The 144,179-nt window shown below is 40.1% G+C and overlaps 1 protein-coding gene and 1 long non-coding RNA gene across 2 annotated transcripts; both read right to left on the bottom strand.

Moving 5' to 3' along the window:
• Nucleotides 1-29,858: 29,858 nt before the first annotated feature.
• Nucleotides 29,859-133,117, bottom strand: LOC126484339 (1-acylglycerol-3-phosphate O-acyltransferase ABHD5-like). The gene is made up of 8 exons (XM_050107792.1): nucleotides 132,853-133,117; nucleotides 132,588-132,664; nucleotides 132,243-132,449; nucleotides 130,853-131,027; nucleotides 103,749-103,900; nucleotides 75,367-75,484; nucleotides 52,457-52,643; nucleotides 29,859-30,988 (listed from the first exon to the last, which is right to left on the bottom strand). The coding sequence occupies exons 1-8, from the start codon at nucleotides 132,891-132,893 to the stop codon at nucleotides 30,767-30,769; spliced, it is 1,179 nt and encodes a 392-aa protein (XP_049963749.1). The 5' UTR covers nucleotides 132,894-133,117; the 3' UTR covers nucleotides 29,859-30,766.
• Nucleotides 133,118-135,073: 1,956 nt separating this feature from the next.
• Nucleotides 135,074-135,746, bottom strand: LOC126483967 (uncharacterized). Its single transcript, XR_007587795.1, has 3 exons — nucleotides 135,649-135,746; nucleotides 135,384-135,490; nucleotides 135,074-135,207 (listed from the first exon to the last, which is right to left on the bottom strand). It is a non-coding gene; the product is annotated as an uncharacterized LOC126483967 (long non-coding RNA).
• Between the last annotated feature and the right edge of the window lie 8,433 nt (nucleotides 135,747-144,179).

Here is a 144,179-nt window from a genome sequence, read left to right as displayed (position 1 = left end):
ATTTATCTTATTATGAGGAGCATTCACTAAGTAATGGTAATGCAACACATTTTTCCTTGGTGAATTTCAATTGAAAAATTCAGAATTTGTTGTGAGACATTGTGGAATATTACTGCTTTAGTTCCTATAGTTCATGAAGTTTCAATACATGGTAGCCCTATACATAGTCCTCAAAATGACAACTGTAATTCAGATGCCATTGAGTTTCTTTTGGTGGAAAATCAGAGCATGACAGATATTAAAAGGAGCTTGCAGTACATATACAGGGACCTAGCAGTGGACAAAAGTACAGTGAGTCATTTGGCAAGTCACCTGTCATCATCACAACAAAGTCACGCAAACCTATCCAATCTCCCGCATTCAAGCCGACCACAGCTTGCGAGGGTTTGTGCTGATAATTTGCAACTTCTTGCAGCTAGGCCCCAGTACTGGTTGGTCAACAACTGTGTAAAATCTCAAAAAAAAAAAAAAAAAAAAAAAAAAAAAAAAATTACTGTTCTTCCAATGTTTCCAAGCTACTGATAGACAGTATGTATACTGTACAATGACTTTCTTTATTATCGTGTTTCAATCCTTGAATATTGAATAATTCAATTGACTAAAGTGAGATGTTCTCAAGTCAGAAATAACACCAATTGTGGATTAACTGAAAAGTTTTACATTGAATCTTCCAACTATTATTTGACTGTTGAGAAGCCCCTTGAGAAGAATTCTCCAGGAGGGTTTCATGGTGCTGCGCAGGCCATTGCAGACTCTGAGGAAGCACTGGATATGACACAAGCACATTGTAAGGAGACTCTGTGTCGCTGAATAAAGCTCTGGGAGTACCTCAAACATATAAATTCCCACCAAATGAAAACAGCATCACACTAATATATCAACTAACAATATGTTGCTTGCTCAGTCATACAAGAATGAAGAGGGTACAAAGGCTGTCCAAAGGCTTGTGTGTGTTTAAAAAAGAACAGCTGTACCCCCACAAGCTGTGACTTCTGCAATGTTGGAATGTGCAGATATTCTCATACAAATTTCCACCAAATGAAAGCAGAGCATCACACTAATATATTAAACAACAAATGCTAGTTATATGTTGGCTGAACCTAGTTCAAAAGATCCACATTTGCTCAATCATACAAGAATGCCGAGGGTAAAATGCTATCCAAAGGCTTGTATATGTTTTACAAAACCAGCTATATCCTCACAAGCTGTGACTCCAGCAATGTTGGAATGTGCAGGCTTTCTCACTTGAGGTGACTGATGGATCACCATCACACACCTCACTGCTCAACTGGATGCCCAAAAAGTGTGCACACCATGGAGGAGCTCACAAAATTTCACTGGACTGTTCTTTCTTATCCCTCTAACAGCCTGAGTTTTGCACCGTCTGACTTCCATCCATTTGGCCCAACAATGGATGTATACTCTGTGGTAAGTGGCACGTGGATGCAGCAAGACATTGGCTCTGACATTGACCAGTTGAGTATTATCATGCAGGCACATAGGTCCTCCACTACTAAGGTGATGTAAGGTCATGGCACTGAACAGAGATTATGTTAAAAAATAGGGTTTTGTAGCCAAAAGAATGAAGAATAATGTATGCATAGGATTCCTGAATAAATCCAAACTGTTTTCAGGAAGAAAATATGTTGGATTACTAATTGAATGTCACTCATATAATATGGAAACTGTTGAATGGGTACTGACTGCACTGACACCACTCTACACATAAAGTACTGTAATAGACTACAGTATATTGTCATTACCAGATTTGATATGTTGAGCACAGTCAGCAGTTCCTTTGATATCATAATTTTACTTGTGGTTCCAATAAATGGTTTATTATTCAATCCTCACCAGACTGATCTTTCTACCATTATTTTCCCCCAGCATTATGCATTAATCATTCAAGTATGAATATATACATATACATCTAAAAACAAAGATGAGGTAACTTACCAAACAAAAGCGTTGGTACGTTGATAGAGACACTAACAAACACACAAAATTCAAGCTTTCGCAACCCACGGTTGCTTCACAGGAAAGAGGGAAGGAGAGGGAAAGACGAAAGGATGTGGGTTTTAAGGGAGAGGGTGTGCGAGTGTATACCTGTCCGTTTTTCCCCTAAGGTAAGTCCTTCCACTCCCGGGATTGGAATGACTCCTTACCCTCTCCCTTAAAACCCACATCCTTTCGTCTTTCCCTCTCCTTCCCTCTTTCCTGATGAAGCAACCGTGGGTTGCGAAAGCTTGAATTTTGTGTGTGTGTTTGTGTTTGTTAGTGTCTCTATCAACATACCAATGCTTTCGTTTGGTAAGTTACATCATCTTTGTTTTTAGATATATTTTTCTCACGTGGAATGTTTCTCTCTATTATATTTATATACATATACATATTACAATAGTGCAATGTAATGACACACACAATATACATAAAATATTTATGCAAAGTCCTGACTAACAGGTATGCATTAGTCTGAGCAAAGTTCTGGTAGAATGTTAATTGTTTTGTGATGGGATATACAGTGAGAGCTGTAATGGGAGTCGAAACAACTCAAATTAATTTTGAATTGAAACATGTTTTACATAAAATTCCCGCTATAGCTGACTCTGCACATGTCACTGTTTTTTGGTCCTATTTTGATGAATTCACGTGCAGAGATCAATGCTAGATAGCAATAAATTGGGTGATGTGTGAGTGTGTGAAAAGTGCAATGAAAGGTATTGCAGTTCATGACAAGAATAATCAGACTTCCTATTTACAGCAAGTCAGACTGCAGTTTCTAAAATAAATGATGTAATGAAGCATGTAATTGTGTGTAGGTGGCATGCAATCACCACACCATCAAACTTATGCTTCACAGCAGAAATAAACAGCTGAATGATAGAATATAAATAATTAGTGACATATGCCAGGTATATGTAAAGAATACTAACTCACAGTATCTTAAAATATGGCTGTTATCAACAATTAGCATAAGAGTACAAATATGGATGTCTTACTTTTAGGAAAACAGATGAGTCCAAAGGATTTGAAGAAAGCTCATATGTTTTTTGTAAAATACGAACAAAAAATTGACATTGATATTAGTACACTGAGATCAGATATGTTTCTTTATAATATACTCTTTAATCAATGAACATTAGAATGCTACAGCATCTATCTTTCCCCTAGTCATGCAGGCTTTTGCAATTTTGCATTCCTCTTCTAGCCATTCCTGATTTCAGAATGAAATTTTCACTCTGCACTGATATGAAACTTCCTCGCAGATTAAAACTGTGCTCTACCACTTTCCTGTGAAAGGCAAAAGTCCTGAGTTCCAGTCTCAGTCTGGCACACAGTTTTAATCTCCCAGGAAGTTTCATTCCTGATTTGCTAGTTTGTCCTTCCTGTCAGTCTCATTTCTTAGATGCCTGTATTCCCTTTTGCCTGCTTCATTTGCAGCAGTCTTGTATTTTCTTCTTGTGACAGTTAGAATCAATATCTCATGAATTATTCAAGAATTCATCCTTGGTTTCATATTTTTTGCCTATTTGAGTCTCTGCTTCTATCACTATTTCATCTCTGAAGACTACCCACTTGTTTTTTAATTATGTTCCTTATCTCTGGTTTAGTCATATCATTGCTGAATGCTCCTTTGAAACTCTCAACCATCTCTGGTTCTTTCAGCTTACCCAGGTCCTGTCTCCTCATTTTTTCTACAATTTTTTTTCAGTTGTAATCTGCAGTTCACAACCAATAAATTATGGTCAGAGTCCACTGCTGCCTTTCGAAAAGTTTTAGAGTCCAAAAATGTATTTCAAAATCTCTTTCTTCCCATTATATAATCCATTTGAATCTTCCAGTGTCTCCACAGCTCTTCCATGTATTCAATTTTCAAACCAACTGTTAGCAATGCTTAAATTGTTAGGTGCAAATTTCTACTGGGCAACTTCCCCTTCCATTCTTCTCCTCCAGTTCATGTTCTCCAGTATTTTTTTATCTTCCTTTCCCTGTTATCAACTTCCAGTCCCCCATCACAATTAAATTTTCATCTCTCTTAACCATCTCTTCGTCATCCGTGGAGGTAGTCTGCATATAAACTTGCATCAATGCGATAGGTGTTGGCTTTTTGTCAGTCTTGGCTATTATAATGCATTCAGTATGCTTTCTAGCATCCCTATTTAGTTACTGATTATTAGATCTATTATTGGATTACCCCTATTTGATTTTGTGTTTGACAAACCTATACTCACCTGGCCAGAAGTACTGTTCTTCCTGCCATCATTTTTCAATAATTCCCACTATAGTGGCACCACCTCACATCACTTTGGAAACAGTGTAGGTGGTGCAACATTACTGTCAACAGCCATGGCACCACTTCCAGTATGGTGTCTGCATCATAGAAGTCAGCCCAGGCAGATCTGAGCCAGTTGTAATTCTATCACAGTGCTGATGTACTGCATTTTTTGTGCTGGTAAGTCTACCAGTCTGGTTCTCCCTATTGACTTGGTTTGTGGGTTTTTATTTTTTGGACTCTATCAATAACTGGCTGGACTCTTGTCACTGCATGAACTGGACTTTGATGGACTGATTGCTTCAAGAAAGCTTGCACTTCGCTGGTGAGCATTCTGTAACATACCTTAGTTTATTTATTGAACCAAGAGTCTCCATTAGTTTTGATTGTATATCGGCTTTAAGTTAAAGGTATCCATTTCCCTTTTTAAATTTGATGACCTACCTTCCTGATTAAGGAATCTAACATTCCATCACTGGCCTGTAGTTTGACAGTTTTGTTTCTCCTGACGGCAACATCCTCCCGAGCAGTCCCCCCTTGGAGATCAAAACAAGGATAAAAGATAAATGGAGTTAAATTATTCATCAGGTAAATAATTAGTTGTCACTTGACCACTAAAAGGTAAATTTGCAGCCATAATGCAAGACAGAGATTCAGGAACCAGGTTTTAAATTGTAAGACTTTTCCAGGGGCAGATGTGGACTCTGACCACAATCTATTGGTTATGAACTGTAGATTAAAACTGAAGAAACTGCAAAAAGGTGGGAATTTAAGGTGATGGGACCTGGATTAACTGCAAGAACCAGAGGTTGTACAGAGTTTCAGGAAGAGCATAAAGCAAGAAGTGACAGGAATGGGGGAAAGAAATACAGTAGAGGAAGAATGGGTAGCTTTGAGAGACAAAATAGTGAAGGTAGCAAAGGATCAAGTAGGTAAAAAGACAAGGACTAATAGAAATCCTTGGGTAAAAGAAGAGATATTGAATTTAATTGATGAAAGGAGAAAATACAAAAATGCAGTAAATGAAGCAGGCAAAAAGAAATACAAACATCTCAAAAATGAGATTGACAGGAAGTGCAAAATGACTAAGCAGGGATGGCTAGAGGACAAATGTAAGGATGTAGAGGCTTATCTCACTAGGGGTAAGATAGATATTGCCTACAGGAAAATGAAAGAGACCTTTGGAGGAAAGAGAACCACTTGCATGAATATCAAGAGCTCAGATGGAAACCCGGTTCTAAGCAAAGAAGGGAAAGCAGAAAGGTGGAAGGAGTATATAGAGGGTCTATACAAGGGCGATGTTCTTAACGACAATATTATGGAAATGGAAGAGAATGTAGATGAAGATGAAATGGGAGATATAATACTGCATGAAGAGTTTGACAGAGCACTGAAAGACCTAAGTCAAAACAAGGCCCCGGGAGTAGACAACATTCCATTAGAACTACTGACAACCTTGGGAGAGCCAGTCCTGACAAAACTCTACCATCTGGTGAGCAAGATGCATGAGACAGACGAAATACCCTCAGACTTCAAGAAGAATATAATAATTCCAATCCCAAAGAAAGCAGGTGTTGACAGATGTGAAAATTACCAAACTATCAGTTTAATAAGCCACTGCTGCAATATACTAACACGAATTCTTTACAGACGAATGGAAAAACTGGTAGAAGCCGACCTCGGGGAAGATCAGTTTGGATTCCATAGAAATGTTGGAACACGTGAGGCAATACTGACCCTACGACTTATCTTAGAAGAAAGATTAAGGAAAGGCAAACCTACGTTTCTAGCACTTGTAGACTTAGAGAAAGCTTTTGACAATGTTGACTGGAATACTCTCTTTCAAATTCTGAAGGTGCCAGGGGTAAAATACAGGGAGCGAAAGGCTATTTACAATTTGTACAGAAACCAGATGGCAGTTATAAGAGTCGAGGGACATGAAGGGGAAGCAGTGTTTGGAAAGCGAGTGAGACAGGGTTATAGCCTCTCCCCAATGTTATTCAATCTGCATATTGAGCAAGCAGTGAAGGAAACTAAAGAAAAATTTGAAGTTGGAATTAAAATCCACGGAGAAGAAATAAAAACTTTGAGGCTCGCCAATGACATTGTAATTCTGTCAGAGACAGCAAAGGACCTGGAAGAGCAGCTGAACGGAATGGACATGGTCTTCAAAGGAGGATATAAGATGAAGATCAACAAAAGCAAAACGAGAATAATGGAATGTAGCCGAATTAAATCGGGTGATGCTGCAGGAATTAGACACTTAAAGTAGTAAATGAGTATTGCTATTTGGGGAGCAAAATAACTGATGATGGTCGAAGTAGAGACGATACAAAATGTAGACTGGGAACGGCAAGGAAAGCATTTCTGAAGAAGAGAAATTTGTTAACATCGAGTATAGATTTAAGTGTCAGGAAGTTGTTGCTGAAAGTATTTGTATAGAGTGTAGCCATGTATGGAAGTGAAACATGGATGATAAATAGTTTAGACAAGAAGAGAATAGAAGCTTTCAAAATGTGGTGCTACAGAAGAATGCTGAAGATAAGTTTGGGTGGATCACATAACTAATGAGAAAGTATTGAACAGAATTGGAGAGAAGAGAAATTTGTGGCACAACTTGACTAGAAGAAGGGACCGGTTGGTAGGGGATATTCTGAGGCATCAAGGGATCACCAGTTTAGTACTGGAGGGCAGTGTGGAGGGTAATCGCAGAGGGAGACCAAGATATGAATACACTAAACAGACTCAGAAGGATGTAGGTTGCAGTAGGTACTGGGAGATGAAGAAGCTTGCACACGATAGAGTAGCATGGAGAACTGCATCAAACCAGTCTCTTGACTGAAGACCACAACAACAACAACAACAACAATGCAACTTTGTGGGTCACTTCACAACATAGGGTTTTGGCTGCAAGCCATTGCATTGTGACCTTAAAAATCTTTAAATAAACGATAAGCTAGGGTAGGGACAATCAGTGAATAGATATTAAACATCACATGTGAATTATTAAATAAAAAGGATATAGATATTGTCCCTTACAACAAAAATGTACCCTGATTATGGAATTGAGATTCACTTTCAATTTATTCATCTTCTAAAGCAACAAGTTACTAAGGCTTACACAGGTAAATAATCTACACAGTCAAACTGATAAACTGGTAAAACCATCCTAGCACAGCAAGCACAGTGTACAAAGGCAACGATTGAAGAGTGCCAAAGACTTTATGCAGTGCATCAAAATGATAATCTGAAGAAATTCCTTAAAGTTAAACACTTTACTGATGGCTACCTGCAATGTACCATCTGTTAAAAAACAGCTCAACAATAAATGTCTATACCATCACTGAGTGCATTCTCGCTTTCAAAGCAGAAAACTAATGTCACAAGGTGTTACAGTCCAAACAAACTGCACACCATGCTGTCAGTTAACAAACATAGGGATAACTGGCAACGCAATAGCTTGCAGATCTTTCCCAACTTTCTATAAACAAAAAAACAAAAAAAAAAACAATATTTACTCCACCTATGCCTATCTCAACTCTGTCGCATAAGCAGCTACCTTGGTCAAAAGAATATCTACATGCTACACCCACTTCTGTCTTTTCCTCTGATAAAACTAATGTGTCTGTTTCTGATATTTCAATAAATTTAGCTGAGCTTGAAACAACAATGTCTTCAACATCTACTGGTCAGCTACATCATTTCTATCAAACATTTTCGCAATATGAAAACTAGCCCAATCATCATTAAACATTTTTATTTTTACATTGATTTCTCCTATTCTAATTACAATATCTATGATATACTCCCTAAAATTTTTTACCGTCCATAATGTTATCCATACGACATATACTTACTTCTTTTCTCTCTGTGTCACATTGATTACAGTATCCCTGTCTGGTCCTAGTCCTTGCATAATCATAAGCTCCCCTGCTGACCTCAAGTGAGGCATTATTTAGTTTCCTGACTGCGTGCACTAAAAAATGCAGTCTGGTACCCCCTCATGCCTCGCTTCTTGCCTTTCATTCTCTCTCTCTCTTCAATCAAAATTCTCTTCTCCCCCCTTCCAAAACTTCTGTTCTCTCCCTGCTTTCTGTTTCTTGAGTTTCTGTTCTCATTACAATGCTCATTCCTCTTATCTCTCCATCTATTACCACTGTTTCCATAATATTATAATTACCCATATTTTGATTCCTATCACTTTCTCTGTTCAATATAATCTGGTCTGTAACACAGAGTCCAATCTGTATTTTCAATAAAGTTGAGAAATTCTTCCACAGAATCAATTAGGCTGTGAATGAGTTCTCATTGTAAGGATTCTGGCAGTGTCCTCTTTAATGTTGACCTCTCAGTTAGGACATGTGATGGCCTATCCAAATGCATCATTTTATCCAGTTTCCTAACACAAAATTCTCTTCCCTTCCTTTTCACTTCTGTTGCCTGTGCCAACCAATAAAAGTCATTTTGCAAACTCAATTGCTTTGCCTGTCCCCAATACTTATTTAAGAACATTGTTTCATATGCTTTTTAGTCAATAAAATTGCTCAACATTGTGTTTTGCCCACGTTTGAGCTCCCTCATTTCTAATTGTGTTTTTAGAAATTTAATCTTAACAACCTCACACAACACAGCTACAAAATTATTTCTACATGCAGCAAGAAATTCGCAGCATGATATCTAACTTTTCCACTAAAGCATTAGATATGAAAACTCTGACCTACGAGACATCCTACAATTAAATTACCTTATCCTGCTACTACATTATTAAGTTCCTTTTAAAATATTTATTTGCCCTTCTAATTCTGTTTTATTACTTTTCAATCCTTTCTGATAATCAAAAATTTCTACCTTCATACACTTGAACTCTGAATATGTTTGCCTTTCATATAGTTTACACTGCTGTTCTTGTGCCTGAATTTGCCCCATAAGCTCACCTTGCACAGCTTCCAGTTTAGGAATTAAACTTTTCTCTATCTCATTGACCATCTGCTCAACTTCCTATACTAATTTAACATCAATTTCTAATTTACTTCCAACACCTGTGAATCCAGCTTACAATTGATCAAATTTGTCACTTACTTTATTTACGTGATCCCAAAGCTCTACTTTTAATTCCTGAGTATAGTATTATTCACCAATTCTGTTTTTGGCTCCCAGTTAATTCAGATTTTATACTCCCCATTTTTTATTCCAATTTTCCAAAATTATTTTCAAACTCTGATTTTTAATTCCCCAAGTAATCCACATCCCACAGCATTCAAAAGCAGTGTTAATCAATCCTCTGTTAATCACTGGTTCTCAATGCGAACTTCTCTCTCATTTCTAGTACTCCCTGCATCACTACCTGCACTCCCTGATCCACAATACTTGTTGATTTTTTGGCCATGGGTGCTGATTTGAAACACATAAATAGTAAAATATGTAACTGCTCCTGTTACTTAAGAATTCCTCACTTGCTACTAAGGTACAACCTGTGGTGGAAGGCAACACTTGGGATTGACTTCTGTGGTGTGGAGATGGTGTGGCTCAGACGTGGTGGCATGTAGATGACATGGCACAAAGGCAATGATGTTGGTAAGCAATGTGGCATGGAGAGTGCATGGATGCAGTGACTGTGCAATTGTTGGGGTGCAGAGATGTTGAGAGGCACATGGGTAGCAGCATGGGCAGGTTACACTCAACAGAGGTAAGAGTGCTCACATGCTGAGATGCTGTAACACGGAGGTGAAGGTGTTGAGGCACTGTGGCATAGGCAGGTAACAACATGGGTAGACATCAGTGTGGACAGGTGTGATGGATACAATGCAATCAGGTAATAGGGTGTTGATGTGGTGGCACTGGAGCAAATGTGGCACGGATGCAGCAGAGATACTGTGTATGGGCAGGCATCAGCATGGATGCAGCAGAGATACTATGGTATGGCCAGGCATCAGCATGGATGCAGTGGAGATACTGTGGTATAGGCAGGCACAGGCACATGTACAGACACAAAAGCTGCAATGCAGTCGGATGATGGCATTTGGATGTGATGGTCCCGTAGCAGCTGTGGCACGGACAGGCACCGGTGTGGGCAGCTGTTCGCACATACAGGCATGACAGCTGAAATGAAGTCAGTTGGTGGCATTTGGATTTGTAGGCCACGTAGCAGCTGCAGCAGGGGCAGGCAGTTGCTTGGGCAACTGTCAGCATGGACAGGTGCAATGGCTGTAACAAGGCTACGGAGCAACATGTGAACCCAACAGCCTGCAGCATGTACAGGAAGCAGCATGTGCAAGGGACAGCATAGACGAGGACAACAGTTGTGGTGCAGCAATGCAGCGGCACTGGCCTGCATCAGTATAGATATGCAACAGTGTGAACATGGTGGTAAGGCAGGGAAACTGCAGCACAGGCAGGCAGCAGCATGAACTCTGTAGTCCCATGACATCAGGCATCAGTGCAAATGAGATCACAGCGGCCTTGTGATGACTAGCACCAATACACGGTGGCACAGAACTTTTGACTCGGATACTGCAACGTGAAAACACAGTGGCCTGCAACTGGTGTATACACTCAGTGGCAATGCATATATTGCAGCCTACTGATATCTGAAATGTGCATACACACACACACACACCAATTGCTCTGCTACAACTGCTGCTGCTACTGCACTGTCTTTAGCTCAGAGTCCCACACTAACTTTCCAAAGGTCTAAACAATTTGTTGGGACACCCAATCCTGAAATAAAACTTGGAACGGAATGCAGATTATAGTCCCATTCTGGATAAGCCAATCTAATTGCACTGCACCTGTCCTACAACTGTTTTGATTGTTAATGACGTCAAACAATTGAAACTGCACTTGATGATTTAAGCTAACAAATAAATGGAGTGAAATTCATCAAATAAATAATTACTGGAGGGCAAATTCACAACCACAATTCAACTTATTGGCTCGCTTTCTGATGTAGGGATTTGGCTGTGAACCGTTATATTGTGCCTTTAATCTTTTAATAAAAGATTGGTCGACCTAATGGAAAGTCAATGAATCATTATTAAACAAATACATGCGAATTATTATATAAAGAGGGTGTAAGTATTGTTCCTTGTGACAAAGATGTGCCCTGATTGCAGAATTAAGATTCTCTTTCAATTTATTTATCTTAAAAAAACATGCTATTAAGAATGATTACCTAACATGTAAAATTGTCCTAGCAGAGCAAGCAGAATGTACGTAGACAATGATGGGAGAATACCAAATGCATTGTGCAAGGCAGTTAAATGATAATTTGAAAAAAGAATGGAAAATCCAGCATTGGATATGACAATATTGTGAAAAGGATAGTTGCTACTCACCATACAGCGGAGATGCTGAGCCGCAGGTAGGCATAGCAAAAAAAGACTGTCAGAAAGTGAGCTCTTGGCCAGTGAGGCCCTCATCAGAAATAGACCCCCCCCTCCCCACACACACACACACACACACACACACACACACACACACACACACACAAAGATATATATGCAAGCAAATGCAACTCTCACACACACACGACCACAGTCTGTAGCTGCTGAGGCCAGACTGTTAAACAGCAGCGCATGATGGGAGGTGCAACTGGGTGGTGGGGGTAAGGAGGAGGCCTCGGTGGGGAGACGGAGGGATAGCAGACTAACTAAAACAGCGTATTGTACATCATCTGTTAATACTTGAGATTCTGTATGGTGGTGGGATAGGGTTGTTGAAGGTGGGGTAAATGTAGTAGGACTATTAGGCAGAGCAAGGCCAATGCCTGATCAGTTCATTCCATCCAACTGTGATCCATTCCCACTGCCCCCAAATCACCTCCTGTTAACTTTTCAGAATTTCTTAACCTTGAACCTTGCCTGACCATCATTCCCCAAATCCCTCAACATGCAAACTAACCTAACATCCAGAAAAAGAAATGCAATCCACCATCTAAAAACTGATCTCGACCTTATAATCCTACTTGCTGACAAAGGCTCCACCACTGTTCTTTTGAACTGCATGAATTACCTAGCAGAAGGACTCTGCCAGCTGTCAGATTCATCTACCTACAAAGCCTGGCACAGTGACCCCACTCCAGATATGCAGTAGGATGTCTACATCAGTACCTCTGTCCATATCAAACTTACCAGCACCAGCAATACCTCCACTTCAACAGCTGCCACCCATTCCATACCAAGAAGTCCCTTCCATACAGCTTAGCCACCTTAGCTGTTGCATATGCAGTGACAAGCACCACTCTCAAAACAAACCAAGGGGCTCACTGAGGCCTTTACAAAAACAAATCTCCCATGTCTTATCTTTCCAGTCTCCCATCACCTCCCAAAGTCCCACGGTTCGGCCATGGAGGAGCATTCCCGGCCATGGAGGAGCATTCCCCTCATAACTCAGTTCCACCCAGGACTGGAGCAACCCACACAAACCCTGCTCCCAACACCTCAACTCATGGCTCATTTCCCTGTAACAGACCTAATTACAAGACCTGTCCCACACATCCTCCCACCACTACCTTTTCCAGTTTGGTCACGAACATCGCCTATCCTATCAAATGCAGGGCTACCTGTGAAACCAGTCATGTGATCTATAAGCTAAGCTGCAACCATTATGCTGCATTCTATGTGTGCATGACAACCAATGAGCTGTCTGTCTGCATGAATAGCCACCAACAAACTGGGGCTAAGAAACAAGTGGACCATCCTGTTGCTGAACATGCTGGCAAACATGACATCCTTCATTTCAATGACTGCTTCACTTCCTGTGCCATATGGATCCTTCCCACCAGCACCAGCTTTTATGAACTGTGCTGGTGGGAACTCTCCCTGCAATATATCCTATGCTTCCACAGGCCTCAGCCTTAGTTAGTCATTTTCCTTACCCATCTAGCCCCTTCCCTGTTCCTATTCCAGCACTGCACAGTTCTACATTCTACTAATGCACCCTCAATCGTGTTACTCCTCTCCTTTTCCGTAATGGTCCCTCCCCTCCCCCCTGTGTAAACCCCTGATTACACCTAGCTGCCCTACCCTCTCTCTGCATTTCGTCCCTGTACACCCCCAACCTCTATTCTGTTATCCCTCCCCCTCCCTGCCCCAGACTCCTCCTTACTCCCACCATTCGCTTGCTTCTCCCATCATGCACTGCTGCTCGAAGTCTGGCCTCAGCAGCTAGAGACTGTTGTCGTGTGTGTGTGTGTGTGTGTGTGTGTGTGTGTGTGTGTGAATGCGCGCGCATGCACGGATTGTCTATTTTCGATGAAGACAAAAAGACTATCAAAAAGTAAGCTTTCATACTTTCTGACAGTCTTTTTGCTGTGTGTATCTGCAACTCACAAAGTCTGCTATATGATAATCTGAACCGATTCCTAACAGTTAAACAGTTCACTGATGACTACCTGCAATGTGTCATCCTGCAGTGTGTCACCTTTTAAAACATTGTTCAGCAGTAAAAGTCTATACTGTCACTCAGTGTCTACACACTTTTGAAGCAGCAGACTAATACCCTGAAGTGTCTAAGTTCAAAGTAATTGAACACCATGCTATCATTTAACATCTCTCTCTCTCTCTCTCTCTCTCTCTCTCTCTCTCACACACACACACACACACACACACACACACACACACACACACCTGTTATGTCATTTCATTCACATACTATTATGCAATTAATTTTTAATTACATCTTGAATATTGCACATATCAGAACACTGTTGCTAGTCAACTTTATTGTCTCTTGTTGGTTCCACACTACATTACTAAAAGATGAATCAGAAAAACAGAACTTTACAGAAACACCAATCATCTTTTCCCCATACATTAATACACCTATTTCTCATTGTATAAGCACAGAAATTAAAAACATTAGTACAAATATTTCATGCAGAGGTCAACCTTTTCATGTAACTGTGAACTCTTTGTTCTGGCACATAGTAATAATAATATATCATTTTTATTTACAATTAATAGATGTTCTGTTTATCTGTATGTCAGGTATACTCATTTTATAGCTGGTTTCAAGTACTAACAGGTGATGTATCACACACAGTCATAGTGAGTCTGTAGCTTTTGTTGCTGTTGTTATAAACAGTTTCACATATACACGTTAATAACGTAGTTAATAAATACTCTACAAACATGGTAATAATATTATAGGAATCGTCTCTTTATTGCAATTTCAACGCAATCTCTGGGCTCTGTATTCCTTTTGGAAAAGATTTCAGGTTCTTTGGTGAATATAAATATTTTAGTTTTAGACAGTCAGAACCTTACCATGTTGATTAGTGTTCATAGCCAAGGAAGTGTCTTTGTTCCACCCCTCTCATCAGCAGAGAAATCCAAGCAACATCTACTTACTGGCTGATCTGCTAGCTACCTATCCTCTTGCCTCACTCACTGCAGCTCCTTTGACCATGCAACATCTTTTGCTTATGGGTATAGCGCGGCCACTATGCTGCAACTTGCCAGTCACATATCACTTAATTAAACCTTCCATACCATGACCAATATGTATGACTTATTACTTGTAACATCACAGTGTTCAAACATTTCAGTTTCACAGTTAACAAGAAACTAGCTTCTGTCAAGATCGTTTTTGAAGTAATAGATTACACCAAGTTCTCAGAGCTTTTTTCCCTGGGAAAAAGAAATGGAAATACGTGTTCCTGTCAAGTGATCAGAAGTTCCTCACTTGGCCTCAGCTCAATCCAAAACCCCATATTTTGCAGTTGAGGTCAAGTAAGGAACTTGACCGCATACAAGAACAAGTCATTACACCCATTTTATCTATCCACGAAGGTTTACCAATTCACCAATAGGGCTGTATCACTCAGCACATACACTCCTCAGCAATATGTCATATGGACAGATGCCATGATCTGTGGTGGAGCTTACGAGGATGGAGCTGACAAGTAGAACCATTACACTCTGCTCATACATTCTACTACAACTTCCACTTTTATACTTGGAAAAGGATTTGGTTCATGTTCTGGCTGAACTCATTCTTACTATTGACAATCATAACCACATTTGTTTTTATAATGTAATTGGATAGATTAAAAAACCTACTCACCAAGTGATGGCAGGAGAACACACATCTCAAAGGTATTAAAGTTTGCAAGCCAGTGGCTCCTCCTTCTCCTCCTGGCAGAGGGGTTGAAGGGGAAGGTAGAGGGGTGAAGGAAAAGGACTGGTGAGGATTAGGAAAAGGGGTAGGGTTCAGAAAAGTCTCCCAGAACACGCGGTCAGGGGAGGCTTACCGGACGGGATGAGAAGGAAAGAGTGATTGATACCGACTGCACCAGACAAGACTGGGAAACCTGGGAGCTTAAAGGTGGAAGGTAGGCTAATATGCAAGACAGAGATTACTGCCAAAACACTGTGCATGAGTTAATAAGAGCAAAAAGCTAACTGCACTGTATATGATAGAGGTGGGAGAGGGCAAAAAGTAGAGAGGTCAGAAAATGAAAGATGTAGAAAACTAAAAGGGAGTGAAGAAAGAAATAGTTACTGTGGAGGAATGCTGAGACCAAAGACATTAACATAAATCAAGGCCAGGTGGGTCACACGAACAAAGGAAAAGTTGTAGTGCCAGTTACCACCTCCGGAGTTCTGAGAAACTGGTGTCAGGGGAAGAATCCAGATGGCATGTGTGGTGAAACAGGCTCTGAGATTGTGACTGTCATATTGTAGAGCATACTCTGCAACAAGATATTGTTTGTTGTCAGTACACACCCTTAGCCTATGCCCATTCATCCCAACTGTTAACTTGGTGGCAGTCATTCCCACGTAGAAGGCCAATGAGAGATTACATAACAACTGGTATATGACATGTGTTGTTTCACAGGTGGCTCTCTCCCTCTGATAGCATATGTTTTACCAGTTACAGGGCTGGTATAGGACATTGCACGGGACGAGTCTTGCAGTGGGGATGGTCACTGGGGTAGGAGCCATACAGTAGGGAGATGGGTTTAGAAGGAGCATAGAGCCTGTCAAGGCTATCGCAGAGACTGGGAGGGTGATGAAAAGCAATTCTAGGGGTAGGGAAGGAGGGGATGTCAGACAGAATATACCTGATTTCAGGATATTATTTTAGGAAGACACAGCATTGGTGAACCAGCTTATAAGGTCAGGATAATACTGAGTGACAAATTGTGTACTAAAATTTTTTTTGAGCAGTGCCGTGTCGTATGTGATTGCCCAGGAAATGTACTTTTGAACTAGGCTGGTGGGTTAATGACATCCACTGAAGGCTGAGGTGAGAATGGTGTGTACTGCTGCAAAGAGCCTGCATCGGAACAAATGCCGTGGCTGCATGGTAGGAAACGTTTGACATGGGAAGGATGACAAGTGTCAAAATGTAAGTATTGTCATTTGGTAGTAAGTTTAATGTGAACAGAAGTATAAAGTACTCCAAATATAAATTAAGTTCAATTTTTGCGAGTTTAGATCCCTTGTTACGTCTGAGAAAACAGCTATTCCTTCACTACTGCTTTGGCTATCAGGTTGATAGGTTGTGCTCCTTGTCAGTACATCTGTGAAAAGTTTAAAAGTGAATCTAACAATGGAAGCTCCAAGTAGGAATATCAACAATGTAGGAAAAGACGAGACTGCTACTTACTGTAAAGAAGACAAGTGAAATTGCAGACAGATGCAATTAAAAGACCCTTGCATAAAGCTTTCGGCAACAGCCTTCATCAGTAAAGAGACACACACACCATTCATACACGCAAGCAAGCACACCTCACACATGCATGACTGCCAACTTCAGCATCTTGGCCCAGAGATGCTAGAGTTGGCAGTCACGCATGTGTGAGGTGTGCTTGCTTGTGTGTGTGAATGGTGTCTGTGTGTCTCTCTTTTACTGACGAAGGCTGTGGCCAAAAGCTTTATGCAAGTATCTTTTAATTGTGCCTGTCTGCAACATGACGTGTCTTGTTTTACGGTAAGTTTAAAAGTGAGTGTGGCACACAAAATAACCACACACCTGGTCATCTAAATACAGTTTCTCCTATTTCGTTTTTCAACTTTCACAAATATAGTTCTATCTTGTTTAGGTCAAGTCAAAATTCATAATTGACAAACTTTATGAGCTAACCAATACAAATTCTGATGCTAAAACAGAGAATTCAGATGAGGATGATGACAGTTCAGATGAAGAAGATGAAGATATTGACTACAGTAAGCATGGTTAACAAAGTGAGCAGGAATATGATACTGAAGATGATTGAGTTTAAGACAATAGTGGGCTTTCAAATGAGATGTATTTCATAGGAAGGGACAAACAGAGTGAATCGAAGACAATCTGCAATATCAGTTAAAGTAAAACAAAACAAGAAAACTCCCTGAAAACATTTTTAATTAAGATAATGAAGTTATAAATTTTGATTCTTAACAAAAGAAGCAATTTAATTTAAATAACAAATCAACAATGCTGTATCTCATAGTCAGCAGACTTCTGTGACTACGAAGGCTTTCTCGGCATAATAATTGATAATATTCTTCTCGGGTGTGCAGCCAGATCATAACGTCATCTTGACACAATATTTCAGCAGTCCAACTGACTGCCATCTTCAGGTGAGAGTGCTGGTACACGATCTCGCCGGAACTGACTTCTCAGCGCAAGCATCGGCCCCTATATAGGCCGCAGAAGGCCCCCAACATGTGCGCGAGAAAGTGCTGTAACTGCCCTCTAGCGCATGTAAACATACAGCACTCCAGGTGGTGGAAACAGGTGAAATTGAGATATCGCTATCAAAAATTATTCTGGCAATCGAAACACAGACCATTGTTTTTTAATGTCTGATAACACCGGGTTCCAAGTCTTACTTAAAAGATAACCCTTGTCTCTATTAATAAGATTATCAGATAATCGAATCTCTATGGATTCTTTTAAAGCACAGTCCCAATAGCGAGCTGCAGGGGCAACCATTTGTGTCTCATCATACAGCATTCTATGTCGCTCTGTGAGACAGTGCTCCGCCACTGCATATTTCTCAGGCTGCAGCAACCATGTGTGCCACAGACCTTTACATAAAATGGATGCCTTAACAAAATTCTAGTAGAAGCACACCATCTGTAGCAAAGTGTGTTAAACAAACAACTAGAAATAGTAATAAAATACTAATACATGAGGTATTTCTTAAATACGGCTCCATTGAAGTGATGGATGTGTGACAGATTGACATGGAGTACAAGCTGTGCCACATGGCTGCTAATGGAAGAAAATTTTGCCTGCATGCATGAGGTTAAATTAAATGAGTAGAGTTTTTATTTGTTCGCTAAATATTTGAGCATTTCTGTCACAAAAATTTTCTCCATTGATTTACACATCCCATTGATATATTTTACATTTATTGGCTTTTTAGTAACATTATGAGAAATCAGCAAAGTTGGTTTCCAGTAACCTGCATAAATGATTATAATTTCTACCTGTCATTAATGCAACTACACTTTTGTTACTCTAGTGGAAAGCACCTCCCTAAAAAGAACAGAAGTATATGCTGTTTAACCTACCCACCACTAAGAACTTTAGCAACTTTGCTGCATCCCTGTTGGAGTCAATTTTCATGAGCTACTGCATAAATATTCTTCATTCCAATGTTTCAAAGTATTGCAAACTTCACATTTGTACAAAACTGGCTTCTTCTCCAGAACTGTCAGTTTCAAACAGTACGAGCTCATGCCCTGGAACTGAATACTTGACGATTCTTAGTCTAATAGAAAAAAAAAATGCTTTTCAAGAATATATAATTTACATAACACAATGTAGTTTAACAGCTATGAGACAACGTATCTCTTTTATTCAAAGACTGATTACCACAAAGCCTTCAGCAAGGAACAAAAGACAAATTTTCCACCTTTTCTACATGTTACAAAGGAACAACAATTTTCCTTTATCTGCATTTCATAGTCGTGGGGTCATGGTCGCCTTGACAGAGAGTGTGCAGCAGCTGGTGGCAGTGTTTTATCAGTTACTGTTGCGTAATTCCATTTACTGACTGTGCACTAAAAGTTACTGTATAGCTACTCGAGGGAACATTAAAGACTACCAGTAAAGCTGACATCATCATACAAAGAGATTAATAACAATTTCCAATTCAGCAAGATCTTTCTTACATAAACACTACCTTACTATTAAAACTGGTGCTTTCAGTAATCCTTTTGATTCTTCAAATTACTCTCTTAAAAATTCTGACTCAATTATGCCATCTCTATAAACAAACGAGGGCTGCTGAGTTGTAGAAACAAAACATGAGCTATAACCATAAATTACAACAGTTGTAACTATCTTCTTCCGTACTAAAACTAGTACCAACAGAGACATGCTTCTGAACCACTTGTGTCCTACAGTATATTCAACATTTAGCAATAAATCAGGACCTCTGTTTATTCTATATTAACACAATACTGGAAATCCTGAATGAAATACAAAAGAAGGAGTAAAACATTCACTGTACAGGTGAGGCAGTAAGTGGTTGACAAACACACAGCCGAGCTTTTGGACACACAGCTACACTGTCCAATCCGCATACAGTGCATGTGCAAGTATCAGAATCCAGCTCTTCCACAATAACTTCTTCTGCAGGATCCTTTTGCTTACCACTGATGTGCTTAACTTCCAGTGTAAAGTTTTCAACCATATGTGGACCAAATTTTCTGTTCTGCAGATAATTTCTAGTTAGAGAAAGCATGGATACCCTACCAGTTGCAGATGCATCCACTGCCAAAGAGTGATAGTGAAACTGGATATGTCAAATGCTATGCTACTATCGCTGACAGTTTCATTTATTATAGCTTGTTATCTCTGCTATTGGCCAATGTATAGCAGGCTCTGGTCTTAGTAAAGCCTCCAAAAAATCATAAAGCGATGCTGTTATTAAGTATGATTTCGCAAAAAATTCCAATAAAAACTGATGACACCTAGGAATTATTGTACTTCCCATAGTGTAATGGGCTGTGAAAGTGGTTGAATGGATTGTACTCATGCTTCAGGCATCCTGATCCAAAAACATATTTTTAATAATTGATTAATAATTATTGTTGTTGCTCAAGCAGATCGAAGAAAACTTTAAACGCAAGCTGTTTTGTGCATGAATCTTTCAAAATTCTGTGCTACATCACCTAGGGTGAACTGCATACTGGTAATCCAAATGGTGTACAAATTTCAGTTCTAGCAATTTCTTCAGATGCAACTGGGATTTAATAACAAGCTCTGACAAGATAAAGTGTGGGTTTATCATTGTACCACATGCATTTACTGCAAAATCTAAACATGAGGCACTGGGTAATGATTTGGTACTATTCTTGCAATCAGTTTGCTGATAATTGCTGCATGGATTTCGCATTGTTAAGTACCACAGTAGTAGTGAGACACATTTACTACTTGATGTTCAATGTACCTCTTCCTCTACATTACAGCTACTTTCTGTTTAGCACCTTTCAGTTTCTCTTATGTTAACTGATCTGGTCAATTTGTGCACAGGTGGTCCTGGAGTTGTAATCGTGTGGTGCTCTCTTATGTACTTTATTGACGTGGCAATGCATGCTGCTCGAGGGACAGCTCACGCTGAAGTGTGCAGAGAAACACAGACAAGTGTGTCATTGATTTTATTACACTGAAGGTACACAGCTGGCCTTGCGCTGAAATCGGCGACGGCACCGCGCAGCATTTGTGCGTCAGCACCAACGCAAATGCCAGAATTTGCAGAATCAGTGTCAAGTTGCCCAGCCTTGTGGACGTAGTAATCCTACTCATGCCACGGCTAAGTGGGTGCCTCATGCATTAACTGAGCCCATGGCCCGAACACGGCTGACTGCTTTGACCTCCGGGCTTGCTTATTTATACATCTTTTCCCTACACCTCTGACATAGTTCTACTGGAGGGGACAAGTGGAGTGCTCTTTCCTCATCCCACTTCGGCCCCTATAACAGATCATTAGACACTGTTTTAACTGCAATGTATAGGTTCTTCAAAGGCCTTCAGTGTCTTGTGCTCACCTGATTACTTCATATTTGTATATAGTGCCCACTGGGCTATGCCATCTAGCCTGCATGCACTGTCATAAACCTTCCTCACAGAATTGTTTGAAAAATATCAACATCACCCACGCCTGCCATCCGATGTGCCAGTCGGTCCCTTAACTGTTGCCTTCCAGCCATACTTGTGTAAGATTTGCAAGAATTGCCCAAATCCACATCTGTACTTATTCGTAGCATAGTATACCTCCTCCCTTCTGAGAATATTCATCCCAAATCTTTAACATCATGCTCCCACTCAATTACCTTGTCTCTAATAATTTACACTTTGATGACAATCTCCTGAATTCCCCACACAGGACTTCTGCTCATATTTTACTACTACCATGTATCACCTATCATACCCTTATACACTAATTAAGACATTAAAACTAACTGCTTCCCTGACACCAGTCAACCGTTCTACTGGTAACTGGTGTGTTGGCACTTCCACAGCTGGTGCCCTCTTGCGTCTTACACAGAAATACAATATGCTAAAGCCTGCTAGAAACAAGCCACAACTGATGGCCAATATGCTCACCACTAGTACTTTGTGCTCCTGTTCTTCCTGGAAATGGTGTACATACTGCAACATTTGTTTATCAAAATTCCCCCTTGCTGGCTCAGAGGAACCCTGACAGCAGCACCACTGTGTTGAATAACACTTTCCGTGCAGCCACGGGACATCATGTTGTGACTCAAACTGTGCGCAACAGGCTGCATGATGTGCAACTTCACTCCCAGCATCCATGGCGAAGTCCATCTTTGCAACCACGACACCATGCAGTGCGGTACACATGGGCCCAACAACATGCTAAATGGATCACTCAGGATTGGCATTATGTTCTCTTCAAGAATGAATGTCACATATGCCTTCAACCAGACAATCATGGAGACATGTCTGGAGGCAACCCGGTCAGGCTGAACACACACACTGTCCAGCGAGTGCACCAAGGTGGAGGTTCCCTGTTGTTTTGGGGTAGCATTATGTGGGGCCAACGTGAGCCGCTGGTGGTCATGGAAGGCACCTTAACGGCTGTATGGTACATGAATCCCACCCTCCAACCGATAGTACAACCATACCAGCAGCATATTGGCGAGGTATTTGTCTTCATGGATGACAATTCACACCCCCATCATGCACATCTACTGAATGACTTCCATTAGGATAATGACATCGGTTGACGAGAGTGGCCAGCATGTTCTCCAGACATGAACCCTATCGAACATGCTTGGGATAGACTGAAAAGCGCTGTTTATGGATGACATGACCCACCAACCGCTCTGAGGGATCTATGCCGAATAGCCGTTGAGGAGTGGGACAATCTGGACCAACAGTGCCTTGATGAACTTATGGATAGTATGCCAGGATAAATACAGGCTTGCTAAGTGCAAAAGAATGTGCTACTGGGTATTAGAGGTACCAATGTGTACAGCAATCTGGACCACCACCTCTGAAGGATGACGAATACAGTTCTAAGGTTACAATAGATGTTCAAAGTTTGCATCATCAGTTATCATGTATGCCTGACACTGATGGAGCATTGTTGACTGCATGTTCAAACCCACCGGGAGTTTATTTGATTGTAGCAGCTGTGCATATAATTGCTTCAACGAGATCCATTTTAGAATATACAACATCACAATACATGAGAGATTTCATGGCTTTCCGCAGGAAGAATCAAGGCTTGGTAAATCCAGTGACCATGGGCACCAGGGAACTGGTCCACCATACTCAACCATTGATGTGAGAATGAACTGTTCAAACATCTACGAACAGCCAGTCCAAAATGGGCAGGCACCCCATCATACTGGAACCACAAGCTTTGCCTCGCATTTGTTGGAGCATCTTCAAGCAAATCAGGAAGAACCTATTCCAGAAAGGACTGTCAATTCACAGGAGTCAAGTGGGAAAGAAAAAATTATGGCTCGATTAAGCAGTCGTCGACGAAACATTAACGGTGAAGTGTGTGGGGTTTTCTGGTGCCCACAAATGCTCATTGTTGTGACTGAATGAGCCATCCCTTGTGAATGTGGCCTTATCAGCAAACAACACATAAGCTGGGAAATGCACATCTCAGGCACCTTATTACAGAAACCACTGTGCAAAATGCACACATGGAGGATGGTAATCAGGTTGTAATAACTGCACCCTTTGAACATGAAAGGCGTGTCAGTACTCGGTGTTCAAAACATGCTGGATATTGCTATGTGACATTCTAAAGTCTCAGGCAATAGCATGTACGCTGGTGCTTGGCTTAGTCTCCATGGCCTGTGACACACTTTCTTCCCTAACAACCAAACGTTCCAATTGTAGCCTGACCTCACTAGCTCTCTCATTTTAATGACCTCTACTCACACACATTTTAATGCAGATGTGCAAACAAATTGTGGTACAGTTGATGTTTGTCTGTAAAACATTCATCCAGCAGCTCATCCTTTGCGTTCAGCATTTCATACATTAAGTGCATATCTGCAAATTCACCATTTCACTGGCTTTGTATGCCGGCTAGCATTTGAATGAGGTAATCCTCACATTCCCCTCAGTACTCTGATGGACAGTACCACCTAGCAGTGTGGGATGATGTTTGTGGCCATGGGTTGCTATGCAATTCTCAACCCTTACGATGTGCTCCACTCCTTCTAGAAGTTTGTCGCAAGTTAAAATTACTCGAAGTCCAGCTTCACTGGTATTAACACAGGTCACCTGGATCACAAATGGCACTGTGGAATCAATTAGATGTTGGTGGTGTCAGGTAAAATGCATAACAAGATTAAAAGTCTGCCCCAATTCTTGGATATGAAATGTTAGCAATGGTAGAAATGCAATAAAAATGTTACTGTTGTCTAAGATGTAGTATGTATCCATCTGTCTTAATAGATGTATTTCTGATTTGCATGGTTTAATGAAACATCTGCACCTAAGCCAAGCAAAAACCCGTATCTTTAAACTATGATCTGTAAGGAACAGTTGACAACTGCTCAGAATCAGTCACCTCTCTACTGTTGCATTTTCCATTCCACAAGGTGGTCTGCACTGAAAGGCCACAGTACAAATTTTTTGTGGTACCAAGATAACTGTTTTGTGATGTATCCTTTGATCTCTGCTTTTAGAACTTCACTTGATCGAGGTGTTCATCTGTAAGGGAGCAACTTGTTCTGTAAGGTCAGATACTTGGGTTTGTAAAATATCTACAGGGTTTCTCAAATTAACAGATATATTGTGACCGCCTCTATGGGGTACCTTTCAAGTACTATTCATGCTAATGCATCTAAACCACCAGCAACACAAGATTTTCTGTGCATCCACTGGCAGATGCAAAAGCCACATATGCTCAAAATACCAACATTTCCACATTTTCTGTTAATATGGTAAGCTGTCAGGACAACTGAACAAGGCATGCAATCTGAGTTATTCCATCAGTAACAGTGTTTCTGGTCACTAAGGTTATGGTTACTTAATGCTCACTAGATTACATTACATTTGTCTGTATCTGGAGTGAGGTCATTATATCCTGTATCTCTGTAGCCATTTGTTCATTAAGAAGTCCAAGACAACTTTCATCATCTCAACAGACAACAGATAAGCAAGGATGAACTAGGTTTGAAGTTCTAAATCATAGTACTGGATTTTCTTCCACAACAGTCATGGCTTCACAGTGACCAGCTCGATTGTCACATATGTAGTCTAGTTTAATGCATATGTCGTACTAAATTGCATTCATAGCTGCCAGTGTTGAGAAGGGGCTATCAGTATTCACATGGCAAATATTCAGGTTGGGCTGGGACCCTCCCCTGGAAAACTTTAAAAATTAGAAGCCTGATTTAGGGATTTAAATGCTATATTTCAGACACCTGCTGGCCCTAAATAAAGAAGATTTTCCAGGAATATAATCAGGACATCAGGAAATAGCTCATTCAGCTTTACAGCTGATGATAAAGATTTACTTTTTTTGTAGCTTCTATATTTTTTAAGAAGTCATTATCTAATAGAAATGTTTCTTTGATGTAATTACATGAGTTGACAAAAAAACCTTCCGATATCAACTTTATAACAGCAGATTTTTCAAAGCTGGTATGATGCATGTAGCTTCTAGCATCTATACCAATGATAATATAGTCATCTCCTTTCTAATATTTAGTTTTATGAAATTTCAATTGCAGCAGGCAACCAGAAGTAGGCAATACAGAAGGTTTGATAAATCTCACAATCAAATCTGTAAATAAGGTAATTAGGATGCTATCACGCTATCAAGTTTATGAATTGCTGGCTCTTCTTTGTGGGGAAAGAGAGAGAATGTATAGTTTAATAACTGGATCAAGGACTTAGCCAAAGGGGGGTCCAGACCCCCCTATCCCACTGTCACAACCTAGGGACCATGTAGTGAAATTGAAAGGTATTTTGATTTTCAATCATTTGACGTAAAAGGGATGAGCACTTCCGATACTTAACAAGGCTACCGAATCCTTTAAACTGTCGATATCACTTGCAGTTATAGCTCATCCCATTCGTACTTAAGCCAAGACCAACTACCATACGTTGCTCGTCTCATGAGCTCATTCATTGTTTTGTTAATCAGTTCAGTTCCTACTTGCAAGTGAATTTAATGTATGCAGTGCTGTTTATTGTTTTTCTGCTTTATACTGATGCGATAGTTTCTAATTGTGGATAAGTTTGAAACAAAAAAGAAGAGGAAAACCGATTTTGATTTGTTCACTAACATTATAGCAAGTAAAAAATATGTACATACTACTATAATAGCGTAACTGCCTATCCATTGCAGTTTAAGGTTAGCACTGGCATCATTATTTGGAGACTGATATAACTTTGGGGTTGCAATATTTCAGTACTTCACAAGGCAGTGCAGTGGTAAAGATCATTACAAATAGCATTAAATTAAAATTGATGCACAAAAATACACTTGGCTTCACTTGCACCACCACAAATGTCATTGATCAACAAAAATATTGCCCAAACGATGATGGCTACATTTCTTTTAAAAAATTTGCCCAAATTTCTATCATTACTAGCCCAAATGTCAAAATATCACCCAATCTGGTCATCTGGGTTGTAATCAATTATGGAAACCAACAAACAATGATGAGGGGGGGTTTGTGGGGAGTGGAAGAGGTGTGTGATGACAGCACATTCTATAGTTCGTCTCTAAAATATTTTTTTCAGTGGGCTGCTTGAATTTGTCCAAGTAATCAGCAGAACGTTAAGATTTTTCTGCATCTGTACTGCAGTGCATCTTATATTAGAGGACTGAGCTGTGTTTTATTAGCAAAAAGGCAAAACATCATACTAGAATTTTAATTCATTTAGCAATAGAGTCAGTATAAATTTGAAAACTGAATAAATCACGGAATAATGTAGGTAGAGAGGTACAAATTGAGACATGCTTGGAATGACATGGGGTTTTATTACAACCAAAAAAATACAAAAGTTCAAAAAATGTCCAACAGATGGCGCTTCATCTGATCAGATTAGCAATAATTAGCATAACAAAGTAAGACAAAGCAAAGATGATGTTCTTTACAGGAAATGCTCAATATGTCCACCATCATTCCTCAATAATAGCTGTAGTCGTGGAATAACGTGAACAGCACTGTAAAGCATGTCCGGAGTTATGGTGAGGCATTGGTGTCGGATGTTGTCTTTCAGCATCCCTAGAGATGTCGGTCGATCACAATACACTTGCGACTTCAGGTAACGCCAAAGCTAATAATCGCATGGACTGAGGTCTGGGGACCTGGGAGGCCAAGCATTACGAAAGTGGCGGCTGAGCACACGATCATCACCAAATGACGCGCCCAAGAGACCTTTCACGCGTATAGCAATATGGGGTGGAGTGCCATCCTGCATAAATATTGTACATTCCAGCAGGTGTTTATCAGCCAGGCTGGGGATGATGCGATTCTGTAACATATTGGCATACCTCTCACCCGTCACAGTAGCACAGAATCACACATTTCCTCGAAGAAAAAAGGCCCGATAACGTTAGATGTGGTAACTCCAACACATACTGTGACTTTCTCGTCGTGCAATGGAGTTTCCACAATAGTTCTAGGATTTTCGGTAGCCCAAATTCTGCAGTTGTGGGCGTTGACAGACCCTCAGAGTGTGAAATGAACTTCATCGGTCCACAACACGTAACTCAACTAGTCATCATCTTCCGCCATCTTTTGAAACGCCCACACCGCAAATGCCCTCCGCTTCACTAAATCGCCAGGTAACAGTTCATGATGCCAATGGATTTTGTACGAATAGCATCAGAGGGTACGCCTAAGTGCCAACCAAACAGTAGTGTATGGAATGTCGGTGCAATGTGAGACTGCATGAGCGCTGACTTCCCCGTGCGTAGATGAACCCACTAGTCTCCATTTCTTCCTGAACTGTCTCAGCAGTGCTCGGTCGGCCACTACGGGGCCTATCGTCTAAACAACCCATGGCTTCGAACTTCGAAATCATTCTCGCCACAGCTGCATTTGTCAACAGACCTTTACCTGTTTGAATCCCCTTCCTATGGTGATATGATCGTAACGCTGAACTAGCACATTCCCCATTCTAATAATACAGCTTCACTAAAAGTGCCTTTTCAGATAACATCAACATGCTGCGACTGCTGGCGGCTCTGATTCTCTCTCTGATTACAGCTCCTTTCATACATGATTGTCATGTGCAGTCATTGACGTTTTGGTGTCCAGTGCCAACTGTCAGACTTTCGTGAACTTTGTTGTTTTTTCTCTAATAAAACCCCATGTCATTCCAAGCATCTGTGTCAATTTTTACTTCTCTACCTACATTATTCTGTGGTTTATTAAGTTTTCAAATTTATACCAACTTTCTGATCACCCAGCACACACAAAATTCTAGCTACATTCTTGAGCGGATAATTCAGAATAGAGTGTACTCTACTTAAGTGAGAGCTGCTTATATTTTTTTGAAGGTTCCTCATGGAAAAATTTTACCAGAGGGTCCCACTGTTCAATTATTCTTTTTATCAATTAGAGCACGGAGCGCCATCCTACACAAATGATGTAATTCAGCATTTTATGGGGTTTAGTGCCATATATACCTTGCCAAAGTTTAAAAGTAGACTGCCTTTTTGAACTTTTTTGGAGAAAGTAGTAAGGGTTGATTACAAATTCTTCAGCATTAAAATTTTGAGAATTTTTGCATCCATTTATGCAGATACATGAAGTAAGTGGTGAGACCAAGTTTGTATTATTATAGGTGGTTTGACCTTTCTTCAAAAAAGCAGCAACTCCTTTTATACGTCGCACCATTGTATTGACATTATCACACGCAAATGAAATGCAATTTTTCCAGGGAATTTCTTTCCACACGAACTCTTCACTCAAGAGTGGCACCTGCTTAGAAAAACTTCAACAGCTTACAGACGAATATCTTTAACCTCGTGAAGTTGCTTGGTTCGATAGCAGTTTTATTCCTATACTTTAAGCTGAAACACGCAGAGTGAACATTTTCTTTATCACTCAGCACAATCCATCTTAGTAAGATGTGGTGACGAAATTGTTCGTAGACAGGTTTACTATGTAGTCAGGATGGAAATCATTACAAAATTTTACAAGTAGTATCTTATGATCAGCAAAATTTAAACAGTACCTTCTCAGATCTTTCTTTAAAACATCCAATTGAAAATGACCATTTCCATAAGTTTTAGTAACTTCTAATGCACAGCTTGTGAATTTAAATTTGTAATGTATTACTTTGTTGCAAATATATAAAATGCAGATGCCACTGTTTTCTTGGTGTCAACTCTTTGGATCATGTCACTTGGATCATGTCAGAGTTTTGGGGTTACTGATTTGTGATACAGTTAACATGATTATTTAATTTCAATATTAAACTCTCACAAATTCACATTTGGAAGCAGAACAAAACAGAATCTTCATTTAAACTCAAAAGAAAACAGAGTGAAGGACAGGGGATAAGAATAAATATAAAGAAAGGCAATGTTACAAAATGTCATACTCCTATAACCCAAGTTATTGGGAAGCTGTTATGTGTTAGAAAACTGTGGTTGAATCACAGTTTGGCCATCATCTGAGCTCTGAGACATCTGGTATGCCTTCCTGTCACTTTTGTGAGATGATGTGTATTTTGCAATGACCACAAGCGAGCCCAAACACATGCACCTCTAACTAAATGTGTTATTACTCTCGTCCCTGACTGAGAAGGACTATGGAGTGAGGCAATAACAAATAAAAGTCTAAATGTCTGGTAGAGACGCTATTTTTGACGAAATCAATCATTTTGCTGATATATGCTGCAAAAGTATCAACTCTGACATGTCTCTGTTAACACTTAGATGTTGTAGACGGTAACTTTCATTTATTTCAGTTTTCAAATACGACTCAATGAGTAATTTAAAAAAAAAATTAAGTTTTGATTTTCTAACTGTAATTGTGGAAGAACTTCAATTGCTTTATCTCTAGCATTAAAAACATCATCAAAAATCCAAATGAAACTACCTGAAAGTATTATCACATATAAATTTAAAAAATGATAACTCTCAATAATATGACACAGGAAGAGTCACTCACAAATATTAAATAAATATATTTTGTTCTTTTATTAATTTGTTAACTGACAGATTATTAGATTCAAACAATTATGGACTAAATCTGTCAACAAAATATATAAACAACATTCCTCACAAAAACAACCAAATGAATATACAAATTTCACAGCACCTATCACAGAAGAATAATTGTGGCCGTTTCTAAATAAATACTTTTCTTTATCATTAAAAAACTAGAAACTTTAAATATCAAACAACTGAGCATAGTAAAATTTCATTTGACGAGGCAAGTATCACAATCCAAATAAAAAGAGCAGCTTGCTCCTCCTATTAGTAATAAGATATCTTAACAATCTGTAACTGAGATGAATGAACTTAGCTTACTTTGAAAGCATTAATGTTTTATCATGTGAAGAGAGTAAAACTGCCCCCAAATCGTGAATAGCCACAGTAATACGAAATGGGGTAAAAAAGTTATTAAGCTTTACCTATAATGATGCACACAGATGTAGGGCACACTAAATAGATAAATGTGAGGTAGTATGAATTCTGATAAACAGAGGAAGGCAGAAGAGGTATGAAGGGACTTTTTATAAAGCTGATACAGTCCAGTCACACACTGATGAGCAAGTTGGACCTTCTTTCAGACATGCCTGTGTTCTTTGTACAATGTAAGCAAAATTCCTTGCTAATAATGTACAAAATAAAATACATTGGAAGGCTGCCATTTAATGGCAATAGAACAATTTCACACTTTAATATTTATCTATGGGAGAGCCAGCTGCCACAGAAAATATACCTACATTTACTTCATTCCTTGCACATTAAATATGTAATATAAAATGACTCCAAGACGACATGTTTGATGTCACTTTCAACATACATGATGACATAATTTGTTAAAAAAATGTCGCCTTTCACATGTAGCACCCATGTTAGAGGGGATCATTCGTTGTGCTATGAGGTGTACTCGGATTTTCTCCAAGTTTCTCTTTATCCTTATTTTCTTCCCCCTCGTTTTCTTGTTTATCATTTTGTGGACGAAGAGCAAAAATGGTTTTTTCCTTAAGGTCTGAAACTTCACAAGCTTCAACAACATGGCGGTTGAAAAGATCACTTTTATCAGCATAAACATGATGCCCTGCTCCAGTAACAACCTGCAACAAAAAAAAAGTAGATCTGACAATTTTAACCCGACTTTCATCATTTATTTTTAAATGAAACGGGGTATGTCTAAATACGAATTCTACCATTTCAGCTTCTATACAAGATTATTTTAAAGTAACTGCAGACACTGCTTGGGTGTAATGTATGCACCAAAATAAGCATATACAATGAAAAGGATGTTTGCTACTCACCATACAACAGAGATGCTGTGTCGCAGAAAGGCACAACAAAAAGACTATCAGAAAGTTAGCTTTCGGCCAACAAGGCCTTTGTCATAAGTAGACAACATACACACTCTCACGCAAACGCATGTGTGTGAGCTGCATTTATGTTTCAAAAATACAGAACAACGTGCATATATCAGTAAAATGACTGATTCCATCAAAAATAGTGTCTCCATCAGACATTCCACAAATTATGATAAAACAATAATTTTGGCTACAGCAATATCTTTTTGGGACTCTGTTACTACAGAAACTGCGCAAATGTGTGGTGAGCAGCATCGCAGAAGGCAGTTAAGTTCTGCACTTCCACTAGTTAGGGTACTGCTGCTGGGCAGTGTGCTCCATCTCTCAACACCATTTTGGTGCTTGCTAAGAATACTCACAGTGCATTATATGAGGGTGTTCTGAAAAGTAATGGCTCCAGACTTTTTATGTGAAAAATCTTAAAGCCTTTTTTAAAAAAAGAAGCATTATATACATTTCATATCATCATTCTTCATGTCTACATACACTCTAAGAGGAAGAGGGAGGTGGGGGGGGGGGGGGGGGGGGGGGGGGGAAGGTGCACCATGAAAGAATTATCCAAATGGGATGGAAATCTGTAGATGTGATGATTATATTTCAGAAAATCTGGAGGATTTATTAAAGAGAAAGAGCTTCACAAATTGAGCAAGTCAGTGGCGTGTTGGTCCAGTTATCCAGCTTGGCACTGATTGATAAAGTTGTTGGACATCCTCCTGAGGGATATCATACCAAATTCTGTCCAACAGGCATGTTAGATCAACAAAATCCTGAGCTGGTTCGAGGGACTTGCCCATTATGTTCTCAATTGGGGAGAGATCCAGTGACCTCGCTACCTCAGGTAGGATTTGGCAAGAATGAAGTTAAGCAGTAGAAGCTCCCACACCTTCTATGGGCAGTGATTATCTTGCTGAAGTGTAAGGCCAGGACAGTTTGCCATGGAGGGTAAAAGCAATGAGGTGTAGGATATAACTGATATTCTGCTGTGCTGTAACGCTGCCGTGGATGGCAGCTAAAGGGGTCCTGATATGAAAAGAAATAGCAGCCCAGATCATCACTCATGATCGTAAGGCTATACGGTGGGCGACAGTCATGTTGGTATCTCACCACTGCCTGGAGCGCACCCAGGAAAGTCTTCGGCCTGGAATCTCATTGACTGCAGTAGAATTTCTTCAGTGATGAGTCCCACTTCAAAATGAGCCCAATGAAAAGCAAAGATGTGTCTGGAGACACACTGGTATTTTGCTGCCCTACACAATATACTCGTCCATTCCTACACAACCCCTACTCCCCACCCCTTGCCCCATAGCTCGTAGAGCTAGATGCAAGATCTGTCCCACATACCCACCCACCACCATCTATCCCATCAAAGGCAGGGTTACCTGTGAAACCAGTCAAATGATCTACAAGCTAAGCAACAACCACTGTGCTGCATTCTACATGGACATGACAACCAACAAGCTGTCTGCATGAAAGGCCACTGACAAACTGTGGCCAAGAAACAAGTGGACCACCCTGTCACTGAGCACGCTGCCCAACTCAATGTTTTCACAGCCTATGCCATCTGGATCCTTCCCACCAACCACCCAGTTGCCTCCCCCATCATGTACTGACAGCTGTTTGTAGTCTGGCCCAGCTGCCAGAAACTGTGATTTTGTGTGTGTGTGTGTGTGTGTGTGTGTAGGGGGTGTCTATTTTCAACAAAGGCCTTGTTGGCCGAAAGCTCACTTTGTGACAGTCTATTTGTTATGCCTATCTGCGACTCAGCATCTCTGCTATATCTACATCTACATGATTACTCTGCAATTCACATTTAAGTGCTTGGCAGAGGGTTCATCAAACCACAATCATACTATCTCTCTACCATTCCACTACTGAAGAGCGCGCGGGAAAAACGAACAGCTAAACCTTTCCGTTCGAGCTCTGATTTCTATTATTTTATTTTGATGATCATTCCTACCTATGTAGGTTGGGCTCAACAAAATGGTGAGCAGCAACTATCCTTTTCATAATATTGTTAGATTTCATCCTGGATTTTCCATTGTCTGTACATGTATATATATGTATATGACATCTAATGATTTCAGTCCCATTCAGATAATTCCTCTGTGGTGGGTGTTTTGTTTTCTTTTCTTTTCTTTTCTTTGAGAGTATTTATTTTTCAACAAAGGCACCCTGGCGACAAACATATTCTCCCAATGACAGTCAGTTTGTTGATAACAACATTGCAGAAATGTTTGACTTTGTTGACAGAGGCACAATCTCATCTCTGCTTCCACTGCTTCATCACTATCAAAATGAAGTCCTCAAATGTGTTTTTTTTAAGTTTTGGAAACAGATGAAAATCCGATGGAGCCAAGTCACAACTGTTTGACTGATGAGAGTGAACCCCAGGATTTCGATTTTTACACATGCTGCAGTGCTGATGTGTGGTCTGGTATTATTGTGCTGAAGGAGGGGGTGCTGCACATGTGGACAAAATCTTTGAATTTGAAACTATATTATGGCATGCCATTTCTCATGCACCAACATAGTTACAATACGTACCACCATGTTACAAGCTACAATTAAGAGACCTCCATCAGCAGAGGGCTGCATTTAAGTAGACATGAAGAATAAAAATGAAGAATGTTGATAATGTTAGTTTTATTTAAAAGGCTTTGAGGGTTTTCATATAAAATATTTGCCGACATTACTTTTTAGCATGTACTTATGTGTGGTGGAATGGAGGACATATTCATCTGTCTTCGGTGGCTCACCTGAGAATGACTGGCAGGCGTCCAGTTGAAATATCGTGGAGTTTAGTTGATGTCGACTGGCTGCAAGACCAAAATTTCCTCAAACAACTATTACATTTCCTGCTATGCCTCCATTTTGAAGTCTCCATGATATTACTTTTAATTAGGATAACACTACGCCGTATGCTGCCAATGTCCTCTACAGGGCATGTGTGAACCCAAGATGATTTCCTCAATGACAAGTGATCATTAGGGATAAGAGTATTGTTAGGAGCACTTTACATACATAAATTATCTTGCAGACGAGATGAGTAGCAATTTGCATCTCAGCTGTTGGCTGATGACACTGGTGTACAGGAAGGTGTTGAAGTTGATTGACTGCAGGAGGATACAATATGACTTAGACACAATTTCTAGTTGGTGTGATGAATGGCAGCTAGCTCTAAATGTAGAAGAATATAAGTTAATGCAGATGAGTAGGAAAAACAAACTCCTAATGTTGGGATACAGCAGTAATAGTGTGCTGCTTGACACAGTCAAATTGTTTAAATATGTGGAACCAGCATGTGAGGATTGTGGTAGGGAAGGCTGATTGTCGACTTCGGTTTGTTGGGAGAATTTTGGGAAAGTGAGATTCATCTGCAAAGGACACCATACATAGCACAGAAGTGTGATCAATTCTTGAGTACTGCTCAAGTCTTTGAGATCAGCATAACGCCAGATTAAAGGATGACATCAAACCAATAGAGGTGGGCTGGTAGATTTATTACCAGAGGGTTCGAGCAACACGCAAGTATTAAGGAGACGCTTTGGGAAATCAAATGGGGATCCCTGGAGGGAAGGTGACATCATTTTCGAGGAACACTAATGATAAAATTTAGAGAGCTAGCATTTGAAGCTGACTGCAGAACAATTCTACTGCCAACAACATAATTTCGCTTAAGGACTATGAGAAATTAGAGATTATACAGAGGCACATGGGTAGTTGTTTTTTGCTTGCTCTATCTCAGATAGAACAGGACAGGAAATGATTAGTTGTGGTAAAGGGTACCCTCTGCCACACACAGTCAGTGGCTTGTGGGGTATGCAGACTTAGACGTAGATGTAAATGTGTATGTTGACTGTCGCCCTGCACAGCGCATTCTCCTAATCTCCCTCATTCATCAAAAACATTTGGCCATGAGTTGCCTAGATTCTGGCACACAGCCTCTTACCAGGCACTACTGTTGGTGAACTTTGGTGCAGACTTCAAGCAGTATGGAACAGTGTGCCCTTATCTGGTGTGACTCGATGCCCATGTGGGTTAGAGTTGCTATTGGTGCTGGAGCTGGCAGCCCTGTGCACTAAATTTCGCAGTTTGCACACCCTCAAATTACCTACAAATTTAATTGTATGTTCACATTATGCTCGATACTCACAAAAAGTAAAACTTCTTTATAATATGTTTGTTTAACAGATAAAACTTAGTTGCTAGTTATATTTCCCAGTGGTATAATTTTAATGGCCACACCTTCCCATAGGTCTTCATTTTGTTTGTCTCTCTATCTCTTGGAATCCAGTAAAGAATTTCCTTAGTTTATCTTCCGTCCATTCACCTATCTATTTATCTCTCCCAGCAATTGCCAATGCACACTGCCCCATTGATCATTGAACAGCTCCCAGATTTCCAATAATCTCGATTACTGTCCATGTTTCACTGATGTTAGTAAAAATTGTCACTACAAATGGACTGTACACTTCCAGTTTCAGACACATTGGAAACTCCATTTTGTAAATCTAATAAAAGCACTCCAGGACTGATGCTTACCTTTATTTATTTTCCTGTAGAATCAGTAACAGTTTCCAACATCTGTCATGAGCAGTAAATTATATTAGCAACTATTTTCCTGAGTTTCATAAATAGGCATACATATATCTAGGGTCTATGACCATTTTGAATAAAGAAAGGCATAATTTCAAACAGCGAAATTCCAACTACAGTGCAATGTCTTGGACTCTGCAAAGACAATACACTAAAACACATTTTTATAAAACAGAAGTATCATTCTTTTGGCAAAGGGTCGGTGACTAGTATCAATTACTATTGGAAAACTTCTTAAGTATACCATTTAATTTATCACTTCTTACAGATTTGCAAAAAATCAGACAACACACTATGGTAACAATATACAGAAAAGCGAGAAACCTAATGCAATTTCAGCATAACCTACTACGTGCATTGTTCAACACATAGCCCAAAATTAAAAGGTGTAATTTATTGGTTTCATAAAAACTACAAAAAATGTGTCTTTCTTTCTCAACCCGTACAGTTAAGTCTCCCCTGACCCGCGGTTCTGGGTGACTTTCCCAAAATCTACCCCCTTTTCCTAGACCTCTCCAGTGCTTTTCCTTCACCCTTCTACCTTCCCCTTCAACTCTTCAGCCTGAAGAAGAAGCCAATGGCTCCGAAAGCTTGCCAAACATAACAGTCTTTTATGTGTGTGTTCTGCCGCCACTTGGTGAGCAGATTTTTTTATCTATCCGATTAAATAATTTTAAGAATAAACACTGAGTTTTATTTGTTTCCAAAATAAATAATTGTACTATTTATCATTTGCCACTCTAAAAAGGTGGCATTATTTCGTAAATAAATACTTACAAATATTTCCCCATTTTCATTTTAACATATAATCAAACTGGTTCACCTGACTTTACTCTTACGATAAAATTTATTCTGAGAAAGTATAGCACCTTTGTCTCAATGCAACTTTGAACTGTCGCCATTTTATGTTAATGCTAGATCTACAAACATTAAACACATACTGAACATTTAGAGTGTGTCTTTTAGGCCACAATACTACTTTTGACCAAAATTAAACTATCTGGTACCATCTTTAGTTGCCTTGTAAATGCTACAGTAGTCTTCACAGTTATATCACAATGGAGAATATATTCTGTAGACGTAAAAACTCTAAATGCAGATAATAATCATTTACTTTAGTACACTATTATTACATGTGTCACCTGAACAGAAAATATAGGTTTTTCTGGCATCCCCCATGAACCACGAACCGCGCCAAGATGAAACAGCTGAATGTGTACCTCAATGATAAAGTACCACATATACAACCACAATGGAGGGGTATCTGTAAAGAGACCAGACTATCTGTGGCTTCTGAAAAGGCAGAACAGCAGTTGAAAGGACAACTGTTTGGACCATTGACTGATCTGACATTGTAACATTAGCCAACATGGCCTTACAATGCTTGTACTGCAAACGGCTGAAAGCAAGGGGAATCTATAGCCACGATTTTTTTTTTAATGCAGCTCTATTGTAGGCTTAATGATGATGACATCATCTCAGGTAAAATATTCTGGAAGTAAAATAACCTCTCATTTGGATCTCCGGGCTGGGTCTACTCAGGAGTATGTCAGAAGCAAAAACGAGATTTGACATTCTACACATCAAAGCATGGATTGTTAGATCCTGTAATTGAGTGGGCAGGTTAGACAATTTGAAAAGGGAAATGGACGGAAGTTGGATAAACTTGGGATTTGTGAAATACGACGGTAGGAGAAACATTTCATGTTATGTCAGTACAGAAAGAGAAGGAAAAACAGTAGAACATGTACGGGTAAGGGGGGGGGGGGGGATGATGAAAGAAGAAGCTGCCTGGTAAAAAAACCATGACTAACATTTGGTTTTAGAATCATGAAATAAGGTTGTAAATATGGAAGAGATCTGGAGCACTGGAAGGTTTCAGATTTCTTATATACTGGTAAGACAAAGATTTCAGAATCAGATTTGAATCTTTAAGACTTTATCACGGACCAGATTTTGACTCTAATCATAATTTATTGTTTATGTACTGCAAACTAAAACTGATGAACTGCAATAAGATACGAAATAAAAGAGATAGGATCTGGCTAAGCTGAAAGAAACAGAGGTTGTTCAGAGCGCGTATTAGGCAACATTGGGCTGAAACAGAGGAAGGAATACAACAGAAAACCAATGGTTAGGTGTGAGAGATGAAAAAGGGAATGCAGCAGAGGATCACATACTTAAAAAGACAAGGCTTAGTAAATATCCTTGAATAACTCAGGAGATGCTGAATTTAATTGACAATTTAATTGACAAAAGGAGAAAATATAAAAATACAACAAATGAAGCATGCAAAAAGGAATACATAAGTGGCTAAGCAGGAATGGCTAGAGGGCAAATGCTTGGCTTTAGAAGCATGTATATCTACAGGAAAAGGTAGCTGACACCAACAGGACCATTACATAGATCTTCAGAGAAAAGAGAAGCAGCTGTGCGAATAACAAGAGCTTAGATGGAAAGCCAGTACTAAGCAAAGAAGGAAAAGCTGAAAGGTGGACAGAATATACAGAGGGTCGATATAAAGTAAAACACATAACTTGAGCACAATATTATATGACGAGAAGAGCAAGTATACGAATATGAATGACAATATGGTACTGTGATAAGAATCTGAAAGAACACTGAAAGACTTAAATGAAACAAGGTCCCTGGAGTAGTCAACATTCCCTAAGAATTATTGGATACTTGTGAGAGCCAAAATTATTGCACCCCTTGTACTAGATAATACACGGATCAGCCACAACATTATGACCACTGACCTAGTACTGACATAAACTCATCCAGGCAAAACAGAATCACCTGGCGAGGAATGACAGTTAGTCACACACACGCACAGTGCATGCAATATCAGTGAGGATGCTGTCCATATGTAAAATGGGGAAGGCACGTGATCTATCTGAGTTTGACTGAGGACAGATTGTGATGGCCTGGAGGCTTGGCACAATCATTTTGGAAACTGCACATGTTGTGTGTTCAAGGAGTGCTTGGTGAGTTCTTAACATGCAGCAAAACCAAGGTGAAACCACATCCAGACATCATGGGGTTGGGTGGCCACATTTGATCACAGATGTTGGACATCGCAGGCAGGGCAGACTGGTCAAACAGGACAGGTGGCAAACTGAAGCAGAACTAACATCAGACTTTAATGCTGGTCAGAGCACAAGTGTGTCTGAACACACAGTGCACCAAACACTCCTAATGATGGGCCTCTGCAGCTGATGACCCATGCATGTGCCAATATCATTAACGCAATCACACTGGCAACTATAACTGAAATGTGCAAATGACCATTGGCACTGGACACTGGTGCAATGGCAGAACATTGCATGGTCTGACGAATCCTGATACCATTTTCATCATGTTGATGGGAGGGCACGAATCCGTCGTCTTCCGGGGGAATAGCTCCTTGACACCTGCACTATGGGACAGAGACAAGCTGGCGGCAGCTCCATTATGTTCCAGGGAACATTCACGTGGGCATCCATGGGTGCAGTGGAGCTCGTCTAAGGCACCATGACAGCCAAGGAGCATCGCACACTGGTTGCAGACTGCATACACCCCTTCATTACGATCATGTTTCTCGACAGCAGTGGCATTTTTCAACAAGATAATGGGCCATGTCAGAAGGCCAGCAGTATGATGGAGTGATTCGAGGAACACCATGGTGAGTTCCAATTGATGTGCTGGTCTTCCAACTTGCCAGATCTGGACCTGATCAAACACATCTGGGATGTGATTGAACACGGCGTCAAAGCTCATCAACCCCTGCCTGGAATTTACAGGAATTGGGTAACTTGTGGGTGCCAATGTGGTGCTAACTCCCTCCAGTGATCTACCAAGGCCTTGCTGCTTCCATGGCATGATGTGTTGCCACTACTATCCATGCCAACGGTGGACATACTGGCTATTAGGTAGATGGTGATAATGTTCTGGCTGATCAGTGTATGAAACAATTGAAACAGCCTCAGACTTCAGGAACAATGTAATAATTCCAATTCCAAAGAAGGCAGGTGCTCACATGTGAATACTACCAAATGAACCATCAGTTTAATAAGTCTTCATTGCAAAATATTGATACAGATTATTTACAGAAGAATGGAAAAACTGGTAAAAGTCAGTCTTGGGGAAGATCAGTTTGTGTTTCGGAGGAATGGAGGAAGACGTGAGGCCATATTTACCCTTAAATTCATCTAAGCAGATAGACGGAAGAGAGGTAAACCTATGTTTACAGTCTTTATAGGTTTAGAGAAAGTCCTTGACAACGGTGACAGGAGTAATACACTGTTTGAAATTCTGAAGTTAGCAGGGACAGAATAGTTAACTATAACTTGCACATAAACCAGAAGGCAGTTATACAGGTCAAAGGGCATGAAAAGGAAAGTAGTTGAAAAGGGAATGAGGCAAGGTTGTGGTCTCTCCCTAATGTAATTCAATCTGTACGCTGAGCAAGCTGTTAAGAAAACTTAGGATAAATTTGGAAAGAGCTCACTGAGAGGGGATAAAAACTTCTGATATTTGCTGATGACTTTGTAATTCCATCTGAGATGGCAAAGGATTTGCCAGAGCAATTGAATGGAATGGATTGTATCTTGTAAAGAGGTTATAAGATGAACATCAATAAAAGTAAAACATGGGGAACGGAATGTATTCTCAGTAAATCATGGGGAAGATATAGAATGCTGACTAGCAAAAGCAAGAAAAGCATTTCTGAAAAACAGGAATTTGTTAATATTAATATAAATTTAAGTGTTAGGAAATCTTTTCCAAAGATATTTATCTGGAATGTAGCCTTGTACGGAAATGAAAACAAGGATGATAAGCAATTCAGACAAGAAGCTTTTGAATTGTGGTGCTATAGAAGAATGTTCAAGATCAGATGCTAGATCAAATAATAAGTGAGAGGTACTGAATTGAATTGGGGAAGAAAATTTATAGCATAAGTTGACTGAATGAGGGGATTGGTTGACAGGAAACATTCTGAGGCAACAAGGAATTGCCAGTTTGGTAATGGAAGTAAGTGGGGAGGGGGTGGGGGGTCAAAATTGTATAGGAAGACCATGGCTTGAAAACAATAAGCAGGTCCAAATGGATGTAGGCTGTCGTAGTTATTCCAACACGAAAAGGCTTGCACACAATAAACTAGCTTAAAGAGCTGCATAACAACCAAAAACCACAACAACAAAAACATCACCACCAAAGAGTACTTGAATGTTTTAGCAGTGATGTTTATAAGTTTCCCAATTGTACTGTAATCATCAATGCAGACTTAAATCATCCAAAAATTAATTGGGAAAAATACAGTTTTGTTAGTGGTGGGCATGATAAGATATTCTGTGAAATATTACTAAATACCTTCTCTAGAAACTACCTACAACAGATAGTTAGGAAACGCTCTCATGATGAAAATATACTGGATCTAATGACAACAAGTAGACTTGATCTCTTTGAGGATGTCCACATCGAAGCTGGTATCAGTCACCATGGTGCAGTTGTGGCTTCAATGATTACCAAAGTACAAAGAACAACCAAAACAAGCTAGAAAGATATATATGTTCAGTAAATTAGATAAAAAGAATCAGTAGTGTCATACCTCAATGAACAACCCGAAACTTTCAGCACATGGCAGGAGCGTGCAAAGCAACTCTGGATCAAGTTTAAAAGAATAGCTGGCCATTCACTGGATAGTAGAACAATTCATAGTGGGACGGAACCTTCTTGGTATACAGTCACTGTAAAGCAACTTCTAAAGAAACAGGGATTACTGCATATAGGTATAAAACAAAGGGTGGGGCTATAGATAGATTGACTGTTAAGAGAGCGATGTGTCGTGCCTTCAACGACTGCCACAGCAGAATATTGTCATATGATGTCACAGAACCCAAAGAAATTCTGGCCATACGTAAAGGCTGTTAGTGGCACCAAAGTTAATGTCCATTCCCTAGCAAATGAGACAGGAAGCAAAACAAAACCTGAAATGCTTAATTCAGTTTTCAAATGCTCCTTTACAAAGGAAAACCCAGGAGAATTGTTCCAATTTAATCCTCATACCACTTAAAAGATGAATAAAATTGGTATTAGTTTGAGAAACTGCTGACATTAAAATCGAACAAAGCTCCAGGACCCAATGGAATCCATACCAGATTCTATACTGAATTTGTGGCTGAGTTAACCCCCATTCTAATTGTACTCTATTGTAGGTCCTTCAAACAAAAACCCATGTCCAGTTCTTGGAAAAAAGCACAGGTCACATCCGTGTACATGGAGGGTAGTAGAAGTGATCCACAAAACTACGATCCAGTATCGCTGACACCGATTTGTTGTAGAATCTCAGGATATATTCTGAGCTCAAATATAATGAGGTGTCTTGAACAGAGTAACATCCTCAGTGCCAGCCAGTATAGATTCTGAAAACATCAACTGTGTGAAATCCAACTTGCACTTTCCTTACATGACATACGGAAAGCTTTGGGTCACAGCAATCAGTAGTTGCAGTATTTCCTGATTTCTGAAAAGCATTGACTCAGTACCACACCTATGCTTCCTGTCAAAAGAACGATCATATAGGGTATCAAGTGAAATTTGTGACTGGATTGGGGATTTTTTGGTAGGAAGGACAAAGGATGGAGAGTCATCGTCAGATGAAAAAGTAACTTCGGGTGTGCTCCAGGGAGTTGTGTTGAGACCCTTGCTGTTCATGATATATATTAATGACCTTGCAGACAATATCAATAGTAACATAGGCTTTTTGCAGATGATGCAATTATCTACAGTGAAGAACTATTTGAAAGAAGCAGCATAAATATCTAGTCAGATCTTGATAAGATTTCAAAGTAGTGCGAAGATTGTCAAACTTGCTTTAAATGTTCTGAAATGTAAAATTGTGCACTTCACAAAATGAGAAAACATTGTATACTATGACTATAAATCAATGAGCCACTGTGGGAATTGACCAACTCGTACAAATACCTGGGCATAAAACTTTGTAGGGATATGAAATGAAATGATCACATAGGTTCAGTCATAGGTAAAGCTGGTGGCAGACTTTGGTTTATTGGTAGAAACTGGTCAAGTGTAATCAATCAACAAAGAAGATTGTTTACAAATCAACTGTGTGACCAATTCTAGAATATTGCTCAAGTGTTTGGGACTCGTACCAAGTATGACTACCAGGGGATATTGAATGTAAACAGAGAAGCACTGCATGAATGGTCATAGGTTTGTTTAATCTGTCAGAGAGTGATATAGAAATACTGAAAGAACTGAACCGGAAGACTCTTGAAGATAGATGTAAACTACCCCGAGCAAGTCTGGTAACAAAGTTTCTAGAACTGGCTTTAAATGATGACTCTAGAAATATATTACAATCCCCCAACACATTGCTCACATAGGGATTCTGAGGATAAGATTAGAGTAATTACTGCACCCACAGAGGAATTCAAACAAAATAATTCTTTCCACCCACTGTATTTGAATGAAATGGGAAGAAATCCAACAAACTGGTACAATGAGATGTATCCTCTGCCATGCACCTTGCAGTGGTTAGTGGGGCATAGACGTAGATGTTGATATTTACATCTAATTTCGTCCATATGCTACTGCTTGTGTAAATTATACTATATCATGAGGGAAGTTAGCAGCAGACAAAGGCCAGTGCAGTTTCATCTGTGCTTGTAGAGTGACGTGTGCGAGCAGCAGTAGCAGAAACAAGTCGTATATTCAGTTTTTCATATTAGTTCCGCAGGTTTAATTCAAATTACTTTGTGTGTTTGCGTGGTGAAATTCTTCGGATCTTTGCGTATTTTCGAATTAGAAAGGGGTAGTATGAAATTTTAATAACAGTAGAGTGTAACATCGCGTAGGCGGTTGTCATTTGTACTAAGACAGGGGTAGGATCGCATTGTAATATTTGTATAGTGGCGCAGTCCTGGTCATTTGATCGCTTAGTTTGTAAGTAATTGTTCATATATCGCAGCTCAATCTGGTGCTGGTGACGCAACTGTGCAATCGCATATTGCTGTTTTATTTGACTCAACTCTATACGTCCAGATATTAGCAGTAGGAAGGATAGGGTGTGCGCGTGCTGTGTGCGGGCGCAGGAGGAACTGGCCGCAGTTCACGAGCAGCTGAGAGTGCTGTTGACCACGGTCAGCCGCCTTCAGGCTGCTACCTCGAGGTGCAGTGACGGTGGAGGGTCTGGCGCGTTGCTTGAGACACCCCAGGTGTCGCTTGCTGCGTCCACTGACTCAGTTGCAGAGGCACCTTCTAGTGTACCCAGCGCGTTGGGGCCACCCTCACCTCAGGGTGAGTGGCGGACTGCAACGAATTCGCGTCGCTCGAGGTGGAGGGTCAATGTGGAGGCTGGCCGGCTGGCCGGCTGGCCTCGCCCATTCATCCTGTCAGTGGGCAGGTGGCCGCTCCTTCAGCAGGGCCCGAGCAGGCACACGGGGGCAAAGGCTTGCTGGTTACTGGGAGCTCCAACATTAGGCGGGTGATGGAGCCCCTTAGGGAAATAGCATACAGGGCTGGAAAGAATTCCAATGTGCACTTAGTTTGTCTCCCGGGGGGGCCTCATCCAAGATGTGGAGGCGGCCTTGCCTGCGGCTATCGAGCATACGGGGTGCAGTCATCTGCAAGTAGTTGCTCATGTCGGCACCAATGATGCCTGTCGCTTCGGTTCTGAGGCGATCCTCAGTTCCTACAGGCGGCTGGCAGATATGGTGAAGATCGCTGGCCTCGCACGCAGGGTGCAAGCAGAGCTCTCTATTTGCGGCATCGTTCCCAGAGTGGATCGGGGTCCTTTGGTTTGGAGCCAAGTGGAGAGTCTCAACCAGAGGCTTCGTCGACTCTGTGACGGTCTTGGCTGCAGATTTCTAGACTTGCGCTATTGGGTGGGGAATTGTAGGATGCCCCTAGATAGGTCAGGGGTGCACTACACAAAGGAAGCAGCTACTTGCGTAACAGAGTACTTGTGGCGTGCACATGGGAGTTTTTTAGGCAAGGCAGTAGTGCGAGGTGTCCTGATGAACACTCACCAGTCGACATGCAGGCAAGAAAATCAGGGCGTGCTCAGTGTAAAGACACTTCAGCTATCAAGATATTAGCAGTAAATTTTCAGAGTATTCGGAATAAAGTTCCTGAATTTACTGCCCTCCAGGAAGTGTGTGGCGTGCAAATTATTCTTGGGACTGAGACCTGGCTGAACCCTGAGATAGGAAGTTCTGAAATATTTAGTGAGGGTTGGAACGTTTACCGGAAACACAGATTAGACACCGTAGGAGGTGGTGTCTTCATTGCAGTTGACAAAAATATTGTGTCTCCTGAGGTTGAAGCAGAGTGAAGTTATCTGGGCACGTTCAACAGGGCTAGGAGAAATAAAGTTAATTGTTGGGTGTTATTACTGGCCACCAGGTTCCACCATGAGGGTTCTAGAATCATTCAAAGGGAGTCTAGACTCTGTATCGCAGAAGTACCCGGATCATGCTATATTAGTCAGAGGACTTCAACCTACCTAGTATAGACTGGGATGTCTATGGATTCATTACAGGTGGTAGAGATAAGCTGTCGTATGAATTAATTTAGAACACATTATCCGTAAACTGTCTTGAGCAGCTAAATCGACAGCCAACGCGTAATGGAAATATTTTAGATCTGTTAGCCACGAACAGACCAGACCTCATCGACAGTGTCAGTGTTGAGACAGTGATTAGTGATCAAGATGTTGTCATTACGAGTATGGTTACGAAAGTTAAAAAGTCGGTCAAGAAGGCTAGGAGAGTATTCTTACTAGAAAGAGCAGTTGTTAGCATCCCACTTAGTAAATGAATTGACTTCATTTACTTCCGGAACGATGGACGTGGAAGAATTATGGGCAAATTTTAAACACATTGTAAATCATGCAAAGTGGGTTACAGACAGAAAAGACCCACAGTGGTTTAACAGCACAATTTGGAGAATGCTCAGGAAGCAAAGACAGTTGCACTCGCGGTACAAGAAAGATCGGGGTGCGGTACAAGAAAGATCGGGAGAATGAGGATAGGCAAAAGTTAGTAGAGATTCGTGCTGCAGTAAAAAGAGCGATGCGTGAAGCATACAACCACTACCACCGTCATACCTTAGCAAAAGATCTTGCTGAAAACCCAAGGAAATTCTGGTCTTACGTAAAATCGGTAAGTGGGTCGAAGGCTTCCATCCAGTCACTCACTGATCAGTCTGGCCTGGCAACGGAAGACAGCAAAATGAAAGCTGAAATATTAAATTTAGCATTTGAGAAATCTTTCACGCAGGAGGATCGTACAAACATACTGCCGTTTGAGTCTCGTACAGATTCCCGTATGGAGGACATAATGATAGACATTCCTGGGGTTGTGAAGCAGCTGAATGGGTTGAAAATAAATAAATCGCCAGGTCCTGATGGGGTTCCAACTTGGTTTTACAGAGAGTACTCTACTGCATTGACTCCTTACGTAGCTTGCATTTGTCACGAATCTCTTGCCCAACGTAAAGTCCTGAGCGACTGGAAAAAAGTGCAGGTGACGCCTGTATATAAGAAGGGTAGAAGGACGGATCCTCAAAATCACAGACCAATATCCTTAACATCGGTTTGTTGCAGGATTCTCCAACACATTCTCAGTTCGAATATAATGAATTTCCTTGAGACAGAGAAGTTGCTGTCCGCGCATCAGCACAGCTTTAGAAAGCATCGTTCCTGCGAAACACAACTTGCCCTTTTTTCACATGATATCTTGCGAACCATGGATGAAGGGTATCAGACGGATGCCATATTCCTTGACTTCCGGAAAGCGTTTGACTTGTGCCCCACTGCGTACTCCTAACTAATGTACGAGCATATGGGATTGGTTCCCAAATATGCGAGTGGCTCGAAGACTTCTTAAGTAATAGAACCCAGTACGTTGTCCTCGATGGTGAGTGTTCAGCGGAGGTGAGGGTATCATCTGGAATGCCCCAGGGAAGTGGGGTAGGTCCGCTGTTGTTTACTATCAACATAAATGATCTTTTGGATAGGGTGGATAGCAATGTGTGGCTGTTTGCTGATGATGCTGTGGTGTACGGGAAGGTGTTGTCATTGAGTGACTGTAGGAGGATACAAGATGACTTGGACAGGATTTGTGATTGGTGTAAAGAATGGCAACTAACTCTAAATATAGATAAATTTAAATTAATGCACATGAATAGGAAAAAGAATCCCGTAATGTTTGAATATTCCATTAGTAGTGTAGCGCTTGACACAGTCATGTCGATTAAATATTTGGGCGTAACATTGCAGAGCAATATGAAGTGGGACAAGCATGTAATGGCAGTTGTGGGGAAGGCGGATAGTCGTCTTCGGTTCATTGGTAGAATTTTGGAAAGATGTGGTTCATCTGTAAAGGAGACCGCTTATAAAACACCAATACGACCTATTCTTGAGTACTGCTTGAGCGTTTGGGATCCCTATCAGATCGGATTGAGGGAGGACATAGAAGCAATTCAGAGGTGGGCTGCTAGATTTGTTACTGGTAGGTTTGATCATCACGTGGGTGTTACGGAAATGCTTCAGGAACTCGGGTGGGAGTCTCTGGAGGAAAGGAGGTGTTCTTTTCATGAATAGCTACCGAGGAAATTTAGAGAACCAGCATTTGAGGCTGACTGCAGTACAATTTTACTGCCGCCAAATTATATTTCGCAGAAAGACCACAAAGATAAGGTAAGAGAGATTAGGGCTCGTACAGAGGCATACAGGCAGTCATTTTTCCCTCGTTCTGTTTCGGAGTGGAACAGGGAGAGAAGATGCTAGTTGTGGTACGAGGTACCCTCCACCACACACCGTATGGTGGATTGCGGAGTATGTATGTAGATGTACAAGAATGCACATACTAGAAGTGATGGGCACTAAGTGTAGTTGAATACAAGTGGCAAATATGATATGAAAAGTCATTACGTCTTCTTTTTTGCCCCTGGTAGCTGAGTGGTCAGCACAACGGAATGTCATACCTAATGGCCTAGGTTCGATTCCCAGATGACTTGGAGATTTTCTCCACTCAGGAAGTGGGTGTTGTGTTCTCCTTATCATCATCATTTCATCTCCATTGACACGTAAGTCACCGAAGTGGTGTAAACTCGAAAGACTTGCACCAGGTGAACAGTCTACCTGACAGGAGGCCCTCGCCACATGGCATTTCCATTACATCTTGTTGATGCAACAGCATGTCATACAACCACATTATTAAATCTGAGCAATGAAAAATAATAAGCCATTATGAACACAGTTTTTTAGTACCTTGAATATTCACTGTGTTCAAAGACTACTGTTACTGATTTGTGTATGGGAGACATGAATCAAAGACAATTGAATGAATTATAAACCCTTGGGTGGACTACACAATGTGACACCAGCACAGGACAAGACAGATACATCTGCAGGGGAGTGGCAGATGATACATTTAAATTAAAATGTCAGTACAATGATGGAGTAATGATACAGATGTATTACATAGCTTACAGCATGTAGACAATGTGTATGCAACACTTTCTGTGGTACACCCCTGACATCAACCAAACTGCACCTTCAACTGCAACAGAATTCCAAACATTCAGAATGTAAATCGATAGATAACAAATCTACTCACCAACCAGCGGCAGGGGAACACACATACAAAAGGGTTTAACTCTAACAAGCTTTCGGAGCCAGTGGCCATTCTTCTGGCAGAAGAACTGAAGGGGAAGGAAGAGGAGAGAAAGGAAAGGACTGAAGAGGTTTAGGGAAAGAGGTACAGTTCAGAGAAGTCACCCAGAACACCAGGGTAGTGGAGACTTCCCGAACGGGATAAGAAGGAAAGACTGATTGTTGGGGACCGCACTGGACGAGATTTGATAACCTGATAGCTTAAAGGTGGAAGACAGAATAATATGCAAAACAGAGATTACTACTAAAACATTGTGCATGAGTTAATAAGAGTGAAAAGCTACGTACATTGTATGTAACAGAGGTGGGAGGAGAGACTGCGAAAAAATGGACAGGTCGGAAAATGAAAGATGTAGAAATCTAAAATGGAGTGAAGAAAGGAGTAGTTACTGTGAAGAAATGTTGAGAGGGAAGGAATTAATGTAAATAAAGGCTGGGGGGGGGGGGGGGGTGAGAACCAAGGAAATGTTGTTGTGCTAGTCCCCACCTGCAGAGTTCTGAGAAACTGGTGTCTGGGAAAAGAATCCAGATGACGCATGTGGAGAAACAGGTGCCGAGGTCTGCAACAGGATATTGTGTGTTGCCTGTATACGCCCTCTGCCTATGCCCATTCATCCTGACTGATAACTGGGTGGTAGTCATGCCGCTGCAAAAGGCCAATCAGTTTTTGCATAACAGCCGGTATATGACATGTCATTTCACAGGTGGCTCTCCCTTTGATGTATATGTTTTGCCAGTTACAGGGCTGGAATAGTTGGTGGTAGGAGGGTGCATAGGGCAAGTCTTGCACAAGGGACAGTCACAGGGGATAGAAGGCATATGGTAGGGAGATGGGTGTAGAAGGAGCATATGGTCTTACAAGGATATTGCGGAGACTGGAAGGTCAACGAAATGCTATTCTAGGTGTAGTGAGCTACATCTCAGACAGAATGGATCTCATTTCAGGGCATGATTTTAGGAAGTCATGGTCTTGTTGAAGTAGCTGATTAATACATTCAAGACCAGGAGAATACTGGGTGACAACTGGTGTGCTCCAAAGTTGTTTTTTGGTGGGATCAGCAATACCAGGATTGGATGCGATGACCTGGGAAATCTGCTTTTGAATTAGGCTGTTGGGATAATTACATTCAGTAAAGACTGAAGCGAGAGTGGTGGTGTATTGCTGTAAGGAGTCTGCATCCAAACAAATTTCGTTTACCTCGAATGCCAAGGCTGTATGAGAGGGAATGTTTGACATGGAAAGGATGGCAACTGTCAAAATGTAAGTACTGTTGTTTGTTAGTAGGTCAGATGTGGATGGAAGTGTGCAGCTGGCATTCAGTGAGGATGGGATCAACGTCAAGGAAAGGGGCATGGGATTGGAATAGGACCATGTGAAATTTAATTGGGAGAGGGTAGTTCGAGATTCCAGGAATTTTAACAGATCAGCCTCACTATGAGTCAGTATGTCATCAATGTATCTAAACCAAACAAGGGTCTGAAGGCTTGTGGATGCCAGGAAAGCCTCCGCCAAGTAACCCATGAAAACACTGGCATAGCCATCCTGGTTCCCATGGACATACCCCTGATCTGTTTGTATGTCCGCCTCTCAAAGGTGAAGTAATTGGGGTTAGTATAAACTTGATTTGGGTGAGCAAGAACAATGTCATAGGTTTGGAATCAGATGGATGATGACTGGGGAAATGTGAAATGTTCAGCAGCAGACAGACTACACTCGTGGGGGATGGCATCAATGGTGACAAGCAAAGTGTGTGGCGGGAGTGGGACGGCCATGGATTTCAGACAATCTAGGAAATGTTAGATATTCTTAATATAGGGGGGAAGTCTTTGTACTATGAGTTGCAGGCATTGATCAACTAAGGCAGATATATGTTCGGTGGGTGCTTTGAAGCCACCAACTATGGGACGGCCAGGATGATCGGGTTTGTATATTCCGAATGGTAGGCCAAATGGCTCATTCCCATATTCTCTGTTGAATCTCCTTTTAATTTGGACTGCATCAAAGACTGAGTGTGAGACATGACAGACAAAGATGTTATCACCTTGGAACACGTTATCAAGCATCATGCCTGACGATAATGTAATGTGATGAGCTGGGAAACCACAACATTGACTGGAAGCGACTTAACTGCTGTGAACTGTAGCCCAATACAAACTGTTAGGCAATCAGTCAGCAATGACGAGACAAAGCATCAGAAAGAAGAGGAATGAAACAGTGAAGGGTGGAGGGCTTGAGGGCTGGGCACACAGTATGCAGATGTGTGCAGCAGCTGCAGCACCTGCTATGGCACCTCTGACAGGTTATATTGTATACAGTGTCCCACATAAAACCAGAATTCCTCAAGTATTCGTTAATCACCTCTAGCCAAATTGCTTGTGAAATAGCAACACTTTCTCGAAATTTGGCTACGCTGAATTTTATTGGAAAAGTTGAGTACAGCAGTGTATTCATGCATCAGTTGTTATGAGAAGCAATTACGGCATTGTTATAGAAATGAGGCAGTTTGCATTAGAACGGCAAACTGATATTGTGAGTGTTACATAAAGGCAGGCTCCATCAAGGAATGTAAAGAAATGTTTCAAGCGAGGTATCCTGGTAAGAAATGACCAGCACTATTCGAGATCTGTACAAAAAATGGAAGGCTGTAGGATCCATTCAGAACATGCAGAGGAATATGCGACTGACAGTGACAACCTCTGAAACTATTGACAAAACTCATGTGGACATTACGAAAAGTCCCTGCAAGTTGGTAAGGAGGTTGTTGCAGCAGGTTTGTGTATCACAACATTGTGTCTTCATGTACTAAAAGAAATTAAATTAAAAGCCTATCATGCGAGTTAGGTGAAGAGTTGAAATTTGAGGACCAGTGAGAACAAAGAGTTCATTATTGTAACTGGTTGTTAAAACCAATTGCTAACAGTTACTTAGAACCCTTGCTTTCCTTCATTTCAGATGAGGCCTGGTTTCTCTTGGCAGGTTATGTAAACTCAGAGAATTGCAGATACTAGTCACAGGACAACCCACATAGTCTGCATGAAGAACTTCTCCACCCAGAGGAGATAGATGTTTGGTGTGTGTTTTCCAGCGTATGCATTATTGGCCCCATATTTTTCAATTACACTTTAAACAGTGCCAGATATCTAGAGATCTTTATCTCTTTCTATGTGCGATTAACAGATGTGGAGAAGCTGTATGCAGTATTCCAACACGATGGAGCAACTGTGCACACATCCAAACAAAGTATGGCCCACGTCACTAACATGTTCATGAGGATAGACTTGTCAGTAGAGGCCTCTGCCCCCCCCCCCCCCCCACAAGTCCCCGTTACCTGTGATTGTTATTTACAGGGCACACCAAAAAGCAAAGTGCATGCACACAATCCTCACCCAATAGACACTCTTAAATGGAACATTACTACAGAAATTAATAACATCATGCCAACAGAATTACGGTGTGTTGCTGGTAAAGTCATCACATGAAGTCGTGATGCCAAGATGCCCACGACCACAAGTTCCAGCATCTCTTATAAATAGCTAACTACGTCTTTTTTAACATTACTATTATCTATTCTTTTTCAGTTAGTTCACTATTACTTGAATCTCGAGCATAAGGTGTTCTGGTTTTATGTGGGACAATATGTAGAACATTTTATATGACACTTTAACACAACAGTTTGCCTCTGTGGAGCTTACTAAGGAAGCAGCAACAGATTATCAAAACATATTTATTTAACTGCTGATTGACAGAGAATTGACTAAGGCATCAATATTGCATTTGTAAGTGAGAAATTAAGTATTAATTACTCTAGATTTCTTACAGGATGACAGTAATTTCCATCAGCACATTTAGCAGTATTGTACTTACTCTGTGTTCAAATGGTGTTGCAATTTTCTTGATAAATGGCATAACTAAGTGTATTTGCATGACATACCTGTACACTAACGTATGAGTTAGGGCATGCATTTCGAATTGCTTCTCCTGTATTGTTTTGGATCCAAGATCTTGAACCATATATGACTGTAATAGGAATCTCAGGAGGCAACAAATGTATCCGTTTTATCATTGGATTTTTTGCCCATCCAAACCCAAACATCATTGAATGGAAGGCTGCTTCACCACTGAAAACAAAATTAACAAATGGATTAGAGATTAACAATGATGAGTCAAAAACAAACGAACTTGGATCTATATGTACAAAGTAAATATTCCGATAATAGACCAAACATTAACGATAGTGAGTTAACTAATAAGTGATGGAAAATTAATTTTTTTTTTTTTTTTTGACAAGACAGCAATACATAATATTCCTTTTCACTATTATTATTATTATTATTATTATTATTATTATTTCATTCAATGATCATCTCACAAAGATATAGGAATTGCCAATGTAATACGTTACAAATCAATAGCTCAAAATGCACAACACATAGAATGCATATGCTTTATGAGGATAGGACAGGTGGTCTATGAGGATAGGACATTATTATTATTATTTTATTTTTATTTTTATTATTATTATTATTATTATTATTATTTATTTATTTATTTTATGGCCTTCATTGGACCACTCTCGTCAAAAATACAAAGTTGTAAACAGGTTGTTACACAGGGATACAATTTGGCTCAACAATAACTTAATATGATATTTAGGTAATATAATTATTAGAGTCTATTCATATATGAAAGGTGTTTTGCTCTTCTGTCTGCCCAATATTTCTTCATTCTTTCAGATATTATTATAATATTATTTCTTCATCCCTTCAGATATTATTATAATATATGTCCACAGCTTGTGATCTTGTGGTTAGTGTTGCTGCCTCTAGATTACAGGGTCATGGGTTGGACTCTGGCCAGGTCAGAGGTTTTCTTCACTCGGAGACCAGGTGTTTGTGCTGTCCGAATCATTTCAGCTCACCTTCATCAATCAACAAGTCACTGAATTGGCACCAAATAGAAAGACTTGCAACAGACAGCCAAACAACCCCAGACATGGTGTCCTGGTCAATAATGCCATATGATCATGTCATTATATTATTTTTGTCCCATAATGTGTCCATATGAAGACAAAAATATCACTTTGCGTAGTTTACAAAATCACCTTTATAATGAACTCATCATTACGAATCACATCAAAACATGACAACAGTAGGTACTATTTGACTCGTGCTCCAGCCGTTGCCTACCTTGCTAACTGGCAACGCAGAGGTGGGCACTACACCATGCCACAATTTCTGCTTCTGACTCAGCATAGCAGGATTTAGATGTTCGAAAAACTATCACTGTTACTTTTCAGCATTAATACTTGTCATGCTTGCTTTATGCCACCGACAATGAACACTATAGTGGCTAAATAGCCTCTCTAGAGCTAAACTGACATGGCAAGCAACACTAAATGTTCTACATGTATCCCGATCCACTTGTTACAGGCAGACATAACAGAATGATGCTCTTGGGTGGAGCATCATGTGATACACAGCTTCTTGCCACTGTGAACTGCCCTGTCACCCTGCTTCTCGTGTGCACACTACTATAATGGGTCAACGGACTTAAAATATGATGAAGTGTAGTTCCACATCAGTTGGAAACAGAATAAAAATGTGAGATTACCACACGTCAGAGGATTGCTGGCACTCTTCAGGACTATTTTATTGCTTTTGCATTTAAGCTCAACTAGGTTCTTTCTCAACCACTCAATAAACGAATGTTCTGTCACTGCCCCTTGCACACCACTTGTAAACTTCAAACACCTGATAAAAACAAATCAGTAAGTTAAACGCCAGTTCCATAATATGCAGAACAGAGAGCCCTTGATGCTACTATGCCTTTAAACAGTCTTTGAAAATTTCCCTATCACAACAACTTGATGAGTAGCAAAAATGCTATAGCTGAATGTGAGCAATATTGAGAGGACAAACTGCTACTCATCGCATAGAAGAGGTGTTGAGTCATAGACAGACACAATGAAAAAGACTGCTAAAATATGAAGCTTTCAGATGAATGAACAGAAAACACACCCACACATTGACACAGCAAAATTTTCATGTGCTGGTCCCCCAGTGCCTAGAGACTGTGACTGTGTGTATGGGTTGTGCTTGTGTGAAAATATGTGTGTGTGTGTGTGTTTTCTATTCTGGGAGGATTTTGTCTGAATATTTAATATTTTAGCAACCTTTTTCATTGTGCCTGTCATGGTTCAACATGCCATCTATGTGGAAAGTAGCACTGTATCCTTTTCACACTGTTGTTATTCCATGTTGGACTTTCCATTGTTTGATACTGTAACGTGACACTGAGGTAATCTAGGTGGCAATTTTATTTTATCAAAAGATGCCACAAGATTTTTGTATTTTTCTAATGTGATGAGAGCAAGTTTATCTTTACAGTGTTTGCAGTAGCAAATGATCTTGAGTTGCTATATGACTTACTAACAACTATTTCAAATTCAACTAGGCCTGAAAAAATATGATGTTTATGAATGTGAAAATTTGTTACTGTTCAAGAAATTGACTTCACTCCAAAGTTAATGAGAAAATTTTAAATGTTTCATTATAAATACAACTTCCATCAAATATCGAACTATATCAATAACCTACTTTATTTTAACATTAACGTTATCTGAAACATTTTACTGCAGAAAAATACAAATCATCTATAATAATGAATGAGAGATTTGAATTTTGAGGAACACATTTCAGTTTTATATGTAAAACTAAACAAAAATGAGCCAAATCTTCCATTATCTTTGTGATCAGACCATTACAGTGGAAAAGCTACTATGGCACAGCCAAACATTCCCACAACGAAGATAATTTACAGGGCTCCAAAACTGTGGGTAAATGCCAAGCACACTGAAATAATTCACACTCGCTGACAATGCTGACTGAAGTATTAAAGATAACAGCAAAATTACTGTGACATACCATATCATTAACTACTACAAAAGGATAATGACCTACCAGCAAAACTGGTCTATTTTGAGTTCTGAGTTGCATAAAGTTAATATGAAGGCAGTTTGGACAGTAAATTCCACTGCAGTCTGGTGCTTGGACGAGTTAAAGCAGCTGAGTGATTTCAGCACAGCTGTGTGACCTGTCTCAGTGTGAGTTTGGCAGTGTCCTGGAACGGTTAATGAACTGTTGTTTGCACTGTAACTGTAACTGAATATCAAAATGGCCCCTACCATTGAAAGACCTATCACCTGTGAATTACGTGCTGTAATCTGTTTTCTGTGTATGAAAAACATGGAATCTGTAGGAATTTAGTGAATGTTGTGCAATATACAGAAAGAATGTTATGAGTAGCAGTTAAATGATTGTTTTGGGAAAGTTGGATCAACATTCACAAAGAAAACAGAAGTGGATGACTGTCCCTCGTAACAAATGAACTTGCTGCGAAGGTTCAGGACAGTATCAGAGAAAATTTTCAGTTACCGAGTAAATAATTATCGGGCAAAAGCATTGTTGGTGGCAATAAGAAGGACAATGGCGTCACTGGTGCTGCACATTTTTGCTATTTTGATTGAGATAAGCTCACGCTAAAGCGTTCTTCGACACGTCAGTGTACAACTTGGGACAGAAACAGCTAAGTAAAAAATCTGTGCCATTCACGTGTTTATTTATATGTAAAAGCCAACTTTGGAATTTTCCTTTGTGAGAGACTGTATGTGCAAGATTTGTGCGATGATTTGAAATTCTAGATTAGTGTATGTCACTGTTTTCTTCATTTTGATGTAATCTTTCTTTATTGTATCAATACCCATTTGCACTGTGTGAATTGTGAAATTTTGAACATTTCCGAGTGCAGCAATAACCTCTTACTGTTAGCATCAATTGTCGGCTTGAACTGATTTGTGCTGTTTCAAAATTTTTGAGAACAGTAGGCCTATCTTTGCTTGTAACAATCATTATCTAACCTTATTGTATAATTACAAGAGTAAAAGTTTTTTTAAAGAATTTTCAGATGTTTACAAAACCACATTTTTGTAAGTTACCAGTCTGAGAGTTTTGGGTAACTTATTTCATAGCAAATCAGCATTCATGATTCACAGTTACTGTCAAAGAATAGACCACTAAGAATTGCATTGTATATCAATTCAAATTAATGTGCACTTTTTAGAAATTTCACAAGTTACCATTGTCCTGTGCGTATCTAATTTGCAGTAAATCAGCATTTGCGATTTAGTTGCTGTAGCAGATATTGTATCTAACACGTTGTGTTACAATTAGTTTTTTCTTAAAGAGGTGTACATATTACACATATTTATCATAAATTAACTCTATTTTTGAATTTGCTAATGACTATAATTAATGTCAAAAAATTTCAGGAAACTAGTAATTTTTACCACAGATGTTTCTGTTTCAGGGTGTATAAGTGGACAAGGAAAAAAAATTCCCAGTTTTTTCACGGTTAAAAAATAAACTTTTGCCCTGGTGAAAACACACTTTTCCCGTCTTACGTCACAGTATACTTTCCATAGGGGTCGTAAAACTTATCAATCCTTTACATGGTTAAGGTTTTATACGCTGACGTAGAGCCTCCTGCCACTTTAGGAAACAAACCACAGAAAAAAATGCGTTTTGGAAAGATCTTTGATTTGCAGCAACATGTACGCTGCAAATTTTCATATTACGAAGGTACTGGGTGCACATAAAGTCCAGGAACACTTTCAATTATTTATTGTACAAGAACCAAACATTGTACAGATATCATACATAGCCCATTATGAAGAGAAATCCTGAAAGTTTGTTTTCATGTATATTGCCAAAGGCGTAATCTGGTAAGTTCGTGGGTATCTGAACATGGAGCTGCCGTATCATAAAGTCCAGGAACACTTTCAATTATTTATTGTACAAGAACTAAACATTGTACAGATATCATACATAGGTCATTATGAAGAGACATCCTGAAAGTTTGTTTTCATGTATACTGCCAAAGGCGTAATCTGATAAGTTCGTGGGTATCTGAACATGGAGCTGCCGTATCGATAGAGCGGCCGTGCTACACAAGGGGACAGCTGTTTCATGAAATGGCATCCCCAATCATCAGATCTCACGCCATGTGACTTTTTTCTGTGGGGACACATTAAAGATCTGGACATGATGTTGCAGAGCTCCGGGAGAGAATATGGGAAGCAACTGCCACAGTCGACAATGCCACGCTGGGACGGGTATGGCAAGAATTCGATTACCATATTGACGTCTGCAGGTCACTCATGGTTCTCATATCGAATGTTTGCAAAAAAAATTTTCAGAGGTTCTCTTCAAAATGTGATATGTATGACATCTGTACAATGTTTAGTCCTTGTGCAGTAAATAATTGAAAGTGTTCCTGGACTTTATGTACACCCTGTATATAGTCAATTTCCACCAAACACAGACCGTTAGTTTCCGAAGCATTGAAATTGAGATCACCCTGCACTTTTGTAAACCAATTATAGCTCATGTCACGTGAACTCGCCAGCCGCTAATAGCAGTTTACATGGGGCTCCCACAACCTGATTTCGTAAATCGATCTCCCAATACAGCTCCTGGGTAGTCACATAATCACTTCAAAATCGATTCTGCAAATCCGCTTCTGTTTGCCTGTTTCCAGTTCCGCAATCGATTTTTGCTGCCATGTAAAGCCTGTCAGTATAGAAGCATGCTTGGGCTGTCAGGTTTCATCTTGTTTTTAAAAATTTCTACTAATATTGACGGAGTGGCTTTTTGTACAGTGAAGGATAAGTAGAAATATTACACTGAAGCTGTTTACACCTCGTGTAACTGAAGAGGAAAAGAGATTGTGCTGACTAAATCATAAACTACATCTGCTGTTTTCCACAGGCGCCGTGGTTAACTGGGCTAGCAAATCCGGTTCAGACCTTAACATGTAAACACAACAGCAAAAAACTCTATTTTCGTCTTTCGAAAGATGTGTTGGCATGTAAAAGTAGTGATTTAGAGCACAGGATACGTGAAGTAGTCAGCCTGTAGCAACATCAATGTTAAGTAGTGCGAACACACAAGGAGAAGTTCATGGTTTAAATTAATGTACATACAGTAGCTACAAGAAAAGCTAAAGTTTCACATATAATATGTCTTTTTTGCGGGTGTTAGACTTTGATATATCACACAAATGTGCCAGTAAAATTTTAGGTAATGACGTAAATGTCTTGTCTTCTGGGCTCGAAATTATTCTAAGTGACTAGCCCTCAAAGTGTTAAGCTTTAAATGAAAATCAAACGCTCTGTGATTTAAGAAATTTGAAACACGTTCACACATGAACATAACTCATATTGTATAAAATTAAATGTACTTTGAAAGTAACGTTGTGGCCGGGCGGTTCTAGGCACTTCAGTCCGGAACCACGCTGCTGCTACAGTTGCAGGTTCGAATCCTGCCTCGGACATGGATGTGTGTGATGTCCTCAGGTTAGTTAGGTTTCAGCAGTTCGAAGTCTAGGGGACTGATGACCTCAGACGTTAAGTTCCATAGTGCTCAAAGCCCTTTTTTTTTTTTTTTTTTTTTTTTAAGTAACGCTTTTCAAACGGCAAAGTGCAATATTTTCCGGCGACCTGTTAGATTTCGTTTCAGCAGTTGTCAGAGAGTGCCAGAAAATGGCTTACTGTGGCTGCGAAGCCACAATGACATAGGTAGCCCATGTGTTCGTACGTATCGGCATTAAGAGATCTTATATTACGTCATAAACGAAACAGGACATCAGAGGATACTCCAAGAGCATCGGACTTTTGTAAACCATACTAAAATCCGTAATTCGGCTTAAAGAGCACATTCGTATGTCCAAATTCACAAAGAAGTAGGTCCCAAGCTGATGTTTAACCTTTCAGTGTGGTTTTCAGAATGATTTTCTTGAAGTACCAGTACTATATTCTCATGTTTAGTTCTATGGCATAATGCCATACATCGCAAAAAATAACACTGTGCATTTGAAATTCCGCAAACAGCTGACACTAACCAACAGTGTTTCATATAAATTGGCAGCCTCAGCAGAAAAGGTTAATTAAAGGCAAATTTTTTTAGCAAATCAACAAAAATAACTTCAATGTTCTGCAAGGCAATTAATACCCGACTACCAAAAATCTGGAAATAAAATCAAATCAGAAACTGAGACTAATAACGTATTTTAGCCTTCCATAATTATGTTAATATTTTAATTCTCTCGGCCACAGAAATCCGATTTGTTTTTGAGAGCTGTAAACTAAGAGGAAACAGCAAAATCACTAAACGTAAACACGGTTCACGTGAAGACTACCCCTCATCCCACTATAACTCAGGCTGCTCTGCGCATGCGCGAATCTGACAGCTGGGGTGTGCCAGAGAAATGTTTCCGTGTAGCATTTGGCTGCTTGTTTCTGCTGCTCATACAGCTCGTGTCCAGTCACCTTGGATACAGCTAACAGCCACACTTCAAGTAGCCAGAAGTGTGAGAGGGTACTGCTCATACTCAACTCACCTGCGCATGCACATAAGCCCGCTGGCAACTTCTCAAACAAACCTAATGTTAACAGTTGTGACGTCACGCCCATCGGAAGCAGTTTGTTGTGAATTATTGCAGTCTTCATCCTAAAGCCTTCTACAAATTTTGCTATTGGCAGATGCTTGTGTGTGCGCTGTGTTTTGTTGTCCTTCGCAACTTAAGTTTTATTTTTTCTTCCTCATTTACATTTTATTGCTGCAGTATTATGTTGCAGTAACAGGCTAAAGTAAAATTCTTTGATAGAGTTTCAGTTCTTACCAATCAAAACTACAAAAATTTAACTGAAAACTAAAACAACGAAAAAGTTCCAGAATTCTTTAAAATTCACATGTTTTTCCCGGATTTCTCCCGGATGAAAAAACTCCCGGGTTTCTCCTGGTTGTCCCTCTGTTTAACTCCCTGTTAACAGAAATATCATTTTGTGTATTTGCTTCAATCCTTATATGGAATTAGTAATTTTTTGGTTCAACAAATTAAAAGATAATCAGCAGGCTTAGTTTAAAATTATTTGTTCACTGTCCTGTAATGCACTGCACCAGCCAATACGCAGTCCGACTGTGAATGCTGTTTTCGAAAACAGAATGAGTTGGTTGACATTCGTAACGCAGCTGGAAATCTCATACTGCTGTGTGCAAGCACACGCACACGCGCACGCGCACACGCACACACACACACAAATGATTGCTGCTACACAATTTCAAGTGGGAACTGTTTGATCATTCTCCATACTACCTTGATTTACTGTCCAGTGATGTTCATCTGTTTCTGAAGGTGAACCACAGCCCTGAATTGTGGAAGTTGCACTTCCACCAGGACAATAACTACCCGAGACCCTGACCACGACATCAACTATCACTGACCCATCAGCAAGAATTGACCACCTCTCTTGCTCGCTCCCCTGCCCCACCCCAAATCAGTGTTGCTGGTACTACCTCCAGTACTGCTGTACATAACAGTTAAAAGGGGGAGGGATGTAACATCTCACCACCACAGCGATGTGGAGGAAGTCTCTGAGAGTGGCAATGATGATATATGTGGAAGCTGTGACGTGCTTTTGTCAGCCGATCTCCCCAGCCAATGACACCAGTTATTCAGCACATAGGATATGTGATGCAGTCAGCCAACAGCAAGATGTCTTACATAGTGCGAACAAACAAATAGGAAAATTGATGGTTTAAATTAATATACATAGAGTATAGCTACGAGCAAAGTCAAGCCTTCAGATAAAATATTGGTTTCTTTTTCGTGTGTTTCTTTTTAAGATACTCAACAATAAATGTTCCAGTGAAATTTTAAATGACATAAGTAGATGGTCTTCTGTGCCTGAAATTTTTCTAAGCGGTCGGTCCTCAAAATGTTAAGTTTTGAATGAAAGTCAAACGCTCTGTGATTTACAAAATTTATCGCACAGTCTCAAACATAACATAATTCATCTTGCATAAAAGGAAACTGACTTTGAAAGTAGCCCTCCTCAAATCACCAGTCACTATATTTTCCCCCAACCTATTAGAAATAGGTTCGTTGGAGCAGTTGGCGGAGAGTGCCGGAAAACAGCTGTACTTTCCATGTGCAACTATGATGATGTAAGAAGCCCGAGCTTGATATTCATTTGCCTTTTGTCACATTTCTGTTTGGAATTTCATGCATAGTGGGACATGACATGTGCAGCACTGCAGCATGTTGTTCAGAGAGGACATACAGTACAATGTTATTGTACTTGGGGCAATTGTTTTATCATATCTTATCCAGATAAGGGATGCAAAATAAGAAAGCAGTCCTTGGTATGCTGATCATTTCAAAACTAGACTCCACAATTCAAAGTCCTTAATATTTTGCTACTTGGTGACCATAACATAGATTTTTTTTTTTTAAATTTGTACTCTGCAATTCCTAATTTCCAATTAGGTTTACATCCGCACAGCACTGCAAAATACTAGTAAGAAGGAATACAAATTTCTAGTTAAAAACAGTTATTTGTATATGCTAGAACTAAGGACAGTAAGTTTTTCATGACTTTTCCAAATAGTATAAAAAATTGACAAGGTTATCTGTAAAGCAGACACATGGTATAACCAGCAGTTTATATTCTTCTCAAGGAGTAAATAAATATAAAGCCTTGTGGGAAGTTATAATAATAAAACACCGTTGCTGCCACTCTATAACTTACCAAAGAATGGTGTTCTGTTAATTTAAGACATAAACGGCACAAATTAAGAAGTAAATTACACCTAGAGGATGTACCAGGCAAGTGCTGAAACATGTCTTGTGATCGAAAAACATTGTGTCTCACAGAAGGCACGCCTGTAATATTCTGCTAAAGATGGCAATATATTTAAAACAAAGCTTTTTATTCAGTACTAATGACCAAATTTGCCTGCTTAGTCATCTTTGAGTGAACATTTACATATGTTCATAAATGTATAGCATTAGTAGATCTTACAGTATATCATAAAAGAAACAGGACATCAGAATACTCCAACAACATCGGAATTTCATAAACCATACTAAAATGCCTAATTCACCTTAAAGTGCACATTCACATGTTCAGATTCACACTGAATTATTCCCCTACCTGGTATTAAGCTTTTCAGTGCAGTTTTTGGGATGCTAGTATTCTTGGAGTACCAATATACTGTTCAAAAAATTCCAGAACATTCGTAATTCCACGCCAATGGTGTGTTGGAGCGAAATGCAGTTGCCATCCCTGTGTAATGTGTAAATGGTGCAAGTTTCATTGTTGTATGTCTGTTGGTTATTGTTCAGTGCTGTATTGTGTAGAATATTGTGTTGCACAGTTTGTTGAATTTCGAAATGGCAGAGTTAAGAGGAGCAACACATCTGCATTAAATTTTTCATGACACTCAAGAAAACCTTTACAGAGACACACCAAGTGATTCACGAAGCCTACGGTATGAATGCTTAAGCAGTCCTCAGTGTTATGAATGGTTAACACAGTTTAAAAAAGGCTGGACAGAAGTTAAAGATGACCCTCGTACAGAACTCCCTTTGATGTCTACCAACGACGCTCAAGTAAGGAACGTCAATGAAATTTTGTGTGCCACTCGAAGACTGACTATCCAAGAGACTGGAGAAGAATGCAATATTTCAGTCAAATCATGTCATTAAATCCTGACACAGCATCTTGGAGTGCATCGTGTTACTAACAACTATGTACCACAGCCCATGAGTCACGACCAGAAAGACCTTTGCCTCACAATCTGTGAAGAGCTTTTGGATCACACAAATGAGAACGAGATGTTCCTTAAGAGAATCATCACTGGTGATGAGATGTGTGTCCACGGTTATGATGTTGACACCAAGGTTCAATCTTCACAATGGGGCAGGAAAGGTTCACCAAGACCAAAGAAAGCTGTCTGATCAGGTCAAACATCAAAGATATGTGATAGATTTCTTTGACTTTGAAGGATTAGCTCATCATGAATTCATCCCACAGGGACAAAGTTTTGTGAGAAGGAAGTGGCCTGAAATGTGGCGAGACAATTCATGGCTCTTGCATCATGATTACGCACCCAGACATTCATTCCTGTTGGTATGTGACTACTGCACAAAAATCGAAATTACTGTGTTGCCTCATCCTCTGTACTCTCCAGATCTGGCTCCTGCAGACATTTTTATATTTTGAAAGTTGAAAACCCTGTTGAGACGATGAAGATTTGTGACGATAGAAAAGGTAAAAGAAAATTTGCAGACAGCACTTCGCAAAATCCATCAAGAGGTGTACCAAGACTGCTTTTGCAGGTGGAAAAGGTGTTGGTAGAGGTGTATCAGTTGTGGAGGAGAGTATTTCGAAGGAGACCATGCACAATAAGTAAAAGGAATGGCAGAAAAATTTTGTGGGCAAAGTTTCGGAATTTTTTGAACAGACATCGTATTATCTCTCATGGTTGGTTCTGTATTATGGCATTATGATATATGTGCCAAAGATGAAACAGTCCACTTGAAATTCAATAAACAGTGGAAACCGCCCAGCAGTGTGGAATAAAACATTTTGTTTCACAGAAATTGGCTGCCTCTGCAGAAAAGATTAATAAAAGCCAAATTGCTTTAGCAAACCAACAAAAATAAGTTCATTATTCTGCAACATGATTAATGCTCAATTGGCAATGATGTTGAAATAAAATAAATTCAGAAAATTGATACTAATAACATATTTTAGTTTTCCATAAGTATGTGAATGTATTTTAATTTAGTTGATAGCTCCCAGTCACATAAAGCCATTTCGTTTTTGTTTGACACGAGAATTGCATACAAAGACATAACAGCAAAAACACGAAATGTAAACACAGGTCACATGGAGACTACAACCTCACTACAACTCAGAATGCTTTGCGCATGCACTTATCTGGCAGCTTGGGCAGGCTAGAAAAATTTTCCCAGCTAGCATCTGGCTGCTTGCTGCTACTGGCCACACAGCTAACAACCACACTTCAAGTAGCTCATACGCGATTTCAGCTCTGTGCATGTGCGCAAGCCCACTGGCAACTGATCAAACAAAACTAATGCAAACAGTTGTGAAGTCACGCTAGTCGAAAGCAGTTTGTTGTTACTAAGTATTGCATAGTTTCCATGCTAAAGCCTTTGACACATTTTGCTATTGACAGATGCTAGTGTGTGCTCTGTGTTTTGTTGCAAATGGTGCATTTTCTTTGCAATTCGAGTTTAATTTTGATGTTTTTTTCTTGTTTGTGTTTTATTCGTGCTGTATTATTCTGCAGTTGCAGGCTAAAGTAAAATTCTTTGTTAGAGTATCAATTATCAGTAATTTAACTGGAAACTAAAACAATGAAAATTCCAAGAATTCTAGTCACCTCCATCATCTACACAAAAATCTCACTGTTGTTTCAATTTTTGGAAGCACTCCCGGAAGTCCACAGGGTGAAGGGTGCTCAGGACCCGTTGCGATTCTACTTGGACATCCTCAATCGAGTCAAAATGTCACCCTTTCAATGTGATTGTCATCTTCAGTAACAGGTAGAAGTTGCACAGGGACTCCACATAAATAATTTAAATAACAACACCATGTTTATAAGGAAAGAGCACTGGAAAGCCACATGGAAAAGATGATCAATTGTTCAGATTTCAGAGGAAGTTCTTCACACACACACACACACACACACACACACACAGACAGACAGACAGACAGAGAGAGAGAGAGAGAGAGAGAGAGAGAGAGATATCATCATCATTAGTCCTACCCATCAATACAGAACCAATACTGAAAATCTACCACATAAGGCAAGGCATTTTTAATTTCTTATTGGTTTTACTGCTAACTCTATTCACAACACATTTCAAAGATAGTATCCCCATAAACCATTGAATGTGCCTGCACAATTATATCATTTTATGACACATAGTTCAGGAGACAGGACGTCATAAACACTGAGATGCTAGAAAAAAACTACATTCTCCTAAAACAGAGCCCAAATTACCCAGACTACATACAATGGTTGATAATGAAAACACTTAGTAATTTCCGACAAACTTTAAACATAATTTCAAACCTTTTCTAAACATTTTCTCAATTATATGTGTAACATCAAATATTTAAAGCCTCAACTCATTTGGAAAGTGATCAGAAGTTTGACGTTGTTGTATCCAGGGGAGTTCAATTCTTTTAAGAATTGAGCATTTACTGATTACTTACTATCTGGAAAGAAGCGCTATGAGGTTAAGAACCACCCACCTCTCAAAAGAGGAAGGGGCTGCAATGAAAAGGAGGCAACCCTGAAGCAAGCACACTCAAGAACATGTGGACCAATTTCAACCAATTCTGTTAGGTACGTGACTTATTATTTGCACAAAAATACTATAGCAGTAAGCATCTCCACCACCACTATGGGTGGGGGTGTTGATGAGAAAGGGTGACAAGGAAATTCTCAAAAATTACCTGTTAATATTTGTTTCCTGTATTTCCTTTACTTGGAATACTTTTAAAGGTATAGAGGGTTTTTTTTTTTTTTTTTTTTTTTTTTTTTTTTTTTTTTTTTTTTTGTGCATCAATCGGGTCATGAGAATGAGCACTGTCATGAGCCAATTATTTTGTAAACAGGTTTTGGGACCTAAGATCTAGACACAAGGCTGAATACCACACACAGATTTAAAATCCTCTCTGGAGTCTTGTGTTGTTAAACAGCAGAGCATCTGACATATTCAACACACATACATACTGAGTGATCAAAAAGTCAGTATAAATTTGAAAACTTAAAATATCACGGTACAATGTAGATAGAGAGGTAAAAATTGACACAGTTGCTTGGGATGACATGGGGGTTTTATTAGGAAAAAAAAAAAAAAAAAAAAAAAAAAAAAAAAAAAAAAAAAAAAAACGTATTGCTAGGCACGTGAAAGATCTCTTGCGCGAGTCGTTTGGTGATGATCGTGTACTCAGCTGCCACTTTCGTCATGCTTGGCCTCCCAGGTCCCCAGACCTCAGTCCGTGCAATTACTGGCTTTGGGGTTACCTGAAGTCGCAAGTGTATCGTGATCGACCGACATCTCTAGGGATGCTGAAAGATAACATCCGACGCCAATGTCTCACCATAACTCCGGACATGCTTTACAGTGCTGTTCACAACATTATTCCTCAACTACAGCTATTGTTGAGGAATGATGGTGGACATATTGAGCATTTCCTGTAAAGAACATCATCTTTGCTTTGTCTTACTTTGTTATGCTAATTATTGCTATTCTGATCAAATGAAGTGCCATCTGTCAGACATTTTTTGAACGTTTGAATTTTTTTGGTTGTAATAAAACCCCATGTCATTCCAAGCATGTGTGTCAATTTGTACCTCTCTATCTAATTTATTCAGTTTTCAAATTTATACTGACTTTTTGATCACCCGGTACTTTCAACATCTCCTCCTAGGCCCCTGGATTCAGTCAAACTTGGTACATACATTGCTTACTATCTTGAAGAAATACTACGGGGGTAAAAACCACCAACATCTCATTGGGTGGGGTGTTGGACAGACAAGGGGGGGAAGGTGGACACTAAGAGGGGGATGAGGAGATGGACAGAGAGAGGAGAGAGGAGAGGAGAGGAGAGGAGAGGAGAGGAGAGGAGAGGAGGTGATGGACTAATACAAGACTGGAATAAATAAATACCTCACCAATGTCAAGTTTCTCGGCTAGTATATTTTAAAGATGTGGGTACATATGTTCCACATCTCCTCCTTAATCTCTAAGAATGATTTCACACAAATGCGGTACACGTATCACACTGACAGCATTGTAATTCTGTCAGAGACAGCAAAAGACCTGGAAGGGCAGTTGAACGGAATAAACAGTGTCTTGAAAAGAGCATATAAAATGTACATCAACAAAAGCAAAACAAGGATAATGGAATGTAGTTGAATTAAATAGAGTGATGCTGAGGGAATTAGATTAGGAAAAGAGACACTTAAGGTAGTAACAGAGTTTTGTTATTTGGGGAGCAAAATAACTGATAATGGTCGAAGTAGAGAGGACATAAAATGAAGACTGACAATGGCAAGGAAAGCATTTCTGAAGAAGAGAAATTTGTTAACATCAAGTATAGATTTAAGTGTCAGGAAGTCTTTTCTGAAAGTATTTGTATGGAGTGTAGCCATGTATGCCAGTGAAATATGGATGATAAATAGTTTAGACAAGAAGAGAATAAAAGCTTTCGAAATGTGGTGCTACAGAAGAATGCTGAAAATTAGATGGGTAGATCATGTATCTAATGAGGAGGTACTGAATAGAATTGGGGAAAAGAAGAATTTGTGGCAAAACTTGACTAGAAGAAGGGACCGATTGGTAGGACACATTCTGGGGCATCAAGGGATCATCAATTTAGTAGTGGAGGGAAGCATGGAGGGTAAAAATCGTAGAGGGAGACCAAGACATGAATACACTAAACAGATTCAGAGGGATGTAGGCGGCAGTAGTTACTCTGAGGTGAGAAAGCCTGCACAGGATAGAGTAGCACGGAGAGCTGCATCAAGTCAGTTTCTGGACTGAAGAGAACGAGAACAAGAACAACATCGCTTACTGTCTGGAAAGGTGGATAAGAACCACCTACCTCTCAAAGGAGTGGAGATAGGTTTGAAAATGAGATGTTGTACGAGTTGGACAGAGTGAGGTGGGAGAAATTTGACAGACAGAGTGGGAGTACGAGACAAACAGAGTAAGTGGATAGGGAGATGGGAGGGGGGGGGGGGGGGGAGAGGAGATGGACAGAGAGATAGGGGAGGAAGGGATGGACAGAGAGAGGGAGGACGAGGAAGATATGAAGAAGTGGGCAGAAGGGATGGTCAGAGGGAGATGGGGAGGGGGGCGGGGGAGGAAAGTGTAGGAGGCAGGTGGAAGACAGAAAGGGTTTGTGGGCAAATGGGAAAGAAAGAAGGTGTGAAGAGGCAGGTGAGAGAGGGAGAAGGTGTAAAAAGGCAGACAGAAGTGGAAGGGGGTATGGGGATGGAAGGTGGAACATGAACTGGTTGTGAGAAGGCAGGTGGAAGAAGGACAGATTGTCAGAAGGCAGGTGGAAGAAGTAAAGGTTGTGACGAGGCAGGTGGAATAAGGACAGGATATGAGGAGGCAGCAGATGGAGGAAGGACATCGTGTGATGACGCAGCTGGAAGAGGGGAGAGAGAAATACAAGGGGAAAGGTTTTACAGGGGAAAGATTTAAATTTTTCCCTATTATTTTGATAAAACTATAGCTAACATCTACTATCGTGTTTTTGGGAGGGGGTTAGCATGCAACACATGCCACATATCATCTCATCTCTGAAGCACCAGAAGTAATTTCTAGCAAAATTGACACATGAGGTGTATCCATAAAGTAAGTACCATTTCGTTCGACCACCACCACAGCACTAGTGTTGCAGTTCTGCACATTCACATTCTTCTCGCTGGTTCATTATATCTTTCCATTGACATCATTACAGCTGCATTGTGTTATGTTTACATTTCTTAGTGATCGTTCAAAATGTTTAAACCAGTGTCTGAAGCGTATTTTGTGATACAGATTTTGAACACAGAGAATGTTAAGCCAGATGAAGTTCATCATGAACTTGTAGAGATTTATGACAAAAATGTAATGACTGATGAAATGTTGAGAAAGTGGGTGAGACAATTCAATACTGGACAAATCAATGTTCAAGATGAAGAATGTTGTCAATGATGGTTTGGTTGAGAAAGTGAATAAGAAAATTCCTTAGAACAGACAGTTCACAATAACAATGCTTTGCTATTAAGTTTTTGCATGAGAATGTCACAAATCGCTTAAATTTTCACAAATTGTGTTCCCGCTGGATTCTGAAAATGCGTATGGACATCCACAAAATGAAGTGCCTTGAGATTTCTTATCTGATACAGTGATGAGGGAGATGAATTCTTAAACAGAATTTGACCAGTGATACAACTTGGGTTTGTTATGTCACTTCAGAATCAAAACAACAGTTGATGGAGTGGAGGCACTCACAATCCCCCAAAAACCAATTCGAAACAATGCTGTAAGCACAAAAAACATTTGCACTGTGTTCCTTCCTAGATTTGAAACCATCAATGCAGTACAATAATGTGAAACACTGAGAAACAAATGGTGTGGAATTCTCAGACAAGATATTTTGTTACTTCACGACAACACACATCCCCATTTTGCTGGTGTCACTCAAAACCCGATTCACAACTTGTTCTTGAACTTGAAGTGTGATTTTGGAGGAAACTGGCTTTTGCAGTGATGATGATGATGCAAAAAAATCATGTTCAGCAGTAGTAGTCTTCACTGATGGTATCTTTCTATGAGGAGTGCATAGAAAAGTTGGTTTACTACTAAAAAAAAGTCTGAACAGTGGTGGCGACTATGTAGAAAAATAGCTTAAGAAATGCTCTCTCTTTCTTAAAATAAATTTTGGTTAAAAAAAATTTTTTTATGAGTTCTTTCTCTAAATGATACTTTCTGGACATGCCTCATATATCGCTTGCAGCCTGGGGGGGGGGGGGGAAGCCTGTTGTGCCAGTTGGACCCCCACAGCCATACAGAGTGGGGGGAAGAGGGGTGGAGTGACACAAAGCAATTTCAGGATTACAGATCATGCCACTTGAATGAATACCACAGCTAAATTTTACATCTTCCCTGCAGCACAGATTCAGACAAAAACAAGTGCACACCAGTCCTTCCCATGAGATTTCACTTGTGTACACATTCGCCACATACATTGTACAAATCTCCTCCACCCCCTCTCTGTATCCACTTCTGCACCTCTTCCTCCCTACCAATCCTCTTTCTGCCTCATCCTCACATCTGTCCATATCCTTTTCCTCACTCTTTCTGTCTCTCTATCTCCTCCTTCCTCCTCTCTTGGTTCACCACCTCTGCCCTCTCTTTCCCTGAGCACATTGTCCTCCCCCACCCTCTGTCCATATTCTCCTCCTCCTTTCCGTCCATTCGTTTCTCTATTCATCTCAACATCCCCCCCAACCCCATGATGTATCTGCATGTGTAGCCCCTGGAAAACCGATCTGTACAGCAGACTGAAACTACTCTCACAATATGCCTGTCATGCAGGGCAGCCAAAAAATTCCAGACTGGAAAACTGTTTCGTGCCCTTCATGTGTAGCTGCCCTGCATAGCAAGTCAATAAGATAGGCCTCTACTACTCCCACACAACATGCCTATTGTGTAGAGCAGTCTACATGTCAGGGATTTAAAGTGTCCCCCCCCCCCCCCCCCCCCGATCTTCTCTATTATTATACTAGTCTTTTCTCCATAGCTTGGCCCGCATATGTGTTCGATGTGAATGTTGCACACATCTCCTCCCCCTTCTCTCTGGCCACCTCTTTCTTTCCCTGTCTTTCTGTCCATCTTGTCTTCCCCCACCTCTATCTGTACATCTCCTCCTCTGCCATCTCTTTGTCCATCCTCACCTCTCCTCTCCCCAATTGTCTGTCACTTTCCTTCTGCTTCCACTCTCCCTGTCTGTCCATCACCTCCTGTCCCCTCTCCCTATCCTTACCACATCTCTGATCATCTCTTCCACTCCTGTCTCTATGCCCAACTCCTCCTGCTCGCACTCTCCCTTTCTGTCAATCATCTCCTGCCTATCCTCTCTTATCCTCACCGGATGTGTGCCCATCTCTTCCACCCCATCTCAATGTCTATCTGCCCCTCCACGCCTATGTCCTCCTACTCCCACTCTCTCTATCTGCCCATCATCTTCCGCCCAGTCTCTACCTATCCACCTTGCATGTGTGTCCATCCCTCCCGTCCTCCCTCAAAGTCCATCTGCCAGTCCACTGCCTATGTACTCCTTCCCACACCTCCATATGTCCATTTCTCCTGTCTCTGTTCCCACCCCCTCATCCCCCCTCTCCCTGTCCATCCCTCCAGCTCCCTCTCCCCCTAACTGTCTCCTCCTGCCCCCACTCTCTATCCATCTTCTCTTGGTCCCCCCTTCTGTCCAACCACTCCCCTACCCATCTCAACCATCACCAAGCTGCAGCCATCCACTCCTGTAGCCCCTGCAAAACACGTCAAAGCAGGTCGATACTACTCTGACAACACGCCTGTCGTACTGGGCAGGGGCTTCAGTACTGTTTTTTGTTCTTAATGTGTTGGCTGCCCTGCAAAACAGGTCAATACTGCTCCTCCACAACACACGTGGCATGTGGGAAGCCTACACGGCAGGGGCTAAAAAATCATCTTTGTCGGTACCTCTCCTCCTATGGGAACACGCTGTTCTAACACACACACAGTGCTTAAATTCATTGGTTTGCTGTCTGTGTACCAAATTTGGTTGAAACTGATGTAGAGATTTGGGAGGAGATGCTGGACATGGATACACACTTGATACTTTTTATAAAAGAGAAAGTTTGTGATGAAGCAAACTGGGATCTCTCTACTTTCTCTCTTGTTTTGCCATCTGCCCCGTCAAATTCATTTTATCTTCATTTTTGCCTAATTACAATTAACATGCATGAGTATAATCTGCATTTCCATAAAAGAGAAAGTTTGGCCCTCAGTCTTAAGGAATGTAGCACCAAATCTAATTCTGTGCTTAGTTTTGTGTATACAATTAATTTCCTAATTTATTTTGACCATTCCTAGTTAATATCTTTTGCTACAGATCATTATAGGGAGATATCAGTAATTGTTACATGACTTAGATACTATCGTTGACTTATAAACAAATATAAATTCTGTACTAATTATAAATATCTGGAAGAAGAAGTACTAGGATACTTAAAGTATTTATTTGGCTCTATTCAAAAACATATTAGCAAAGCCCGCTCTTAATTAATACCAAAATAATTACCTGCTTTGTGTAAAATATTGTTTGTGTAACTATATCTGTTAATTACATTATTTAAACCAATATGTGGCAGAAGGAACTGTTAAAAAGAAGGAATTTTTTGATGTATTTCGATAATTGAATGAGTTGTTTTAATTGTAATTTCTGTAACTTAAACATCGAACAATGTATAGTTTCAGTGCCTATTATTGTGAAGATATATAAAGGACCAATTTTTGGTCCTGAGACAGTTAGTCCATGGCCGATCTTCAGATGTGAAACATGTATTGGTTAGATTAACAACAATGCATCAACTTAACAGTGGAGTAAGTGTAACAAAAATAGGCTGTTTGTTAGAACAATTGATGACAATGTCTGTTTAAAAATAGTGTCACATGTACCATATTATTCTGCAAGAACTTTACATTTATGTGATTACTCTGCTATTCACAATTAAGTGCCTGGCAGAGGGTTCAATGAATCACCTTCAAGCTGTCTCTCAACCGTTCAACTCCTGGACAGCGAGCGGGAGAAACGAGCACTTAAATTTTTCTGTGCGAGCCCTGATTTCTCTTATTTTATAGTGATGATCATTTCTCCCTATGTAGGTGGGTGCCAACAGAATGTTTTTGCAATCGGAGGAGAAAACTGATTCCTCTTATTTTATCGTGATGATCATTTCTCCCTATGTAGGTGGGTGCCAACAGAATGTTTTTGCAATCAGAGGAGAAAACTGGTGATTGAAATTTCATGAGGAAATCCAATCACAATGAAAAACGCCAGTAAGACGATCCAATTAATAGTTTAGTCCGATTGTCAAGAATAACCTCTACCCATAGTATTTCGCAGGAACTATCTACTCCAATTTCACTACAAGGCAAACTACTTCTGACAACAATACATACTCCACCACCACCTGTATTTAATCTATCCTTTCTGAACACTGTAAGATCGTTTGAAAAAATTTCGGCTGAATTTATTTCTTTAGCCAGTTTTCTGTACCTATAACTGCTTAAGCTTCAGAGCTTTCTATTAGGGCTTGGAGCTCTGTTTCTCTCCCAACACAGCTACGACAATTTACAACTAAAATGCTGATTGTTTCTACAACTATCTTACTATGTTTTACCTGCCCCTTTTAGACGGATGCCCTTTCTGTGGTTTCCTGGGACCCTCTAACCTAAAAAACTGCCCAGTCCCTTCCACGCAGGCCTCACTACCCTTGTAGCCGTCTCCTGTGTTTAGAGGATGCCTGACCTTTTAAGTGGAACCCAGAAACCCACCACCTGATTGCACAAGTCAAGAAATCTGCAGCCTACACAGTCACAGAACTGCCTGAGCCTCTGATTCAGATGCTCCACTCAGCTCTGCACCAAGGGACCGCAGTCGGTTCTATCAACGATGCTGCAGATGGTGAGCTCCGCCTTAATCTCAGAAGCAACACGCAGTCTTTACCATTTCCACTAGCCACCCAAAACCAGAGAGAATCTCTTCCGATCCAAAGCGACACACGTCATTGGTACTGACACGGGCCACCACCTGCAGTTGGCTGCACCCTGTACTTTTCATGGCATCCGAAAGCACCCTTTCCACATCCGGAATGATTGCCCCTCGGTACGCACAATGGCTTTGTTCCCTTCCTCGGCAGCCATGTTCCTAAGGGGCCCCATTACATGCCTAACATTGGAGCTTGCAACCACCAGCAAACCCACCCTCTGTGAATGCCCAAACCCTGTGGGCCGAAAAGCTACTTCTGGAACAGGGTGGACGACTGCATCTGGTTCAGAGACTTCGTCAGCCACAGATAACGCCCAAAACCTGTTCATCAAACGAACCAGGGAGGCCCTACGATCGGCCCCACAGAAAGTCTTTCACTGCCTGCCAGACTTTTGAATGATCTCCCACTCGACTGCAGGTAAGGGGTCAACCTCAGCACAGGCAGTACTCAGGGCGGGCACAGCAGTGTATCGATCGGGGGACACGTGCGTCGTGCGCAATGTCCCTTGCATCCCCGCGTCCAACCCTCCACAGTGATGACCCTTGGCAGCAGCCTCAAGCTGTGTAATGTAAGCCAACACTGCCTAGAGCTGTGAGCGAAGGGTCACAAACTCAGCTCGCATTTGTACACAGCAATCACAGTGCCTATCCATTTCTGAACTCGCTCCTGTTTGAAACTCATAAAGATATGTAATAAACAAATGGTGTACTTGACTTATTAGCAGCAGGAGCTCGCGGTGCTCTCTCACTGACAGTGTAACTGAAAATGCACATGTATATGTACATGTAAATTTAAACTGTGTGGTTAGGTTTTCTACTGCTCATAGATGTTCAATATTGCTATTGTAGCAGTATGCTGATGTTGCCTGCAACCTATTAATGAGGCTTATCAACATTTACCAACAGTGAACTGCCAATATATTTGTGTAAGATTGGGGGAGTTGTCAACAGTGAAAGTAAAGAACTGTGAAACGCAATTGTGCAACTGTCAGCTACATCATTTACAGTAGTTAATGTTGAAATTCCACCCCCTCATTTTTCAGCTAGTATAACAATGCAGTACATTGACATCAAGGACTATCACCGAAGAAATAAAGCAGGCGAACGTCACAAGTTCTGTTGTTCCAAAGTAGCAACCTGGATGTCTGAAGTGGAACTTTGGCCAAAAGCTACGATTTTTTGACTTCACTACATGCTTGTCCACTGCTCATAGCCTCTCCTACTTGGTGAGTAATGTTTGGCATCATGTACGTATTACATTCCACAAAAGAAAGGAAGGTTGGGGCTTAACTTTCCACGGGCAACAAAAACACAAAAGAAAGTCAATAACGTCCGTTTTGAAGAGCTACCATAGAATTCAGTTTAATGATTGCAAGGAAGCTAAATATGGTTGTCAGAATTAAAATAAGACTGCATGGTCAATAGGTTCTTTTGTAAAGGTAATTTCTTTTTCTTCTTTTTCCTTACAAAGAATATTAGTTCAGATATTTTGCACAAATTATATATTCACCTTATTTTCAGCCAGTGCTGTGACCCGGTAAACAACAGTAATACTACAAATGCATGACATTGCATGCTACACTACTTACGTAGGATATTGAGCATTGCATTGGTAAATGTACTGAGGGATCAATTTGACGTCATCTGAGAGCGCTGTTTCAAATTTTCTCGTAATATCTGGTCTTGCCTTTTCAATTAGCCACTGACCTGAAATGATTATTAATTCTTATTGCAAAATCAAACTGAGAGCTATAACTCCATTATATTTACACAGTGGCATTTAAATTTAAAACAGTTAAACAACCATGTATCTACCAATACTCATCACTGGACCTGTATCTGAAATCAGATATTTCTCATAAAAGTGCAAACAAAACAAGCTATTTTATCACAATATTGTGCTAATGATGTTTGTATCCATTCACTTGACCAAGAATTAGTTTTGCAAACAGTTATCTTCTTACTCAGAGAGCTATTCAATATGATGAGCTTAATATATAGTGTTCAAACAAATTTTAACATCTTTAATACCAGATGGTGTATTCTAATTCTGAAATTTCATAACACTTGAGAATGTAAGCCCCTGCTAGTTATTTATAGCATAGTCCATGGATCATGGCTGCAACCTCTCATTATGATGTGGAGAGAATCTAAGAAGTATAGCGATACGACACCAGTTTACATATTAGTCTTTTATGTAAACCTTAAAATACATTTATAACAACAAAAACCATCAATTATTGATGAAATTATTTAATTGGATAATTAAAACATATACTCATCATGCGTCAGCAGAGCGCACACATAAAAGACTATTGTAATTGGCAAGCTTTCGGAGCCAGTGGCTCCTTCTTCAGGCAGAAGGGTTGAAGGGGAAGGGGAAGGTAGAAGGGTGAAAGGTGAAGAAAAGGACTGGGGAGGCTGCGAAAAAGGGGTAGATTTTGGGAAAGTCACCCAGAACTGCGGGTCAGGGGAGACTTATCATATGGGATGAGAAGGAAAGACTGATTGTTGGGGACTCTTTCTAGATCTCGCCAATCTTTTTCCTTCACTCTTCTTCCTTCCCCTTCCCCTTCAACTCTTCTCCCTGAAGATGGAGGCACTGGCTCCGAAAGCTTGCCAGTCACAACAGTCTTTGATGTGTGTGTACTGCTGCCACTTAAAATATGAGAGTCATCCACAAAGTAAGTTCCGTTTCTATTTCTATCTGTGGCAGCGCTACGATCGCAGTTCCGAGCATGCGCGGCAGTTACTCCGACTCAAGGAGAAGACATGTGCGCCATTTCCAGATCGCTGCTGCCAATGTGTGCTTTGTGGTGCTTCTTTATAATGTCAGCCGTAATTGAAAATGTCGCCGCGTGTGAAATCAGATTTGTGATTCGTTTCCTAAATGCAGAGAAAGTTAAACCAAAGGAAATGCATCGGCAAATCTGCGAGGTTTTCAGACAAAATGCTATGAGTGATTCAGTGGTTAGAAGATGGGTCAGACTGTTCAAAGAAGTACGTGATCAAGTGCACGAAGAAGAACAAAGTGGACGCTCCTCTGTGGTTACTGATGAACTGGCTCACACAATTGAAGAGAAGATTAAGCACAACCGTAAGTTTACACTTAGTGCCTTTGCTATGGAAGTTCTGCAAATCTCATGATCACTAATTCATGAAATTGTTACTGAAATTTCAAAACCTTAGCTCACATTGGGTACCCAAAATTCTTACTGAACAACACAATAAACAACGTATGGGCAGTGCACTTCAGGTTTTGACACGCTACAATGAAGAAGGTGGTGGTTTTCTTTATCAGATAGTCACGGGGGATGAAATTTGGGTATCGTATGACACCTCTGAAACAAAACTGCAATCAATGGAATGGAGGCACACTTCATCCCCAACGAAGGTTAAGCCTAAGCAAATCTTGACACCTCGAAAAGTCATGTGCACCATTTTTTGGGACAGAAAAGGCATTTTGCTCACTGATTTCTTACCATGGGGCCAAATGATCAATGCAAATGGTTACTGCAAAACCATTAAGAAATTGCGCCATGCAATACAGAACAAGCACCGAGCATTACTGTCAAAAGGTGGTGTTTTTTTACATGATAATGCCCAACTTCACATGGCGAATGTGACCAAACAACTCTTACAGCAGGGACGGCCACGGTGTGCCAAACTGCACGCGTGTACAGATGTGCTGCATGCATGCCGTCCAGGGCTCGGTCCGCCTCGCCACTACTCGGCTTTCCTCGGTCTTTCGCGGCACTGCTCAGTACGGCGCGACATTAGACTAGCTGTGCGATGCGACATCTTTTCATCCGGCATAGGGTGCATTAGTTGATTCGTAGTGGCAGCCATGTTTATTCCTCGCTATTTGTTAGCGATTTGTAGGAAGCTTATAAGTACTGTACAGTGGTTGTTGCAATGGAACACACGCTCACAAAGAGGTGGCGTAGTGACACGTCCTGAGCCTTCAGAGCAGAATGGGAATTGCAATATTTTTTTTCGAAGAGAAGAATGAAAATTCTCAATGTCTATTATGCAGTCACATACTCGCCGGGCACCGCAAATTTGCAATAGAACAGCATTATAACACCACACACAAAGAACTTAATGATTTAGTTGGGTTGATAGATCAAACAAGTTGGCAGAATTAAGAAGACGTAGTGTTATGCAGCGAGACGGACCGAATGCGAGTACCACTTACAAATCTTTGTGTTTCTGATGTTTGTATTTGTACATATTTGCCGTTAGAATTCGAATTTAGAGTTCACTCAATTTTTGTTTCCTTTTTTTAGCCTGCAACCGAACGTAGCGACCTATCTTTAAGAGCAAGCTACAAAATAGCACTCAAAATTGCAAGAGCGAATAAGCCTTTCAGTGATGGTGATTTCATCAAGGAGTGTATTGTTGAGGCGGCAGAACTCTTGACGCCACTGGAAGTAAAGAAGTTTAGTGAAATTAGTCTTTCCAGACAGACAATAGCTCGCCGCATAGCTGGTACAGCAGCGGATGTCTACAGGTGGTTAATCGATAGTGCCTGCAAGTTTATTGCACTCTCGATTGCTTTGGATGAGTCGACCGACATTTCGGACACAGCAAAACTAGCGATTTACGTTGGTGGAGTCGACACAAATTTGCACGTGAAGGAAGAACTGTTGGATTTAGTACCAATGAAACACACAACGAGGGGTACCGACTTGCTAAAAGCAGTTGAAGAGGCAGTTGAAGCCGTTGGCCTGAATTGGAAAATGTTAGTTTCAGTCACCACAGATGGAGCGCCAGCAATTCATGGTGCTCAAAATGGGCTTGTAGCATTGTTGCGTAAAAAACTAGGACAATCGACAGAAGATTTGTACGGAATTCATTGTTTTGTACACCAAGAAGCTCTTTGTGCTAAGTATGCAAATTTGGAGCACGTGATGAAGTTGGTAGTCACCATAGTACATTTTTTGAAGTCACATGGCTTAGTACACAGTCAGTTTCAACAGTTTCTCATGGAATTGAATGAAGAGTACGGAGATGTTATTTACCACTGGGAAATACATTGGTTAAGTCGAGGATCATGCCTCGAAAGATTTTTCAATTTAAGACTCACTATTGTTGAGTTCCTGAAGGAAAAAGGAAAGGCAGAGCCAAAATTAGAAGATCCAAAATGGATTGCAGACCTTGTCTTTTTAGTTGATCTGACTGCACACTTGAACGCTCTCAATAAGACTTTGCAAGGTGAGTAGTAGCTTATTTCTGATCTGATGAAAAAAGTGGATGCATTTAATGATATACTCGAATTGTGGAAGGAACAACTCATGAAAATGAATACCACCCATTGCCCTACGCTCTCTAAAGACAGAGAGAACGCAACTTCTGATGAATTCATTTCTGTGTTGGAGGAACTACAGGCACAATTTTCTAAACGTTTTCAGGACACTGCCAGTCTGCCTCAGCAAACACTGGCCCACAGGTTGCTATAGTACAAGTCAGACTCCAGGCAGCTACAAATGGATACAGCTGCGAGCTGCTCGTCACTCACGCCAATGTGTGGTGGTCAATGGTTCTACTTTGACGAATTATATGACTTGTTCCACTAATAACATTTTCACATTTTCCTTTACTCAGAGACATTGTTCAAACCAAACAGCTCCTCTGGCTCTATATACACTCCTAAGGACTGACTGTGTAACCCATTGCAGGGGTGGTGTGGGTGCTTATGTTTGCTCTGATCTAAAATCAAAGGTAGTAAGTACACTGGATGCAAATGGTGAAAGGGAAGCAGAGTTCTTGTTTCTTTCAAAATAAATGTATCTAATCATAAATCTTTAATTGAAATAATATTTAAACCATCAAAATTGATGCTTTATCATCCTTCCCATCAGCACTGTCCTCACTAGTGCCACAGAATGAGCAGATAATCATTAGGGATGAAACAAATACAGACCTGCAGTTAAAAATCTCATTCTGCAGAGAATTTAAGCAGACTGTTCCACTTCAAATATGTGAGTATCAAACCTCTGGAGATAACCCATCACACACCAAACAGTCACACCTTTATACATATAATTACAAAGATGACATAAAATAATTCACGCTAGTCAGACTTCTGCTCCAGAACTTTCTGCTGACAGTGTTACAGTTTTAATGTACTCAGTGCAGACCACAAGAGGAAAATCTCACACAGTAACCTACAGAGACTTAAAAATATTTAACATCATGCCCTACAAATGACTGTTCAGATATTCCATGACAGGATAAAAGCAATGAGATGGCATTAGATGCTCAAGTCTGAGAATTTAGTCGCAGGCATATTGCATTCTATGAAAAATGTGCCTCTAACGTTCTGTCCACATATAGAGAGTTCACCCACAACTGACAACAGAACTACTCCAAATAATGAATAAATGTTATTCTGCACACAGAAGTTTCAAGCAAAACCCAACTTTTCAACTATATGAAGTTAGCGGCAAAACAAAGTGAAGTGCAGCACACCTTCCACAATCACAGAAGCTAGCCATGCCAGGTCTGTTGTACACAGTGTGATGAATTCTGTAGCACTGCGGAAAATACTGCACACCTTCAGCATAGTAAAAGCAAACTCTGATATTCTTTTTCAAGCCTCTGTTGATTGAGTGAAGGATTTTTTCCCAATAGCAGTCAATTTTCAATTTGTAATAAGTTATCAGCCACAATGTGGCAATTTCTTGCCAAATGCATTTTTCTTAAAACATTTTTCTACATGTCCAGTACAGAAAGTAATCACAAGAATCCCTTCTGGAGCAGTAAATGACAAAGTCATCATGCCTTGTAAGTCCAAAATGTTTCAAGACTTGATTAATAAAAAACAGAAACGTTAAGACGGTGGTTTCAATGCTTAAGCTGTTTACGCAGTCTCTTCACACATGAGTAAACACACAGAACATTCATACAACCAAGTGAAACTAACAAAAACGTCCTTCTTTACGAGGTTATTCAACTTCTGTGTCACAATCACCTTCTTTGGTCTCAGTGAACTGTCAGAGGCCCATTCTGAACTTTCTTGTTTTTGGTACATTCATATTTTAACACCAAGTCTCAAAACCCATTATGACTTTTTTGCAGGAAAGAACTGTCTGCATTTTGCATTTCAATCAAGTCGCAGTAGATGTCCATGTGTCGCTGTTTTTGTTCAGGTGACACGGTGTGCAGGACAAACTTTGCACACACTTTTCTCTTCATCAAAACATTCTGGAGACTATACTGAATACTTGATTTTGACATGTTCAGTTCATTGTTCCATTGCAATACAACAACACTGATGCACTATAGCTGCAAGTCCACTACTTAACATTTCTTGCTCACAACGGATTGGTTGAATGTGCATTTGTTGTTTACAGTTGCTAGTTGAAACTGTCACAGTAGTTACTGCACCCACATTGTTTAGCCATCAGGAATAAAACCAATATCAGCACTTTTTGGATGGACAGTGTAGGTATGATTACAAACATTGTCGATACTATTATTGCAGCCCTCACAGACATCTTCAATCTTTCTCTTGTTAGTCATACACACTCTACTAAGTGGAACCACAGCTTAATTCAACCAGTATTTGCAAATAACCCAAAATCAAAAAGTGATTATAAGTCAATCAGCATACTACCTGCAGTATCTAAAATCTCGGAGTACAGTGTTCATAAACAGGTGACGCATTATCTCAAATCTCATAAAATCCATGATAAATCCTATCAGGATCAATTAGAGGGCCCAAACCAGATGAAGTGGTAGTTCCCCACATGGGGTGGTGTCCAGAAGTCCCCAAGCAGGAAAAAAGGTGGGTTAGGTGACGTGGGTGGGGAGCGGAGGGGTGGGGGGGAGGAGGGGGTGTTTGATCAATGTGGTCAAGTCAACATAGCTAAATGGCTTGCCTGGAGGAAGATAACGTAGCAAATGGTAATCACTGAGGTTGACTAGGTACAAAGAGGAACTAGTTCACTCACAACATCTGTATGAACCGAAGTGCAGATCTCTCCAGATGTCCTCCTGGGACCAGCACAGTTCTGATCACATGCACAAAAACCACAGAACATTGGAAAGTGGTTACTAGTGAAGTAGGTTTCTTGGAGAACAAAGAAAACTGAAGAAGAAGAGGAAATACGGTGTTGCAGTTCCTGCAGATGACAGCAGCACCCATTACAATTCCACTGAATGATCACGCGACTGGTGACCCCGGTTAGGCGAGAAGAACCCCGGAGGACCGGTCATGCCACAGCATCACAGCCTGTCATCAGTGAGGATGGAAACACATCCGCATACATCGGTTCAGGAGCCGAATGTGTAGGGAGATCTGGCACTTCCGGGGACAATAGAGGAGCATTGTCCTGATTCTCATCCTTCTTCTTCTTTTCCTTCGTAACCTTTGGTGCGCACGATTCATTCAAGGGTCTATCAGCATTGAGCATGGGGACAGTTGAAGAGCAGACAGCTCTGGGACCCAAAGGCCATGGCTCGTTCAGCCACTGTTTGGTGTCAGGCCTTCAGTATAGATGTTGAAAGAACAGAGAGATTCGGAGAAGGATCCCTGTCACTGGTAGATGTCGAAGAAAGAGAGTGCTTTCTGACTAGATGTGTGAAGTGGTTCCTGAAGAAGGTACCACAGGAACTGTGGGAGAGGTGGGTGCGGAGCATCTAGTTTGGGAAGGTTCAGGTGGGGGCGGAGGGGAAAGGGGGGGGGGGGGGGGTATAGGTTATGATGTTAGCAAAACTGATCATTATATCCACAGGGTGTAGGCGTTCATATTTCTTCCATGCCTCAGTATACAACAGATGATGAACAGATTTGTATTCCTGGACCTCCTGTTCTTTCCTGAAAACTGGGCAAACTGCAAATGTGGAGGGTGACGGTTTGTGCAGGTGACACAGAAAGGTGAATGTTCCCAAGGACTACCTTCATGGAGTGATCATCCACAACTGCCCATTCTGGGCCCACCATGCAGTGGGAAGACATATGCCTCATGTGCAAACATCTGAAGCACCTCATAGCTGGCACAATATATGGTTTCACATGACATATGTGCACCATGACCTTAACATTCTCCAAAAAGATATTCCCTTCAAATGCTAACATAAAGGCACCTCCATCTGTATGATTATTTGTGAACCCTTTTGTACACACCTTATAAAATGTATGCCTCACTGTAGGAGATTAGTCTGGAGCTCCTCATCTGTTTAGAGTGTAAGATGCCTGTGGAAGATAGTTCCTTTGACCACTGTCAAAGTTTTATGCAGGGTAGTGTCACTGGTATGACACCTAGATGATCACATGTGTGAATAGCTGCAGATTGGGCAGCAGAGGAAGTTTTAATTAATAGTGAACCATATTGCATAGCCCCCCGAGACTTGACTTCCCCAAATCTGTTTTCAATGTTCTGGAGAAAAAAAAAAAAAAAAAAAGATTTCATTGCAGTAAAAGTATTCCCATCAGACCAAGTACATATTAAGTACTGGGTGAAGTATTTTGCTCCCAAACATTTGGCTTCTCCCTCTTTCCATGGTGTAACCTTTGAAAGAGATGCCATGGGGTCATATCTCTCTGCATTATAATAACCTTTCCCATCTGAAAAGACTGCTGCGGGCTTGTAACGGTTCCGCTTGCTTTATTTCTTCATTTGTTGTCCTCAGTGTTGACGTATTTGCAGAAAAAACATGGAGTGGATGTGCAGTACTGTCTACTGTAAATGATGTAGCCGACAGATGCACAATTACGTTTCACAGTCTTTTATTTTCACTTTTCACAGCCCCCCCCCCAATAACACACAGTTATATATGGCCAGTGCACTATTGTTTAACTTTCCATAAGCCTCATTAATAGTTTGCAGGCCAACATCCACATACTGCTACAATAGTTTCCTGTTGAACATCTACAAGCATTAAAACCTAACCACAAACTTCACAGTTCTTGAAATCCAGTACATAAGGAGCAGACACTGTCATCGATTTTACACACAGTCTAATTGTTTAACACTTATTCCACAGTTAAGTTGAAGCATTGTTGCTGATCTAACCAACAAAGGTTACTCGTCTGAAACTCGGCCATGGACTGACTGTCTCGTGACCAAAAATCGGGCCCTTATATATCATCACAATAATAAATACTGAAACTACGCATTGTTCAAAGTTAAATTTACAGAAATTACAGTTAAAACTTAACTCATTAAATTAACTGAATACATCGAAAAATTGTGTCTCCTTAACAGATTCTTCTACTGCAAGAGTTAGGCCAAATTATTTAAATCATGAAATTAAGAAATATCTTTATGCAAACAATGCTTTTGACAAAACTGACAAATACTTGGGCATTAATTAAGGGCTGGCTTTGCTAACGTGTTTATGAATACAGCTAAATAGATACTTTAAGATAACTAGTATTTCGTCTTCCAAATGTTTATAATTAGTACAGAATTTATATTTGTTTATAAGTCAACAACAGAATTTAAGTTACAAAACAATTACTGATTTTGCCCTATAAGATACTAACTACGAATAGTTGAAATAAATTAGAAAATCAATTACATACATAAAACTGAGCACAAAATTAGATATGGTGTTATCTTCTTTAAAACTGAGGGCCGACCTTTCTCTTTTATGAAAAATGCAGATTATATTCACGTATGTTAATGGTAATTAGTTAAAAATGAAAAAATGAATTTTAATGAGGCAGATGGCAAAACATGTGGGGAAGTAAAATTGTCCCAGCTTCCTTCATCACAGGCTCACGGTCACCACCTGAAGAAAGCTGAATTAGCTTTGTGTGTGAATCTTCTGCTATGGTAACACCCACTCCAAATAGGAACTCTCCCCACAGGTTTCATCCGACTGCAGCAATGCTTACCTGGTCACTAAACCACTGCCCGGAGCCCTGTGCTCCAGCCATTATGGGCACAAACTCCTTGGCTTGCGTGGAATGTTTCCAGCTCAGGCATCAACATTGCAATTCCTGCATGGTCAGGAAAATACGACCGTGCAAATACTTAATGACCTCCCCCACAACAAAATGGCTACTATGCTGCATTTTTGACATAGTACCTTTGCAAGAAACGAAGGGTGCAAAGAAAAAAGGCAAAAGAGGTGGAAGATACATCACACGGGGTGACCTTCCCTGTACGATCCACAATTCTGTAAAATTTGGAAAAAGAATAGCAAGTCAAGCCCAATAAGGGGACCGTACAGTTAAGAATGAAAAGTTGTAGACTGTCAGACGGGAAGAAAATGAGTGTCCAAAATTACAAACCAGACACAAGCACAATCAGTGCCAAGAAGACTACCCAAGGGTAAGGCAGAGAGGAATAAAAAATAGGGAAGGATAGCCTTGCATCAAGGAAATGGAAGTAACATTGTAAGGGCTGGGACAATCTGGTGGCCAAGCACGCACTATGGCCAGCTAGGCATAGTCTGAGTGCTATGAGGGCTTGACAAGGAAAAACACTGTGGGTAGGATAAGGGTTGAAGAGTGGTGCCCCAAGGTGGCAGTAGGACGTCAACAGCAGAGTACTGCAACACACTATGTTTGACTGGTTAGGACTCACCTGCTAAAAGGTAATCGAGTCACTTGTGGCCAGCCCCATAATGCTCTGCTTGGGCACATACCGGCTCTTTGTCTGTTGTCCGGATTCTGACAAGCCAATAACCGAGTATGACAGGTCTTGGCTGACTTCTCACTGTCGCTCGCCTTGACTAACTGCACTACACAAATCCAATGACTCTCTCTCTTCTCTCTGCCCTTCCTTCCTCTCATAGATAAGATGTATTTCCAAACAGAAGATTTATTCTGCTGCCTTTAACAGGAATCTATGTGCATATTAAATAAATACTGCACCTACTATTAACAGGAACCTACGTGCACATTAAGTATAGGGCCACACATGAAATCTAGAAGACAACTGTCTATATAAAGAAAACATACAAACATTATTATGTACATTCACAGCTGTAATTTTGCACCTGTTTGCCAGACAAGAAAATTTATAGTTACAGTTTATCAGTAGTAATCACCAACTCTTTCTGATTTAGTTGGCTGTGATGATTTGTTAATAAAGTGTTAGCTTTACTAAAGCACCATTGGCTAGTTGTACTCATTGCTGGCAATTTAAAATACACCCTACAACTGACTCTTCATAGATCCTTTTCATCTTTGTTTCATAACTTTATGATGTGCTTGTCATCTCCGGGATGCATTACAATACAAAGATCTCCTTCACCTGCTGTAGAAGTTTTGTCATGCTTCCTCTCCTTGAAACAGCATCTCTTTCTGGGTGATTATGATTCTGCACTTGAAGCCTCTATTTTAACAATCAACGGAGCAATGTAAAACAAAACTGATGTGGAAATTACGAAGATAAGTCCAGGAAAAAAGTTACAGTAATTAAATATTCTTCTTCTTTTTCTTCTTCTTGTTCCTCTTCTTCATCTTCCTCTTTCATTAAATCTGTTCTCAAACAGGTATCAAATGGAAGCCCTCCATGACACACTGTTCTGAACATCCTCCTTCATTTGCTTGTAGCTTCTTCACTCTTCACATCTGTTAGCATTCCAAACCTCCTTCTTCCCCTCCATCTTTTTCCTTGTACTTTCCTCTCCACGATTCTCTGTGCAGACAATTCCTATGTAATATGTGGCCGATCCAAGACATTTTCCTCTTCATCATCCCATGCATCTAAATTTACACAGAACTCTGCAAGCCAACATTCTGTGCATTGTGGAGGGAACCCTGTACCGCTACTAGTCATTTCCTTTCCTGTTCTACACACAAGTAGAACAAGGGAAAAATGACTGTCTATATGCCCCCGTATGAGCCATAATTTCTCAAATCTTATCTTCATGGTCCTTACATGCAATGGATGAGGGCAGCAGTAGAATCGTTCAGCAGTCAGCTTCGAATAACAGTTCTCCATATTTTCTCAATAGTGTTCCTTGAAAATAACATAGCTTTCCCTCCAGGAACTGCCACTTGAGTTCTCAAAGCATCTCTGTAATGCTTAAGTGTTGTCCGAACCTACCAGTAAAAAATGTAGCAGCCCGCCTTCATTGTCTTCCTTCAATCCGACCTGTTATGGATCCCAAACACTCGAGCAGTACTGAAGAACAGGTCACACCAGCCTCCTATATGCGGTCTCCTTTACAAGTGAACACTCATTCCCAAAATTCTCCCAATAATTGAAGTCGACCATTCACCTTCCCTATCTCAGTTCTCATATGCTCTTTCCATTTCATATTGCTTTGCAACATTATGCCTACATATTAAAACAACTTGCTTGTGTCAAAAAGGACACTAGTAATACTGGAACTGAACATTACAGGTTTGTTTACTTCCTACTCATCACCTTTAACTTACATTTTTCCACATTTAGAGCTAGCTGCCATTCATCACACCAACTAAAAATTTTGTCCAAGTCATTTTGTATCTTCCTATAGTCGCTCAACTTCAGCACCTTGCCACCCACCACAGAATCATCACCAATCACAGATTGCTGAAACCTATCCGCCTGGCAGTCCGGGCATGGCTTATCTGCAGTCACAAGAACTGCCTTGTCTAGTATGCTGAAGGTCTCACCAAGGCCTTCACAGATCCAGTCTGTAATTAGATCTCCCATGCGATTTCCCCACACACTCCCAATCCTCCCACCATTCTCAATAATCAACTACAAAGAAATGCCCTATTCATCAACCAGTATCACTCCAGCTTGGAACAGATGAAACACATCCTTCATAATGGCTTGATTACCTTGCACTGTGCACTGAAATGAAAGACACCCTACCCAACATCATTCCCACCCTTCCTAACCCAGTGTTTTGTTGCCCACCCAAACTCCACAACATTCTGGTCCATCCCTATGTCACTCCCAATCCCAACCACTTGCCACAAGAATCGTATCGCTGTGGGAGACCCAGGTGCAAGACCTGCCCAATCCACCCTTTCCTACTCCAGTTGTGTTACAGGCAGCATAGCCTACCTAATCAGAGCCCACGCCACCTGTGAAATCTGTCATGTTATATACCAGCTTTGCTGCAAACATTGCACAGGTTTTTATATTACTATGACTACCAACTAGCTGTCCACCAGTATGAACGACCACCACCAAACTGTGGCCAAGAGCATGGTAGACCACCCTGTGGAGCAACATGCAGCTGTACATAACTTGTTCAATTTCAATGGCTGCTTCACAACCTGGGCCATCACTCCACCATCAACTTTTCTGAACTGTACAGGTGAGAGTTATCCCTACGACACATTCCCCACTTTCAAAATTATTTTGGCCTCGAACTACTGTCCCCGCACCCTTCACCCAATAGTTCCCGCCTCCTCCGTGTTATGGCTTCCTCCCCATTCACATCCCCTCACTCTCATTGCATACCACCCTCTGCCAATGCACCCACCTGTCTTTCCCCTAGCCTGTTGCTCTCTTTGCCTCCCCCCCCCCTCCCCACAACCACCCTGCCCCATAGTCTCCCAACACTGCACCATGTAGTCTCATCATGCCTCCATCTCTCCATCTAGTCCCTGCCTGCTCTGTCAGACAGGGACTCTGCTATACCCCCCCCCCCCCCCCACCTCCCTGCCCCACTCCAGATTGCTGCTTTCATGCAATGTGACCATCGCATTTTGGTTCGCGCGGCTGGAGGTGGCAGTCGTGCGTGAGATGTGCTTGTCTGTGTGAATGTGTGTGTGTTTTCTTTTCTGAAGGAGGTTTTGGCCAAAAGCTAAATGTGCAACATTCTTTTCATTGTGCCTGTGTGCAACTCAGCATTTCATCTTTATGGTAAGTAGCTATCTATCCTTTCGTAATAGCCTTTTTATAAAAATACAACAAATATAGTATTTTATGAAATTTTATGACTCCATTCACAGGCAAACACTATGGAATATCACCACTGACTAGGAATTTCCAATTAAAATTATAAATCTTTGTAAAATTTGCTTGGATGATGATATAAGCAGAGTTTTGCAAAATGGAATGAAATCCAACTACTTTCAAAATAAAAGTGGACTAAAGCAAGGAGATGCTTTATCTCCTATTTCTCCTATTCTCTTTAGTGTAGTTTTGGAGAGAGAATACTAGTACCTGCTGGAAGCCTCCAAGGATCCAAGGCTATGCCACGGATTTGTTTGTACACCTTCCCTTCAAAGGAGAAGTAGCTGGCAGTTGTGTGCTAGGATTAGTTAGTAAGGTGTATGAGGTATGATGTAGTAAGTTTGGAGACTGAAGGAAGTTGGGAAAGGTAATGTTCAATAGGAGCAAGACCATGAAAATGAGGGATGTTGGCGTATAGGGAAGTGGCATCAACAGTGACAAGTACGGATCAAGGCGGTAAACTGACTGGGTTGGTGGATAGTTGGTGAAGGAAATTGTTGGTATCTTTGATCTGGGAGGCTAGACTTTGGATGATCAGTTGGAGTTGTTGATCAAGGAGGCCAAAATTCTTTTAAGTGCGGGCACAATAAGCAGCTACAGTGGGATGTGCAGGACTGTTGGGTTTGTGTATTTTGGGGACCATATAGGTGGGTGGGTGGGATGTCACAGGGGTAATGAGGGAAACGAATTCAGGGTAAATGTTATGGAAAGGACCTATGGGTTTAAGCAGGGATTGGAGGTTATGTTGGGCTTCTGAGAAGGGATCACTCTGGCAGAGTTTATAGGTGAGGAGTCAGATAACTGACAGAGGCCTTCTGCCAGACACTGTGGCATCTGCTGGTGACTTGACTGCATATAATGCCTTCCCTCATCCATTTACTAATAATCTCTTAAGTGAGGCAGGGGTCATACCTGACCTGCTAAAGACAGCCAGAAGAGTCGTAATCAAACTACACAGGGGGCAGTGTGGCATACACTGCAGTTTAATAAAGAGGGTGAATAGTTTTGTGAACTCATACAGTGATTTTGAATGTGTTCAAGAAGAGATGAGTGCAAATCTTATCCCTGGCAATTAACACATGTGAAACTGTTTTATTAAGCCTCGTTACACTGTAAGCATTGTGGAAAATGTGCAAAGTGATCACTAGTGGAACATTATTTTGACCTAAGATTTTGGGGATTGAAAATGGTTTGAGAACTCTCGAATAAGACAAAACACACTCCTCTTCCTATGGACAGAATTAGCTAATGTTTTGTCATCTGTCACTGATAGTTTACAAGAGCCTTGGCCCATTAAAACAGTGTACATATTGCAGTTTACATATTAGTCTGCTAATTTACCAATGTGTACTTCTATTTCCAGCTAATACAATGGGTTTTTTCTATTAAGTACTGGGGATAGGTAACTTGCTTGTCAGTTCAACACTTCTTTTCATTCACTCCACATAGCATCACTTTGCTCTCATTAAATAACAATTTAAAAAACAAACAGAAGCCCAACAAACCTATCAAAACTGTGTTTAAAGGAAGAAAATATTGACTGGGGAAGCTTAAATGTGGCAACCATATGTGCATTTTTTGATTTATCATGTCTTTTCCTGTCTGATTTGAGAATATTGAGGAACAAACAAATAATAATAAGTAATGATAATAGTATGTGATCAGTTTATACAAACTTCGGGTGCTTGACAATGGCTTTTTGCGTAAGATCCGTTCATTGTAAGTTAGACCGTGAGTAATTTTTCTGAAAATATTGCACTTCGTAGTTTGAATAATTCCAAAGCTTTGGTTCATACTGGACCTTTGATGTAATTTGTAACACAGAACCTTTAGCCTTGCCAACACACCATTTAAATGGAATAATAGCTTGCAACATAAATGAAACACAAGATTAAATAATATCACAGTATTGACAAAATATTATACTAAATTAAATTACACAGACACTTACATTAATTCTGTTGCTGCATGTAACTATGAGTACACCTAGTGAGATTGCGTCTCATAGAATAATGGCAGTGTGCCAAATAGTTATCTGCAGTGATGGCAGATATGTGTCCGATCAGGATGGCTTCCAGAACAAAAAAGGAGCCGTCTTCTCGGTAAGACAACTGAACTGCATAATTATTCTAATGTTTCAGCAGTTGCACAACACAATCAATAAAACTGCTTATACCAATTAGTATCTTATGTAATTCTTTATTTATATTCTGAACTTGTATCTACATTTTTGCTACATATGCATGCCTATCCTGCAAATGTGTCTTCAAAATTTTAGAATCAATAATGGACTTGTGGCAAAGCAAGCTGGAATCTCTTTACTTACTCTCTCGTTTTGCCATCTGCCTTCTTGAATTTATTTTATTTTCATTTTTGCCTAATTACCATTAACATGCATAAGCATAATCAGCATTTCCATAAAAGAGAAAAGGTTGGCCCTCAGTCCTAAGGAATATAGGTCTAATTTTGTGCTTAGTTTTGTGTATGTAATTAATTTCCTAATTTATTTTGACCATTCCTAGTTAATATCTTTTGCTACAGATCATTATTGGGTGAAATCAGCAATTGTTTCGTGACTTAGATTCTATTGTTGACTTATAAATAAATATAAATACTGTACTAATTATAAACATTTGGAAGAAGAACTACTAGGATCCTTAAAGTACTTATTTGGCTCTATTTGAAAACATATTAGCAAAGCCAGCCCTTAATTAATTCCAAAACAATTCCTGGTTTGTCAAAAATATTGTTTGTGTACCTATGTCTGTTAATTTCATCATTTAAATAAATAATTCGGCCTAACCATTGTGGTAGAAGAAGGAACTTTTTGATGTATTCAGTTAATTGAATGAGGTATGTTTTAATTGTAATTTCTGTAACTTAAACATCGACAATGTATAGTTTCATTACCTATTATTATGAGAATATATAAAGGACCAATTTTTGGTCCCGAGACCATCAGTCCTCAGCCAATTTTCAGACGGGAATTATGTATTGGTTAAATTAACAACAATGCATCAACTTAACAGTGGAATAACTATAACACAAATATGCCATGTGTTAAAACAATTAATGACATTGTATGTTCAATTTATTTGAGAAATAGTGTCACAGGTACCATATTATTCTGCAAGAACTGCGAACAGTGTGGTTAGGTTTTTACCGCTCACAGATGTTCAACAGCAAACTATTGTAGCAGTATGCTGTTGTCTGTCTGCAACCTATTAATGAGGCTTATCAACATTTACGAATAGTGAACTGGCCATATAATTGTGTAATATTTGGGAGGTTGAGAACAGAGGAGGTAAAGAACTGTGAAACGCAATTGTGCAACTGTCAGCTACATCATTTACAATAGTCAGTGCTGAAACACCCCCCCCCCCCCCCCCCCACCCACATTTTCAGCCAGTGTTTGCAGCACGTCAACACCGAGAACTATCAACAAAGAAATAAAGCAGGCGAATGTCACAAATGGTGCCATTTTGGGTGAGAACTATTGTATTTGGACACAATAAACAAGTATTCGTGCACTTTGAACAGTGAACTCAAGAATGGTTTACAATACAGTGATTTTAACGAAGTAAGTGTGTGATACATGTGGTATAGGAATTTTGTCAAGGACAGTGAACAGACAGTGGTGAAATACAATTATTTTGAAATATCAGAATTGATGTAGCCACCATTAAATGGGGGGGGGGGGGGGGGGTTTAACAGCCAATCAGTGCATGGATTTCATGGCCACAGTAACAAAGTATGACAGCAGCCAATCAGCAAGTGGGTTCTATGGAAGCAGCCACTGAGTATAGGAGCAGCCAATCAGCACGCAGGTGGACAAAGCTGACCGGGATAAACAACGTGCCTCACTGAGAGAATTACAACTTGCACCAGCTTTGTAATGAAGAATCGAGATGACAACTGCAGGAGCAGCAGGAGATAAGTGAATAAAAATAAGGTAATTCATAGGAAAAGCCATTTTATATTAAGGATACATAATGAGTGGTCTTAACGAACAAGACAGTGTGATGTGGGATAATGGACAACAGTGAAGTGATGTGATTGTTAACAAAGCTGTGGAGGTCAAGTTTTTCAATTAACAGAAAGACTTAATGAGGACTGATTCGGTAGATGATAGTGGTTATAAATCAGACATGAATGTAACTTAAATTGATGGGGACAAAAGTCCTATTGTAGATGAAATGATAAAAGTGTGATCTACATTGTGTGGTGATGTGAGCAAAATGGATGAGAACAGTAGTGAAGTGGGTGAAATTGCTAAGGCAAAGGAGGAAGAACCTATTATCAAAAGTCAGCAAAGACAATAGTTTCTGGCAAACGGAAAATTGGAAGCAATGTTAAGGCAAATTATGAGTAGTATGAGTATGAAAGAAGGCATCAGTAGGGTGGAGAATAGTATGAAAGAAGAAATTAGTAGTATTAAAATTGACTTGACTAGCTTAAAGGATGAACTGAAGAAAGAAATTAAAAAGGAAATTAAGGTAGTCAGCTCCAATCTTTCAGAATTAAGTAAGGAGGATGATGCAGTAGTGAAAAATTGTGATGAAAAGATAAAGAAATCAGTACAGAATACTAATGAGAAATTAACATTAATAAGTAGTAAATGTGTAGAAGAGAGGAAGAAACTTTGTGATGACTATAGGAGGAGGGTGGAGGCTTCCGAGAAACAGTGTAAAGATGAAGTCAAAGTAGCCAGGAAATTTTGTACTGAAAATAGCGTTAAACTAGAGAACCAAATCGATCAGATTAAAAATGATTTAGAAATGGAGGTAGAAATCAAGTGTGCAGTAGTGGTAGAGGAAAAACTGGTAAAAATAAAAATGTATATTCACAACTGGCTGACATAGAGAAAAAGGTGGAAGAGGTACAAAATCTAAAGCATGGAGTGTGTAGTGTCCCAAACAGTCCTTCATTTGTTAGTTGTAAGAAATTTAATAATTTTGAACCATACGGGGAAGTACATCCACTGGATTTCATTAGGGAATTTAATGATTTGCCTGAAACTTGGAATGACAAAGAGAAAATGTCATTTGCGAGAGGTTTTATGAAAGACGATGCTTACTGATGGGCAACTCAGATATCTGATAGTTGTACTTCGTGGCATAGCTTTAAGAAAGAATTTTTAGATTAATATTGGTCCAAAGAGAAGCAGCAGAGAATTTAGAGTGAATTTTGGGGAGGCGAGAGATTTGATCCTGGGAAGCGTACTGTGAAAGGTTTCTATCAGTTTTGGATAAGAAAATTGGAATATTTGGACAAAGAGCTAGGTAGTGAATAAATCATTATGGGCTTAGAAACTAAGTTGCCTCAGAAAGTTAGAGAATTGCTTGTACCTGCCCCTAGGGGTAATATTAGTGACTTTTTAATTATGTTGATAAAATGGAGAGGGTGAAGCCTTCAGTGGAAGATCATAGGAGGAATTTTGATTAAATCAGGGAGAGAGTTTCAGGTAAATAGGATGAACAGAACTAATTATAGCAGACGTTCAAGGAATTGTTGGGTGAAGGAAAGTCAGAATGGGCATGGTAATGGTAGGAGAAACTCAAGGAACAGAAATGGAGGAGAAGATGGATATTCTGGGTCAAACCATTTAAACTAGATAATGCCCCAGTTTTGGCTCGCACTAGGTCAGGTAGTGATGAAGAGCCACGTGTATCTAAATGTGCTGTAATCACAGGTAAGGGTAATGTAAATGACAGTAGTAAGATGAGTGTAAATTCTAATTTTAGTGAGATGTTGAATGATGGTGTGTGCAGCAATGTTTATCCTGTAAAAATGGAAGAGAAAGTTACTATAATAAAATTAAGTGATGAAACAGTGTGTGTTGATGTTTCTCAGGATGTCAAAAGTGTCCAATTGGATGATAAGTTTTTAAGAGAATATATGGAATTCAGGTGTTTTGCTTTGTGGTCTAATCCTGGAAACAAGGGTCAACTAATTAGCCAAGTATTTGAGGACAACGAAACTGACGGTGGGTCTGATTCTGACAGCAGTTGTAATGATGATAGCAATGACGAATCCAGTAGTGATGAGGACAAAGTATTTGAATTTAACAGTGGTGATGAAGACAATGTGTTAAGAAAAGAAAGAATTAAGGAGGATAATATTAAGCCTAATGAAGAATTAGAGTTTAATGAGAGTGGTAATGAGGAAGAGGACCATGCTATCTGTCTTTTGACTGTGTCTGACAATTGTTTTGGTAAGCAGGATGATAGTTTTTCCAGGGAAAGGATTAATGAGGATTTGTTGTATGAAGAAGATCACATGGTAAGTAAAAAGGAAGTGTGGCACCCTGTAATAACAGCAAGTGTACAAGGTATACATGTTAAGTGTTTACTGGACGGTGGTAGCGATTTGAGTGGCATTTCACAGGCATTTTTTGGATCTATTAAGAACACAAAGGGTATAGTAATGATGCATGTTTCTGGAATAAAAACTATGTGTGTTACTGGTAAGCTATCAAACTGTTCATGACCTAGATTCTATTGTTGACTTATAAACAAATACAAATTCTCTACTAATTATAAACATTTGGATGAAGAACTACTTGGATTTTTAAAGTATTTATTTAGCTGTATTTGAAAACATATTAGTTGCAAAACCAGCCCTTAATTAATTCTAAAATAATTATGATATTGGGGGCTTGTGAACAGTGAAAGTAAAGAACTGTGAAATGCAATTGTGCAACTGTCAGCTACATCATTTACAGTAGTAAGTGTGGAGTTTTCACCCCCTATTTTTCAGCCAGTATAGCAATGAAGCACACCGACATCGAGGACTATCAATGAAGAAATAAAGCAGGTGAACGTCACAGACTGTTTATATGATCAACCAAAAGTGGTCTTGAACCAAAAGTGGTATTCACAATTTGGTTTACAGAAAATATGGATATGGTTCCCACTATGTTCCAGGGCAAGCAAAACAGTAAAACTTGTTGGTAATTATTAATATCTAACCTACATACTACCTTTGCTGTAAAGGGGTCACAGTATTTCATACTCTCTGAAAATACATCCTGTGGTAGTGATGCATTATTGCATATGTTTTCTTTAAGTTGTGCTCCATAGCTTTTACGAGTATAAGACTTTTGATGGAAAACCACCATCAGATAGCTACAATTTCTATTGTTCTGCAACTAGTTTTGATATTAAGGTCATTGTCAGGAACACCTGGACATAATACACGGAAGAGAGTTAGACACTAGCTTTCAGTCAAAGCTTTCTTCAGAAAAGTAAAAATACGAACATTCACTCACACAAGCAAGAGCACCTCATGCACACACAACCACCATCTGCAGCAGCTCGGGCTGGAATTTTTCATTGTGCCTGTCTACAGCTCAATATGTCATCTTTACAGTGAGTAGCAATCTATCTTTTCCTTATACTGTTGCTATTCCAACCTGGAGTGTCCATTGTTTGAAGATGATATTGCAATACGATAAACACTCACCTTAAAATTTGAATAATTACAGTATAATGTACTACTGTGTACCACTGCTGTTATGATCTTCGGTCTGAAGACTGGTTCAATTTAGCTCTCGAAATAAATCTGTACTGTGCAAGCTTCTCTACCTTCGTAAAGCTGCTGTAAGTGACATCAATCTGAACCTATTTGCTTTATTCAAGCCTTGGTCTCCCTCTTCAATTTCTATCCTCCAAACTTCTTTTCATTACCAAATTGATTCTTTGATGTCTTGGGATGTATCCTATTAATCGATCCCTTCTTTTGGTCAAGGTGTGGCATATATGTCCATTCTCACCCCCCCCCCCCCCCCCCCCAATTCTAATCAAAACCACCTCATTTGTTATTTGATCTTCTATGAAACCACAGTTCAAAAGCTTCTATACTCTTCTTGTTTGAACTGCACCCTGTCCACATTTCATTTCTGTCCAAGGATACACTCCAAACTTCCTAAGACTTACAATTATGTGATTCTTGAAGATTTTCTGGCACGGTGAATATTCCATGAGGTTTTGGGATTGCATCTGGATGACGAGCACATCTTGTCACAATGTTTCAGAAGACAACTACTCAGCCATCTTCAGGTGCACATTTAACACTGGAGACTGTGGGTGTATGTCACTAAGTTTATACTACGTGAAGATGCATTCACACAGATTACCACTGCATGAGTGTCCTCTGTCGAGTCTAGTTCTCTCTGACAGATACCGTTAACAGAGGTGTGCAGGTGTGTGTGCAATGCTGATATTGCATGCACATATTCTGTTGAATTGCGGGTCTGTGAAGTTAAAATTCAAGTGTCAACATTATAAAATCAAATTATAGTTCTTTGGCCATGTGTCTCATTTTCTGTTCCGCATGGACTGGAGAGTTGCTGAGGAACTGCAAGAATTTTGATACACTGTTCACTTTTTGTAACACCTGATATGACAGTTCATTAGAATAATTCATGCCCTTCAGATTATATATGTTTGTGTCATTTATCTTGTGCATGTTAGGAAACCAAATTGTACCTATTCAATCAACTCGTAAGCAAAAATGATCCAGAAGCAGGTGAAAACTGTAGCGTTTTCTGAGATTGCACAGAAGAGCAGGTAATGATGGCACTGGCAGGAATGTTGAAAAATGGACAACAGCAAGTCACAATTCCTTTGTGCACATCTGCCTGCTCCCCTGCTCAACAGTCACACCTTCCTGCTTGGTGGGCATAAATGAATACTCTTAGCGGTCTAGTCATTTCACCTGCTCGAAATACATGTACACCCATAGCTGTCCGGGTGCTCCATCTACTGTGCATATATGTATACCCATAGTTGCAAATGGGTTAATTGCCGATAGACGTGTCATAAGGTGTAAATGTTTCCTTCTGAAGATGTTAGAGAAATCACGGGTCCCATTCCTTATCTAGTTGAAAACCACCACCCTCAACAATATCTTCAACCAAATGTACTTCCACAGCTTCCTTAATAAGTGAATCCCGAAGAATCTTGTGGTGGATAAGATTTCTGTGGCAGAATAATCCATAGAATGTCCTGCAGAGATACAAAGCTTATCAATGGCTCACTTACTGGGCTGCAAACAGCAAGTATGGTGATCATGTTTCACTCATCTTTCCCATACTGTGTGTGTGTGTGTGTGTGTGTGTGTGTGTGTGCGCGCGCTGATCAATGTAGGCTCTGTCACAAAGGCTTAGTATCTGCAGACTTCGGCCTTCTGCAAACCCAGATCATTCTTTACTTAGCCAAGTACACCCCAGGCCTTTGTAGATAGCCATAAGATTAAGATAATGTTTCTTTTGGATTCTGTCTAAATTCGACACAACATTGCTGACATATGGGAGGAACACCCTGGAACAGAGGGTGCTCATTCAGTGTAATCTTTGTCATGTGCATCCATGCCAACTTTTGGTACCAATGGTTCAAATGGCTCTGAGCACTATGAGACTCAACTGCTGTGGTCATAAGTCCCCTAGAACTTAGAACAACTTAAACCTAACCAACCTAAAGACATCACACACATCCATGCCCGAGGCAGGATTCGAACCTGCGACCGTAGCGGTCGCGCGGTTCCAGACTGTAGCGCCCAGAACCGCTCGGCCACTCCGGCCGGCTACAAATTTAGCAATATGCACCATCCGTCTCCACAGTTAAATAATCACCTGAAGACAGCTGAATGGTCATCAGACAAAATATCAAGGCAAGATGTCTATGTTATCCATCTGCAACACCAAAACCTCAGGGAATACTTAAATTTGCATTTGATGTTGGGGAAGATCACTTTGGATTCCGTAGAAATATTTGAACACTTGACGCAATACTGACCCTACGACTTATCTTAGAAGCTAGATTAAGAAAAGGCAAACCTATGTTTCTAGCATTTGTAGACTTAGAGAAAGCTTTTGACAATGTTGACTGGAATACTCTCTTTCAAATTCTGAAGATGGCAGGGGTAAAATACAGGGAGTGAAAGGCTATTTACAATTTGTACAGAAACCAGATGGCAGTTATAAGAGTCGAGGGACATGAAAGGGAAGCAGTGGTTGGGAAGGGAGTGAGACAGGGTTGTAGCCTATCCCCGACGTTATTCAATCTGTATATTGAGCAAGCAGTAAAGGAAACAAAAGAAAAATTCGGAGTAGGTATTAAAATCCATGGAGAAGAAATAAAAACTTGAAGGTTCGCCGATGACATTGTAAGTCTGTCAGAGACAGCAAAGGACTTGGAAGATCAGTTGAATGCAATGGGCAGTGTCTTGAAAGGAGGATATAAGATGAACAACAACAAAAGCAAAACGAGGGTAATGGAATGTAGTCGAGTTAATTCGGGTGATGCAGAGGGAATTAGATTAGGAAATGGGACGCTTAAAGTAGTAAAGGAGTTTTGCTATTTGGGGAGCAAAATAACTGATGATGGTCGAAGTAGAGGGGATATAAAATGTAGACTGGTAATGGCAAGGAAAGCGTTTCTGAAGAAGAGAAATTTGTTAACATCGAGTATGGATTTAAGTGTCAGGAAGTTGTTTATAAAGTATTTGTATGGAGTGTAGCCATGTATGGAAGTGAAACATGGACGATAAATAGTTTGGACAAGAAGAGAATAGAAGCTTTCAAAATGTGGTGCTACAGAAGAATGCTGAAGATCAGATGAGTAGATCACGTAACTAATGAGGAGGTATTGAATATAATTGGGGAGGAGTTTGTGGCACAACTTGACTAGAAGAAGGGATCGGTTGATAGGACATGTTCTGAGGCATCAAGGGATCACAAATTTAGTATTAGAGGGCAGCGTGGAGGGTAAAAATCGTAAAGGGAGACCAAGAGATGAATACACTAAGCAGATTCAGAAGGATGTAGGCTGCAGTACGTACTGGGAGATGAAGCAGCTTGCACAGGATAGAGTAGCATGGAGAGCTGCATCAAACCAGTCTCAGGACTGAAGACCACAACAACAACAACAACAACAACATTTCCCTTTTTCAGAAAAACTTCTCTTACTATTGTCAGTTTGCATTTTATGTAACTTTTAATTTGGTCATCGTCAATTACACATGATATATCAGGAGGAAAGGACAGTGTCGGGATATGACAAGAATGATCATTCGAAGCAGAAAAGTCATGTACACATGGGCCCTAAAATGTTTACCTTAGAAGCTATGAGCACTGCTTCGTCTTTAATATTGTGAAACAAATCTCTTCTAAGGTATGTTCTTTGCTTTCCATATTTTGGGAGGAGGTAGTATGGGCCAAAGCAAGAAAAATCATCTAGTAAACCTGGGCTCTAAAAGCATACCTTAAGAGTTATGAGCATTTGTTCAGTTGAAGATGTGTGTTCCACATCGGGTGAAGATGACCAATTGCTCACAGCTCTTAAAGTATGTGTTTTAGTGGAGATTTTTTCCTTTTCTTAAAGTATGAACAGCATAGAGCTGCAGTAAAACAGAACTGTTTCACAGTGCCAATGACGAAGATGTGCTCACTCCTCTTGAGATGTTCATTTTAGAGCCATGCTTACTAGAAATCTTTTGCTTTGAGTGATCCTTCCTGTCATATCCCTGAATACTGACCATTCCTCTGGGGATACCCTGTATTTCAGCCCAAACAGCAAAACTCACTAGTTTTAGTCTCTCATTTTGTAACTTAATTTGATCAACATTGCCTGATTTCATTCTACTCCAGTCCATTACTCCTGCTTTACTTCTGTTGATATTCATCTTACAACATCTTTTCCAGACATTATCAACTATGTTCAATTGTTCTTTAAAGTCCTTTGCCATCTCTGATAAAAATACGAAGTCTACAAAGATGATGCAGCTTCCTGTTTATTTATTTATTTATTTTTACACACAAATAAGATGTATGGTTAGCAGTTTTACAGTCTAAAATATTTTTATATTTTGTGAAATACAGGTTTTTTGAAAGATATTTCATTTCTTTTATGATAATGCTACAACAATGTAGTTTCTATACTGATATAATGTGCATCAAAATTGCATGGGCATGATGACCAAGAAGCTGTCTGCCACCAACTGTGGCCAAGAAAGAGCTAGACCACCCAGTTGCTGAACACTACACAGCCTTCTATTCCCCAGTGCACCTGCAGTCTTTTTACTTATCTCCTTTACTGTTCCCTTCCCTCCCCACCCCTTCCTCTGTCTAACGTCCTGACTGTACCTACCTCCCCTATCCTCTCCTGACTACATCCCTGTATGCTCCCACAAGCAGTTCTTTACTGTCCCCCACCCCTGCCCTGACAAACAACCCTCCCCTCCCCTCCCCAGCCTCCTCCTTATCCCCACCATCAAGACTACTTCTCTCATTATACACAGTTGCTTGCAGTCTGGCCTTGGCAGCCAGAGACAGTGGTCACGTGTGTGTGTGTGTGTGTGTGTGTGTGTGTGTGTGTGTGTGTGTGTGTGTGTGTGTTGTCACTACAGGAAAAGGGCTTTTGGCCAAAAGTTTATAAGTTTAGCAGTCTTTTTGTTGTGCCTGTCTGTTACTCAACATCTCCACAACACGGTAAGTAGCAACCTATCCTTTTCAATATAATGCCAAAACTATACATACTGTTGACAAAAAAAGAGTCAATGCTGAATGTGTAGATGTTAATGCTACTTGCTGTTTACAGTAAAAGTTCAATGCACCACGTCTGACCTTTAATTGGTCTGAGTTTGGAGCCCTACCTCAGTTGTATTCTGGATGTGATGCATCACGTTATACTCCAGGTGCACTGTAACATGAAATGCAGTTGCTACTGATGTTTAACTCTGTGTTTCTGTCGTATATTGTAGACGTATTTAGAGAGCCATCTACATTCACAGCACTAAACAGGCACCTAATTCATTTTAAAATTACAAGCATGCGCTATACACCATTTTAAAATTTTCAATTAAGTGCTTCATGATGTAATTCATTTCCATACTATAATATGTTTCTTTCTTAATGAAGTATATATGTTGTTAATGAGCACTGTGTCTAGCTCTGATGCTTGATGACATTAATGTTTAAATCATTCACAAAAAACAACTTTTTGGTGGTTTTACATCAAAATATCTATTGCATATTTGACCAAATACCTTGCACAAATGTGAAGAACAAAAGCTTAGTAATTTACTTGATATATCATTAACTTCATGGGAGTTTCTGCTTTTGAGAGTTAATTGCATTCTTCCTTGGCAGAGCACAGAGTAATCTACTAGAGTCGATATGCGATGACATTGTACTGCTTAATGAGGATGACTGCATGCACACAAAAATTATATTTAATGTCATGATAAAATATCCCACCTGGTGTGCAAGATATATGCGACAGGCGAAACACACTAAGGCTTCAAGCAAAACATAAATAATTCCAATTCAAAAGAAAGCAGGTGCTAGCAGGTGTGATATTATCAAAGCGTCAGTTTAATAAGCTGCAGCTGCAAAATACTAACATAAATTATTTACGGAAGAATGGAAAAAGTGTCAGAAGCTGACCAGAGGAAAGATGAATCTGAGTTCTGGAGAAATGCGGGAACACATAAGGCAGTACTGACCCACAACTTAACCTGGGAGACTCCCAAAATTATTTACTTTCCTGCCTTAAAAAAAAAAAAAATAATAATAATAATAACCAGATATGGACAGATACATGCAAATAATGTAAATATTCTGTTCATGTAATGATAAATGTTTAATTGTAGAGAGAGAGAGAGAGAGAGAGAGAGAGAGAGAGAGAGAGAGAGAGAGAGAGAGAGAGTTAACAAAATTTTACAATGGGGATTTGTGTTTATGAGTATGGGTGGAGGGTCACAGCTTGTTAGGAGTTACCATATTACACTCATGTATAATGGAAGATCCAGGATGGAGTAGCACCAATTGAAATTGGATAGATTGTTACACGTAGAGGAGGTGGTGAGAGACAGACTGGCACATTGAAAATGAACTGCAGGATATTATTAAGCTATTCGACAAAGAGCCTCTTCAGACACAGAAATGCAAACATTCATACACACACTACTCACTCACACATAACCGGTGTCAGAGGCTGGACCTGACTGGTTAATAATATCCAACAGTCTACTTTCCATGTACCTGCCTGCTGCTCCATATCTGCTCTACTTGTTGAGTAACAATCTACCCCATTTCATATTATTACAAATATTTATAAGGTACATTTGATAAAATCTAGGATTATGGCTTTAACTTTAACTTTATTTTGAGCTCATAAGCTCTGTTGTAGGACATAGACCAGCTTCGACAGAGAGAGAGAGAGAGAGAGCGGGGGGGGGGGGGGGGGGGGCTCAAGAATAATGAACCAGGCAAACACAGCAGCATGCCAGAGCTTGAGTTTTTGGATCAAGTGGCTAAATAATCCTCTGTGATATAACAGCATTGTCACTATTACAGAATGGCAATGGGCTAAGATCTTTCAGGGAGCTGCACTCTGGCATTTGACTCACATGGAAGCCAACACTTTATCACACACTGTAAGTTTTAATTCTGGGCTCTGATGTGATAAAGTTAATTTTGTTACATAAAAAGACTGAACAATTAGTGAGAGAACTACATTTTGCATTGAAATAACAAAATAAATAAGAACACAAACAGTCACACTCTAATCATTTCGTCAGCCTTTTGTCCCTACACATTTTCCTATTAGGCAACATACAGCAGACATGCATGAAAGCAAATGCTCTTTCAAAATGATGAAATTCTCATGCAAGTATTTTCTTTTGCTGTCCTTTATGCAAGCAGAGTATCAATTTTATTTTCCGTCCTTCACTTTCTTGCTTCTGTCTTCTTATTAATTCAAATGTAAATTTAATTTATTTATTTAAAAATTTGTACTGGAAAACGTGTGGTATATAACTCCACCAAATAAACTATACTTTCACAACATTACACATACTGTTGACTTTTTGCATCTCTCTGAATATTATCGAGTGTAATACAACATACTCCCTCATACATTACACAGTCGCATCCTAGAGATACATAAAAGCTGAACTTTTTCTTTAATATTTGTCTGCTGGGTGCTTATTTCTGCAGCCAATGGTGTGTGTGTGTGTGTGTGGGGGGGGGGGGGGGGGGGGGGGGAGAAAGAGAAAGAAAGAGAGAGAATAAATTAACTTCAATAATTTTTAGGACTCACCAAAAGGCCCTGCCAAACGGACAGGCCACAATGGATTAAACGGTTGCAGCATATAACCAATAGCGCGAACCCACAACGGAAGAGTTCTTGAGGAGGCTTCTGGGGGTTTCTCAGGAAAGCCCCAAGGATCAGCCAGAATCAAATGCTTCACTCTGTAATCATTAAAAATAATTATTACTATAGGAATTAATACATATGACACAAAAATTTTAACTGACATGAACTAGAGAAGTCTCTGTGGAGTGTTGAGATAGTGATGCTCACCAGAGTACACAGTGATTCTAGGTGCGTAAACTGTGCGCCATGATCTTTAGCACACAAACTACATTGATCATAAAGTGTGTGGCATTAATAGTATAGTAACAATATTTGCCATAAATACAACACTTTTGGATTCCTGTTCACCAAGCAACAGTTAGCATTATGTAGGATGCACAAGGTATTCTCTCTCTCTCTCTCTCTCTCTCTCTCTCTCTCTCTCTCTCTCTCTCTGTGTGTGTGTGTGTGTGTGTGTGTGTGTGTGTGTGTGTGTGTGTGTGTGTGTGTGTGTTCAATTTAGTAGCTCCATATATGAAATAAATTCTGCTGGATGATTCAATGGTGACACTGATGTAGGATTCCTCAATTTTGTTTCTGTTTAGCCACCTATTTCAAGAAAATGATGAAATATTGGCAAATATCTACCGAGACTTCAGCAAAAGTGGCAATGGGTTGCTATCAGGCTACTCCTCTACATTTTTTGGCAGATGAATATGAAATGGAAAAGCTTTAATCTGTCTCTAATCTCTCATAAAAATGCATACAGAAAATATCATCACTTTGCTAGTTTGACATTACTGACGTTCACAAAACAAGAAACAATTTGTTCCCTTATTTCACTTTAGACAAATATATGGGAATTCCATTTTGTTGTAAAAGGTTACTTCACAAATATACAACCCACAGGTCTGTGAGGAAATAAAGGAGTGAACAGTATCTTACTGTGAATAAAGAAGATATAATTACACTACTTGATTATTATTGCTGTATTAATCACCAAGTCCTTAACATGTAATAGATATTGAAATGAAATAGCAAGACAAATAAATATTAATGAACACTGAAGTACATGTCTGTATGGAATGACTAATTTAGTTCAAAATAACTAGATATTATCAACAGTAAAGTGACTTACTGGGCAGGAAGTGTGAAATGTGGGCAATAAGCAGTTCAGACAAGAGGAGAATATAAGCTTTTGAAGTGTGGTGATAGAGGAATGTTGAAGATTAGGTGGGTAGACCAAACAGCAAATGAGGATATAATGAGCTGAATTGGAGAAAAAAGAAATTTATGACACAACTTGTCCAAAAGAAGAATTCAATTGATAGGACACATACTGAGGCATCAAGGATTTGTCAGTTTGGTAATGGAAGCAAGAATGAAGAGGTAAAAACTGTAGAGAGAATCCAAGGTTGGAATGGAGTAAGCAGATTCAAATGGAAGTGGGTTGTAGTAGTTAGTCAGAGATGAGCAGGGCTGGAAACACTACTCAACTTTCTGGTATTCCACTGCAACTTATGGTGTTCTGGTTATGTATTTTTTTTCTTTTTCTTTCTTTTAGGTATAAAAAATTCAACAAACTATACAGATTGGGGGATAAATTTTAATTGACAGTAAAGGAAAATCAGTAATAAGCCCGACAGCAATGAAGCAGGACAATTCATTGTTCTCATATAGGATTTAAAACTGTATTGTATCAACAAAATAATTAATGTTTGAAAATACAATATACATATGCACATGGAAATAATCAATTTTTGAAAATATGATGTAATCGGATGGATAAAAAAACTACTCACTAAGTGGCGGCAGGAGAAAACACATACAAAGGTATTTACATTTCAAAGTTTTTGGAACCAGTGGCTCCTTCTTCTGGCCATAGGGTTGAAGGAGGAGGAAGAGGGGTGAATGAAAAGAACTGGTGAGGTTTAGGAAATAGAGAGATTCCAGGAAAGTCATCCAGAGCCCTGGGTCAGGGGAGCCTTACCAGATGGGATGAGATTTGAAAACCAGAGAACTTAAAAGCTGGAGGAGAAGGGAATACACATGACACAGATTACTGAAAAACATTGTGCGAGACTCGATAAAAGTGGAAAGCTATGATAATTATACATGGTAGACATGTGAGGGGGGAGGGGAAAAATAGACAGGTTGGAAAATAAAAGATATAGGAAAATAACAGAGTGTGAAGAACAGGAGTAATTACTGAAAATAAATGCTGAGACCACACTAATTAATGTAAATTTAGGCCATGTGTGTGGCAAAAAAACAAGCACATGTTGTAATGCTAGTTCCCAACTGCAGAGTTCTGAGAAACTGATGTCAAGAGTGAGAATTCAGGTGGCATATGTGGTGAAATAAGCAACAAGATTATGACTATCATGTTGTAGAGCATGCTCTGCATCAGTAAGACTTCAGCTGCTGGTTTGGTTAAGATACACTGATGACACTGTTGCCACATGGACTCATGGCAAGACTGATCTGTTAAAATTTTTGGAATCTCCCAATTAAATTTCATATGCTCTTACTCCGAATGTGTTACCACTTTTCTTTATGTTGACCTCAACCTCACAGAGGGCCAGCTACACACTTCTGTTCACATTCAACTTACAAACAAACAACAGAACTTACATTTTGACAGTTGCCATTCTTTTCATGTCAAACATTACCTTAAATACAGTAATGGCATTTGAGGCACACGCATTTGCTCAGATGCAAACTCTTTACAGCAGTACACGACCATTTTCACATCAACCTTCACTGTACGTAATTATGTCACCAGCCTAGTTCAAAAGCAGATTTCCCGCACTATCACATCGAATCTTGGTACTGCTGATCCCTCTAAAAAATTGATTTAAGGGTACACCGCTTGTCACTCCCTACCACCCTAGTCTTGAATTTATTAATCGGCTACTTCAACAAGGTTATGACTTCCTAAAATCTTACCCTGAAATGACATCCATTCTGTCTGAAATTTTGCCCACCACACCTAGAACCACATCCTACAATATCCTAGTCAGACCCTATGCACCTTCTGCACTCATTTCTCTGCCCTAAGGCTCATACTGCTATGACTGTCCCTGCTGTAAGACTTGTCTGATGCATCCTCTAATCACCACTTATATCAGCCCTGTAAATGGCAGAACATATGTTACAAAAAGGAGAGTCACCTGTGAAAAAACATGTCTTGTACCAGCTATTATGTAAACACTGTTCAGCCTTTTACATTGGTATAGCTTATCGGTTAGAATGAATGGGCATAAACAGAGAGTGTTTCCATGTAATACACAATATCCTGTTCCAGAGCATGCTCTACAAAATGATCTCAAGTATCTGTCCCATTACGTGTGCCACTAGTTTCTCGTAGCTCCACTGATGGTTCTTGCCACCCTTCTGGCCTAAATTTACATTAATTTCTGTTGTCTCAGCATTTCTCTTCAATAACTGTTCCTTTTCTTTGATCCCTATTACCTTTCTGTATCTTATTTTCAATCCTGTCTTTTTTCCCCTGCCCTCCCCACCTATCTACCATATATAAAGCACTTGGATTCCCACTCTTACTGATTCTTGCACAATGTTTTTTAGTAATCAATGTCTTGCTTATTACCCCACGTTACCCCTTTAAATTCTTAAAGTTTTCCAATCCAATCTGGTGCATGCACAAATAATAAGTCTTTCCTTCTCATCCTGTGCAGTAAGTCTCCCCGACTCGGAGTTCAGAGCAACTTTCCCATAACTCTCCCCATTTCCTAAACCTTGACAATCATTTTTCTTAATCTCTCTTCCTTTCCCTCCAACCCTTTGACCAGAAGAAGGAGCCACTGGCTCAGAAAGCTTGGCATATTTATATATTTTATATGTGCTTCTCCTGATGCCACTTGATGGATAGATTTTTTTATCTATCCATACTGTGTTATATTTTAAAACTGTATTAAAATTTTTGTTGCCTGTCCAAGCCTGGTATATTTCAAATCCATCTTTTCAGGGTCCTCCAAAATGCTGCCCAATCACAGGGCACAAAAATCTGCTCCCTCTATGAGTGACTACACATATTAAGCAATGGCAAATCCAGGATGGAAAGTAACAATTCTATGAAGAGGATAGTTGCTACTCACCTTACATCGGAGATGCTGAGTCGTAGAAAGGCACAACAAGAAGACTGTTGGAAAGTTAGCTTTCAGCCCACAAGACCTTTGCCAAAAAGACACCACACAAACACACACACACACACACACACACACACACACACACACACACACACACACACACACAAATGCTACTCTCTCAGACATGGTTACAGTTTCTGGCAGCTGGAGCCATGGAGCCAGACTCTAGCTGTCAGAGGCTGTGTGGTCATATGCATGTGAGTTGTGTGTGTGTGTGTGTGTGTGTGTGTGTGTGTGTGTGTGTGTGTGTGTGTAGTGTCTACTTTTGACAAGGCCTTGTTGGCTGAAAGCTAACTTTCCGACAGTCTTTTTGTTGTGCCTTTCTGCAACTCAGTATCTCCACCATATAGTGAGTACCAACTATCCTTTTCATTATATTGTGGTTATTCATATTACTTACAATGACTTTAAGCAAAAATTTTAAAATGACATAGAATTGCTGGCTAGTACTTACCTCCAGAAAGCGAGATATGTAGTGCTGTCGACAGACAGACATACAGGTACACAAAACTATCAGCAGAAAACTATCATAGCTCTAGTAGCTACAGGTATTAGTTGCATCCTAGTGGAGGAGAGAGAGGGACATGTTGGAGAAGGTTAAAAAGGGAACAGCAATGACCTGCCCCTCCTTTTGCCTGGGTTGAAAGAAGAGATAAGTGACAGAAAAACCCTACATCCATTGTGGATGAATCTTTTGATTTGTGATTTTGCTCTTACTCAGCCAAAGGCGCTGTACACAAACATTCATATGGAGCTTCCGATGTTATCCAACATGTCATTTAGATATATTGTGAACAGTGATGATATATTCCCTGAGACTGATGTATTTATTTGCTAAGAAATCTTCAATCCCGTCATAAAGCTGGCCAATATTCCACTAGCACATATTCTGTTCACAACACGATCCTACATAACTGTATTGAACATCGTCTTGAAGTCAAAGAATATGGCTTCAATATGCGCTCTGCTACCTATGAACTCATGGATTTTGTGTGCAAGAAGTGCATGTGAAGTATGTGTATAATGTCACTATATAAAGTTATAAACACTGTGCACCATTGAAGCACTTATATGTAGGGAAGTAAACATACATTTCAATACTTTTCTCAGAGAAAGCAGGCTGATAAAACACATCTTGTGAGATGGCTGGTTGTAACTTAACATTAATATCTTCCTATTCCTAACATGAAACTACCAGTCACTACACATTTTAACTAAAAATATGTCTCTCTTAGGACAGAGTTACTATGGTATGTGTGTGTGTGTGTGTGTGTGTGTGTGTGTGTGTGTGTGTGTGTGTGGAGGTGTAGGGTGGGTGTGGATAACTGCGCACACATGCTCACACTTTAACTGAGAGTGAATGGTAGCTTGCTACAAGTGAAATTTCCTATGCTGTCACACTTGTCTACATGTCATGCATCAACTAGCTGCAGGTGAGTGATTGCCCATCATTGCTTCTGTTACTGTTTGCATCTTGCTGTTTCCTTTATTGTAATATTAACTAAAAATGAAAATATGTAACAAAGTTTAAACTTATACTGGAAAATTTGATTCTACATCACTTTCTTATGTTCATATTCATACATTATATTCATATTTAACTACATGACACTTTCATCACCATTATCACAGCATTCAGGATTCAACACTGGGTGGAGTCCTCTTATGGATCATACCATCATCAGCCATTCAGGATTCAACACTGGATGAAGTTCTCTTGTGGACTTCTCCAACACTCACACTCTTCCACTCTAGGATTCAAACAATTTTTACATGTTTTCTAATACCACACAACCGCCATCCATTACGTCATCATTCTAATTTTTTCTTATATTACAGCAAAGATATTTCTTGGTCCATGTACCATCCATACAGCTGGTTACAGGTCTACTCACTTTGATTTCATTTTCATTAGCTATAATTATGGCACATGCCCCAGTTTTTCCCCAAATACGAGGTGCATTCAAGTTCTAAGGCCTCGATTTTTTTTCTCCGTACTGGAAAGAGATAGAAACATGCGCATTGTTTTAAAATGAGGCCGCGTTCATTGTCAATACGTCCCAGAGATGGCAGCACCGTACGGCAGATGGAATTTTACTGCCAGCGGCGAGAATGAGAACTGTTTTAAATACTTAAAATGGCGACGTTTTCTTTACTTGAACAGCATGCAATCATTCATTTTCTGAATTTGCGTGGTGTGAAACCAATTGAAATTCATCAACAGTTGAAGGAGACATGTGGTGATGGAGTTATGGATGTGTCGAAAGTGCGTTCGTGGGTGCGACAGTTTAATGAAGGCAGAACATCGTGTGACAACAAACCGAAACAACCTCGGGCTCGCACAAGCCAGTGTGACGACATGATCGAGAAAGTGGAGAGAATTATTTTGGGGGATCGCCGAATGACTGTTGAACAGATCGCCTCCAGAGTTGGCATTTCTGTGGGTTCTGTGCACACAATCCTGCATGACGACCTGAAAATGCGAAAAGTGTCATCCAGGTGGGTGCCACGAATGCTGACGGACGACCACACGGCTGCCCGTGTGGCATGTTGCCAAGCAATGTTGACGCGCAACGACAGCATGAATGGGACTTTCTTTTCATGTGACAATGGATGAGACGTGGATGCCATTTTTCAATCCAGAAACAAAGCGCCAGTCAGCTCAATGGAAGCACACAGATTCACCGCCACCAAAAAAATTTCAGGTAACCGCCAGTGCTGAAAAAATGATGGTGTCCATGTTCTGGGACAGCGAGGGCGTAATCCTTACCCATTGCGTTCCAAAGGGCACTACAGTAACAGGTGCATCCTACGAAAATGTTTTGAAGAACAAATTCCTTCCTGCACTGCAACAAAAACGTCCGGTAAGGGCTGCGCGTGTGCTATTTCACCAAGACAACGCACCCGCACATCGAGCTAACGTTACGCAACAGTTTCTTCGTGATAACAACTTTGAAGTGATTCCTCATGCTCCCTACTCACCTGACCTGGCTCCTAGTGACTTTTGGCTTTTTCCAACAATGAAAGACTCTCTCCATGGCCGCACATTCACCAGCCGTGCTGCTATTGCCTCAGCGATTTTCCAGTGGTCAAAACAGACTCCTAAAGAAGCCTTCGCCGCTGCCATGGAATCATGGCGTCAGCGTTGTGAAAAATGTGTACGTCTGCAGGGCGATAACGTCGAGAAGCAACGCCAGTTTCATCGATTTCGGGTGAGTAGTTAATTAGAAAAAAAATCGGAGGCCTTAGAACTTGAATGCACCTCGTACATTTGGTTGTTTTCCTGATGGTGCTAGTGATTCCCATGCTCTACTGCTCCCTGAGGAAGTGTCATTTTTGTAATGGTTTTCACATTTAAAATCAATGTCTTACTGCCTTAAGTCAAAACAAGCAGCACAAACTGATTATAAACCTGTTTCAGACCTGTTCCACCATGTTCTTCCATGTGTTGTGGAAGTTTATCTGTATTAGATGCAAACATGTCACTGGCAAATTGTAGATGGCTCAGATATAGGTACAGCTGTACTCAAACTGTAGGTTCATTTGAACACTGCAGTTCTTTAGTGGGTACAGTCATAATGAAGATGATGATATTCCCTTGATTTCCTCCAATCTCTGAAATAACCCAGCCAGGACCTACAGTTTAATGTGTACAGTGACCCATGACTGTTCTCCTGCCACTTGGTGAGTAGTTTTTTTTATGCCTTCTATCACATTATATTGTTGTACATTATTTTTGTGTTTTTACATTAACATAGGCTGTTTCTGTAGGGCTGTTTTCTTGAAATTGAGGCTAAAGTTTTCTCAAACAGTATTAATTCTGAGTAAATTGATAATTCATGCTTATTGCTGTGTTTCATAATCGATTCACAATTTGTAAAGGAGGTCAATGAACTACATCAATTATGTTTTACTGAACTTTGTCCCAATCAACAAATTATGATTCAGCCTCTCTATTACACCAATTAATTTTCATGTGTTACAATAACACACGGTATTACTTTTTTTAAAATAAAAAGTAATAGAAAACACAATTAAAATAATAATGCAGACATTCCATGGTCTGTTACTTCATTAAAAGCTATTACATTACAGTTAGCCTTAGTCCAACATGGTAATGAACAACTGACACATAATGTTTCTTGTCTGAGAACAGGCAAGCACTGTGATATTATATCAAAAGCAGTAACTACATTTTCCTTTTTTATATCAGATTTTAAGTATACATAAAAAATACACTTTCATAAATAAAATATGTTTATGACATCTGAAATACAACTGAAATAAAAGTCTCCTATAAAATGTTTAAAAATCAAGCATTAAGTACAGTAAAACGTAAAAAATAAAAGTACTCACCAGAATGATGATAACTGCAGTGCAGCTAATAGGAACAATACAAAATAAATTCTAAGTGTCAAACTTTTGAAAGCAAAAGAGGTGAGAAATAAACAGAAAGGTTTATCAACTATATACCAGGACTTTCCTTTGGTTCCTTTTTTATATTTATTGGCTCCATGCATACTCAATTACGAATCAATTAATTTTATATCTCATTTATGTGCTATTTTATTTTCTACTATTCTCTCTTTTCTGCATTAGCTTCTAAAGAAGGAATATTTACTTTCAAACACTGGAAATAACTACTTCTAAACGTTTCAAGTAAACAATTCAATGTAACAAATAACTTCCAAAATCTATTTAACCAGATAACATTATCACAATGCACACTTCCAAATAAGGAATGTATATATTGCACCGAGACAACATTTTCAAGTCCAGTGAGATGAAACAATTGGATCTCACCTCTGTTATGGTGACAGGCATTGAAGAAGTGTGTAACCTATCTTTTTCCCACGACATCATCAACTGAACTTCCATTTCAATCTTTTAGCGTTAGTCCACAGGTGATCCCTATGAAATATTTGTGCAAGGCTGCAATGCAATATGACAAGGAAATGTCTGTTAAATGAAATTACTCAAAAAAAATTGCTGACAAAAGTTTAGAACTTTATATGATCTTACTGCTATTCCAAAATCAGCAATAAGAATCTATAAAAGTGGGAATTAAGCCTAAATCAATATGAAACAGCAGAACTTTTTGCAAAGTAGGCATCTCAGACAGTAGATCAGGTATAAAAGATTAATTTAAAGTAATTTAGAAATTTACTGAAAGTAACACAAGAAGTACAAGTGTTGCAATGTCTTTAGGAAGACGAGACACAAGTAGTTAAATGCTTTTTATTCTGATGATTAATATTCAAATTTACATGCGGTTACACATGTCAGCATTCTGTATTCTCTCTCCTTTTCTTTAGTTATTACTGCTTTATCTCTCAACAATTAGATGCAGAAGATGGTTGGCATGTGTCTGACAGGATTACAGGGAAGAGTAAGCTGTAAATCTGTCATGGAAATATGTCACTGTTTGCCTTGTGATCTTTTGAAGCTTAACAAAAACACAAAAAGGGATAGCAAGACTGTAGTTGAAATTATTACCCTGCCACAAGCTCCTCTCCAGCACTAACCTCTTCATCCCACAGTAACACTTGCACCCAACAGCCTCAAATAATTTGTTGTAGGTACTCCAATCTCTGTCTTGCCCTACAGTTTTTACCCTCTACGGCTCTCTATAATACCATGGACATCATTTGCTGATATCTTAACACAAGTCCTATCAGACTGTCCCTTCTTCTTGTCAGTCTTTTCTGTATGTTCCCTTCTTTGCCGATTCTGTGGAGAACTGTTTATGAATGTTACTATTGTCTTCCAAGTGTGACTGATCACTGTAAATAAACCTCACAAGGGAGCCAATGTACTGTGTAGCTATTATTAGCATACTCAATTGTTTAAAGACCTGTCTGCATGAGATTCTAGAGTGGGCACCATATTTAATACTTATTACATGCTTCTAAACAATTTCTTACTCAATGATGAGTTACCCCAGACTATAATGTATCCAGTGACTCAACCCGGATTCTCTACAGAATTGAACACCCTTGGGTAAAACAGCTTCATACATCTTATTACTATACAAACGAGTAAATCTGTTATATATTAGATGTTAAACATGTAAAACCTTTACAGCTGAAGACAGAAAATCCTAATTATGCTGGGTTTCACTAGCTTCAAATTATGCACTGGATGAGTATAGTCTGGGAATTTGCATTTCATTGTAAGGAAAGCTAGTTTTTCATGCATCTCAATGTTTATGATGTCATATCTCCCAAAACATATGTCACACAAAAATATAATTTTGCAGGTACATTCAGTGGTATGTGTGGATAACGACTGCAAAATGTGTTACAAACGGAGTTAGCAGCAAAGAAGTAATATATGAAAATATTGTTTCTGATGGTTAAGTTTGACTGCAAGGACAGTGAAAATGTAGTAAGTATAAACCTCTCCCCGTTCATTGCTTTGTGGAGGATTTTAGCAAGAAAAGTTTCAAAAACATTTGAAATCATGTGTTAAGTTCGAAAAGACTGCTATATGTCTCAGCTTTAGGCCAAAGGCGTTCTTCTGAAGTAGAAAACACACACACACACACACACACACACACACACACACAATGGTCACTGTGGCCAAACTGAGCTGTAACTGCACCCAATGGGACCAGCAATCTGGTGGTGGGGGTTCGAAGGAAACATGGGGACGGGAGGGGGTGGATAGCAAGTCTGGTTGGGGAAAGGTGTATAGTACTGTTTGAGCATGCAGGGACATGGTGTTGACAGGAAGGGCTTCTAGGTGCAGTCGGGAAGCTGGAAGGGAGAGGGGCAAAGGAGAGAAGTAGAGAAGGGAAAAGGGTGTGTTGGTGAAATAGGAGGCAGTGTTGTGATGGAGTGGGAGCAGAGTAGGGGTTGGGTAAGTAGAGGACTCAGACCAGCAAAGGTTGAGGCCAGGGGGGTACAGGAACATATGCTATATTGCAGGGAGAGTTCCCCCTGTGCCACTCAGAAAAGTTGGTGTTGGTAGGAAGGATCCAGAGGACACAGACTAAAATTTGTCACATTTTCATTTCAAAGTTCTGATTTTATCCATAACACACAATTTAAAAGCTTAGACATTAAAGAAGATCTTTAAACTGCGACTTTCAGTTCTGTTTCCTATCGATTTTAATACCTAATAATTTGAATCACTGTTTTTTATTGTTCACCCTGTGTGTTCTTTATAACGGTGCAATAATGCCTGGTGCAGTGCAGAATTTCTTGTAATGTGTTTTATTTAAGTTTAGTGAGAGTCTATTTGCAGAGAACCACTTCCTAATTTTCAAGAAAATTTTATTTAATTTTCAAATGTTGAAATTCTTCAATAGGTTTGATCTTGAGTCAGAAAAAAGAACTATTTCTGATTCTTGGACATATGATGCAACTATATGTCAAATTAAAAATTATTGCTACATCTATTCAGAAAGAAAGAGAAAGAAAATGAATATTAAAATTTTAGACAGAAGAAGACATCCTAAATAACAGCTCCCAATCATCATTGAATCTAGCTTTTCCTACTCTCAGAAATTTCTTCGTGCTGATAAATGAAAGTCGGTCAGTGAATTTCACATGCCTTGGATCACTTGCATGATAAACAGCAATGATACGAAGAGAGTTATTTTACATTAACATCACAAATTAATTTGTAAATATGCATACGTGAATTAGTAATTCCTACGCACCACCTTGCCAAAGCAAGTTTGGTACCTCAAAAAACAACCACGAAAGCACATAGTCACCTCAAACCTCATCGATGAATGAGCAACACCGATGAATCCGCATGCAGAAACATTTCGCTTTGCTGCCACGACTATTCTTCTACTTACAGCCAAGCACAGCAAAGCTCAGCCTAGTCCGTGACCATCAACTAAGGTGTCAGCATCGTCTTCCAGTAGGCCAGCTGTGTGACCAATGTTTAATCCAGAACTCTATGTGAAAGTTACTGTTAAACATACTCTGAGTGAGACTTGTATTTTTTTCTGTGTCAAGTGACATGTTAAGGTTCACAGACAGCCATTAAATACTCATGACATTCCTGTGGAAATAATTTGTAACAAAGTTAAGTAATTCTAATTAACTATATTATAATACAGTGAACTATCAATAATATTAAGAAAAGGATAGATTGCTACTCACCATAAAGGTGACATGTTGAATTCCAGACGGGCGCAACTAAAAGACTGTTATAACTACTAAAAGACTGATTTAACTGTTACGAACTTATCTTTTGGCTGAAGTCTTCTTCAGAAACGAAAACACACACGCACACACACATTCACACAAGCAAGCACATCTCGTGCATACATGACTGCTCCCTCCCACAGCTGCGGCCAGAATGCAATGGTGTGTTGAGCACAATTAGCACTCTGGAATTCGATGGGTTGGGGGATGAGGAAGGGTAGCAGAAGAATGCACTGGTGTGTTGAGCACAATTAGCACTCTGGAATTCGATGGGGTGGGGGATGAGGAAGGGTAGCAGGAAATGGTGGGAGGAGAAAGGGGGAGAGAGATAGCAAGGATGGGTGCGAGGAGAAGAGTAAGTGCTGCCTCACAGAATTTTCATGGACTAGACAGTTGCCAGCAAGGCTGTCTGGCATTGCATCAGGGTCAGTGGGGCGGGCGGGAAGGGGGGGGGGGGCAATGGGAAGTGGAAAAGGAGAGCAACAGAGGGGGGAAAAGACTTGTGGCACTGGGTGAGAATGGAGCACAATGAGCACAGAGGATGTGAATTGGGAGGAGTGACGGGACAATGGGGACACAAACTTTTGGGTTAGGGTGAGTGCAGCAGATTAACTTATGGTGAGACAGGGATGATTTCAGGTGCGGAAAATTATGACACAACTCCAATCTGTGCAGTTCAGAAAAGCTAGTAGCGGTGGAGAGGATCCAGATGCCCGGATAGTGAAGATGCCACTGAAATCAAGCATGTTAATTCAGTTACATGTTGTGCCAAAAGGTGGTCAAATTTGCTCTTGGCCACAGTCCAGCAGTGTTCGTAAATCCCAGTGGAGAGCTGTGTGATAGTAAGACTAATATAAAAAGCTGCACAAGGATTACAGTAGTGCTGGTATATGACTTGGCTGCTTTCAAATGTGGTGTGTCCTCTGACAGGTTAGGATAAACCTGTGAGAAGAATGGAATAGGAAGTGCAGGGTGGGTGGATTGGGCAAATCTTGCACCTGGGTCTTCCACAGCGATATGATCCCTGTGGCAAGGTGTTGAGAATGAGAGTGGCATAGGAATGGATACTATTGGAGGCTGGGTGTGCAATGAACACCACTTTAGGAGGGATGGGAAAGATCACTGGTAGGAAGTCCCTTGTTCCAGGGCATAATGATAGATAATCAAAGCCCTGACATAGAATGTGATTCAGTTGTTCCAGACCGGGGTGGTATTGGGTAACAGATGGGGTGCTCTTTTATAGTTGGTTCTTGGGGCTGGTGGGAGGATTGGTGGGTGGGCACAGTTAATCTGTTTGCGGGCAAGATTTGGGGGATAGTGCTTGTCTGTGAAGGCCTCTGTGAGGTTTTCAGCATATTGGGCAAGGGAGTTGTTCTCACTGCAGATATCCCATCCCCAAGTGGCTAACCTGTATGGGAAGAATTTTTTTACGTTGAAGTGATGGCAGCTGACGAAATGCAGGTACTGTTGGTGGTTGGTTGATTTAATATGTACAGAGTCGCAGATGGAGCCATCAGAGAGGAAGAGGTCAATGTACAGGAAGGTGGAATGCTGGGTTGAGGAAGACCAGGTGAAGCACATGGGAGAGAAAGTGTTCAATGAAATGATAATTAAATCAAGACCCTAAGCTGTTGACAGGCATTGATACACATCAACGCGGACTGTTGAAAACGTGTGCCCCGACCAGGACTCGAATCCAGGATCTCCTGCTTACATGGCAGATGCTCTATCCATCTGAGCCACCGAGTGCACAGAGGATAGTGTGACTGCAGGGATTTATCCCTTGCACACTCCCCGGGAGACCTGCATTCCCATCTTAATGTCCACACACTACATTCGTAGTGCCCCTGTCCATTACACTCATTACTCGTGGCAGACAATCTTACCGAGTCCTGTAAGAGTTTGGGCAATGCATGTGCATCCAGCACAGAAGAAGAAGTTCAATGGTATCTGTTCTTATGGACATGTCCGAAAGAACAGATACCATCTTCATACAGTTAAGGCTAACCGGCCATTGACCATCTTCTGTGCGGATGCACATGCATTGCCCAAACTCTTATGGGACTCGATAAGATTGTCTGCCGTGAGTAATGAGTGTAATGGGCTGGGGCACTATGAATGTAATGTGTGGACATTAAGTTTGGAATGTGGGTCTCACAGGGAGCGTGCAAGGGAGAAATCCCTGCATTTGCACTATCCTCTGTGCCCTGGGTGGCTCAGATGGATAGAGCATCTGTCATGTAAGCAGGAGATCTTGGGTTCAAGTCCCGGTCAGAGCACATATTTTCAACTGTCCCCGTTGATGTATATCAAGACCTGCAACAGCTTAGGGTCTTGATTTAATGATCATTTCATTCTAAGAGAGCTGCATGGTCACTGACGGTATCTGTTCTTTTGGACATGTCTGAAAGAACAGATACCATCTTCATATAGAAGGTGTTCAGGTTGTGAAAGGATGAGGACAGGGTATTTTTGCGTCAAGTCCAGACCATGAATATATTGTCAATGATCCTGAACCAGACAAGGGGTTTGGAGTTTTGGGAGGCTGGGGAGGTTTCCTCTAGATTAGCCATAAACGTGCTGCCACAGGAGGGTGCCATGCAGGTGACCATGACTGCCGCGGACTTGTTTGTGTGAAGAGCAGAGATCCATGCGGTAAAAGGGTGGGGATGGTGGAGAGTCTCTTTGATGGGAAGCTAGGTTTTGGGCAATTAGTTGGAAGTGTTTGTCAATGAGGCCCGAAATTCTTTCAGAGGATACAACAACCAGCTACAATGGGACATCCAGGATTTTGGGGTTTGTTGATTTTGGGAAGCATGTAGAAGGAGAGTGTGTTGGGTATTACAGGGGTGAGGTGAGAAATGGAGTCGGGGTAGAGGTCTTAGAAAGGGCCTAGTCACCACCAAGGAATTCCATGTGCTCAAGCAACCCATGCACAGTGACAACTGGGTACACCACAAGAGCTTGCGGAGTTATAAGTAAGGCAGCCAGTATAATATTACCAGCAGAACTGAAGATGGCCAGAAGACTGCGCTGAAATATTGTGGTAGCACTTTACTGACATCCAGCAGTTCACCCAAAATTTTATGGAACAAATTAAAAATGTTTCATTACAACAGGATGTGTCCAAACTCTGGTACCCTACATTGCAACAGCTAAGAGTTTGAAAGTACTAGTGTTTCAAGGCAGTGAGTGAAATAACCAAATGGTGCTTAGCGGCAACCTAACACATTTTTGCCATAATTCTGCTACACTCTACCCTCAAAAGAAGACAAGTAGTAATCTTATTTCAGATACAGGTCAGTTAAAGAATCAGCCAAAAGTTTCTTGACATTCACAAGGAGGAGCTTCAGAAAACTATGGTAAACACAAATACAGCAGCTTATCTTTCCCAGTCACTGTGTATCCTATTAGAATTTCCAGTTTTCTGAACTATCATGTGGTTGACTACTTCCACAGAACTCTTTTAGTACAGTATATAGTTATATTGTTTCCATGTAAACAGCAGAACTCGTAGATTCTCAGACTGTAAGTTTTTCAACTTTAGGACGAACATCACAGCTGGCAAGCTTTTGTACTGAGGTGGCAGCAAACAAGCAGCTCTAGATCGAACTAGTAGTTTGCAGTTTATTTCATTAGACCCAACAATTTTGGGCACAGCAAAGGCTGCTATTTTACTTTACAGCCAGTCAAAAATTTAATGAACGTCACCCTCCCACTGCTCATATGGAGGGAGATGGTAAAACTTAGTACGACAACTTAATCTGTACTTTCAATGCCATAGTGTCTCTGAGTACAATTGCTACCTACTGATTCTGACATCAACTTTAACTCATGCAGCCTCAACAAATACATTCAGAAACAGTTTTCGACACCATAGTGGACATGCTTAAAGTTTCTGAAATGACTTGCAATAGACACCTTGGCAACATGACATTTTGCAAAATAGGAATAATGCTCTGTTCGTGCTCGATTGTGTTTCCTGGTGTGCTAATCATTTCTCATTTCTGCAGCCTATGCCAGCATCAAGATTCACTGAAGTATTAGCTTACCGAATGGTAGAAACATAAACTATCCAGGTTGTTCACTTGCTCCCGTCAGCAGGAAATACTGTTGGGTCATTCAGTGTCAGTCAAATCAACACACTAATTAAGTTTGGCGTTCTCAGATTTTGATGAAACTAGAAGTACGCACTGTCCCTACATAGTTATGAATGAAAACCATGGCTTAATAAATTTTTAAGCCCTGACTTTTCAAATTTTTATTAAAAACTGCTAAGCACTGCAGTAGTACACCTCTCGAACCAGATGAGATACACACTTGCAAATTGTGCCATATTAAAGCTCTTTAAGATGGCCTTTCATTTGGCATGAAACACGATAGGGTAAGAAAATAATTTTTTTTAAAAATTAAGTACATTTTAAATTTCTAAAAACTCCATATTTTTAAGATTTGAAAAAAAATTATGAAATTTCCTTGCACTAGACTCTTACACCTCTGAAAGTTTCATTCTGGCATCATCATGGGATCAATGTTGCAAAATTTTCAGGTTCCATGTGTTGTGCGAAAAATGGTTTTCATAGAGGTTCTACATTAAGAAATCACCAAATTAATTTCAAAAAATTTACTTCCAACATGACACTTATGAACAGCTGTGTATATCACAATTTCTTATAAACTGGAATTAACTGTAAAGGCTCTGTTGGTTTTGATCCTGTCATTTTCAGACAAGATGCATATTCGGCCTGTTGCAGTCACTGGGTTCATTCTCCTGGATATGGATGGAACTATGGGAGGCACCAACTTGGACACGGAAAGTACGGAGCGCCAGGAAGTTTTGGAAAAAATCGGGAGCAGACCCTGGAGACCCGACTCATACAATGTGGCAAGGATATGATGTCAACAGGTTGTGTTGTATGCTTTACACAAGTCAAAAAGACGGCAACCAGATGTTGGCATCTGCAAAAGGCTGTTCGGATGGCAGACTCGAGGGACACAAGATTATCAGTGGTAGAGTGACCCTGGCGGAAGCTGCCCTGACATGGAGACAGTAGGCCAAGTGACTCCAGGACCCGACCCGACCCAACCCAACTGCCGACACGCCATACATTCCAGCGGCTTACAAAGAATGTTGGTGAGGCTGATGGGCCAATAGCTATCCACATCAAGCAGATTTTTACTGGGTTTGAGCACTGGTATGGTGGTACTCTCCCACCATTGGGATGGAAAGACGTCATCACACCAGATCTGGTTGAAGATGACGAGGATATGTAGCTTGTAGTCAGATGAGAGATGTTTAATCATATGGCTGTGAATCCGATCAGAAGCAGGAGCTGTGTTGGAGCAATGTGCAAGGGCACTGAGGAGCTCCCACTCTGTAAATGGGGTGTTATTTTGCAACTGACCGGCTGTTTACTATTTCTACAAGAAGATGTATTCAACATTTGTTAGAGAACATGGTAAAACAACAAAGGAGTACATGCATACTTAATGCCAATAATAGCCCTGCCACTTTAAAGAAGTATTACTTTCTACAATAAATTATTTTACTATTACATTACCTATTTATTTTCTTAACAACCCAATATAAACTATGGCATTACCAATGGTAAGAGTCCAACTAATACTACAAAAATGAACCACAAAGAGGTATGACCAAGATTAATACATATTTTCGGGCTACTGCAACCCCTGTACATCTAGAAAAATGGGAAGGTAACAATCCCCCACCCCAACACAGAAACAGTTTTTTTTTTAAATATAAAAACACTTATCACCTTCACAGCGATCTTCAGCACACAAATACATTTCTTGAATTGGTGATTCATTGCTGGAAATTTTTGTAGTCATCTGCAGCGGTAACTGATAGTTCATACTTAGTTATTTTATTCTTGCTTGCCCCCATCTGTTCCACCAAAGTGATGACTGGCTCACTGAGATGACTGTAAAAAACAACTGGGGTCACGCGCGCCCAAGTCAAAACAATAGAACACGAAGACAGAAAGGAGTTAAAAAAACAACGTTGCGTCAGTCCCAATGGACATAACAGAAGACAGCCAAAACCAGTCATGTAGAAAACGGACTAAAAAAAGACACCATACAGAATCAGAGGTCTAAAACTAAAAATTAAATGGCCATTGCCATATTGCTTTGATTGATAAAAAGTAAAATGTGGTCAACAGCCTGCACGTCATTTGCTAAAATGGCCAGTAACTCAGACGGCAAACCCAAGCGGCAATGTAAACAGTTAGAAAATTGGCAGTCCATCAGGATGTGGCGGACACTTAAAACTTGGGCGCAACATGTACAAAGTGGTGGGGTAGTGCCACTTACCAAATGACATTGGCTAAAAAGGCAGTGCCCAATACACAGCCTACTTAAAATAAGCTAATCCCAGTGGGAGGCCGAGAGGAGGTCATCCAAGCCACTGGGAAAGGCTTAATAAGCTGGACCTTATTCCCGTGAAGAGGCAATGTCAAAGGGACACCACCTCCTGACAGATGGCAACACAAAGATCATCGGAGGGAATATAGTAACTTGCGGGCTGAGGTACAAGGACTGCAGCCTTGGCAGTAACCTTGTTTCCTGGCAGACCGACATGACCAGGAACCCACAGAAACATCACACTGGCTCCGCAAAACTGACCAAGTGACAGTTTTCCTGGACCTGCTGCACTAAGGTAGGGGCAGTGCACAGCGCACATAGACTTTGAAGGGCGCTGAGTGAGTCTGAGCACAGGGCACTATCGAAAAGGCTGTGTCGCCAGACGTATTCCATGGCCTGATACAGGATGAAGAGCTTGACTGTAAGTGCTGAGCAGTGTGCCGGAAGCCAATATCAAAACACACGGGTGCCCATGACGAAGGCAAACCCGACCCCACAGTCAGTCTGGGAGCCATCAGTGTGTACGAAGGTACTATCTCAAAGTTCCATGTGAAGGTCATGAACCTGAAGGCAACAGACTGAGGCTGGAGTAGTCTCCTTAGGAAGCGAACGAAGCCAACTTGGTGAAGGGTTCACACCCATCGGGAAAGGTGCAGTTAGTGTGAAGTTAAGCTGCCTTAGCAAGTGCCGAAAGCGGACTCCAGGAGGTAACAGAAAAGAGCGACGCGCCCCATACTGGTGATCAAAGGAATTATCAAAGGAGGAGGCAAAGGATGGGTGGCCACACATGGCAGACAAATGGCACGCATACCCGCTGAGAAGAAAGTCACAGCGGTAGGACAGTGGAAGTTCAGCAGCTTCAGCATACAGACTCTCAACCGGGCTAGCGTAAAAAGCGCCCGTGGCCAAACAGATGCCACAACAGTGGATAGTGTTGAGACGGCATAAGATGGATGGACATGCTGACACACAAACTAAGCAATTGTAGTACAAACAGAGGCGGGTGGTTCAATCGGTATCCTAGGAAGTACCATTGAGGACACATAGGACGCTGGGGAACTGTGTACAGCGGGCTTCGAGGTAAGACACATGGGAGGACCAAGAGTGTTTCCTATCAAGTATGAGCCCCAGGAATTTCGTAGTTTCAATGAACAGAAGAGCCCAACATGTAAAGATGGTGGGAGAAACCAATTGTGTCACCAGAAATTCATAGACAGTTTTGTTCGTGTAAAAGCGAAAGCCACTGTCGATGCTCCAGGAGTAAAGATGATCAAGCCCGCACTGGAGACACTGCTCAGTGAGACAGATCCACAGAGAACAGCAACAAATGGCGAAATTGTCAACAAAAAGGGAGCTGGAGATGCCTGGTGGGAGACAGGCCATTACAGGGTTAATGGCGATAGCAAAGAGGACGATACTCAGGACGGAACCCTGAGGCACACCACTTTCCTGGATAAAGGTGTCCGACAAGGCAGAACCCACATGCACCTTGAAAACTCTGTCTGTTAAAAATGTCTGACGCAGGGCAGACGGCCACGGAAGCCCCATGTGTAAAGAGTACAGAGGATACCAGTTCTCCAGCATGTGTTGTAGGCCTTCTCCAAATCAAAAAACACGGCCACAGTCTGGAATTTCCTCAGAAAACCATTCATGACATGGGTGGACAAAGTAACGAGATGGTCAACTACAGAACGCCACACTCGAAATCCACACTGTGCATTCGTCAGTAAATTGCAAGACTCGAGCCACCACAGCAGCCACGCATGAATCATACGTTCCATCACCTTGCAAACGCAGCCGATAAGAGAGAAGGAGCAGCAGTTAGAAGGAAGGTTTTTGTTCTTATCGGGCATAGGTATGGGTATGATGGTAGCTTCATGCCAGCATCCGAGAAATGTCCTCTCTGCCCAAATGCGGTTGAACAAATTAAGCAGAAACTGCTTGTCCGCAAAAGAAAGGTGCTGCAACATCTGAATGTGGATGGCGTCTGGTGTTGGGGCGGAGGATCAGAACGAAGTGAGAGCAAGATCTAGCTCCCTCATAATAAAGGCGGCATTGTAGCACTCAAAATTCAGAGAAGAGAAGGGAATCGTGCGAGCCTCCTCCACTTGTTTCCAGTGGAGGAAGGCAGGGTGAAAGTGGAAAGAACTCGAAACTCCTGCAAAATGGCAGCCTAAGGTGTTGGATATAGCAATAGGATCCACGAGGACATCGTCTGATACTGTCAGGCCAGAAATTGGGGAATGGTTCTTGATCCCAGAGAGCCGTCGGAGGTTGGCCCACATGACGGAATAGGGGATGGAACTGTTAAAAGAACTAGTGAATGAAATCCAGCTAGCTTTTTTGCTGTCTCGAAGAATGCAATGACACTTTGCATGCATCTGTTTATAATGAATGCAGTTCATCATTGTAGGATGAACGTTAAAATGCGGAGAGCACATCTCTGAGCCTGAACTGTGTCACAGCATACCTCAGTCCACCAGGTGACTGGGACATGACGTGGTAAAGAGGAAGAGCAAGGAATGGAACATCCTGCAGCCGTAAGGATAAAGTTTGTGAGATATTTCACCTGGTCATCACAACTCAGGAAATCTTGTTCTTCAAAGATCGCCATGCAGGAGTAAAGCTGCCAGTCAGCATTAGTAAGTTGCCATTTGGGTGTGCATGCAGGTGGGGTAGGAGTCAGTAATCCAAATAGAGAACGTGACCAACAGTATGACCTGCTTTGTGTTTGACCTCAACTGACAAGCTCTGTTTCAGTGAAGTGATACTGTCTCCCATGGGCTTGATGTTATTTGGTGTCAGGATCATAACCATGGCATGCTAACTTGTCACTAGTAACAATCATGGGAAACAATTCTGGGTCAGTTTTATATCGTTATTTCAAAGTTCATTCTCAGCACTCCTTTTTCTGGGGTCAGAATGAGAGGCAGAAATTTGGGAGTGATCATTCTTACTCCCAAATCTGTTAAATTTTGCTGTACTAAGTTCCAAGACAATCTAATCAACTGTGTTGTATATTCAAACAGTCTGTTATCAGCTTTCAAGCAAAAATACATGAATTTTCACAACATTTTTATATGTTTGGATAGCTGACGTGTATTCAGAACAAGTTTTGTTATCAACTGATGTGTTGCCATTACTGAAACTAGAAAGGAATTCATACATTTGAATTTTTCCTATAGTGTCTTTTCTGTAAATGGTTTTCGCATCCTAAATGGTTTTCGCATCCCAAGTTACTTTGGGTTTTTCCCCCCAAGCAGAAAGCAAGTTCAAAACAGCTGCTCACCCAACTTGTATACAATATTCTGGCCTGTCTCTGTGCCACACAGACTCCCAACCTCTTGATGCATACGTGTGGGTCACATCCATGGTGAAGACACTCTCTTGCTGAGCACGCCACCCAACATGACGTCTTTCATTTCAATGACTGCTTCACAGCCTATGCCATCTGGATCCATTCTGCCACCTCCAGATTTTCTGAACTGCACAGGTGGGAATGCCCCCACAGTACATCCTACATCCCCATAACCCTCCTGGCCTCAACCTTCGTTACTCATTGTCCTTACCCATCTAGCTCCTTCCCTGTTCCAGGACTACATAGCCCTCTGTTCCACCAACAGGCCCAATCTTTTTACTTCTCTCCTTTTCCATTAGCCCCTACCCTCCATCTAACCTGCACGCTCCCCCACCCCTACCCTGCTATCTGTCCCCCCCCCCCCCCCCCCCAAATCACAGCCTCCTTCTTACCCTCACCTGCTTGCTCTCCCATAATGCACTGCTGCTCACGGTCTCGCTCCAGCTGCCAGAGACTTTGGTCTCGTGTGCGTGTGTGTGTGTTTTTTTTCTATTTTCGACAAAGGCCTTGTTGGCTGAAAGCTAACTTTCTGACAGTCTTTTTGTTGTGTCTTTCTGTAACTCATCTTCACTATATGGTTACATTCGGTCAAGTTGGTTTGGCTGTTGCAACTCAATGCATCTACTACGTTGTGAGTTGTAACTTCGCTCCTAAATTGTCTACAAAACTGCATGTTATTCACTTACATTCCCAACCATAAAAAATTACTACAGAGGCAAAACAATTCACATTGGACAGACAAAACATTCCAGATGAGATATGAGCTGTACTGAATTCATAAGGAGTTGTGTAATACGTCTTTATGGAGAAAAATGCACACCACACACACTGCACCCAAGGTGGCACTTTTCTGGGAACTTTAGGTTGGTTTTGACAGTAAAGGGCCTGAAACACAAGGCTATCAGTCCCTTTTTCATTAGTAACACAGGTATTAGATTAAAACCATAACCCACAAGAATACTGTCAGCCAAAATCCAGGAAAGAAACAAAATGTGTAAAACTGTGTGTGCAACAATACTGAAGTAAAAAAATGAAAATACCAAGCAAAACTGAACACATTAACTAAAAGGGAAAAGTGACAGAAGGCTTTAAAACAACATAGCAGATGGCCTGGCTGATTGCAAGAACAGGGTGTCTACATGGACAAGGAAAAATAATTCCCAGATTTTTTCCGGTTGAAAATACACTTTTTCCGTGTTAAGTGACAGTATACTTTTTCTCGGCACTTATCAATCCTTTTATGGTTTTATACACCAGCGTGGAATTTCCCGGCACTTTAGAAAATGAAACTCAGGGGAAAAAACATGATTTGGAAAGATCTTTGATGTGCAGCAACATATACACTGCATATTTCCGTGTTACGATGGCATAAATTCGAATTCCACCAAACACCGCATGTTACCTTCTGAATCATTAAAATCGAGATTGCGACGCACTTTTGTAAGCCAGTCACAGCTCATGTCACCTGATCTCGCCACTTGATGACAGCATTTGACACGTGATGTAGTCAGTCAATAGCAAGAGCACTCTTAAGTAGCGCGAACACACAAATAAGAAAAATTAATGGCTTAAATTAATGTACAATTGTTGCTACAAGAAAAGAAAAGCTATCACATATAATATTGGTCTCTAAGATTAATAAGCTGCAAGAGAAGCTAAGCTTCCACATATATAGTTGACCTTTTTTTGCACATCATACATCACATAAATGTGCCAGTAAATTTTTTTAATAACGACGTAAATGTCTGATCTTCTGGGCTCGAAATTCTTCATATGGTCGTCCCCAAAGAGTTGATTTTTAAATGAGAGTCAAACACTCTGTGATTTTAGAAATTCGTCGTACACTCTCTCACATGGTTTATCTTACATAAAGGGAAATTTACTTTGAAAGTAACACTTTTCAAAGCAATATTCACAATATTTTTCCGTTACCTATTAGAAACGTACGTTTCAGCAGTTGCCACAGAGCACCAGATAACAGGCATCACTGCACTTGCGCAGCTACGATGATGCAGGAAGCCCGCATGTTCATACGTGTGAAACATTAAAAGATCTTGCATTAAAATGAATCTAATGTAAAAACCTGTCACGTCACGCTCATTGGAGGAAATTTGTTATTAAGAAGCACTGCACAGTCGTCCTAAAGCCTTTGACACACTTTGCTATTGGCAGACACTTGTATGAGCACTGTGTTTTGTTGTTGTATATGGCGCATTTTCTTTGCGACTTAAGTTTCAATTTCGTTTTTTTCTCTCGTTCATGTTTTGTTGCTGTAGTATTATTCTGCAGAAGCAGGATACAGTAAATTTTTTTGTTGGAGTATTGGTTCTTACCAGTCAAAATCACAAAAATTTAACTGAAAACTAAAACAATGAAAAATTCCCGGAACTCAAAAAGATTCCCGGGTTATTCCCGGATTTCCCAGTTGTCCTGGGTCGTAGACAACCTGAAGAATAAAAGGACAAGCCAGCCACTCTCCAACACACTAAAATCTCCAGCTCAAAAACACAAGGCAAGAGAAACATAGATGGCGAAAAGACAAACACCAAGTTGAGCAGACGGCACCAGGGGGAATGAGGAAGAGTTGGGTGAAGACCTGTGCGAGAAGGCCAGATGCCCACCCTCAGACTGAGCAATAACCGCCCCTCCCTCTCAAATAAAACTTAGAATTAGATCAGCCATTGGGGCATTGTCACCTAACAACCATAGGTAGTGTGTAAGGAAGGTTAAAAGTCCACCTCAGGGTAGCTAAATCTGGACAGTCTAACAAGATATGGACCACTGTCAGACGTAAACCACGACAACACTGAGGTAGGTCCTCACAACATAGCAGGTGACCATGATTCAGCCAAGTACAGCTAATGTGGAACAGACAAAAGACAATGGAGTCTTTGCGAGATGCTTGCATGGAGGACCTCCACACATTCGGCAACTCCCTTACCATAAGTAATTTATTCTGCACATTCAGGGAGTACCATTCTGATTCCGGAAACTGAACACTTTGTGTTGTAATACCGATTGAAGATCAAATTCCAGTAGGCTGATCTCTGGACCCAGTTTACAAGTAGCCTCTTTGGCTAGCCTGTTGGGATTCCTGTGTGTCTCACGATCCATACAAAGACCACTGACCTTCCACGTTGTTCGAGGATGTAAACAGACTCTTGGATGGTCATAACCAACGGATGGCGAGAGTAGCACTGGTCAAGAGTTCGTAAGGCAATCAAGGAGTCGCTACAAATGAGTAAGGATTCCTCGGCACAGGGACGGATATGCTGAAGAGTGCGAGAGATAGCTACCAGCTCTGCAGTGAAAATGGCAAGGAGCACTGTTGAGCATGTCCAGCATGAGCATCAACTGTTGACCAATCTGTGTAAGCTATCTCTGAACCTCAGGTCATGTCAAGAATAGACAGGAACAAGCAGTGTAGGGCTGCAGAATGTACTGAGTCATTTGGGACTTGTGAGAGGTCCAGACGAATCTGTCATTGAGGTATACACCATGGAGGTGTACATGAGTGAATGAGGAGGATAGGTGGTAGAGGGAAAGACTTGAGCTAAGTGAGAAGGCACCAGACACAGAATGCAATTGTAATCTCCGATCTGGGCCACTGTTGCAGGAGATGAATCACCATGTTAGGGAAAATGAGACAGTAGTCCGGATGTTTAGGCATGCTGCAAATATGCACAGTATAATTTGCAGGCATATTTTTCTGCCTGATCTGCAATGGAGGAGCCCCAGCTTTCATGAGTAGGCTTTTCACAGTGCTCATTCAGAAAGGTCCCATCGCAAGTCAAACTCCACAGTGAAGTAAAGGGACCAGCATCTGCAATGCCGAGGGTGATGCTGAACTATACACCAGGCTCCCATAATCAAGATGGGACTGCGCAAGGGCTTCGTACAGATGCAACAGTGTACTGCGGTGTGCTCACCGACCAGCGTGACTCTGGCATCAAAGAATGTAAATGTGCTGCCAGTACTTTTGCTTAAGCTGACGAAGATGGGGAAATCAAGTTAAGTGGGTGTTGAAAACCAGTCGTAAAAAGCAATAAGAGCCCATGACATTAATGCGATGGTCATCAACATAAAGTTGTGCATGCGGGTGAACCGTACGACAATGACACAAGTGTATGACCCAAGTCTTGGGGGTTGCAAACTGAAAGCCATGGGTGAGGGCCCATGACTGCACCTTTTGTATGGTTTCTTGCGGTCAACATTCAGCCACACCAATAGTAGATGAGTAAAAGGAAATACAAGGATACTTTTGTGTAGCGACTCGTACATAAAGGCTTGATCTTATTATCTTTTACACTTCAATAATCAAGTTCAGCCAGGACACACATAAAAACTAGTAGTCAGGAAATTTACTCCTCCACTTCCGTTTCTCGTGCCGTAGCCACATAATGCTGGTGATGAAACTGTTTCCACTGAACTGATTTGTACCTTTACCTTTGAGTTGAGAGCTACACCATGAACATGACTTAGCAACTTCGGTTAAAAAAAATTAGTAGTGTTGGACTGTGCAGAACAGATTCTGTATCTGCAATGGGGGGGCATTTACTGTCAAGTAGATAAGAACCTCACAATAATAATACAAAATTGAAACGGTCTATAATAAACTATACAGCAAAACACAGCCAGAAGAAATATGTAATATTCGACTACAAATTGTCGTGATAAGTTCAAATGGCTCTGAGCACTATGGGACTTAACTTCTGAGGTCATCAGTCCCCTAGAATTTAGAACTACTTAAACCTAACTAACGTAAGGACATCACACACATCCATGTCCGAGGCAGGATTCGAACCTGCGACCGTAACGTTAGCGCGGTTTCAGACTGTAGCGCCTAGAACCGCTCGGCCACCCCGGCCGGCGTTGTGATAAGTACAATAGAAATAGGAAAGAGAGTCTGAAAATCAATAGAATAGCTCAAGTCATAAATTAATTGTTTTATATTGCCAATAATTTTAATGGAGTTTGAAAAACGAACTCTACCTGTTTGGATAGGTCAGTGAATATGATGCAGCAAGGAACCCGCCCATGCTGTGTCCAAGTAAAATCATTTTTTCCAGTTTCATTTCACGACGCCACTCCTCCACAGAACGAACAAACTGCTGCTCTGCTTCCAATGCATCTGAACTAAAATTTGGTCTTGAACTCCTGCCAAAGCCTGCATCGTAACACATTTAATCAAATCCAGTTCCATTACTTCCATGAAACAATTCTATAATCAAGATCTTTTTAATGTACTTCAGCACAGTATTCAGTTACATCAAAACAAACAAGATACAGTTAAATTTATATTTATTATTCTCATGACTTTTAATAGAATAAACAGCATATCTAAACAAAGAAGGCTCTTTCTGTGGCTTCCCTATTGTTTCCAACAAATATATTTTGTGTGTGTGTGTGTGTGTTGAAGGCCTTAACGGCCGAAGGCTATAAATTGCAAGTGTCTTTTTGTCGTGCCTAACTGTGACTCAGCATCCCCACTATATGGTAAGTAGCAACTTTCCTTTTCATAATATTGTCAACATGTACTTACTTATTTTATTATGACTGTCAATGTATTCCAAGTTATACTGGTGTATTCTTTTGTAAATGGACAGATAAAAAAATCTTTTTACAAGCAGCAGCACAACACACATATAAAATGTATTACAATTTGCAAGCTGCCGTTGCCAGTGGCTCCTCCTACTGGTTGAAGGGTTGAAAGGGAAGGAAGAGGGATGAAGGAAAAGTACGGGTGAGGTTTAGGAAAAGGGCGTTTGGAAAACTCACCCAAAACCCTGGGGCTCGCTGCATACTTTATTTTTTTATTGTCTGGAGATATGTTGGATGGAGTCACACACTTTTGAAAGTAGAAATGAATGGGAGGAACGTTGACAAGAATAAGTCATTGCTTTGAACCTGTTCCAATAACATCATTTTCTTTCTTTTTTTTTTTTTTTTTAATTATAGGGTATTATGGATTACCTATAAGAATGTGTAAGCATATTTTGATTAATCCTGGAGAGTTATGCACTTTGATGCTGGATATAAATGAAAGTTTGTGCAAAATAATAATTTATACCTGTTCAAAGTGTTGTTTTTATTTATCTGCAAAATTATTTGCATGTTTTGTTTAAATCCATACGGTGTGGCACACTCTAGTCTTAATATCATTGTGCTGTATGGTGCAAAGACAAACAAAAATATTACTACCACATCATTGCCTGAGAGGCTTTAATATCAACAGACAAATCAAATACTGGAAGAAATATGTGAGCCATTGTGCAGTAGCTGGACTGGTCAGGGGAGTGGTGAGTACTTTTCACCATACTGCGCTGCACTCTTTGATTCAGTGTAACCTTACTTATCATGTAAGGACACCACAACTACTAACCCAATAAATCAATTGCATAAACTGGTCTCGTTCTCGCCAAAGCATCCAGATTAAGACACCACAAAGCCACTCCAGCAGCAAGGCCATGAAGCAAAACAATTGGAGTTCGTGGAGAATCTTCGTTTAGTGATATGGTCCATATCTTGTCTGACGACCCTACAACCGGGCCTATATCTACGTACCATCCCCGATATGTTGTCTTTAAATCTGGAACAATGATTAAAATGTATGTGTTACTCACAATGTTGTCAATTACATCAATCACTACACGAAAACCAAGCAAGCATGAGAACTGTACCCCAAAAGCACACAGTAACACCACTATCCCTTCAACGAGATACTTACAACTCAATATTTTGCGTTCAATAGTGCGAAGCATATCCGCCGAAGCAGGACACCACTGCAACCACTCCCACGGCCAGCTGCATTATACATTAAAAGTGAAACTTTTATAGTTTTACTCTTCGAAATAAAATATGATGCGATATACACAATGACTGATTCACTTTAACCTAAAGTTAAGAGGAAGTAGATTTTATCTCACCCAATCACGTCAAATGCGCTCCGACGCAAAAAATAATAATTATGGTTATAAAAATGAACTATTAACCTGTATCGGCTTTTCACAGTTGCTATCTCATTATCTGCCATATCTCATTTGTAAAGTTGAAAGAAGATGACAGCTTCACTGAAATGCTGCTATAAAATGGAATGTTCTTCAATCAATTATTCCTGCACACAGGCTATGGCTGGGAACACAATAACACTCTCAGTAATGTACAATACTAGCAACCTGTACCATCACTGCACTTCTTGCATGACAACAAAAACATTACACAACTACATTCGAAACATCATAGCTACTGCCAAAGATAACATAGCAACTAGACGAAGATATACCACAAGAACATCTGTCCAAGTAGATGATTCACGTTTGCCACAATGCAACGGACAAAAGTGGAACGTGAAAACTTTTCATAGTGAATTTCAAATGGCGACACCCAACTGGCCATAAAGGAACCGAATGAGACGATGACAGAACTGGACGTCAACGTTTCCCACGAAAAAGGTTTTGCTTTGACGGTGGCGCTGTCTACTAACATCGTAGCCTGTTTTCGCCACACTCATTTTGGTTGACTGGATTTTTTATTTGGTCTTGTAGTTTACATATGTTACAGGTAGTGTAGGCCTACGGGCAGGAAATCGCGTATCTGTTAGAAATCCCAGTGACAGAGGAGTCACAGATATCACAGTAGCAACTTTACAGAATCTAACTGCGATTTCAGTCACAGTTAGCAGTCGCAAGTAGTATTTCACATTCAAAGACGTGAGCCATCTATTGGTCGAATTTAGCACTGCTTTCTGCGATTTCAGTGACAAGTCGCAACTAAGAGTCGCAAGTAGCAACTAAAAAGCGCGGTTAACAGTGGCATCTGTTGGCCGAAGTTCGTACTACGTCCATCTCTGCGGTACGCTATGGAGTCTAACTGCGATTTCCGTGACAAGTCGCAACTAAGAGTCGCAAGTAGCAACTAGAAAGCGCGGTTAACAGTGCCATCTGTGGGTCAACGTTCGTACTACGCCCATCTCTGCGGTACGCTATGGAGTCTAACTGCGATTTCCGTGACAAGTCGCAACTAAGAGTCGCAAGTAGCAACTAAAAAGCGCAGTTAGCACTGCCATCTGTTGAGCAAAGTTCATACTACGCTATTCGCTACCGAGTCAAACTGCGTTTCTGTGACAAATCGCAACTAAGAGTCGCAAGTAGCAACTAAAAAGCGCAGTTAACATACTTTTCCTAGTGTCATCTGTTGACCGACGTACGTACTTCGTTATGAGAGCCTTGTGCCTCACGACATCGATGTGCTGTGTGTGCATATGAAGGGCTTATTTCAATAGTGGTACAAGTCCATTTTTGTTAATTTTGAGATATAGAGTCGTAAAGTTAAATGACTGCTGAAAAATCTGCAGTTGAGATACCAGAAATATTCAAGCATATGGCTTCTTGCTAGAGATGAACCTTTATTTATGTTTGTTTGGATCACTAATTTCAGAAGCATTATAGACAGAAAAGTGTAGGTAATGGACTTGTACCACTATTGAAATAAGCCCTTCATATTATATGACGACATGCACATTCAGCATCAGTTATGGTTGGTCAAATACCGCTGTGACTCTGAGTGTATTATATTAATAAGAAGCAACATTGCCTTTTTCTCCTGAAAATATCAAGTAACGTAACAAATGTGTTTGATTCTGCTTCCAATATGACAGTTTTGGTTAATACTCCACATGCCTACAGGACTTTGCAATGTTAACACAGCAGAACTCAGACATCTGTATAAGTGTAGAGAAATGAAAACAGTCATATGAATGCCTCACTTTTGTTCCGACACAGTTCAAGACTCGGGAGAAAAGTTTTACATCTGGTGTTCTACATGGCAACTTGACACACAAGAACTTTTTGCCGACACTACTACCACCTACATAAGTAAGCTTTTCCTGTGTCACTTTCAAGTAATGCACTTAAGCTATTCCTGATTTAACTGGAAGATCTGTACTTCCCACTTTCATATCAACAGCCTCAAAATGCATATTGTAGACTTCGGGATATGTTACAGGTCAGTGTCACACCAAGATTGGGGAGAAAGGGGGGGGGCGGCACGTCGGTATCCAACAAGTGTTTACCAATAAATAAGTGGCGGAAAATTACGGGTATAGGACGGCTTAACATGTGGAAAATGAGATTTTTACTATTCACTCAATGTATTTAACATTTATTATTCCTTTAAAATCGCACAACAACTTCAATAAAACACTTTAATCAGTCACACACTTATTTCATAATTATTTCACTTTTAAACTGCAAATCCTCTAAGAGCTGTCTTGAATCTTCACGAGTCTCTCTCAACAGCCTTGATGTGGATAGATATGTACAGCAAACAGTAATCAGTCAGAACTGCGTCTGCAAAAACACAAGGATTATTAAACAATTTTTGCTGTCACTTTACTAGCAATATAATTGACAGAGTAGATTGCTAATATTTGCTATATCACATTTGCTAATGTTTGCTCTATATCACATTCGCAAGAACGATCTCACTGAAGTAATTAGGTCCATCAAAACGCTTAGAAGCTAACCTCTCGTCTGACGAAAACGGTCTAAAGACTGACAATTTCTTCAGCTCTGTTGACAATGATATTTTGAATTATCACTTTACTGAGTGACTGAAATGTAGTTCAGGTACCTATGAACATAACAATATGTTAGAATTCATTTTCTAAACACGAACTATTACGGTACTGTGCGGCTACTTACATATTAATTACACTATTAATATTTTCACAGTTGTTTCTTTAATACAAAATTAAAGCCAACGGAAGAATAAACGTAAAACATACTTACCAATGACAGATTTGTTCAGATGCAATTTTCTGTGTGGACAGATGTAACTTTTTCATACGGTGGTACGTCGCAGAAATCGCAGAAGTCACAGAAATCGCAGAAGTAGCAGAAGTCACAGAAATCGCAGAAGTCGCAGAAATCGCGGAAGTAGCAGAAATAGCAGTGGCGGAGGGATACGCGACTTAGGTTCCTTAACTGCGACTCTTAACTGCGACAAATCACAGTTAAAAATAACAGATACTGAAAAGTAGCATTCACAGAAATCACTGATATCGGAAAATCGCAGTTTAGCCCATCACTATTACACAACTACATTCGAAACATCATAGCTACTGCCAAAGATAACATAGCAACTAGACGAAGATATACCACAAGAACATCTGTCCAAGTAGATGATTCACGTTTGCCACAATGCAACGGACAAAAGTGGAACGTGAAAACTTTTCATAGTGAATTTCAAATGGCGACACCCAACTGGCCATAAAGGAACCGAATGAGACGATGACAGAACTGGACGTCAACGTTTCCCACGAAAAAGGTTTTGCTTTGACGGTGGCGCTGTCTACTAACATCGTAGCCTGTTTTCGCCACACTCATTTTGGTTGACTGGATTTTTTATTTGGTCTTGTAGTTTACATATGTTACAGGTAGTGTAGGCCTACTGGTAATATAGACCAAATCAAATGAAAGAATATAGTATTATCACAGTATTACATGAAAATGTTGGAACTCTTTTCAACAGTGATGGCAGATCTTGAATTAATAACACCATTGTTCTGCGAAGCATATTACCATCTATTTTATACTTTTATTTATCTTTATTCATCCAAGGATCATCCCACAATGATATGGGCTTTGTTAAGGTTTGTTGTGATTTGAGCTTCAAATGAAAACGTTATTCCGGTTTTAAACTAAATAATGAACTTTTATGAGTTCACAAAACGAAAGGAACACAATTAGACTCAAAACGAAAAATAACACGAAAGAGCACATATATAAAAGCGTTCATAGCTAGGACGCCAAAGATGAATGTTTCAGCAGAGGCACTGATTTTATATGAAATTTAAAGCAAATACAAATCCAATCAACAAGCCAAAAAATAGTACACAGCATATATAGCGTGCTTTAAGAGGACAGACCTGACAGAGAGCGGGCAAAATAACGTGACCGGTAAATGCACAGTTGGCAGAGCATGCTGTAGGGCAAATGCTGAGCACTGGAGGGGAAGTGCCTTTCTAGACTGAAGCCTATACTCACATTTTTTGTGAACATGGATCGTGACTATTCAAAAAGATCTACTATAACATCTGTCTTGGTTAGACCAAGCAAGAATTCCGCTAAAAATGTAATAAAGCAACGACATATTCTCGTCCAGCTTCTTAATCGTTTGTAATTTTTAGATACGCATCATGAGCGGCAAATTTCGAGTGTAACCAAGATTTTTCTTGTTTCGATATAAAAATTTGCTTGTTTTGTCAGAACAAAGCGGGATTTACATAATGTCACCTCATTAACATGTTGTGCAGATGCAGTCGCGAGAGGATTCTGAAACACTCCTTTATTAAGTTTGTTAAGTGAGGAACTGAGAAAAAATAACGTCAATAACTTACGAAAAAGCACATTCTCAGTACAAAAATAAACGTGTAATTCTTCACTTATGTTCCTCCAAAACACAGAATATCTCTTGTTTCACCAAGTATCGATGACTCTTGAAAATTACATTCATTCGCCAAAAATGTCTGTAGTCAGTGGAGCAACATGGTAGATAATGGTACATAATAAATACATGGCAAAATATTCTCCTCTTTTCATTCCATCATTTGCCAAATGCTCATTCAGATACCTCAAACCGATTATGAAATATGAGGAATGGAGACTGGTGACAGAAACAGACCTCCAGCCAAGCCTAAAGAAAAATTCAGTTCCGTGTGCAGCAACATATAATGTAATATGCACCAAAGGCAAAATCATACTGACCCCTATTTTTCATCACAAACTTTTTCGCATTTCGCGTAGTGTCTTACTGAAATTCAAACATCGCAATAACTATGACCATAAACAAAAGATGGGCATGTCACCATGAAGCTGACACATAAATCCACAAGCAATGCAAAAATGAAATTATTTTACCTAATAGTTTCTGTGGAACTGCTTGTGAAGAATTGCAGGGCGTGTGACTCGATTCTGTCATGACAGCAAGTGCCAATCAGCTGAAAGTGGAGAAATATTACCAGCCTCCCCTTCAGAACAAGGGAATGAGCTCGCCCAGTGCTTTGGACAAAAACTGATCATTTCACATTGGCCACCGTATTCTGCACAGACTCCAGCCTATGAGGATAGATAGGACAGGTGTTTGGCGACGGCCTAAATTAAGGGACCATTCCAGCAATTGCCAAATGATCCAGAAAAACCCAAATCAGAGAAGCTCCACCCTCTCGAATACGAAATCATCGTCCTAACAGCTGCACCAGTTCATACGGTAATGCTCTATTGTAAAATGTTCCTTCATTTAACCACAATTTATTTCAGGTAAGTTGCTAAATAAAACATAGTTTTTGTTTTCTGCCCATACAATGAGGACACCTGCTGATGACTCCTGAACGGCTTCCAGTCACTTGCAATGTAAAACATAGTTCCACTCTTATCACCCAGCCACATTAATACACCCACCGACGACTCTCAGACTCAAAAGATGCTGCTATGCTTCCTGCCTAAATTTCAGACTCCACAGTCGACTGTCCACCTGAAAAAATAGGCCAACATACATTGCTCTCAAGCATTATACATCCTGACATATGATCCTTGTAGAAGCAGCAGTGCTCGCTTACAATGTTGGAGAATTTAAAAGTTTTCCAACTATTTATTTCATGGACGTAAATTGTATTTATTTCAGTTTTCATGTTAGTAAACGCGAAATGCTAATGCAATCTGTGTTGGAATAAGGGATACATTTAACTGTTTCGAATGTTTCGAGCAGTAGGCAATTGTTACCAAGAATTGGATCGACTGCAACCAATCAGTCAGTCTACTTTCTTGTTCTGTGAGTGAGTACCTGGCATACTTACTTATTCACTTCTTCTTGTTTTTTGTGTGCACAATTGTACTGTGTGTCCTGCCTTTCGATGCAGGTTAGCTTAGAGGTTAAGGAAAGATGAGCAGCAAAATTAAAAACTATTTACTTGTTCTCCTCCATCAAAATAGTTCAAACTTGCCAACAAATCTTCTGCAAGTGAAAAGTCAGAAATTTCGACGTTTCGAGTGGACGACTAAAGTGAAAATGTAAACCTGAACCCTGAACCCACAGTAAAAATACAGTGAATGAATTTATGTATAACAGCAAGTAAAATGAACGTTCATAATGTTGGACTTTGGATCAAGAAATCACATTTTGTGATGTGAATGACAGGTTAATGGTATTAAACAAAAAATTTTTGCAAAGAAGTAAGTAATTTGGCAGTAGAAAGAAATAAACAAGGCATGAACATTGTACAGCATTGGGCTACCATATCTGCGTTATCTTTATGTGATTAAAGAAAGAAAGAAACGGTTCTGTAGGTCAAAAACCAACCCACATATACTTCGAGACATTTATTTAGTTAGCTTACCAGTCCGACATAATAGCTCTAAGGAAAACAAAGAACAAACTCCCCACTCTCAAAATCAGTTCCTCTTCCAAGGAATAAACAATGCACATCACTGTTTGGTCTCCTGGTCCCACAGTTTCAATGCGTAAAAAATATTTAAACGCAAAGAAACTTCTGTTTCTCAGTTTTATCCTTCCTCTCAATTCAGTGAAAAGTGTTCCCACATCTTTTAGTGAATCTGAACGTGGGATTTCGCAAATGAATCTCTTCATAGCACCTAAAAGAGCATTATCCCGTCTTTCTACTGTCAGCAATCTGATGTTCGTTAAATTGGTTGGTCATCTACTGCAGTTGTTTCATGGGTTATGAACACAGAGTGTAAATATCTATGGAGTGAGCCTTCAGATGGGAAGAACAAGAATTCTGTTCGCAACGTCTTCTGCAAATTGGGTCAATGATTTTGGGATCGTGCATTTTAGCCCGTATAGCATTTAGCGTATTTTAGTGTTATTACTTTGCTGCTACAGCCAGATCAACTTTAGAAGTACCATGGAACTTTGTATACAAGTTTTGTAGACATTTTAACAGTTTAATACCACGAACTGAAATTGGAATACAGCTGTGAAGAGAATTGTAATACACTTTTTTGCCACAGTATACTAACCCAGATTCCACTTTATTTACATTTCTTTCAGTAACAGGATAAGAAGTTACAGGAAACAATATTTTTTACATTTTCTATTCAGCTTGTTCATATTGTTAAATCTCTGCTGTAATTAATTACGTTAATATGACTCTGTTGATGGCGCCAAGTGTCACGAAAAAGCAACGCATTTGGAACTATGTAATTTGTTACAGTAAATACAGTAAGGGATTTTTACTGTCTGCTTGTCCATTGTTATTTTAATTTTGTATTTATTTACCCTTCTGCTTTTTATAGACAAGTAAAACATCTGTCATATTTTTTTTACCACCTCGTTATAAAACCATACACTACACACACGAAAGTAAGAAATACAATGTCAATGTTCATATTTTGGAAGACCTAATAAAAGAATTGACAGCCAGCAATATTTTTTTCAGATTCACTAGTATTCTATTCTGTTCAAATTATCGAATCTGTTCTAATTAATTACGAAACAATGACACTGTATAGAAATCTGTCTCTCACCGAAATACTTAGATACACATAAGAGTGAGAAACTGCATAAATTGGAGGAAATTCATCAGATTATCATATATAAATTTTATCTGCACATGAACATTGCACTAGTATGTATACACTGAGTGGCAGTTTAAGCAAACACACTTGCAAATTTATCTAGCACTTTTCTTGTAAACTCCTCACAATAAAATAGCAGAAATTATGTCTACAATACAACAATACAAAACCCTGTAACGCAGTGTCTCAATATTTCTCAACATATTAGGTGCTTCATATCAATATAACATGCAATGTACATACCTTTGAACAGCAGCTGGTCCTTCTTTCACATACTACTCTTAAGGGGAGTTAGACTGGGTAATAATTTTCACATTTCGGATTTTTATCTCATTATAAAATTTGCAATTTTCCGAATAAAATTATATATATAAAATGTATATATATATTACTATATACTATTACTATATAAAGTACTATATAAAGAATTACCGATTTTATTAGATATTGAAGTAACATACATAAAAATTTAATTTTTTCAACCATTGTAAATTATATTTAATTTAAAAAATAATATAAAATAATTCCCATGTGAGTTTATATATATATATATATATATATATATATATATATATATATATATATAACGAAAGTGCTGGCAGGTCGATAGACACACAAACAAACACAAACATACACACAAAATTCAAGCTATCGCAACAAACAGTTGCTTCACCAGGAAAGAGGGAAGGAGAGGGAAAGACGAAAGGATGTGGGTTTTAAGGGAGAGGGTAAGGAGTCATTCCAATCCTGGGAGCAGAAAGACTTACCTTAGGGGGAAAGAAGGACAAGTATACACTCGCACACACACACATATCCATCCGCACATACACAGACACACGTAATTTGACCTTTGTAATACAGTAATTCACAGCCTTCTATATAAGGAATTACCGATTTTATTAGATATTGAAGTAATACACAGGTCGAAGTGCTAACATTTCTCCAAGTGACGAATAGATTAGGAACTCTCTCAAAAAGTAAAGTATGACGCCAAAACGAAGTGTTATTAAGAAATGTGGGTTACAGGGCAATAGATTTTCGAATAAAGGGAAACACTGTGTTCAACATGTGGTGCGTGAAGTTCCAGACAATGAAATACAGGAAAACTCGTCAATATCTAGAGAAACGCCCATTAGTGCTTCGAAGATTAAAATAAAACGTTGTTTTCTCAAAACGAAAATTATGTAAATGGTAGGTTAGGTTATATTCTGATAGATTTACACATCCTGACAAGGGTGTCAGGTGAATGTGCATGTTGTGAAATATGTGGAGGGCCAGTTAGTTTACATAAAGACAGTGAGGTATCAAATGGACTAGCCAAGAAACTTATCATTAATTGTGCCAGTTGTAAATATACTCATTCATTTTCGAATTCTGATAAGTGTAAAGATAGTTATCTTGAAGTAAATGTTAGATGCTTTTATAGATTAAGAGCTATTGGCAAAGGACACACTGCAGCAGCAATGTGTGCTGTGATGAATGTGCCACACTGTTCTTGTAAAATCGACAAGTATGAATGATTTATTGGAGCTGCTGTGGAATCTGTTGTGTGTGAGTCAATGAAGGGTGATGCAAACGAATCTGTTGAAAAAAATGATGGTATGACTGACATACCAGTAGCTTTTGATGGCAGTTGGCATAAGTGCATCTATAGTTCTAAGAATTCTGTTGCTATGGCGACCAGTGTGGATACTGAAAAGGTTAAAGATTTCCAGATTTTAACCAGACATTGTTACAAGTGTAAGTCAGGGAATGAAGAAGGGCATATCTGAAGCAGAAATTATGAAGGAAGAAGTGGTAGTATGGAGCCCTCTGCAGCTATTGAAATTTTTAGTCGAGCTGTGAACGAAAGGGGAGTGTGTTACAGTAAGTTATTAGGTGATGGAGACTCAAAATCATATAACAGTGTAGTAGCCGCTCAGCCTTATGGTGAGAAGATTATCACAAAACTGGAATGTGTTGGTCATGTCCAGAAGAGGATGGGCACCAGGTTGAGGAAGTTGAAACAAAGTTTTAGAGATAGGGAACTTTCTGACGGTAAAAACTTAAGAGGCAGCAGTATTATAGGATGCCCATTAGAAATAATACTGAGGATTTGTTATTTGTTGAAAATGAAGCAGGCAGTATGGGGTACCTTCTTCCACAGACTGTCAACTGGTGAAAAACCAGTACACCACCTTTGCCGTCCAGGACCTGATTCATGGTGCAATTATTGCAATGCCCAGTACTCAAACAGTTCATACAGCCGTAAACATTCCGTACCAGCAGCAGTCATGGGTATCGTAAGACCTATTTACAGAGCCCCAACAAATCCTGAATTACTGAAGAAGTGCCTGTATGGTCAGAATCAAAATCCTAATGAATCATTCAATAATCTTACATGGACTCACTTACCAAAAAAATGTTATCGTTGGAATGAAGACACTAAAGTGGAGGGTCAGTGATGCTGTTATTGCTTTTAATGATAGCAACATTAGTAGGGTGAAATGCTACAGCATATGGGAATTAATCCTGGAGCAAATATCATCAGAGAACTTGAACAGATGGACGAGGGTCGCATAGATAAAGCAGATTATGCAGCACAGTTGGCCCCTATGGAGTCCAGAAAGAAAAAAGAAGAAAAAACTTGGAGATTGATCAAGAGGAAGATATACAGTATGGTGCAGGGTACTTCAGAGGGACTAAAAATAAAAATTTAAGCATATACGAGGGCCGTTCAGAAAGTAACCTCCAGTTGATTTTAAAAAATACACCAAGTTAAATAAAAATATTTTAATATATACATCTTACAACTACATCTTTGCACTATTTTTCTACATAGTCTCCATAGCGATTGAGGCACTTATCGTATCTCTTCACAAGCTTTGAAATTCCTTCTGCATAAAAATCACCCGCTTGTGCCTGGAGCCAGCCTGTGACCGCATCTTTGAGCTCTTCGTCGTCATCAAACCGCTGTGACCCCAGCCATTTCTTCAAATGCATGAAGAGGTGATAATCACTTGGGGCCAGGTCTGGGCTGTAAGGTGGATGGTTGATAACGTCCCACTTGAAGGACTCAAGAAGGGCCGTTGTTCTGCGAGCAGAGTGAGGACGGGCGTTATCGTGCAAAAAAACGATACCGGAAGTCAGCATACCACGGCGTTTGTTCTGTATAGCCCGTCGCAACTTTTTTATTGTTTCACAGTACACGTCTTGATTAATGGTCGTACCATGTTCCATGAATTCAACCAACAACACCCCTTTGGCATCCCAAAACACCGTTGCCATCAGTTTTCTGGCAGAAAAATCTTGCGAGGCTTTTCTTGGTTTGGTAGGCGAATTTGAATGTGCCCACATCTTTGATTGTTCTTTTGTCTCAGGGTTCACGTACTTAATCCAGGTTTTGTCACCGGTCACGATTCTGTTTAACAATGGTTCTCCTTCGTCCTCATAACGTGACAGAAAGTCTAATGCAGAGGCCATTCTTTGAGTTTTGTGGTGGTCGGTAAGAATTTTGGACACCCATCGTGCACAGAACTTGCGGTAACCCAATCTTGCTGTCACTATCTCGTACAAGAGAGTCTTAGAAATCTGTGGAAAACCAGTAGACAACTCCGACATTGAGAAACGTCGATTTTCACGAACTTTTGCATCAACTGTCTGAACGAGTTCGTCAGTCACCAATGATGGTCTACCACTCCTCTCTTCATCATGAACGTTTTCTCGTCCACTTTTAAATAAACGTA

This window comes from Schistocerca serialis, chromosome 6 (genome assembly GCF_023864345.2).
Source record: "Schistocerca serialis cubense isolate TAMUIC-IGC-003099 chromosome 6, iqSchSeri2.2, whole genome shotgun sequence".
NCBI classification, from domain to species: domain Eukaryota; kingdom Metazoa; phylum Arthropoda; class Insecta; order Orthoptera; family Acrididae; genus Schistocerca; species Schistocerca serialis.
Note: the sequence above shows the minus strand (reverse complement) of the source record. Positions and strands in the feature narration are given on the sequence as shown.

Bases quoted from the DNA above. Each gene is read 5' to 3' on its own strand.
- LOC126484339 (XM_050107792.1), bottom strand. From the start codon at position 132,893: ATGGCAGATAATGAGATAGCAACTGTGAAAAGCCGATACAG. The intron at 132,665-132,852 runs GTTAATAGTTCA...TGTATAATGCAG, and splicing joins ACTGTGAAAAGCCGATACAG to CTGGCCGTGGGAGTGGTTGC. The intron at 132,450-132,587 runs GTAAGTATCTCG...TCATTGTTCCAG, and splicing joins TGAACGCAAAATATTGAGTT to ATTTAAAGACAACATATCGG.